Below are 101,717 nucleotides of genomic sequence, written 5' to 3'. Positions count from 1 at the left end.
ACCCCCCCCCCCCAGTTGGAACTAATTCATTCTTAATGTTCTCCTCTGTCGCAAGCCTACAGGAGATTTACATCTCAACGGGACAAATATAGGATAAATACACAGTATTATCACAAAAATGATGTAGCTGATTTCATGTGTACTCTCACAAGTCTATGGTATGCTAACTAAAGTCATACCCGCAACCAGCGTTGTGTAGGCTATGTGACTAGGTACTGTATGTTTAGCATGACTAACCAAACAGATCATTCGAACAGTGGTCATTAGTAGAGGAAATTGGGTTGTGGTGTTGGACCGACACCACCCACAACACAAGCCTCAGTCCCTACAGTATACTCTTTATACCAGGCAGCACCGAAACCCTCTCCACAGACACAGGAGTCCACTGCAATCATGCTCTTTAAAGGGAAAATGTGTTTGATTTTAATGAGCACATTTTCAGTGTTATTTGACCCGCATTGACACGCTGTAGATTTTATTTGTGGCAGCCTATTTTTAAACCCACACACGTCCTACTGTAGAACCAATTATGTTAGTAGTTTTATCATTAAAGGCACCATGGCAGTGGAAGTTCATCGCTATTACTGAAATATTTCCATGTTGTGTGGCGTGTTTGTGTCGAATGTAAAAACAAGGCAGAAACTGTTTTTCCAGGCTTGTGTTTATTATAATTTGTTCAGCTTGTAGATGGAGGAAAAAACTTCAGCTTTGCAGGTAGAGGTTCCTAAAAAAACTGAAAAGAACAACTGTCCCCCAAAATGCTTTCTTTTGAATCTCATGCTGGATATCATTGGGTGCACAATGCAACGGTCATTATCAAAGCTGGTTTTCTACCAATGAATGTGGCCTACTAAGTACATTTTCTGTTGGACCTTATAACAGTGGATCCATATATTTGGATGCTTCTTATATTATACTTTTTTTATGTCATTGAATATCGAAGTCTGTTTATCACTGATTTGATCATTTTTCTTATTATTTTAGAACTCTGTACATTGCTGGTAGTGAAATGTATTTCTTTGTTTCGAATTGGGAGAATCTTAATAATGCAGGTATTCTACCTCCATGAAATGTACAATTTAATAGTTGAATAATTCTTACTTGCATATATTTTTTCAAGCATTATGTAAAGATTATATAACTGTAGATCAGTATTTTTCATACAGTAAGCATACTAAAATGCAAATGTGTCTACTGTACGTACACGTAGCAAAAATATAAACGCAACAATTTTCTAAGATTTTACTGAGTTACAGTTAATTTAAGGAAATCAGTCAATTGAAATAAATGCATTAGGCACTAATCTATGGATTTCACATATGCATCTGTTGGTCACAGATACTGTACCTTTTAAAAAATAGGTAAGGCCGTGGACCAGAAAACCAGTCAGTATATGGTGTGACAATCATTTGCCTCATGCAGCGCGACACATCTACTTCGCATGGAGTTGATCAGGCGGTGGATTGTGGCCTGTGTCACTCCCCTTCAATGGCTGTTCGAAGTTGCTGTGTATTGGCGGGAACTGGAACACGCTGTCGTACATGTCGATGTAGAGCATCCCAAACAGGCTCAATGGGTGACATACAGTGGGGAGAACAAGTATTTGATGCACTGCCGATTTTGCAGGTTTTCCTACTTACAAAGCATGTAGAGGTCTGTAATTTTTATCATAGGTACACTTCAACTGTGAGAGACGGAATCTAAAAAAATCCAAAAAATCACTTTGTATGATTTTTAAGTAATTCATTTGCATTTTATTGCATGACATAAGTATTTGATACATCAGAAAAGCAAAACTTAATATTTGGTACAGAAACCTTTGTTTGCAATTACAGAGATCATATGTTTCCTGTAGGTCTTGACCAGGTTTGCACACACTGCAGCAGGGATTTTGGCCCACTCCCCCATACAGACCTTCTCCAGAACCTTCAGGTTTCGGGGCTGTCGCTGTGCAATACGGACTTTCAGCTCCCTCCAAAGATTTTCTATTGGGTTCAGGTCTGGAGACTGGCTAGGCCACTCCAGGACCTTGAGATGCTTCTTACGGAGCCACTCCTTAGTTGCCCTGGCTGTGTGTTTCGGGTCGTTGTCATGCTGGAAGACCCAGCCACGACCCATATTCAATGCTCTTATTGAGGGAAGGAGGTTGTTGGCCAAGATCTCGCGATACATGGCCCCATCCATCCTCCCCTCAATAAGGTGCAGTCCTCCTGTCCCCTTTGCAGAAAAGCATCCCTAAAGAATGATGTTTCCACCTCCATGCTTCACGGTTGGGATGGTGTTCTTGGGGTTGTACTCATCCTTCTTCTTCCTCCAAACACGGTGAGTGGAGTTTAGACCAAAAAGCTCTATTTTTGTCTCATCAGACCACATGACCTTCTCCCATTCCTCCTCTGGATCATCCAGATGGTCATTGGCAAACTTCAGACGGGCCTGGACATGCGCTGGCTTGAGCAGGGGGACCTTGCGTGCGCTGCAGGATTTTAATCCATGACGGCGTAGTGTGTTACTAATGGTTTTCTTTGAGACTGTGGTCCCAGCTCTCTTTAGGTCATTGACCAGGTTCTGCCGTGTAGTTATGGGCTGATCCCTCACCTTCCTCATGATCATTGATGCCCCACGAGGTGAGATCTTGCATGGAGCCCCAGACCGAGGGTGATTGACCGTCATCTTGAACTTCTTCCATTTTCTAATAATTGCGCCAACAGTTGTTGCCTTCTCACCAAGCTGCTTGCCTATTGTCCTGTAGCCCATCCCAGCCTTGTGCAGGTCTACAATTTTATCCCTGATGTCCTTACACAGCTCTCTGGTCTTGGCCATTGTGGAGAGGTTGGAGTCTGTTTGATTGAGTGTGTGGACAGGTGTCTTTTATACAGGTAACGAGTTCAAACAGGTGCAGTTAATACAGGTAATGAGTGGAGAACAGGAGGGCTTCTTAAAGAAAAACTAACATGTCTGTGAGAGCTGGAATTCTTACTGGTTGGTAGGTGATCAAATACTTATGTCATGCAATAAAATGCAAATTAATAACTTAAAAATCATACAATGTGATTTTCTGGATTTTTGTTTTAGATTCCATCTCTCTCACAGTTGAAGTGTACCTATGATAAAAATGACAGACCTCTACATGCTTTGTAAGTAGGAAAACCTGCAAAATTGGCAGTGTATCAAATACTTGTTCTCTCCACTGTATCTGGTGAGTATGCAGGCCATGGAAGAACTGGGATATTTTCAGCTTCCAGGAATTGTGTACAGATCCTTGCGACATGGGGCCGTGCATTATCATGCTGGGACATGAGGTGATGGCGGCGGATGAATGGTAAAACAATGGGCCTCAGGATCTCGTCACAGTATGTCTGTGCATTCAAATTGCCATTGATAAAATGCAATTGTGTTCATTGTCCGTAGCTTATGCCTGCCCATACCATAACCCCACCTCTACCATGGGGCTCTCTGTTCACAACGTTGACATCAGCAAACCGCTCGCCCACATGACGCCATACACACCGTCTGCCATCTGCCCGGTACAGTTGAAACCGGGATTCAGCCATGAAGAGCACACTTCTCCAGCGTGCCAGTGGCCATCGAAGGTGACCATTTTCCCACTGAAGTCGATTATGACGCTGAACTGCAGTTGGGTCAAGACCCTGGTGAGGACGACGAGCACGCAGATAAGCTTCACTGAGACGGTTTCTGACAGTTTGTGCCAAAATTATTCAGTTGTGCAAACCCACAGTTTCATCAGACGATCCCGCAGGTGAAGAAGCCGGATGTGGAGGTCCTGGGAAGGCGTGGTTACACGTGGTCTGCGGTTGTGAGGCCGGTTGGATGTACTGCCAAACTCTCTAAAATGAGGTTGGAGGCAGCTTATGGTAGAGAAAATGAATATTCAATTCGCTGTCAAACTCTGGTTGTGTAACACAACTGCACATTTTAGTGGCCTTTTATTGCCCCCAGCACAAGGTGCACCTGTGTAATGATCATGCTGTGTAATCAGCTTCTTGATATGCCCCACCTGTCAAGTGGATGGATTATCTTGGCAAAGGAGAAATTCTCACTAAGAGGGATGTAAACAAATGTGTGCGTAAAATTTTAGAGAAATAAGCTTTTTGTGCGTATAGCACATTTCTGGGATCTTTTATTTCAGCTCATGAAACATGGGACCAACACAACATATTGCGTTTATATTTTTGTTCAGTGTATATATTTTACATTTACAGTTAACGCAGGTTTCTAAAGGAAGTAACAAAATAAAATAAAACATTTTAAAGATTCTTGCCTCAGTAAATTATTTATTCTACTTGCTCTTCAGAACTTGCCATCTTCACAGATAAGAATACATTTTTATTTTAAGCAAAGGAAGGAACACTAGCTCCGTCTGATTCTGGTTGTATTGGTTTCACATCTGTATAGCCTTTCAGCTGTCAAAACTGTGAATAATTTGTTTGAAAACGCTAACTGAACACAGCATCTCTTTTAAAAATAGCACATTTATTTCCAATGACCACCACCTAGGCACATCAACTCAGAGCCTTCTATTGCAATAAAGGGTTCTGCATCATCTCTGCTTAGGCAGGGTAGTTCACCTGAATTTCTTATCTTGAGAGAGATTGGAAACAGCCACAGACAATTGTTATCGTCGATGACCAAATACAAATGTGTATAATATTGCACAAAGAAGAAACTATTTACTTTTGAAGCATTATTTCAAGTCTAACTATGTTTGCCATATGTGTACATGTGGTGATTTTAATTGGTTTAGTAAATAAATCAAGAGTCAATTAGTCTCTTCTGGTTCATTTAGACACATTTCAAGATAAGGAAGCATTTTTGTAGGTGAACGTTCCCTTTATACATCAGTGACAGTGAGTTTTTTTGTTTGTTTCTTGTTTCTGCCGGTCCTTTTACCAATTGGTACTCCACTGTGTGTTTGTGTGTGTCTGTGGGCACAGCCTATAAAGGGACAATTCAGTCTAATTAATTCTGCATGTGTTTTGAATTGCTAATGACATAGCTTCATAATTCGTTTTCCACAGCTTCATAGCTTGGCACCAAACAGCCCTGTTTTGATTAAATAGCTACAGTACCAGTCAAAAGTTTGTACACCTACTCATTCAAGGGTTTTTCTTTATTTTTACTATTTTCTACATTGTAGAATAATAGTGAAGACATCAAAACTATGAAATAACACATATGGAATCATGTAGTAACCAAAATAGTGTTAAACAAATGAAAATATATTTTATATTTGAGATTCTTCAAATAGCCACCTTTTGCCTTTATGACAGCTTTGCACACACTTGACATTCTCTCAACCAGCTTCACCTGGAATGCTTTTCCAACAATCTTGAAGGAGTTCCCATATATGCTGAGCACTTGTTGGCTGCTTTTCCGTCACTCTGCGGTCCGACTCATCCCAAACCATTTCAATTTCATTGAGGTCGGGGGATTGTGGAGGCCAGGTCATCTGATGCAGCACTCCATCACTTTCCTTCATGGCAAAATAGTCCTTACACCGCCTGGAGGTGTGTTGGGTCATTGTCCTGTTGAAAAACAAATGATAGTCCCACTAAGCCCAAACCAGATGGGATGGCGTATCGCTGCAGAGATGCTGTGGTAGCCATGCTGGTTAAGTCTGCCTTGAATTCTAAATAAATCACAGACAGTGTCACCAGCAAAGCACCCCTACACCATAACACCACCACCTCCATGCTTTACGGTGGGAACTACACATGCAGAGATCATCCGTTCACCCACACCGTGTCTCACAAAGACACGGCGGTTGGAACCAAAAATCTCCAATTTGGAGATTTGGAGACATTTCCACCGGTCTAATGTCCATTGCTCATGTTTCTTGGCCCAAGCAGGTCTCTTCTTCTTATTGGTGTCCTTTAGTAGTGGTTTCTTTGCAGCAATTCGATCATGAAGGCCTGATTCACACAGTCCCCTTTGAACAGTTGGTGTTGAGATATGTCTGTGACTTGAACTCTGTGAAGCATTTATTTGGGCTGCAATCTGAGGTGCAGTTAACTCTAATGAACTTATCCTCTGCAGCAGAGGTAATTCTGAGTCTTCCATTCCTGTGGCGGTCCTCATGAGAGCCAGTTTCGTCATAGCACTTGATGGTTTTTGCGACTGCACTTGAAGAAACGTTCAAAGTTCTTGAAATGTTCCGTATTGACTGACCTTCATGTCTTGAAGTAATGATGGACTGTCGTTTCTCTTTGCTTATTTGAGCTGTTCTTGCCATAATATGGACTTGGTCTTTTACCAAATAGGGCTATCTTCTGTATACCCCCCCCTACCTTGTCACAACACAACTGATTGGCTCAAACACATTAAGAAGGAAAGAAATTCCACACATTAACTTTTAAGAAGGCACACCTGTTAATTGAAATGCATTCCATGTGACTACCTCATGAAGCTGGTTGAGAGAATGCTAAGAGTGTGCAAAGCTGTCATCAAGGCAAAGGGTGGCTATTTGAAGAATCTCAAATAGAAAATATATTTTGATTTGTTTAACACTTTTTTGGTTACTACATGATTCCATATGTGTTATTTCATAGTTTTGATGTCTTCACTATTATTCTACAATGTAAAAAATAGTAAAAATAAAGAAAAACCCTTGAATGAGTAGGTGTGTGCAACTTTTGACTGGTAGTGTAGCTGTTGAAATTCCTTCTTTTTTTTGTGCTGGGGGAGAATGCCCCCGGATCCCCCTACTGGCTTTGGGCTAAGCCCCAAATGTCTTCAAATCCTAGGAACGCCCCTGAGTAAAACCTAATCTTGTTTTCCCTGTTAGTGGCTTATGCTATTCATGAACTGGTAACTACAAAATGTGGTGAACATTAAGATGTGTGTATAGCACTCTGAAAGTACCTTATAAGACCTCTGTTCATTCATGTTACCTTCATTACATTCATGGAAACGTATCACTTTTCCTAGTATTTTTGACTTTATGTTTTGTTTACCCCATATGTAACTCTGTGTTGTTGTTCCAATCCAGGCCATGTTGAGTATCTCTCATATACATGTCTTGTTGCTATTGAAATGCTGCCGTCATGTTTGATAATAAGAGGAATGCCATTGACTGGTGTGGGTTTTGTGCACTGGATGACTTCTCAGCCAGGTTTGTCATGAACTGAATAGGTTATGCCAATTTCTAAATCAAGTGTGAACTCCCCTCGGCCTGTCCAATCTGCAATTGATTGAATACCAGCCTTGGTGTTGGTGGAAAGACATTTACTGATACTGTAGGCCTATAATAAAGAGGGATTACAGAAAAGTGTCAATCTCCATCTTATTATATTTAAGAATATATTATATTTCAACAAACTGATGTTTTAGCTTGGCTGATACAATAGCTTTTCAAAAGGCTTCTCTGACTCATCTCATTAAATATTAATTGTCAGGCAGGCAGCCATTCTCTGCGGATGCATTGGTTTTGTGACTCTTACCTCCCAGATAATCACATATTGATTTTCCTTATTCTAGTTTATTAGCATAGCCTATGCTATATTCCTTTAGTGGATGATATTATAGGCCTATTTGTGTTTCCATCATAATTATTTTGTTAATTCAGCACCTGGAAATCATTGAATATTCATTAACACGCTACAGGCAGTAGGCTAGATGTTTAGGGTAGGTGTTATCATGAACCTGCGCTCTGCTCCAGTCTTCTTATACGTCTTTGTTGATCTAGTGTCTGCAGCATCACCACAGGTGCTCTGTTCGCATAGCCTATTTCCCCCCATGCAACAGACTGCCGCCTCAATATGGGAACTAATTTCCACTGAGGAAGAACAGACTAACATCAACAATATTGCAAAATGACTCCTTAACGTTTTTTCGTATGAAAAACATGTTTTATTCTTCAAACATGCAAAACGACTCGGCACAACTGACAGACTGCGATGTGGGACACAATGCCAAAATCAGTCTTGCGGCACTCTATTCTCTCATGTGCCTGTTTGGGACCATTTTAAACCTTTTGGTTGTCTACCTGGTCGTGACATTTAAGAAACTTCGGACGGCTAGCAATGCGTTTATTGTGAATGGCTGTATAGCCGACCTGTTGGTGTGCGCATTTTGGATGCCGCACGAGGCGGTGGGGATTTATTCTGGAAGTCCTTTCTCGGCTGGGTACCAAGCCATCAAAGATGCGCTCTTATTCCTCGGCATCACTGTCTCTCTTCTCTCCCATTCCCTGATCGCCATCAACCGATACGTGTTGATTACCAAATCACCAGTGACCTATCTGTCCATCTACCAAAAAATACGCATAGAATGGATGATAAGCGCGTCGTGGCTTTCAGCGCTGGGATTTATTTTACCCTGGATCACATCTTTGCGGTACCCACAGAAAGGATGCTCATATCTCCCGGCTTCCGCAGCATCACTGCTCAAAGGAGGGAAACCCATTTTCTCTGACCCATTCGCAGCTGGTACCCTGGCTTTGACTATTATTGGTCAGACAATGGTTGTTCTGTATTGCTATTTCAAAATATTTCGAAGGGTGCAGATCAGTGTGAAGAGGGTCAGCATATTACATTTCCCCATCGTAAATAACCTTCCATATTCGAACCCCAGAAAGGACAAACGTTTGGGGTTCTACGTGTTGGCAGTGTGTTTCATATTCATACTCACTACACAGCCTCTTTTCTGGGTGTTATCAATAGCACGTTTTACCACAGTGCCATTGGCACTAAGGACTTGTTCGTGGATGATTTTCTGCACTCTCTTTGTTACAAATCCATTTCTCTACACGTGGAAGAACGAGGAGTTTAGAAAATCTTTCAGATCTGTGCTCAAGGGAGAATTTTGGAGAGGGTCTACAGTTGGGGTTGAGCCCATCACAATTAATACAATATCTCACCTTCTGCCAAGACAAAACAGTAGAAGGGCATTTTTGGCTGAGATAAATTGAACTGCAATGACATTGGTCCCTGTAAGGATACATCCCTACGGTGTTTTAGAAAGCTTACCTGACAACTCAATTGAAAATGACACTATTGGATGCTCAGAATTGTAAAATGTTAGTGATGCTGTTACATTATTATTCTGTAGTTCCATTATGGAATAAAGTGTAGGTCAACCAGAAGAACACTCAGCAAATTAGTAAATTGTTTATAAAACATTTGTGTATCAAATTCGCTTTTGTCTATATTCATGTGTTTTTCAATATACATTTTTATGGACCATGGTTGTAATAAGCCTTTATGCAAATCGTAAATCTGCTTGTGTGTTCATTTTAATAAAGCTGATATTAAAGTGCAAAAACGTTTTGTCACGTCTGGCTATTACACTTGACTAGGTGCAGTGTCCTTGTGTGTCCAGATGCACCCGAGGTCACCATCAGTGCTTTCTCGTCTGGGATGGAAGAGGAGGAAGTGGTCATGAGCTGCAGAAGTGATGCCCCCCCCCCCCCCCCCCCCACACACACATACGTTACCATTGAGTGGTAAAGAAAAGGGGAGCTCTGGCCCCAGAATTTTCACCGACCAAAAATTAAACTGTCACAGGCTGGCTTCACCGCAGCAACCAAGAGTTTTACCAGTGTGTGGCCAAGAATGTGGTGTCCGAGTCAAGGAAGAGATGAAACTGGAGGTACAACTTAAGTGTACTCCTACTTACCACTTTAATCAGTGCAAACAACCAGGGGTGCGACATCGCTAAGCTTATGCATGCCTCATCTGATGATGTTATTGGAAATAATATCCCTAACGGTCATTGTTACGACAGTGCATCATCTTTTGATTCATCATTTTACAATTTGCATTTTAAAATGATAGAATTTTGACAGCTATATGCTTCCATATCAATTATGTATTTTTCACATCATGTTTGTGATCTTTGTAGACGGATCAGTGAACACGAGTATCCTTCAGTGCCTTGCAAAAGTATTCATCCCCCTTTGCGTTTTTCCTATTTTGTTGCATTACAACCTGTAATTTTAAATATATTTTTATTTGGATTTCATGTAATGGACATACAGAAAATAGTCAAAATTGGTGAAGTTAAAATAATTGTTTCAAAAAATTATAAAAAATAAATAACGGAAAAGTGGTGGGTGCATATGTATTCACCCCCTTTGCTATGAAGCCCCTAAATAAGATCTGGTGCAACCTTCAGAAGTAATATAATTAGGTAAATAAGTCCTCCTGTGTGCAATCTAAGTGTCACATGATCTCAGTGTATATATACACCTGTTCTGAAAGGCCCCAGAGTCTGCAACACCACTAAGCAAGGGGCACCACCAAGCAAGCAGCATCATGAAGACCAAGGAGCTCTCCAAACAGGTCAGCGACAAAGTTGTGGAGAAGTACAGATCAGGGTTTGGTTATAAAAAAATATCAAACTTTGAACATCCCACGGTGCACCATTAAATCCATTATTAAAAAATTGAAAGAATATGGCACCACAACAAACCTACCAAGAGAGGGCCACCCACCAAAACTCACGAACCAGGCAAGGAGGGCATTAATCAGAGGCAACAAAGAGACCAAAGATAGCCCTGAAGGAGCTGCAAAGCTCCACAGCGGAGATTGGAGTATCTGTCCATAGGACCACTTTAAGCCGTACACTCCACAGAGCTGGGCTTTATGGAAGAGTGGCCAGAAAAAAGCCTTTGCTTAAAGAAAAAAAGAAGCAAACAAGTTTGGTGTTCGCCAAAAGTAATGTGGGAGACTCCCCAAACATTTGGAAGAAGGTACTCTGGTCAGATGAGACTAAAATTGAGCTTTTTGCCCATCAAGGAAAACGCTATGTCTGGCACAAACCCAACACCTCTCATCACCCCGAGAACACCATCCCCAAACCATCACACCACCACCACCATGCTTGACCTTTGGTATGACGTTCTTACTGTGGAATGCAGTGTTTGGTTTTCGCCAGGCATAATGGGACCCATCTCGTCCAAAAAGTTGACTCAAGTTTGCCAAAAAGCATCTGGATGATAATCAAGACTCTTGGAAGAACGTTCTATGGACAGATGATTCAAAATTATGACTTTTTGGACAACATGGTTCCAGTAATGCCTGGTGAAAACCAAACTCTGCATTCCACAGTAAGAACATCATACCAAAGGTCAAGCATGGTGGTGGTGGTGTGATGGTTTGGGGATGCTTTGCTGCCTCAGGACCTGGACGACTTGCCTTAATAGAAGGAACCATGAATTCTGCTCTGTATCAGATAATTCTACAGGAGAATGTCAGACCATCTGTCTGTGAGCTGAAGCTAAAGTGCAGCTGGGTCATGCAGCAAGACAATGATCCAAAACACACAATCAAGTCTACATGAAAATGGCTAAAAAGCAACAAATTGGAAGTTTTGGAATGGCATAGTCAAAGTTCAGACCTAATCCCAATTGAGATGCTGTGGCAGGACTTGAAACGAGCAGTTCATGCTTGAAAACCCACACGTCACTGAGTTAAAGCAGTTCTGCATGGAAGAGTGGGCCAAAATTCCTCCACAGCGACGTGAGAGACTGATCAACAACTACAGGAAGCATTTGGTTGGAGTCATTGCAGCTAAAGGTGGCACAACAAGTTATTGAGTGTAAGGGGGCAATTACTTTTTCACACAGGGGAATTGGGTGTTGCATAACTTTGTTTATGAAATAAATATGTAATTGTTGTGTTATTTGTTCACTTATGTTCCCTTTATCTAATATTAGGTTTTGGTTGAAGATCTGATAACATTCAGTATCACAAATATGCAAAAGTAGAGAAAATTAGAAAGGGGGCAAATACTTTTTCATAGCACTGTATGTCAGGAACACCTGCCCTTTCTATAACGTTTTGTAAACTCAGTGTAAATTCTAGACTATGTTGTTGTCCACTATGTTGTTGTCCAAGATAATATTGGAGTAAAGAGCATTCATCCTTCCATCCCTCAGAAGAAAGCATCTCCCTTGGACTCTGCCTTAGCCCAACCAAGAGGGAAATCCTAACTTGTTTTTGTACACTCAGTGTATTTTCAAACAACTATCAGGCTCCTCAGAGGAGGAAGTGGAGGACCATCCTCCTCAGTGAATTTCATTTTTTTTTTTTTAAGTCATCCTTTTTAGATAAAACTATACTAAATATATTCACGTGACCAAATAATTGATTAAAACACAATGAAGGTCTATAGTAGCCTCAGCAGCACTCTGTAGGGTAGCATCATGGTGTAGCCGGAGGACACCTAGCTTCTGTCCTCCTCTGGGTACATTGACTTCAATACAAAACCTAGGAGGCTCATGGTTCACACCCCCTTCCATAGACTTACACAGTAATTATGACAACTTCCGGAGGACGTCCTCCAACCTATCATAGCTCTTGCAGCATGAACTGACATGTTGTCCACGCAATTAAAGGATCAGAGAATGAATCTAGTACTGAAAGCATAAGCTACAGCTAGCTAGCACTACAGTGTATCAAATGCGGTGAGTAGTTGACTCAAAGAGAGCGAAAGAAAATAGTTGAGAGGAAAGAGAGCGAGAGAGAGAGCTAGCTATAGTTGATTGTATTTATATAAAAAACGTTCACTTGGCTAGCAAATGCAGGTAGCTAGTTTAGCCTACTCAAACACCTGGCTCAAACAGAGAGGGATGCTATGTTAGCTAGCTGGCTATGGCTATCCAACACAAATCAAGGTAATCTTTTGGTTTTATTAATTTGTTGCCACCGGGGCCCACCAGTGTAACTGCTAAACTGCTTTCTGACTGTACACTGTACTGCATGATTGTAGCAGTTTTACTAACACCTTAGTTCTAGTTGTTGTATTTTTTTCGGCTGGTCACAGACAGTTGACGTATTGTGCATTGAAGTCCACAAGCAATGGGAAAAGGTGAGAGGAGGAGATCACGTAGATGGTTGCGAGAAGGAATTATATATACAACGAGCAAAGTGATCATGCTGTTTTTATGTGGCTGCTATGAAAGTGAACTGTTTGCGTGTGATCAGGTGTGTTTTCACTCCGCCGATTCTGTTGAAAAACGTTTCTTAAATGGAAGCAAACAGAATGAAACGGGGATAAACATATCTGAATTTGTCAAATATAAACTCTTGTTTGCAACTGTTGGATTAATGATTACACCCTAGATCAGCTAGATGCAGGCAAGAGTGTGCAAGGCGGTATTGAATGTAACACCGACTGTCACCTTGATTACTCAAAATTCTCTCAACCTGTGCACCTACGTTGTAAACTTTCATTCATTGTCTAGGTTATAGCAACATCATGATGGGTACAGGGAAAAATTGAGCATCATGTAGTAGCCTAAACCTATCGATGTTACGTTGAGCTGGGTGAATGGAATATGAATGACAGTCATCCAATATGCTGTAATAGAAATAAGGCCATGCTCATAAAAAATAATAATAATCCTCCCTCATTTTAAAAGGCACCGATCGCCACTGATCAGGAAATAACTCTGATCAAAGGTTGTCATACTTTTACAGTGTTCGATTCATCAGCTGTTGTACAATATGATATAAAAATCAGGAAAAATTTGAATTTTGACTGCAATGGGCCTTTAACAGCTATGCGTGTGTAATAGGCTAATACTGAAGGTACCTAAGTCTAATCCTAGTTATTGTACTACACACACATGGCCAAAGGTATGCGGACACCTGCTTGTGAAACATCTCATTCCAAAATCATGGGCATTAATATGGAGTTGGTCCCCCCTTTACTGCTAGAACAGCCTCCATTCCTCTGGGAAGGCTTTCCACTAAATGTTGGAACATTGCTGCGGGGACTTGCTTCCATTCAGCCACAAGCATTAGTGAGGTTGGGCGCTGATGTTGGGCGATTAGGCCTGGCTCGCAGTCAGCGTTCCAATTCATCCCAAAGGTGTTCGATGGGGTTGAGGTCAGGGCTCTGTGCAGACCAGTCAAGTTCTTCCACGCCGATCTCGACAAACCATTTCTGTATGGACCTCACTTTGTGCTGTGTGGGCCTTCCCCAAACTGTTGCCACAAAGTTGGAAGCACAGAATTGTCTAGATGGTCACTGTTTGCTGTAGCTTTAAGATTTCCCTTCACTGGAACTAAGGGGCCTAGCCTGAACCATGAAAAAGCCCCAGGCCATAATTCCTCCTCCACTAAACTTTACAGTTGGCACTATGCATTCGGGCAGCGTTCTCCTGGCATCTGCCAAACCCAGATTTGTCCGTTGGACTGCCAGATGGTGTGATTCATCACTCCAGAGAACGTGTTTCCACTGCTCCAGAGTCCAATGGCGGCGAGCTTTACACCACTCCAGCCGACGCTTGGCGTTGCGCATGGAGATTTTCGGCTGCTCGGCCATGGACGCCCATTTCATGAAGCTCCCCACAAATAGTTATTTTGCTGACGTTGCTTCCAGAGGCAGTTTGGAACTCGGTACTGAGTGTTGCAACCGAGGACAGAATATTTTTACGCGCTTCAGCACTCGGCGGTCCCGTTCTGTGAGCTTGTGTGGCCTACCACTTCGCGGCTGAGCCGTTGTTGCTCCTAGATGTTTCCACTTCACAATAACAGCACTTATAGTTGAACGGGGCAGCAGATATTTGACGAACTGACTTGTTGGAAAGGTGGCATCCTATGACGGTGCCACGTTGAAAGTCACTGAGCTCTTCAGTACGGGCCATTCTACTGCCAGTGTTTGTCTATGGAGAGTGCATGGCTGTGTGCTCGATTTTATACACCTGTCAGCAACGGATGTGGTTGAAATAGCCGAATCCACTAATTTGAAGGGGTTTCCACATACTCTTGGCCATGTAGTGTATATGGTTATCAATCACTGTGGGTGGAAGAGCGAGCCGGGAAGCAATGTGTTTGTTTAGTTGTTCTAAGAAACAATAGATATTGCAATGGTCTGCACAACTGAGGACTGAAGTCCTTTTCAGATGCCCTGCTTTATCAATTAAAGGAAATCTTTTTTTTGTCCTTATAGTATTGTCCATATTGGTATGTGTATATATTGTAAAGATAACAGGCTGTTATGAAATAAATGAAATATTTTTCATGAAATTAATGGACTGAATAAATGGAATGGATATTGCAGCTTGTTTTCAACAGAAGGAATTAAAATTCACTAGAAAGTCTACGACAAAGTGTGCATGAGGAATCCAGATACACAAACTCTGAAGGAAGAGAGACTTTCTCAGAAGCAGGACATTCAAGGGGTCCTTCCTTTTCCTTTCAGTTGTTTCATATCAAGTAGCGAGAGACGTTTGCCGGTGTCTTTTCTCCCAGATGAGCCACTGTATTTTTAGCTGCCAGTGTTTTGTTGTTTATACACTAAACAAACATATAAACAGATCATGCAACAATTTCAAAGATTTTACTGAGTTACAGTTCATATAAGGAAATCAGTCAATTTAAATAATACAGATATGCATCTGTTGGTCACAGACACCTTTTTTTTTTTTATGTAGGGGCGTGGATCAGAAAACCAGTTGTTATCTGGTGTGACCACCACTCTGTTCACAACGTTGACATCAGCAAACCACTCACCCACACGACACCATACACGCTGTCTGCCATCTGCCCAGAACAGTTGAAACTGGGATTCATCCATGAAGAGCGCACTTCTCCAGCGTGCCAGTGGCTATCGAAGGTGGGCATTTGCCCACATGTCGGTTACGAAGCCAAACTGCAGTCAGGTCAAGACCCTGGTGAGGATGACAAGAATGCAGATGAGCTTCCCTGTGACAGTTTGTGCAGAAATTCTTCAGTTGTGCAAACCCACAGTTTCATCAGCTGTCCGGGTGGCTGGTCCTAGACGATCCCGCAGGTGAAGATGCCGGATGTGGAGGTCCTGGGCTGGTGTGGTTAGACGTGGTCTGCAGTTGTGAAACCGGTTGGACGTACTGCCAAACTCTCTAAAACGATGTTGGAGGCGGCTTATGGTAGAGAAATGAACATTACATTATCTGGCAACAGCTCTGGTGGACATTCCTGCTGTCAGCATGCCAATTGCACGCTCCGTTAAAACTTCTGTGGCATTGTGTTGTGTGACAAAACTGCACATTTTAGAGTGGCCTTTTATTGTGCACCTGTGTAATGATCATGCTGTTTTAATTAGCTTATTGATATGCCACACCTGTCAGGTTGATGGATTCTCTTGGCAAAGGAGAAATGCTCACTAATAGGGATGTAAACAAATTTGAGATAAATAAGCTTTTTGTGCGTATGGCAAATTTCGAGGATCTTTTATTTCAGCTCATGAAACATGGGACCAACACTTTACATGTTGCGTTTAATATTTTTGTTCAGTATAGATTTATATAAACTACCCACTGGGCACAGACGTCAGTTCAACGTCTAGTTTTGATTTACATTTGGTTGAGTTGTCATGAAATCCATATCATTGGATTTAGGGTAAAAGTACGAAATGCCCTTACGTTGATGACTTTTTACGAATCCAATTAGTTTTCCACGTTGATTCAGTGTCATCACACAGATCTTTTCGCTTGAAATGACGTGGAAACAACATTGATTCAACCAGTTTTTGCCCAGTGGGATTGCTCTATGACAGCAAAAATCAAGTATTTGTTCAACTATTTTACCTAAGTCATTTAACAGCATTATTTTTTGTGAAACCCTTTCTTATTCATCAAAACAACCATTGGTGTGAAATGAGAGAGAATCTTGGCAGTATCAGACACCACTGTGAGGACAGCTATTTGTTGATAGAAGCACAGTGTTTATAGCAAATTCCATAGTCGCTTGACCCATGTAGCACTAATAGTTATTACTCTGATACAATATACTTGGACTTTCCCTCTGATGCTCCTCCGGTTACATAACTCTGTGCTTTCTAGCACATTTGAAAATCATTTGTCAAAATGAATGTGCACTGTAGCCTACATTTAGAAATAGGGGGGTTGAGATGAGGAAGTTTAATCTAGTTGGTGGATGGTTCTGTATTATACCACCTAGATTAACAGTATTTCCAGAACATTTAACTAAACTAGAATGGTCCTTATGTTAAGGAGAGTTCCCTCATGAATCCCCTCCACTGTTGAATAAGATCTGAAGAAAATGTTTCTTGCCTAAGCTCTTTTGAGGGTAGTTGTAGTTGACAAATAATGTTTATGCTACCTCAGACTATGCTCTTTGAAACAATGTACACTATACAGTATTCCTTGTTTTGGTGTGTGTGTGTGCGTGCGTGTGTGTTATTACTGTCGGTAACACGTCTGTACCATTTTGGCTGGTGTGGGTGAGGACAGAATTTCAATGATATACACATGATTGAAACTAAATCTTGTGGGAAAACCGATCCCTGGATTTTGAGACTGCATTACATTGAGATGGAATAAAGAATTTATACAAGATCACAGCTGTGCTTTAGGTTTGATCCCTTGCCAAGAGACAGTGATGGTCTTTGACCTTGAGCCGAGAGAAGATAACGTGTTGTGAGACTAAAGATGCACGTTTCCTAACCCTAAATTAGAATAAATTGTAGATCAAACGCTTGTATATCAGTAAAGCAAAAAAGTGTGATGGCTGCCGTTTGGCTGAAATATGAATTACAGATTGTGGCTTTAATCTATCCAAAATACAGGATGTAAGGCAAAAAACATTTGTACACTTTCTACAGGCACTGTAGTGGGGTATTGACTCCATAGTACCATCCTTTCTCTCCCTCACTGCCTGGTTTCATTATCTACTTTGTGCTATTTCTTCTCAGGGACGGTGCTCACCATTTCTGTGAATCTATGCAAGTCTGGATCTGTCTGGATCTGGAGGTCCACCACTGTTGTATTGAATTTGAAGGCCTGTAGGTGTCAAGTAATAAAATGTTAACCACTAATCTTCCCAATATGCCTTGTTTTATCTGAAACATACACATCTAGATTTCCAAGGTTGTCCTATTGATTGTTTATTTCACTGTGACCATATGAACAGCTTTCTTTCCAGGTCACAGTATTTCAGTGCAATGGAACCTGATACATGTTCACAATAGAGGCCATGCATATGTGGGAGAACACTACAGTCTGGAGAGCACACTGCTCTTATCACATGGATGTCTATGTCCTCAGATGCATTGGTGTGGTCATAGAAATACATTACATTTATATTACAATGGGTGTGGTATACAGTGGGGGAAAAAAGTATTTAGTCAGCCACCTATTGTGCAAGTTCTCCCACTTAAAAATATGAGAGAGGCCTGTAATTTTCATCATAGGTACACGTCAACTATGACAGACAACATGAGGAAAAACAATCCAGAAAATCACATTGTAGGATTTTTAATGAATTTATTTGAAAATTATGGTGGAAAATAAGTATTTGGTCAATAACAAAAGTTTCTCAATACTTTGTTATATGCCCTTTGATGGCAATGACACAGGTCAAACTTTTTCTGTAAGTCTTCACAAGGTTTTCACACACTGTTGCTGGTATTTTGGCCCATTCCTCCATGCAGATCTCCTCTAGAGCAGTGATGTTTTGGGGCTGTCGCTGGGCAACACAGACTTTCAACTCCCTCCAAAGATTTTCTATGGGGTTGAGATCTGGAGACTGGCTAGGCCACTCCAGGACCTTGAAATGCTTCTTACGAAGCCACTCCTTCGTTGCCCGGGCGGTGTGTTTGGGATCATTGTCATGCTGAAAGACCCAGCCACGTTTCATCTTCAATGCCCTTGCTGATGGAAGGAGGTTTTCACTCAAAATCTCACGATACATGGCCCCATTCATTCTTTCCTTTACACGGATCAGTCGTCCTGGTCCCTTTGCAGAAAAACAGCCCCAAAGCATGATGTTTCCACCCCCATGCTTCACAGTAGGTATGGTGTTCTTTGGATGCAACTCAGCATTCTTTGTCCTCCAAACACGACGAGTTTAGTTTTTACCAAAAAGTTATATTTTGGTTTCATCTGACCATATGACATTCTCCCAATCCTCTTCTGGATCATCCAAATGCACTCTAGCAAACTTCAGACGGGCCTGGACATGTACTGGCTTAAGCAGGGGGACACGTCTGGCACTGCAGGATTTGAGTCCCTGGCGGCGTAGTGTGTTACTGATGGTAGGCTTCGTTACTTTGGTCCCAGCTCTCTGCAGGTCAATCACTAGGTCCCCCCGTGTGGTTCTGGGATTTTTGCTCACCGTTCTTGTGATCATTTTGACCCCACGGGGTGAGATCTTGCATGGAGCCCCAGATCGAGGGAGATTATCAGTGGTCTTGTATGTCTTCCATTTCCTAATAATTGCTCCCACAGTTGATTTCTTCAAACCAAGCTGCTTACCTATTGCAGATTCAATCTTCCCAGCCTGGTGCAGGTCTACAATTTTGTTTCTGGTGTCCTTAGACAGCTTTTTGGTCTTGGCCATAGTGGAGTTTGGAGTGTGACTGTTTGAGGTTGTGGACAGGTGTCTTTTATACTGATAACAAGTTCAAACAGGTGCCATTAATACAGGTAACGAGTGGAGGACAGAGGAGCCTCTTAAAGAATAAGTTACAGGTCTGTGAGAGCCAGAAATCTTGCTTGTTTGTAGGTGACCAAATACTTATTTTCCACCATAATTGGCAAATAAATTCATTAAAAATCCTACAATGTGATTTTCTGGATTTGTTTTTCTCAATTTGTCTGTCATAGTTGACGTGTACCTATGATGTGGGAGAACTTGCACAATTGGTGGCTGACTAAATACTTTTTTCCCCCACTGTACTTTGATGCTAAATTTAGGTACATTGGTAGATCAGATAACATACACGTGTTTAGGCTAATGGAGATTGACTTTTGCAAAAGGCGTGTCTTGTACATGACAGACAGACAAGCAGGCAAAGAGACAGATCAAATAAATCCATATAGTTCATGTTTGGAACATCTATATTATTTTAATAAACATAGAATGTCTATGATTTTCAGGGATCTTAAATGTGATTCTCCTCAGCTAAAAGATCATTTAATCATGTTTTTTAAAGGCTCAGTTCAGTCAAAAGCTAGATTTTCCTGTGTTTTATATATATATTTCCACACTATGAGGTTGGAATAATACTCTGAAATTGTGAAAATGATGATAATGCCCCTTTTCGTGTAAGAGCTGTTTGAAAAGGCCGCCTGAAATTTCAGCCTGTTGTGGTGGGATAGAATGTTGGCCTTACACGGTGACATCACCATGCGGTAAATTAGTTAATAGACCAATAAAAAGGGGTTTCAAACCTCTCTACCAATAACAGCTACTTTTCAGTGTTCCCCTCCCCACTCAGACCACTCCCAGACAGTCCTAGAAAAATTGCTTGAGAAATTGCTCTTTCATAAGAAGCAATATTTGTTTCTATTTGACCATTTTAAATTGAAAACAATCACATTAAGGTACTTAATTGTTACCCAGAAATTATTTGATAGAGATAACTGCTGCATTGGACCTTTAAGGAAACCATCTTGAGTTATATTTAACCCAGCAGAGGGGGTTGTTATTCACAACCATGAGAGAGAGAGAGACACACACAATGAGAGGCCAGGAGTGGGAGAAATAATCCGTGACATACTTGGACTTGTAAGGGGGTGTGTTTTTATTTTTTTAATTTTTTTTTACCCTGTTGGTATCCCCCCCCCCCCTATTCCAAGTTATAAATCCACAGACTCTGGGCTGACCAGACCCATCATCCACAGCATAGCAAAGCAGGACTAAGGGAAGTTACAGTCTAGCTCAATCAGTTCCTTACAGTTTTTTTATTCAGCCTATCCAACGCAAAAATGTATCTCACTCTGGTATGGGTATTGATACTACCAGTAACAGGTAAGCAGTGATTCTATTTCTATCATTCATGCCAACAGATTAACACTTCACAATCAATGTGACATGTCTACTGTGTGGCAGTGTCATGCATTTTAATAGGATTGTGGGTAGCCTTGGGATGTAACTGTTCAAAAAATGTCAGTGTTGTATTTAACAGTATGTACATATTTAAATGCAGCCATAGTAGGCTAAATATTATAATTACCAATAGGCTTATAACCTAGAATTGAAACTGAATTTAAAAAACGATAATGACCTCAACTTTCTTTACCCTACTTTATAGTTTTTAAATATGTTATTAATTATGAATGTGAATTGTAATTCATTGTTATTTTGCATTTCAGCATTTGCATTTCATATGGAGCTAAACCCAAAGAGTGCACTTTTGAAAGTTGGTGATAAGCACAAACTGCGATGCTCGGTGAAGGATTGCAATGAAAAGGTTACTATCTCCTGGGCTTTGCTGGAGGATAAGCCAATGTTTGTTAAAATACGAAACTCAGGGTCGGAATCAGTGGCGATCTTTGACCCTGTGATGACAGTACATGATGACACACTTCTCTGCAAAGGCAGTTGCGGAGCATTGACCAAACAACACCGTGCGGTTGTCAAAGTATACTGTAAGTCCATTCAACTTAATTCAGAATAAGCCATCATCAGCCATTGTTATAAGCCAATATAAAATGCCTATAAATGCTTATAAGTTCTTTATTGATTACTATAAATATTCTGAATGCTTATGAATTGTAATACTTATCATGCTTATGAATGCTTATACAGTGGGGAGAACAAGTATTTGATACACTGCCGATTTTGCAGGTTTTCCTACTTACAAAGCATGTAGAGGTCTGTAATTTTTATCATAGGTACACATCAACTATGAGAGACGGAATCTAAAACAAAAATCCAGAAAATCACATTGTATGATTTTTAAGTAATTAATTTGCATTTTATTGCATGACATAAGTATTTGATCACCTACCAACCAGTAAGAATTCCGGCTCTCACAGACCTGTTAGTTTTTCTTTAAGAAGCCCTCCTGTTCTCCACTCATTACCTGTATTAACTGCACCTGTTTGAACTCGTTACCTGTATAAAAGACACCTGTCCACACACTCAATCAAACAGACTCCAACCTCTCCACAATGGCCAAGAACAGAGAGCTGTGTAAGGACATCAGGGATACAATTGTAGACCTGCACAAGGCTGGGATGGGCTACAGGACAATAGGCAAGCAGCTTGGTGAGAAGGCAACAACTGTTGGCACAATTATTAGAAAATGGAAGAAGTTCAAGATGACGGTCAATCACCCTCGGTCTGGGGCTCCATGCACGATCTCACCTCGTGGGGCATCAATGATCATGAGGAAGGTGAGGGATCAGCCCAGAACTACACGGCAGGACCTGGTCAATGACCTGAAGAGAGCTGGGACCACAGTCTCAAAGAAAACCATTAGTAACACACTACGCCGTCATGGATTAAAATCCTGCAGCGCACGCAAGGTCCCCCTGCTCAAGCCAGCGCATGTCCAGGCCCGTCTGAAGTTTGCCAATGACCATCTGGATGATCCAGAGGAGGAATTGGAGAAGGTCATGTGGGCTGATGAGACAAAAATATAGCTTTTTGGTCTAAACTCCACTCGCTGTGTTTGGAGGAAGAAGAAGGATGAGTACAACCCCAAGAACACCATCCCAACCATGAAGCATGGAGGTGGAAACATCATTCTTTGGGGATGCTTTTCTGCAAAGGGGACAGGACGACTGCACCGTATTGAGGGGAGGATGGATGGGGCCATGTATCGCGAGATCTTGGCCAACAACCTCCTTCCCTCAGTAAGAGCATTGAAGATGGGTCAATGCTGGGTCTTCCAGCATGACAACGACCCGAAACACACAGCCAGGGCAACTAAGGAGTGGCTCCATAAGAAGCATCTCAAGGTCCTGGAGTGGCCGAGCCAGTCTCCAGACCTAAACCCAATAGAAAATCTTTGGAGGGAGCTGAAAGTCCGTATTGCCCAGCGACAGCCCCGAAACCTGAAGGATCTGGAGAAGGTCTGTATGGAGGAGTGGGCCAAAATCCCTGCTGCAGTGTGTGCAAACCTGGTCAAGACCTACAGGAAACGTATGATCTCTGTAATTGCAAACAAAGGTTTCTGTACCAAATATTAAGTTCTGCTTTTCTGATGTATCAAATACTTATGTCCTGCAATAAAATGCAAATGAATTACTTAAAAATCATACAATGTGATTTTCTGGATTTTTATTTTAGATTCTGTCTCTCACAGTTGAAATGTACCTATGAAAAAATTACAGACCTCTACATGCTTTGTAAGTAGGAAAACCTGCAAAATCGGCAGTGTATCAAATACTTGTTCTCCCCACTGTACATGAAATACTAATTTATTAATACATTGTTTACTAATGCTTTAATAACCATGCAACATATTATCAAGTAATACCCTTAATTAAATCAGTCCAATTGAATCAGTTTTAAATATACATGTTTAAGGTAGGCCTTTGAATTTCAATTTCAATTTTTAGCTGCATTCCCTAACCATAGTAATTTGATATTCCAGCATTTCCACAGCACCCTGTCATATTAGGCATTGACCGACTTCTGTTGGGCCAGACCAACACTCTGACATGTAAGGTGATAGGCGCTTATCCTGTAGAGCAGCTGAGGCTTGAGTGGCTGCGAGGAGACAGCTTGCTCCAGACAGATGCAGAGTCTGTTGTGTCCACCTACACATTCACACCCACCCCCGAGGACAAAGAGGCAAGCATCACATGCAGAGCCACTCACGATCAGGCTGGTGTACCTGATGATGAGAAGACCAAGGAAACCTCTGTTTCCCTCACAGTGCTTTGTAAGTTACTACTGCAGCATAACTGTTAGGCAAATGGAAGTTGCTAGTGATAGATTGAAGGTTGACATTATATGATTAATATGAAATTGCCCATATAAGCACTGATCTTAGTCAGTGTGGTTTATGCAGTTATTCTGCAACGACTGAATTTCATCCATAGTTCACAATTGAGGCCTAAAACAACAACATAAAAACATATTTTTTTCTTCAGATGCGCCACAGATTACGTCAATATCTGAGCTGACTGTTGTGAGAGTTGGCTCCAGTCCCACATTGTTGTGCCATGCTGAAGGGAACCCCAGACCAGAGATACAGTGGAAGGCCATTGGTCCGCATGGACAGGCTGTCACAGTGGGGCAGAGCGAGGAGCTTGTCCTTACAGAGATGACACTGGTGGATTCTGGTCAATATGATTGTGTGGCAAGCAACACCATTGGAAACATCACAGCCAGCGTGAACGTCATTGTTCAAAGTAGGATAATAACTACCTGAATTTCTGAAAATGAAAATGAATTTCTGTTTGGTGTCACTCTATGATAGTGTAATAGTAAGGAGTAATCTTTATAGCTTTGTCTAAAAAGTCTCTTTGGGGGAGCAATCTCAATAAAAACAACCTCTTAAATAGCGAGCTAAACTTCTGTCTTATGTTATCTATCCTTGATGACGTTCCCCTCTGGCAGCTCCCCCAATGAACACCTCCATCAAAGTAAGCCCAGCCAGTAAGGTGAAGGAAGGGGAGAATGTGACGGTGTCCTGCCTGTCAGACGGAGCTCCGGTGGGATGGATGGTGCTGAGGAGACTGTCTGAGGACCAGGATGTAAAGCTCCAGTCCAGCAACGGCTCCTCCACCTCCTTCACCCTCTCCTCTGCCCTGCTAGCAGACTCTGCTCTCTACCAGTGTGAGGCCTTTAATGAGCACGGCAGCCAGAAAGTCAGCACCTTGCTCTCCGTTGAAGGTGAGATTTTTTTAAATGTACATTTGGGAACATAACGTTGTAAGTTGACCTTATGCTTTGTGCAGTAGTTACTATAACTACTTTGGGAACCAAATTAGAATTACAAAATTGCAGCATTCTACATAAAACAATGGCAGGATTCTAATAATGGAAACTGGAAAAATTATGTTTCAGAATAGTTGCCAGTATAGTTAAAGTTTATTACATGTAGGCCTAATTACACCCATGTAACGGCATAATATATTTAAATGTAAAGTATAACCTAAATCTGTACTGTTGTTCTGCAAATATACTCCTTCAGTTGAACTATAACAATGTACAAAAGCATGTAAGAGGCATGTCCTGATGAAAAGGGAAAATGTGTCTTAGTAAACGTATTGAAACGCAATTTCTCTGGGGAGCAAACTGAGTGTTGAGTCACTAAGCCATTAGGTTCTTCTCTGTGTACAAGAGCCCTAGAAAAGTGGCATAGCAGATAGCAGAAATAGTACATGTTCTGTTCACATGCATACAGACTTTTGAGAGACTCTCCAATGTGGATTGCTATTATTTTTACTCTGTGTGTGTTTCCCACCTCCAGGTAAGATGAGATGAGTGGGTTTAAATACAGGAGCTACTCAGAGTAATAATTAAAACCATTACTGTGAGTAGATGATGATGATGATCATGTGGAGTAGAGGGATCTGGCGAAATGTTCATTGTTTTACCGAACAGTTGATTTCTATAATGATACCTGCCTTTGTGATGTAGCTTTACTCTTTTTAATATACTCTTAACTTTGCTTCGTTTTTTCTGTTGTGGATTAAGTTGTGGCTAGATTTGATTTCACTAAGAGATTTTCTTGCGGAATAGTGGATTGATTTGAATTGAATTGAATTAACTGAACTGAATTTAACTGAAACGAAGCAGAATCCAATTGAACTTGATTTCTATTGAACTGAATAGAGCGTAGAAACAGAGACGTCATCTATCCTCTCTCCTGTGGTTCTTTTCTCTCAGCGTATCCCCTGGAGGTGGAGATGGAATCGGGGGTGACGGCTGAGATGGGATCAAACCTGGTGCTCTCCTGCCGGGCTTCGGGCTGTCCCCAGCCAGCCTTCTCCTGGAGGAGCATGCTGGACATGCCCGTCCACAGCCACGCACACAACCAGGACTCCCTCTCCCAGCTCCACCTGAACCCACTTGGGCTGGCCCACGAGCAAGCCTACACCTGTGAGGCCAAGTGTGGCTCTGTCATCAAGGCCAAGCAATCAGAGGTCAAGGTCTTCTGTGAGTAAAGATGGCTTGGCTTGGTTTAGTTCAATGCATTTACTTTGAGTTTGTATGTTATGAGAAGAAAGAAAGAAATGTGCTTAGAAATAAATAAAATAAAGGTGCTTGTCATTGGCCATCTTTTACAGAAGTCCAATGCCAGTTTGATATCATTTATTCAATTTTGTTTGGAAATGTCCAGATGAAAACAAAGTTAGTTGGGGTTGTCTGTAATTTGCCTTACACTTGTTCAGTGGTACAAAGGCGTGGCACATTACATTCTATAGGTTTATGTTGATATAGCAACTGTTTTGCTCAGTGTGGGGGAATGCTTAGGTTCACGTCACTGACTTGGAATGAGTACAGTGACACTTTGTAGGAGGTTAGAAGAATAATCCTTCTCTTATGAAAATAAACGTAAGACTTAAAGTATGAATGATCACCCTAAACCATGCTGCTTTTCCACACAACATGGGCAGAAGTCCAGTTTGCTTTTGCCGGAATGCACTGGTATAAATAGTCTGGTTCAATGTGGGAGAAAGATCAACATAAAGTGAAGAATTGTCATATTTCCCGTATGTGAAATGTAGAGTTTCGCAGAAGCATTGTCATTGTATTAAAGGGGGTTAAGTGTTAATGCATTCTAGTTCATTGACTCACATGATTCTATCGGAAGGGCTGTTTCACAAGTTGTGTTGATTAATGCCTCCCTTACTGGCAGTCTTTTTAAAAGTCTGCTATATTATGGAAATGTGTCAGGTCCCCATGTCGGCACGTCACGATCTGAAACACCGCATCTTTAAACCTCTGAAGTGAAGAGTCTACCCTTTAACATGACTGACTAACTCGCTCACAGCTCTATCTGGTCTCATGTTCTTTTAGTCAAATATTGATATTTTCATCTACCCATTTCTCTCTCCTCCCCCAGCTTTCCCCTCGGACCCTATCATCGAGAACCCTGGACCCTTTCTGGAAGACGGGAAGGCCACCTTGTATTGTTCTGTAGTCGATGTCTACCCAGCCAGTCACTTGCAGATCCAATGGCTCGATGGGGAAACTGAGCTACACTCCGAGGTGGGTCAGTACTCCAGTGAGCTCCAGAATGTGACATCAACGCTATCTTTTTCGGTGGAACCGGAGGATCAGGGGAGACGGATCACCTGCAGAGTCGGTCTTCAGATGGACGTAGTCCCTCAGAGTCGGAGAGAGAGGCAGGCGGTGACTGTACTGGAGCTCCACTGTGAGTGGTTTTACAGATTATTGAAGTCTAACTCAAATCATGAATTTTTTATGGCCTTGGCCAATGGAGTGGATAAGTATTGTGATGATCCTAGAGAGCCACAGGGTGGTGCAGGCCTTTGTTCGACCCCAGCATTATAACACACCTGATCCACTCATTGGGTTCTGAATGGAGGACCATGAACAGTTGATTGCTTGAATCACTTGCGTTTACCCTGGGCTGTCCACCCACTGCCCTTGGTGCTTTAAATTTAGGGAATCTGTCATGCCGAACTTCAGTCCTTGAGGTGTTAATGGCGGTTGTGTAGTGCGAGTTTATGACCTTATAACCTATATGTGTGTTTATAAACCTAAACTAAGTCTGATGTTTGCTGTGCAGATGCGCCCAGGGGAACCACCATCACAGTGAGCCCAGCCAGTGAGGTAAAGGAAGGGGAGAGCGTGACGGTGTCCTGCCTGTCAGACGGGGCTCCGGTGGGATGGATGGTGCTGAGGAGACTCTCTGAGGACCAGGATGTAAAGCTCCAGTCCAGCAACGGCTCCTCCACCTCCTTCACCCTCTCCTCTGCCCTGCTAGCAGACTCTGCTCTCTACCAGTGTGAGGCCTTTAATGAGCACGGCAGCCAGAGAGCTAGCACAAACATTACAGTCAGAGGTGGGTGCCAGGCTTCAAGCAACCACACACCACATTCTTCTTTTATTTCACTAAAACACATTCGTACTGACAACAACAGGAAACTTTGCCTAACCCCAGTTTGTTTTTTTGGTTCTTCAATTAAGTTACTGTTCTCTACACCGGTAATGTAATGTTGTATTTCGCACTATAACTGCACTGCACCATATTCATATTTGTTTTTCATTTGTTGTCTCAAGGCAGTGTCAAGTGTCTTCCCTCAGTATTCAAGTGTGTTCTATTTATCTTTTGTCCAGCACCTCCTAGGAATACAACAGTCCTGGTCTATCCATCCACTGAGGTTCAGGAGGGCCAAAATGTCACCGTATGCTGTCGCTCTGTTAGTTTCCCCCCACCTGTTGTGGTTTTGAGAAAACTGGACAATGGCACAAAGCTCTACTCCTCAGATGGGAACTTCCTGCTGGTGAACCTTACGCCCAACGATACAGGCCTATACCAGGTGAATGTCACCAATGACCTGGGTTACGAGACTGAGATCTTCAGCATCAACGTCATGGGTGAGTGAGACGGTTCAGTGTAGAGAGCTCTTTATTTCCCTTCACCGCAAATATAAAATATAATTCACAATAGAACCAATTACTTGAAAATACTTTGAACCCCATGTTTAACTGAGAAATTGGAAACAGAGAGAACGGAGATATCTCTATCTCCTCAAAACAAACAACAGTGGAATTTGAGAACAGTGAAGCTTTAAAAAGTCAAGAAAATTCCATCCACCCATAACAAACACCGGTGTCATTTGAGAGGACTCGAAAGCTGTAAAAACATAAAATTCAATTTTTGGCCAATCTGCCTCGTCCTCACTGTCTCCCTGTTCTTCCCCTCTTCCCTTCGCCTCCAGAGAAGCACTACAGTCCTTCAACCGACTGGAACCAGATACTCATTCCTGCTGTCTGCGTGGGTATCATGGTGACCACCACAGTCCTAGTCCTGGACTACCTGAGGAGAGCCAGGAGGAAGGGCTTCTATGAGCTGGCCAAGTGTAAGCCCGGCACTGCATAAACTAGAGGAGTCTAAAACCTGCGGCCCGGGAGCCCGATTGCGGTCCCCACTTGTGCTACCAACATGAACATGTACTGTCCAAAAATGGTTCCTCAGACTAAATTACTTTGACGCTCCTGGTGTAAAGACATACCAAGGGACAGACTCACCTGGAGTGGACTCCTTGCCTGAGAGGGTACAGACGAGAGGCTCGCTCCTTGTCCCGTGTCCAGGTCTTTGGCCGTGTCTAGACTTGACAGTTCATGCAGCTTTAGTATTCTGATCATAGAGTTCTGATCATGGAATTCCGAACGTGTCATGGGTCTACACCTACATTTTAAATGTGTCTACCGTGTCCACAGTGTGTCCGGATTCCCTTTTCCCGCGCTATATTCAAATGCCAGTATGCATTCTAAAAACGGTGGAATAGGCAAAATATGATAATAACACAACAACAACAAGTTTTTCTAAATATTAGCTAGCTAGCATTTATGAGGCCAGCAAACATGTTCCTCACACGCTAGGAATGTATTTCCTACAACGTTATAATGAAAAGGTGCCTCTAGATCTGAACACAATCAGACCACAAAGCAAATTTTGTGCGTCTAGACCCATCTTTTCAATGGGATTTTCGTATTCTGATAGCAGAAGTCGCATGTAAGTGTCAAGTGAAGACACGACCTCAGTCAAGGACAGAGGACTTATGACCTTCGGATGTTACTAGAATAGGGAAAGAAATAGAGAAGCACCTTTGTGGTTGGATGTGTGGATTTCTGGATATGTGTGTATGTGGGAACCATTGACTTGGTGTGTATGTTTGTTTTTTACGGTGTATATCCGTTGGACCTTAGGTTCCCATTTCTATAGAAACCTACTATAATTTTCTCCTTCATAATTTCTTGGCAGCTTTCATTAAACCCGTTGATGTCTAAGTGACATAACAGTAGGATGAATGCAATATGTTACATTTCTTCAAACTAAATCATACAATTTGAAATTAGCAGTGATATGAAGTTGAACTTAAACAAGTTAATACAATGTATTGACATTGTATATACAGTATGAACTTTGCTATATCAGTATGATATGTGTCAGAAACGACACAATGGTTTCCCAAGGAAAGGAAAATACAGTGTTGTGGTAATATGTAATACAATATGAAAGCAAGACATATTTGCCTCATTGTTTTGTCTTATAAGACTATTATATAGGTCTCTAATGTGGGCTAAACTTATTAGAAGTGTTTGGATGTGTGGAGAGGTTGCAATGTGTGTGCTGTATTTTTGTTCCCCACCATTTACTTAATGTTTGTGGGATATGAGAGCCGGTTTGGTACGTGTTTTAAAGGAGCTGTTGTTTTTTAATCAAAGCCTGTATATAACTTTATTTCTTATGTTTATGACTGTTCGTAGTCACTTTTGAAAGCGGTGAAAAGTTTTTCCCTATTTTATGTGAATTGTGTTTGAATTGTAAGTTTGTTTCATTATTAATAAATATTTATTTCCATAACTAAAAGCTGTTAATTGAAATAGGAGCTTTGTGTTTTGGGGTCTCCCGTTGCAGTGGGGAAAGCCAGGGAAAGTGAAGACAATTATCGGGGGCTTTTGTGTGAGTCAGCATGTTCAGCGTGACTCACAAGTCAAATTTCACTTTCAGTTCCTGGAAGTAGTGCTATGAGTGTTGGACATGTTAGAGCAAAACTCCCTTTCCTCAATTTTGTGATTGGCTCCACTCTTACAATCCAAGGGGAGGATGGAGAAGGGCAAATAGATAGGAAACATTGACATTCAAGTCAGTAACAGATTGATCAAGGTTATATACCTTGTGCATGCTGGTTGTGGAAAAAGCATGTTTGACTATGAACTCAAATCTGTCTTAACCAATGTACTGAATAGACCACAGCTTTCGGGAAAAACTCAACCTCGTTTAATTATAGTATCTATTCTTTACAGGGAACATTGAGCTTCTAAATTACATAGTGAAAAGCTAATGAAAAGAGCCCATTTGGCTTACGCAATCAGATTGCAAGTTCAGAGAGTCCTAGGTATGTGTTCAATTTCACGCCTTAAAGATGCACTCTCGAACGTTTGTATAATTTCAGCCAGTAGTTTTGAAAGTGGTGCTCACGTGCCAAAAGTGGTCCTCGTTTTTTGTGTACTATGTCATCAAATTGTGTACTACGTCATCCATTTCGTCTGATATGTTACGTCCTGCAAATTATTATTAATGTGGTTTTATTTGCAATTCGTATGGTATGTTATGAATCCAATTTGTACTATATGTTAAAATAAATGTTTGCTTAAGATCCTGGAGTGCATCTTTAAGTATTGAATTCAAAATAAAATAAATCGTAAAGATGAAAAATAAAGTTACAATTGTAAAAAATAATATTTTTGAGGAAAAGTGAAAATATTTATATAAAAAAAAGGAAAGCAAAATGTGTAGAATTGTAAACAAAAACAGTGATATCAAAAGCAAACAATTATTTTAAAGCGAGAGAGAAATTAATTTAAAAGCAAGAAGAAATTATTTGAAAACTAATGGAAAAATAGCTTTTAGTTAAACTTTTCCAACAACCAACCCTATTGAATCAATTTTGGCTACGCTCTTGCCTGCAGTTGCTACCTTTGGTTAGGTTACTCGTACAATATGTTAAGAATTTAAGTTAAGAAAAGTTACAAATATAATCCAGAGGACTCGCGCAAGAGTGTCGTCGTGTCATCATGGTAGATATACGAGTCCCTGGTCTAAATACAATGATGTAGCTAACTGGAGACATTCGTCATGGGACTAAAATCACAATGGCCTATTTGGGCGTGACAAGCAGTTGGTTTACTAAAAACATGCGGGCAAACCTTTCACTACGGCTGGCAGTGGCTAGCTACAGGCTTGCAGCCTTGTGATGCATTCCATTTGGCTAGCTAGTCAGACAACAAGATACAAATTGTCACAGGTCTATAATGAACGGATATTAGAAGTGTACAGTCTGAAATTATTGACACTCTTGATAAAGATGAGCATTAATTAAACTGTATAAAATAAATAATTAAAAACGTAGCTATATTGTATGTTCCAAACATTTTTGAAATTATATTACTTTATACTGATACAATTGCTCAGAGAAAGAGATTTAGTCAGGGGTCAAAATTATTGACACCCCTGTTTTCAATACCTTTTAATACCTCACCTTGCAAGGATAACAGCACTGAGACATTTATGAGTTGGTGGGATCTTAGACCATTCCTCCATACAGAATCCTTCCAGATCCTTGATATCCTTCATCTGTGCTTATGGACTGCCCTCTTCAATCCAATCCACAGGTTTTCAATGGGTTTCAAGTCCGGAGACTGAGATGACCATTGTAAAACCATTTATTTGTGGATTTTGATTTGTGCTTGGGGTTATTGTCTTGCTGGAAGATCCACTTGCAGCCAAGTTTCAACCTCCTGTCAGAGGCAACCAGGTTTTTGGCTAAAATGTTCTAGTACTTGGTCAAATTAATGATTCCGTTGACATTAACAAGGGCCCCAGGACTAGTGGAAGCAAAATAGCCCCATAACATCAAAGATCCACCACCATATTTTACAGTAGGCATGGGGTTGCTGTTTATGCATTCTCATTTAGACGCCAAACCCACCACTGGTGTGCGTGGCCAAAGAGCTCTATTTTCAGTCAATTTACCCCATACCTAGGGCTCTTTCAATCCGTATCACGGCAGTTCAGCTTTACAACAATTAAAGGCAATGTTCCCGCGTTAGCGCAGACTGCATTCAGGGTAAATGCTGCATATGTTGGCTCAATCGGAAATTACATTTACATTTCTATTACACAATCTGTAACACTTCAGCGATACAGATTGAATAGAGTGCCTAGTAGACTGGGGATGTGTCACACCAAACTAAACTGGTGAATCATTGTGTTTCAACATCATTATTGTCCATAAGCTTCCATGTTCTGTCTTTAAAGATGGCCATTGATGTCTTGAATCAAACGCATATTGAGCCCCCATAGACACTGATAGACGTTCTCAATGTGCTTAATAGGGCAAACAAACGAGGGCGGATAAATGAGGCCAAGCGTTACCGCTTTAACAAAACTGTATCATGTTCCCAGCTCCTTTCTTCAGCACATTGTCTATTGATTCTCTTTTCGCTTTCCTCCATAATGGCCGGTCACCATGGAAACAGTCCCGAAGCCTGGCTTCAGAAGGAAAGAGGGGTGTCAGGGTTGTTAATACCCAGAGGACAAAGATGTGTGAGAGAGTAGGGGAGGTGCAAATGGGACATTGTGGTCTGTCTTGGAGAGGTGGCAAAGTAGGAGACAAGGTTTCTCCAGGCCACTGCGGTCTTCCAAATGTAGAGAGACCCATTGGAGCGGAGCACCATTTAAGGTGTGAAGAGAAGCTCCTTGGCTGTAGGCCTATTTTGGGATCATATGGATCCAAAGAGTATGGGTTAGTAATGCAATGTTGTTGCTGAATGTGGAAATAACCAGCAAAGTCCTTCTGTAGAATGAGTTAGTGTTTGCAAGCAGTTCCATTGGAATACATTTACTGTTCACCTTCATGGGGTAGAAAATACTGATCTTGATTTATACTGAACAAAAATATACATGCAACATGTAAAGTGTTGGTCCCATGTTTCATGAGCTGAAATAAAAGATCCCAGAAATGTTCCAAACACACAAAAAGCTTATTTCTCTCATATGTTGTGCACAAATTTGTTTGCCTCCCTGTTTTTTTTGGGGGGTAAGAGCGACTTACAGGAGCAATTAGGGTTAAGTGCCTTGCTCAAGGGCACATCGACAGATTTTTCACCTAGTCGGCTCTGGGATTAGAACCAGTGACCTTTCGGTTACTGGCACAACGCTCTTAACCACTAAGCTACCTGCCTGTTAGTGAGCATTTCTCCTTTGCCAAGATAATCCATTCACCTGACAGGTGTGGCATATCAAGAAGCTGATTAAACAGCATGATCATTACACAGGTGCACCTTGTGCTGGGGACAATAAAAGGCCACTCTAAAATGTGCAGTTTTATCACACAACACAATGCCACGGAATTCTCAAGTTTTGACGTAGCGTGCAATTGGCATGCTGACAGCAGGAATGCCCACCAGAACTGTTGCCAGAGAACTGAATGTTCATTTCTTTACCATAAACCGCCTCCAACGTCGTTTTAGAGAATTTGTCAGTACATCCAACTGGCCTCACAACCGCAGACCACGTGTAAACACGCCAGCCCAGGACCTTCACATCCGGCATCTTCACCTGCGGCATCGTCTGAGACCAGCCACCTGGACAGCTGATGAAACTGAGGAGTATTTCTGTCTGGGGAAAAACTCATTCTGATTGGCTGGGCCTGGCTCCCAAGTGGGTGGGCCTATGCCCTCCCAGGCCCACCCATGGCTGCACCCCTGCCCAGTCATGTGAAATCCATAGATTAGGGCTTAATATATTTATTTTAATGAACTGATTTCCTTATATTAACTGTAACTCAGTAAAATCGATGAAATGGTTGCATGATGCGTTTATATTTTTGTTCCGTGCATTCGGAAAGTATTCAGACCCCTTGACTTTTTCCAAATTTTGTTACGTTACAGCCTTATTCAACAATTGATTTAAATACAAAACATCCTCATCAATCTACACACAATACACCATAAAGACAAAGTGAAAACACGTTTTTAGACATTTTTGCAAACGTATTAAAAATAAAAAACAAATACATTATTTACATAAGTATTCAGACCCTTTGCTATGAGACTCGAAATTGAGCTCAGGTGCATCCTGTTTCCATTGACCATCCTTGAGATGTTTCTACAACTTGATTGGAGTCCACCTGTGGTAAATTCAATTGATTGGACATGGTTTGGAAAGGCACACACCTGTCTATATAAGGTCCCACAGTTGGCAGTGCATGTCAGAGCAAAAACCAAGCAATGAGGTCAAAGGAATTGTCCGTAGAGCTCCGAGAGGGAAGGGTACCAAAAAATGTCTGCAGTGGCCTCCATCATTCTTAAATCGAAGAAGTTTGGAACTACCAAGACTCTTTCTAAGTAAAAGCCAAGTAAAAGCCAACACACGTGATTAAAAGGCACTCATAAATAGGCATGATATAAAATAATAAGACCTGCTGATAAGTAATATAAAAATAATGACATTCTAGTTTAGTAAGAGTCAGTGTCACTTGTGACACATTCAAAACCTTTATGGGAGTACATTACACTTCTGTACATGGTGAAGCACATGAGCTGCTCTCTTGCTTCACTGTCCTATGACATGGTGGATAGTGGTATTAAAGGGGAATAAACTGGACAATTTATGCTGCTTCAGACCATTCATCTACCAAGGCAATTAAAGGAGATAAATCTCTTGCGGCAAACACTTTAAATGCTTTTCCGTTTTAAAGAGCTTATCTGTCGGGGGCCTTGAGTTGTGTTGAAGTCTCACACTGGACCCCAATGACCGTTAACCTTGTCGTGAAGAAATGGTGTAAATTATGTAAGACTAAAGGAGGATTTTCTGCAGATGTTCGCCCATCTTTGACTTGGGGACAATGATTTGTGCTGGGGGTATTTCCTGGCCTCTGGAACGGGAGGCACAAGTTTTTGCTGTTTTGCTTAGACGGACTGAAGCTGCTGCCTAGAGTTGTTGTTTGTTTGATTACCACTTCAACAATTTTATGGGGGGGACCCCCGTGACTCAGCAGATGTTGGTTGACCCAGGGTCGTTTCATACAGCCTGATCCCAGATCTATTTTTGCTGTAGTGCCAATGACTATAGGAGTTGGCAAGAGAACACAAACAGATCTAGGACCAGGCTATGTTTCATGTGGAGGGCTAATTTAACTGTTGGGCTCCAACAGAATGAACAACATATCTGTGGTGCCAGCACATTTTCCCCCATATACAGTTGAAGTCGGAAGTTTACATACACTTAGGTTGGAGTTATTAAAACTCGTTTTTCAACTACTCCACACATTTCTTGTTAACAAACTATAGTTTTGGCATGACACAAGTAAGTTGTCCAACAATTGTTTACAGACAGATTATTTCACTTATAATTCACTGTATCATCAATCAACATCATTTGAGTCAATTGGAGGTGTACCTGTGGATGTATTTCAAGGCCTACCTTCAAACTCAGTGCCTCATTGCTTGACATCATGGGAAAATCAAAAGAAATCAGCCAAGACCTCAGACATTTTTTTTTTGACCTCCACAAGTCTGGTTCATCCTTGCGATCAATTTCCAAATGCCTGAAGGTATCACGTTCATCTGTACAAACAATAGTACGCAAGTATAAACACCATGGGACCACGCAGCCGTCATACCGCTCGGGAAGGAGACGCGTTCTGTCTCCTAGAGATGAATGTACTTTGGTGCGAAAAGTGCAAATCAATCCCAGAACAACAGCAAAGGACCTTGTGAAGTCCTATATCGACATAACCTGAAAGGCCGCTCGGCAAGGAAGAAGCCACTGCTCCAAAACCACCATAAAAAAGCCTGACTACAGTTTGCAACTGCACATGGGGACAAAGATCGAACTTTTTGGAGAAATGTCCTCTGGTCTGATGAAACCAAAATATAACTGTTTGGCCATAATGACCATTGTTATGTTTGGAGGAAAAAGGGGGTTGCTTGCAAGCCAAAGAACACCATCCCAACCGTGAAGCACGGGGGTGGCAGCATCATGCTGTGGGGGTGCTTTGCTGCAGGAGGGACTGGTGCACTTCACAAAATAGATGGCATCATACGGAAGGAAAAGTATGTGGATATATTGAAGCAACATCTCAAGACATCAGTCAGGAAGTTAAAGCTTGGTCGCAAATGGGTCTTCCAAATGGACAATGACCCCAAGCATACTTCCAAAGTTGGGGCAAAATGGCTTAAGGACAACAAAGTCAAGGTATTGGAGTGGCCATCACAAAGCCCTGACCTCAATCCTATAGAACATCTGTGGGCAGAACTGAAAAAGCGTGTGCGAGCAAGGAGGCCTACAAACCTGACTCAGTTACACCAGCTCTGTCAGGAGGAATGGGCCACAATTCACCCAACTTATTGTGGGAAGCTTGTGGAAGGCTACCCGAAACGTTTGACCCAAGTTAAACAATTTAAAGGCAATGCTACCAAATACTAATTGAGTGTATGTCAACTTCTGACCCACTGGGAATGTGATGAAAGAAATAAAAGCTTAAATAAATAATTCTCTCTACTATTATCCTGACATTTCACATTCTTAAAATAAAGTGGTGATCCTAACTGACCTAAGACAGGGAATTTCTACTAGGATTAAATGTCAGGAATTGTATTTGGCTAAGGTGTATGTAAACTTCCGACTTCAACTGTATTATGTTCTGTTGATTAAAACAAAACACCTGCTTTTGACTATCTTCTCTCCCCCCCCCCCCTCTTTGTAAAGGGGATCTGGTTTTCTGACCTCCTTTCATATTTTTATTACTTTTGTCAGACAGGACAATGGAAATGTAGAAAGGAGTGAATTGGGAAACAGGTAGAATGGCCGAGAGAGAGCATGAACCCCTGTTGCCAGGGGGGCATGTCGGCCGGGTTTGGGTTGCTGCTCTCCACTGCAGCACACCTGATTTTGATTCTTGTTTGTGTTTTTTGCACGACAAGACTGGATGAGAATTCGTCATAGTTTAAACTTACAGCATACATTACAAAAGAGCAGCCTTTTTGGGGCCCTAAGCGAGATTTGGTGGTAGAGAGAAAAATGTGTAGTTTGAAAGTTAATCAACTACAATTCTACTCATTTTGCCATGGGGCAAAGATAAGATACAATGTATTGCAGTTTTAAAGCTAATTTGCTGCAATTCTAAACATTTTGCCATGACTTATTCCATGTTCATATGATATGAGTGAGAGTGACTAACAAAATCACTGGTGGCCCTATGGAGGTCAGGGCCCCTGGGCAGGTGCCCTGCAAAGTTTGGCCGTGATTACTACAAAGTTGAAATAGCTGGCTAGACTGCTTTACCTAGCAATCTAAAAATGTTAGCTGACATGGGCTATTTGCGTGACTGTCAGTGACTGACACAACAAGAGGAAAACTACTGATGCACTACCAAATTTCAAAATTGCATCTTGTGGATTCTACTATTCTAATTCTCAACAGTAAGTTGAGACCCCGACTGAGTTCCCAAAAATAATAATAATATTATTGCCTGAGCCAGCGCTGTCTTACAATTGACTTTACATTTTAGTCATTTAGCAGACGCTCTTATCCAGAGCGACTTAAAGTTAGTGAGTGCATACATTTTTCATACTGCTCCCCCGTGGGAATCGAACCCACAACCCTGGCGTTGCAAACGCCATGCTCCACCAACTGAGCTACACGGGACTTGTAATATTTCATGACAATGCTTGCCAGTTTGGTCTTTGTGTGAGTGCACTTCTAGCAGAACCATTACTATTAGTCAGTAAATGTCTGAACATTTGTCTAGGGAGAAAAATGTAAGGGAGTAAAAAAGGGAGGTAGAGTGTTTATTTTTACCAATGACCTGTGTGGTCATGTTCCCTCTTGCATGTTCCCCCTGCCCTCCCCCAGATCTCGGAGGCCTTCACAAAGCTTGCTGACCCATGCAGGAACCTCATGTTTGAAGTGCCAAGTAAGTTCCCCATGAAAATCAATGAGGAAAGCAAGCACTTGTGTCTCTAAATAACAACATGGCCAGGATAGAGATCACATGAGTATTCAAAGTGACACCGAAGTTATGCTTGCTTTCCTGTTGCCTGCTGCAGATGGGTTGATTAAAGAGCTATCTCCGGTGGAACTGAGCCTTTAAGGCGGAAGTACCAGCTTGACCCATTGAGTGGAATCTTGGCCTTGCCTTGTGTCTGCCTTGGTTAAAGTAGTTGTAGCAATGATGATTAAAATGCTTGGCCAAGACTTGCATGCTTACTTAAGCAGAAATCTGTACCGTACTTTGTGTTCTCTGCTCTTGGAGAACAACAGGCTGCATCATTTGTGATGAACGCTTCTCCCTGTAAACAAGGGAACTAAACATGTGGTCAAATGGACATCAATGCAGGCCTTTTAATAGCACTATAGGACAGGCAACTAGATTTTATAAATTCACTAATAGAAATCTGACATGCATGTATTTGTATGCCACTTTATCATAAGCATAACAAACGATTTCAGCACAAAAGTGGTGGTTTATAACTGATTGTTTATATTGTGATTTTCCCCATCTTGTAAAGGAAGAGACTCACATTCTTCAGGACTTATTAGAAATGGATGTGTGCAAACTGAAACCAGGCTGACTTACACTCTGACCCAGTGTCTGGTTGCTGGAGAAGTGCCAAGATAAACACAGTTGTCTTAGTCCGACTTGCCTTTGGAAAGACGAACTGTGCGATGGTGGTCTGATAATGAAAACATCAGATCTGGGCCATTTCTCGACAGGAGGACACTCCAACTCTCCATCCAACTCTATACTGTGCTTTACACTAAATGTACTAAGTATTTTGCAATAATGCACAATGCAAGATGTTCAAAAACACATAGCTCGTACCATGGACACAAGGGCCGAAAGGAACCCTGGCAAGGTTTGGTAAGCCATGTGATGTTACATCCCACACACCGTAGTATGATACCAAACAGTCTTGTGTATGGTTGTTTTGACAAAGGCTAATTTATTTTCAGATTATAGAACTTGAGCAATACATAGGCAACACAGCGACAATAGTACTGGCTTATGCAGAAACAGGCTAGTACCTATAAGGCAACACAAGAGCCATGCTAGTCTCCCTTAGATAATATGCATACATGTTAGATGACATGCAGAATCAGGGGACGCGTGTGACAGGATCCTTTACAAAATAACCTCATGTTCATTTGTACATCTGTGGAGCATCTGTTATTCTATAGACATAAAACAGGAATTTGTTCCTGTTTTATGTGTTAAACAAGATCAAGTGGCTTGTTGTTTTGCAGACCACTTCATGTTAATGAGACCAGAAGAACATGGGTTAGCCATTCATTGCCAGTCACGATGTATGTGTTATTTTTCCAAACAAAGCACTTGTTATCATACTGTCGTAAAAAATATGAATGATGTTATTGAATGAAAGACCTAAGTATTTGAAGATATTGTCACTTATTTCACGCTCAGCCTTAAGTGTACCAACAGTTTAATAAGGATTACAATTTCAGAGGCTATGTACAAATCAGTGCTTGGATTTGATCAATGCTGACACTTATTGTGCCTGTCTGGTTCTTAGTAACTCAGGCAACAAGAGAAATGCCCCCATTTGGAGCAACAGACACAGTTACCATGGGAACATGTCCCCTCTGGAAGTACAGTTTTTATGTTCACAAACATCGCTTTTTTCAACTGTTTGATATTCAGTCCTTATGCCCAGTTTCTCATCATTAACTTTGCTTGTTGGTTCATTATCTCAGAATCCAACAGCTCTTATGTTTGTGAAGTGTCTCTGTCACCTATTCTTCCACTTTACCCCATTTCGTCTCTTTTATTTCAGCAGACAGACACAATTAATGCTTTGTCCAGCACACCTACATTGAATAACATATAACATATAACATATATAGCACAGACATAAACCATTCTTTTGACAAAGGAGGGAAATAGTGTTGGTGTGAAACATGGAGGAGAGGACCTTCATTCGATCTTTCTTTAAGCACAGGAAGTTGCCAAACTTGAGATGAAGGTTATTTGCCAGGACGCCCTTATTGCCATACTGTGGGATCCTCACTGGGATTCATACATTATTCTTTTGTAAGGAAATCCAGAAGAGCAGGAAATGGCTCAGAGTGCCTATGGTTCAGTTATAGACCCCCATATGCTCACCCCCACTCGGCACACACTGGTTGAATCAACGTTGTTTCCACATCATTTCAATGAAATTACGTTGAACCAACTTGTAATAAATGTCGAATTGACATCTGTGCCCAGTGGGCCAGCACTTGCAGCACTATTCTCACAGTGGAATAATTAATGTTTTGTAGTGTTTGCAGTCCAATTATGTATAGCCAATCTTAATTATGTTTTCTAAAACTATGTACTGGCTATTATTTATGTTATTCAACAGCCTACACAGAAATGTAGATTTCATACCTTCAGCATTGAGGTCCAGCTTGCTTATCCAGAGCTTGGGGGGTATCTAGTGGTAAAAAAGAGGAATACATTGGATGATTCTTCATATTGCCGGTTGTACCTTGCTTTTAACAAACTCAGTCTAAAGTTTAACAAAAGTGCATGACATTATTGAGGGGTTAATTTTAATAAATTTCTGATCATAACAAAAGTTGATAAAATTGTAATTTATTTCAGTTTTCTTCTAGAATATGAAAACAATGACATGGTGTAGCCTACATGTTTTTCCTATAAAGGCAAACTGAGAGCTAAGTTGCAATTTTGTCAACTTTTCTTACTAGATTTCTAAATGAGGAACCAAGAAAACTTTATTTAGAAGAATTTGCATTATGCCGATAAGATTCCATGAGCATGTTTTTGTGTTTCATTCATATTACAACAAATAAATCAGAAATGTGTGTGACAGGCTTTAAAAAAAATACTTTTTGTAATGACATTGCATTTGTAAGCACTATTGTGCAATCAGGGTAATGTAGCTAATTGGGGTAATGGACTGATGATGATCTGATGGGGAACAGTATCTGATGTGATGGTGGAACAATATCTATATGATGGGGAGCAAAGCCTTCTATTACAATGAAAAACTCTGTGGAACAGAATCTGAAAGGGGTCCCTGGGTTATTCTCTGTGTATGTATTGATATGTAGGCTATGTGTGCCGTTTTGGTATGTACAGTTGAAGTCAAACGTTTACATACACCTTAGCAAAATACATTTAAACTCAGTTTTTCACAATTCCTGACATTTAATCCTAGTAAGAATTCCCTGTCTTAGGTCAGTTAGGATCACCACTTTATTTTAAGAATGTGAAATGTCTGAATAATAGTAGAGAGAATTATTTATTTAAGCTTTTATTTCTTTCATCACATTCCCAGTGGGTCAGAAGTTGACATACACTCAATTAGTATTTGGTAGCATTGCCTTTAAATTGTTTAACTTGGGTCAAACGTTTCGGGTAGCCTTCCACAAGCTTCCCACAATAAGTTGGGTGAATTTTGGCCCATTCCTCCTGACAGAGCTGGTGTAACTGAGTCAGGTTTGTAGGCCTCCTTGCTCGCACACGCTTTTTCAGTTCTGCCCACAGATGTTTTTTATGGTGGTTTTGGAGCAGTGGCCTCTTCCTTGCTGAGCGGCCTTTCAGGTTATGTCGAAATAGGACTTGTTTTACTGTGGATATAGATACTTTTGTACCTGTTTCCTCCAGCATCTTCACAAGGACCTTTGCTGTTGTTCTGGGATTGATTTGCACTTTTCGCACCAAATTACGTTAATCTCTAGGAGACAGAACGCGTCTCCTTCCTGAGCGGTATGACGGCTGCGTGGTCCCATAGTGTTTATACTTACGTACTATTGTTTGTACAGATGAACGTGGTACTTTCAGGCATTTGGAAATTGCTCCTAAGGATGAACCAGACTTGTGGAGGTCTACAAATTTTTTTCTGAGGTCTTGGCTGATTTCTTTTGGTTTTACATTTTACATTTTAGTCATTTAGCAGACGCTCTTATCCAGAGCGACTTACAGGAGCAATTAGGGTTAAGTGCCTTGCTCAAGGGCACATTTACGTCATTTAGCAGACGCTCTTATCCAGAGCGACTCACAAATTGGTGCGTTCACCCTATAGGGGGGGGGGGGGGGGGGGGGGGGGGGGGGGGGGTAGAAGGATTGCTTTATCCTATCCCAGGTATTCCTTAAAGAGGTGGGGTTTCAAATGTCTCCGGAAGGTGGTGAGTGACTCCGCTGTCCTGGCGTCGTGAGGGAGCTTGTTCCACCATTGGGGTGCCAGAGCAGCGAACAGTTTTGACTGGGCTGAGCGGGAACTATGCTTCCGCAGAGGAAGGGGAGCCAGCAGGCCAGAGGTGGATGAACGCAATGCCCTCGTTTGGGTGTAGGGACTGATCAGAGCCCGAAGGTACAGAGGTGCCGTTCCCCTCACTGCTCCATAGGCAAGCACCATGGTCTTGTAGCGGATGCGAGCTTCAACTGGAAGCCAGTGGAGTGTGCGGAGGAGGGGGGTGACGTGAGAGAACTTGGGAAGGTTGAACACCAGACGGGCTGCGGCATTCTGGATGAGTTGTAGGGGTTTAATGGCACAGGCAGGGAGGCCAGCCAACAGCGAGTTGCAGTAGTCCAGACGGGAGATGACAAGTGAACTCCTGAGTGGCGCAGTGGTCTAAGGCAATGCATCGCAGTGCTAACTGTGTCACTAGAGATCCTGGTTCGAATCCAGGCTCTGTCGCAGCCGGCCGCGACCAGGAGACTCATGGGCGGCGCACAATTGGCCCAGCGTCGTCCAGGGTAGGGGAGGGAATGGCCGGCAGGGATGTAGCTCAGTTGATAGAGCATGGCGTTTGCAACGCCAGGGTTGCGGGTTCGATTCCCACGGGGGGCCAGTATAAAAAAAAATAAAAAAAATGTATTCACTAACTGTAAGTCGCTCTGGATAAGAGCGTCTGCTAAATGACTAAAATGTAAATGTAAAATGTAAGTGCCTGGATTAGGACCTGTGCCGCTTCCTGTGTAAGGCAGGGTCGTACTCTCCGGATGTTGTAGAGCATGAACCTGCAGGAGCGGGTCACCGCCTTGATGTTGGCGGAGAACGACAGGGTGTTGTCCAGGGTCACGCCTAGGCTCTTCGCACTCTGGGAGGAGGACACAGCGGAGTTGTCAACCGTGATGGCGAGATCATGGAACGGGCAGTCCTTCCCCGGGAGGAAGAGCAGCTCCGTCTTGCCAGGGTTCAGCTTGAGGTGGTGATCCGTCATCCATACTGATATGTCTGCCAGACATGCAGAGATGCGATTCGCCACCTGGTTATCAGAAGGGGGAAAGGAGAAGATTAGTTGTGTATCGTCAGCGTAGCAATGATAGGAGAGGCCATGTGAGGATATGACAGAGCCAAGTGACTTGGTGTATAGGGAGAAAAGGAGAGGGCCTAGAACTGAGCCCTGGGGGACACCAGTGGTGAGAGCACGTGGTGCGGAGACAGCTTCTCGCCACGCCACTTGGTAGGAGCGACCGGTCAGGTAGGACGCAATCCAGGAGTGAGCCGCGCCGGAGATGCCCAGCTCGGAGAGGGTGGAGAGGAGGATCTGATGGTTCACAGTATCAAAGGCAGCAGACAGGTCTAGAAGGACAAGAGCAGAGGAGAGAGAGTTAGCTTTAGCAGTGTGGAGAGCCTCCGTGACACAGAGAAGAGCAGTCTCAGTTGAATGACCAGTCCTGAAACCTGACTGGTTTGGATCAAGAAGGTCATTCTGAGAGAGATAGCAAGAGAGTTGGCTAAAGACGGCACGCTCAATAGTTTTGGAAAGAAAAGAAAGAAGGGATACTGGTCTGTAGTTGTTGACATCAGTGGGATCGAGTGTTGGTTTTTTGAGAAGGGGAGCAACTCTCGCTCTCTTGAAGACGGAAGGGACATGGCCAGCGGTCAAGGATGAGTTGATCAGCGAGGTGAGGTAGGGGAGAAGGTCACCGGAGATGGTCTGGAGAAGAGAGGAGGGGATGGGGTCAAGCGGGCAGGTTGTTGGGCGGCCTGCAGTCACAAGTCGCAGGATTTTATCTGGAGAGAGAGGGGAGAAAGAAGTCAAAGCATAGGGTAGGGCAGTGTGAGTAGGACCAGCAGTGTCATTAGACTTAACAAACGAGGATCGAATGTCGTCAACCTTCTTTTCAAAGTGGTTGACGAAGTCATCCACAGAGAGAGAGGGGGGGGGGGGGGGGGATTCAGCAGGGAGGAAAATGTGGCAAAGAGCTTCCTAGGGTTAGAGGCAGATGCTTGGAATTTAGAGTGGTAGAAAGTGGCCTTAGCAGCAGAAACAGATGAAGAAAATGTAGAGAGGAGGGAGTGAAAAGATGCCAGGTCGGCAGGGAGTTTAGTTTTCTTCCATTTCCGCTCCGCTGCCCGGAGCTCTGTTCTGTGAGCTCGCAATGAGTCATCAAGCCACGGAGCTGGAGGGGAGGACCGAGCCGGCCGGGAGGATAGGGGACACAGAGAGTCAAAGGATGCAGAAAGGGAGGAGAGGAGGGTTGAGGAGGCAGAATCAGGAGATTGGAGGGAGAAGGATTGAGCAGAGGGAAGAGATGATAGGATGGAAGAGGAGAGAGTAGTGGGAGAGAGAGAGCGAAGGTTGCGGCGGCGCATTACCATCTGTGTAGGGGCAGAGTGAGTAGTGTGGGAGGAGAGCGAGAGAGAAAAGGAAACAAAGTAGTGGTCGGAGACATGGAGGGGAGTTGCAGTGAGATTAGTATAAGAGCAGCATCTAGTAAAGATGAGGTCAAGCGTATTGCCTGCCTTGTGAGTAGGGGGGGACGGTGAGAGGGTGAGGTCAAAAGAGGAGAGGAGTGGAAAGAAGGAGGCAGAGAGAAATGAGTCAAATGTGGACATAGGGAGGTTGAAATCCCCCAAAACTGTGAGGGGTGAGCCATCCTCAGGAAAGGAACTTATCAAGGCGTCAAGCTCATTGATGAACTCTCCAAGGGAACCTGGAGGGCGATAGATGACAAGGATATTAAGCTTAAATGGGCTAGTGACTGTGACAGCATGGAATTCAAATGAGGAGATAGACAGATGGGTTAGGGGAAAAATTGAGAATGTCCACTTGGGAGAGATGAGGATTCCTGTGCCACCACCCCTCTGACCAGATGCTCTCGGGGTATGCGAGAACACATGGTCAGACGAGGAGAGAGCAGTAGGAGTAGCAGTGTTTTCAGTGGTAATCCATGTTTCCGTCAGCGCCAGGAAGTCGAGGGACTGGAGATTAGCATAGGCTGGGATGAAGTCAGCTTTGTTGGCAGCAGAACGGCAGTTCCAGAGGCTGCCTGAGACCTGGAACTCCAGGTGTGGGGTGCGTGCAGGGACCACCAGGTTAGAGAGGCAGCAGCCACGCGGTGTGGGGCGTTTGTGTAGCCTGTGCAGAGAGGAGAGAACAGGGATAGGCAGAGGCATAGTTGACAGGCTGTAGCAAATGGCTACAATAATGCAGAGGAGATCGGAATGAAATGAACTAAACATCTGGGAGAGTAGAGAGCAGGGCCTCCCTCACCAAAAACTTCTACCTCAGAAACTATAATTGTTTCACTGAACCACCCGAACAAAAACTCTACCAACTTCCACCTTTAGAAATCAGAATTGTTGTGAACCACAGCGGTTCAATGTTTAAAGGAATAGACTCAACCCACTTTATTCAGCTAGCTAACTATGACACCATAGCTAACTAGAATGCTAGCATCCAAAAACACACAGTTTAGCACCAACACTTGGTCACAACAAACCACCAATAGTGTGTTAACACACTAAGCAGATAATTTGTGTCCGTGTCTGTTGGCTAGCTAGCAATGGCCACTGTGTTGACCTTGTTTGAAGAACGGCTAGCTAGCTAGCTTCGTGCTACCCCCGGCACCGCCGAAAAACAATGCCAACCCACAGTAACTACCCACAACAGCCCACGATGCCTAGCTATGACGCCATAGCTAACTAGCATGCTAGCATCCAATAACACACAGTTTAGCACCAATACTTGGTTACAACAAACTACCAAGAGTGTGTTAACACACTAAACAGATAATTCATGTCCGTGTCTAGTTCCTTTCGTAACGCAGCAAAAATTAAACGTTGGCTAGCTTTTCCCATGATGTCAAGCAAAGAGGCACTGAGTTTGAAGGTAGGCCTTGAAATACATCCACAGGTACACCTCCAATTGACTCAAATGATGTCAATTAGCCTATCAGAAGCTTCTAAAGCCATGACATCATTTTCTGGAATTTTCCAAGCTGTTTAAAGGCACAGACAACTTAGTGTATGTAAACTTCTGACCCACTGGAATTGTGATACAGTGAATTATAAGTGAAATAATCTGTCTGTAAACAATTACTTGTGTCATGCATAAAGTAGATGTCCTAACCGACTTGCCAAAACTATAGTTTGTTAACAAGAAATGTGTGGAGTGGTTGAAAAACGAGTTTTAATGACTCCAACCTAAGTGTATGTAAACTTCAGACTTCAACTGTATGTAGCTTATCTAAGGTGTAATCATTTGTCCAACAGTTGCAAACGAGAGTTTCTATTGGACAAATTCAGGTATTTTTTAGCCCCGTTTCGTTTGCTTCCGTTTAAGAAACATTTTTCAACAGAATCGGCGGAATGAATACACCCCTGATCACGCATAAACAGAGTTCATGTTCATAGCAGCCACATTGTATTCATTGTAACCTCTATGCAATCTCCTCCTCTCACCTTTTCCCTTCTTTTGTGGACTTCAATGACCACGCGAAAAAACCTTTCCAAGCCAAACCATGACATAACCGCTACACACAGCCTACATCGTTGTCCCAATATTAGCTAAAGTAATGTCCTAGTCAACATAGCTAATAGAACTAATGCGTTAGTAAACCCGCTACAATCATGCAGTAACGTTACAGTGTATAGTCAGTAAGCAGTTAGACCAGCGGGCCCCGGTGGCAATAAATTAATAAAACCAAAACCTTACCTTGACTTGGAAGAGTTCCAGTGTTGTGTTGGATAGTCATAGCCAGCTAGCTAACATAGCATCCCTCTGTTTGAGTAACTAGACTAGCCAGCTGAATTTGCTAGCTAAGTAAGTGAAACTGAAAGTGAAATAAATGAGGAAATCTCTCTCTCTTGCTTCTCCTTCATTTTTGAAGAAAATAATTTGTTAAAAACTGTTAAACTATTATCTTTCTCTCTCTTTGAGTCAACTACTCACCACATTTGATGCATTGCAGTGCTAGCTAGCTGTAGCTTATGCTTTCAGTACTAGATTCATTCCCTGGTCCTTTGATTGGGTGGACAACATGTCAGTTCATGCTGCAAGAGCTCTGATAGGTTGGAGGATGTCCTCCGGAAGTTGTCATAATTACTGTGTAAGTCTACGGAAGGGGGTGAGAACCAAGAGCCTCCTAGGTTTTGTATTGAAAACAATGTACCAAGAGGAGGACGGAAGCTGGTTGTCCTTCGGCTACACAATGGTGCTACCCTACAGAGTAGTGTTGAGGCTACTGTAGACCTTCATTGCAAAACAGTCAGTTTTAATCAATTATTTGGTGACATGTGAATATATTTAGTATAGTTTTATCTAAAAAGGATAACTTTTTCAATGTTTTATCATTTTTATTTTAATGAAATTCACTGAGGAGGATGGTCCTCCCCTTCCTCCTCTGAGGAGCCTCCACTGGTTTAGACAGGGTCTCATCCACATCCATCATCTGTTTTCTTCCTTGCAGATAAGAGCTAACCCATTTTACGGCTAAATTGTTAAAGCCCATGGCTCTTAGTTTGATTAACAGAATCTCATGATCCACTGTATCAAACGCCTTTTGGAGATCTAACATAACCATACCACAACATTCCCTCCATCTACTTCCTTCCTGATGTGGTCAGTTAGATATAGTAGGCAAGTGTCGGTGGAATGGGATTTCCTAAAGCCAGATTGGAGTTCATATAGTAGGTTATGTAAGGAAATATAACTGTCAATCTGTTCGAACATAATATTTTCCATGACCTTCGATTAAATACACACGATTGAGACAGGCCGATGGGGATCCTAATGAAATACCAAATACAAATCTGATAGCGGGTTCTCAGCACATTGATGAGAACCCTGAGGGTCCTTAGGCCTCCGTTTGGGAACCCCAGAATATAGGATAGCCTACTGTATCCATACACCAACATATCTTCCATTGGCTTTATTTGAGAATCTGTCTGAAAACCACCTGTACCATAACTGTAGGCAGGCAGTACGGTCCCTATATGTATTTATTGTTTGGCAGCGCAAGCGCCCTCTATTGACCGGATGTATACCTAATCTCCTTGGCAGAGGGCTGAGTTGGTGGTTTCAGCACAAACCAGCAGTCTTTAGCTAGCTAGCTTGGCACAACCTGGGAGGGACTGCTAAAATGTTACCATTATCTATAAAAGACGATGAGTACAAGCCAGCCAAATTCAACCTCCTTGTCAAGATTTCAGGATGGTTCAGGTAAATAGTCTTTTTTAGGTCTTAATTAGCTTGTTAGCTATTTTGATTCTTTGCTCGCTGCTAGCTAGGTTAATTCAGATGTCTGAAAAATATGATGCCAACGATTATGCTGTAACTACCTAGCTAACGTTAGCTACCAAAAACAGCTTGCTAGGGGTAGTGGACCATCCACCTTGGTTGCTGACCAAATAGATACGTGTTAGTTAGTTACACATACAAACATATGGCTAGGTTAGATAGCCGGTTAGCTTCAGATGTAGGAATGTCTGGCCGGCAACACAGCTGGAAGTTTTACTTAGCTAGCCTAGGTAGGTTTGTATAGTATTCAATATTTGTTTGCGGTCAACATGCTTGTACAGGAAATTGATTGAATTTTGCACGTTTGACATAGGTAGCTAGCTACTTCTCATTCTTAAACTGGCAAACGAACACTACGCTCAACTGTTTTGATTAGCGTAAGCTAGCTAACGTTAGCTAGGTAACAGTTAGCTTGGTTGATAACTCGCACTAGCTTGCAGCCTTCATCAGCTGGGTTTCTAACTCCGTGACATTTCTTATTTTCCAGATCAATCCTATCTGATAAAACATCACGCAATTTGTTTTTCTTTCTCTGTCTGAATCTGTCCTTTGCTTTTGTGGAATTATCGTACGGCATATGGAATAACAGGTAACGTTAAGTTCCGTATCATTCGATGGGAAAAACCTAACACACGCAACTCTTATTTCAGGATGTGCCACGTATGTCTAAGCAGGCGTTGTACCAACAATGCCCGTTATTTGCACTGCCCCCATCTTTGGGAATGCACCACAAACTATATTATAACATTTAGTTAGACATGTTATTCCCTACTAGTTATGTGTATTGAAATGGATATCCAGCTTGATAGCGGTTTTTTATGCATGAATTTCTGCCAGGACTAACTATCTGCAACATGTGTTCAAATTGTTTCCTGGAACCAGCTGGTTATCTGTTTGGTCTCCCAGGCTAGGGTGAAGATGTCACTGTCATAAAACCCATGTGTTCCCATAGACGAGTAACTAGCTAGTTAGAACTAATATGTGCAATAATACATGTTTTATCAGCCATTACTTAGTCATTCATAAAAAAAGTATTTTTTTGTGTTTAGTCTAACTTTTTTGTGTGTGTGCTCCCAGTTTAGGTTTGATATCAGATTCCTTTCACATGTTCTTCGACTGTACTGCACTTTTAGCCGGACTTGCAGCCTCAGTGATCTCCAGGTGGAGGTCGAATGACTCATTCTCATATGGGTACGTATGCGATCAATGTAGACAGTAGCTTCACTTTTTGGGCCTTTGCTAGCAAAGTTCCGCTGTCTCCAAAACTGATAAGGTGTCTCTGCTAATGTTTACATTTGGAAGTTTGTGACCTCTTACCAAGCGTAAATGGTTACCTGTATTATTTTTGATCTTATGCCTTTATTGATATCCAGGGTTGCCAATTCTACTGGTGATCACTAAAGCTGCACCTTTAGTACACATTTGGATGTGTGTATTGCTACTAATGTAACAAAGGTGTTGCAGTTGTATGGAGCGAGTTCACTTCCAACAGCAATTGTATTTGAATTCTATAATTCTGAATTTGTATTAGGATATTTAATTTAATATTTTGGAATTTGTAATGCACAAATTGAGTCATTGAATACATAATTGAACTTGTATTTCATGATTTGATACTGAATTGAATGAATATTGCATTCAATTTAAATTGTATTGAATATTCAAATTCAATATTTATATATTCAGTATCAATATTGTAGATATTTAATTCATTGTCAGTGTATCAAGTTTACAAACTATAATTTAAAGTACAAAGTTTAATATATTAATTTGACCTCCATAAGAATATAGTTTAATAGCCCTGTCATAGCCTTTCCACTCCCTATTTAATTTAGCTGTTGTGACTGACTGGGTTTGAACCAGGTCTCCTGTATGTCACAAGACTGTGCCAATCCACTTAGCTAAAGCCCATGGGGAGGTGCTCAGGAAGCTAACACAAGTCTTCAAGTCTGCAGCAAGATTACTAAATAAAAAATAAAAAAAATTGGTCATTTAGCAGACGCTCTTATCCAGAGCGACTTACAGGAGCAATTAGGGTTAAGTGCCTTGCTCAAGGGCACATCGACAGATTTTTCACCTAGTCGGCTTGGGGATTAGAACCAGCGACCTTTCGGTTACTGGTACAACGCTCTTAACCACTAAGCTACCTGCCGACTAGGTGAAAAATCTGTCGATGTGGTTCATCGAGTGTGGTTCATCGAACCACCTTGGTCACATTTCACCCCCCTTTGACCTCCTACTCAGAGATCACTGCACCAAATAAAACTGACTGGGTTCGAAATCAGGCCTAAAATGTTCTGTGGCAAGAAGAAGGATCTGTGCACTCCATTTAATGAGTGCAACAGAGGTGGTTTGGTGATTCATGCATGTGATGAGCAACCTTGCCTGAGACCTGAAGGTTCTAACCCAGGTATCCTGTGTGCCAGGCAATGCAACTTTTCAGGTCTCAGACAAGTCACTCATCACGTGAGCGTTGTCACCGAACCACCTGCATTACACTTCACCCCCCTTTGACCTCCTTGAAGAGACCCATCCAAGTCACAGGACTAATGCCTAGGCTTTAGCTCAGCAGGCGAACAGTCTTAACAGTCACTCACATGTTACCCTTATAATGACAACCCTTGCTGGAGACTTAAAACTACACTATATATGCAAAAGTATGTGGACACCCCTTCATATTAGTGGATTCGGCTATTTCAGCCACACCCATTGATGACAGGTGTATAAAATCGAGCACACAGCCATGCAGTCTCCATAGACAAACATTGGCAGTAGAATGGCCTGACTGAAGAGCTCAGTGACTTTCAACGTGGCACCGTCATAGGATGCCACCTTTCCAACAAGTCAGTTTATAAAATTTCTGCCCTGCTAGAGCTGCCCCGGTCAACTATAAGTGCTGTTATTGTGAAGTGGAAACGTCTAGGAGCAACAACGGCTCAGCCGCGAAGTGGTAGGCGACATAAGCTCACACAATGGGACCGCTGGAGCGCGTAAAAATTGTCTGTCCTCTGTTGCAACACTCACTACTGAGTTCCAAACTGCCTCTGGAAGCAACGTCAGCACAATAACTGTTCGTCGGGAGCTTCATGAAATGGGTTTCCATGGCCGCACACAAGTCTACGATCACCATGTGCAATGCCAAGTGTCGGCTGGAGGGGTGTAAAGCTCGCCGCCATTGGACTCTGGAGCAGTGGAAACGCGTTCTCTGGAGTGATGAATCACGCTTTACCATCTAGCAGTCCAATTGAAAAATCTGGGTTTAATGGATGACAGGAGAATGTTACCTGCCCGAATGCATAGTGCCAACTATAACGTTTGGTGGAGGAGGAATAATGGTCTGGGGCTGTTTTTCATGGTTCGGGCTAGGCCCCTTAGTTCCAGTGAAGGGAAATCTTAAAGCTACAGCATACAATGACATTCTAGATGATTCTGTGCTGCCAACTTTATGGCAACAGTTTAGGGAAGGCCCTTTTCCTGTTTCAGCATGATAATGCCCCTGTGCACAAAGCGAGGTCCATACAGAAATGGTTTGTTGAGATCAGTGTGGAAGAACTTGACTGGCCTGCACAGAGCCCTGACCTCAACCCCATCGAAGACCTTTGGGATGAATTGGAACACCGACTGCGAGCCAGGCCTAATCCCCCAACATCAGTGCCCGTCCTCACTAATGCTCTTGTGGCTGAATGGAAGCAAGTCCCCGCACCAATGATCCAACATCTAGTGGAAAGCCTTCCCAGAAAAGGGTAGGCTGTTATAGCAGCAAATGGGGGGACCTGCTCCATATTAATGCCCATGATTTTGGAATTAGATGTTTGACGAGCAGGTGTCCACATGCTTTTGGTCATGTAGTGTATGTCTTCAGGTTGCTCATCACATAAGCATGTATAACCAAACCACACTCTTTTGATGAGTAACCTTGCTGGATCTTTAAGACTTGTATTAGTGTAGCAGATAGAGATCTGTGAAACTCACTCCTTAGACTGAAGTGTCTCCCCTTACGCAATTGAAAGCCTTTTTTCATAGCACAATGGGTTGGAATGCTTCAGGCGGGCGGTCACTTGTGTTTTTTTAGGCAGAAGTCCTGAGTTCGAGTCTCCGTATGAGCTGAATCAGGGAGGAACGGTACTCGCTAAGCAGGCAGCGTGACTTCCTTTACAATGGTTCTACTGGACTCTGATCTACAGTTGCGCTCAGGTCAACCACTGGAGTCGCTGTAGAGTGAGTTTGGGGGTGAATGTAGCAGATGGGGATCTGTGAAACTCACTCATCAGCCTGAAGTGTCGCCCCTTGTGCAATTTAAGGCCTTTTTCAGCAGTGCGGTGGGTTGGAACTCTTCAGGAGGGCAGTTACGTGTGTTTGTGAGGCAGAGGTCCTGAGTTCGAGTCTCTATGAGCTGAGTCAAGGGGGAGCGGTACTCGATAAGCAAGCAGCATATCGTCATTTACATGAACTTCCTGAACTTATCCCTATAGGCTTTAGCTAAGTGGGCAAACAGTCTTGTGACATGCAGGATACCTATTTTGAACCCAGTCAGTCACAATATTAAATAGGGAGCAGAAAGGCAACGTTTGTTTTATGACACAACGGTTATAACACTAGCGCCAAATTCGTAGGCAGAATATTAATTCAACATGCCACATTGGCTTCAGAATCCGCCAGAAGCTTCTGTTTACCATAGAGTTTAATTCTCTATGTTCTCATCCACCTTTCCTGGCTGGCAAAGTACCAGGATGTTGTCTCTGGTTTTGAATCTGAATTTAGAAATAAACTTTGATTAATTTGAAATGATAGTTTGTAAACTTGATAAACAATGAATGCAATATCTACCATATTGAAAGTGAATATATACATTTAGAATTTGAATATTCAATTACATTTAAATGACATTTTAAAACTCAATGCAATATTAATTAAATTCAGTTTCAAATCATGAAATACAAGTTCAATTTATGAATGAAATTACCGTATTTAATTTGTCCATTAGAAATTCAAAAATATTACATTCAAATTCAATATCCTAATACAAAATTATGGAATTCAAATACAATTTCTGTTGGCACTGAAATAGCTCCATACAGCTGTTTTTAAATCACATTGATTAGCCTCTATTGTTGACCTGTGTGTTCTGTACTTCCCTTTCTGTTTTCAGATACGTGAGGGCAGAGGTGTTGGCAGGGTTTGTGAATGGCCTGTTCCTCATCTTCACCGCCTTCTTCATTTTCTCAGAAGGCGTAGAGGTATGCCACAGAACACAATGGGTTTGATTAGGAGTATTTCACATAATAAAAACAACATTGATTTGAATGATTTTGAATTGATTTTGATAGGCCTAGTGCTTAGACAATATAAGACAATGTGATTCAACTGAAATCAACAATATTATCAACTTTTATTTAAGATGACCAATTCTGGGGCCTCCCGAGTGGCGCAGTGGTCTAAGGCACTAGAGATCCTGGTTCGAGTCCAGGCTCTGTCGCAGCCGGCCGCGACTGGGAGACCCATGGGGCGGCGCACAATTGGCCCGGCGTCGTCCAGGTTAGGGGAGGGTTTGGCCAGCAGGGATGTTCTTGTCCCATCGCGCACTAGCGACTCCTGTGGCGGCCCGGGCGCAGTGCACGCTGACACAGTTGCCAGGTGTACGGCGTTTCCTCCGACACATTGGTGCGGCTGGCTTCCGGGTTAAGCGGGCATTGTGTCAAGAAGCAGTGCGGTTCGGCTGGGTTGTGTTTCGTAGGACGCACGGCTCTCGAGTTGCAGCGATGGGACAAGACTGTAACTACCAATTGGATACCACGAAATTGGGGAGAAAAAGGGGTAAAAAATGTTTAATAAGATGACCAATTCTGAATAACGATGTTGATTTCACTGGGTTTGTCTCCTGCTGCATCTGACAGAGGGCTTTGGAGCCGCCACACGTGAATCACGATCGTCTGCTCCCCGTGTCCGTTGCTGGGCTGCTGGTCAACCTGGTGGGTATCTTTGTGTTCCAGCACGGGGGCCACGGCCACTCTCACGGAGGGGATGAAGGTAAGATCAGGCATCTCTCTCGCTCTCCCCGTAGTCACTTTACACATCTACCATATCACTCCATGTTTTCTTCAGTCTCTTGCAAGTGGTCACTCCACGCTTTCCTGATAAAGTCCCTGTACTTCTTCATTGAGCTTCTATGCTAATCTAAAAGCATATAGTATTGGGGTGGAGCCATGAGTTAACTCACCTCATCCACCCATCACTTGTGTCGCTTAAGGTTTATTTACTTGGTGGTCCCCCAAGTTGTTCTCTCAAATTCCCCCAGGCTCACTGCCTAACCCCTTTCCACTCTGAAGTCACTAGTCACTGTACCCTTTTCAAACACTCTAATATTAGCTTGCCTCATATATGGCGCGATACTAGCTTTGGCAGGAAATTTGAGTCGGACTACATGCACATGACTCAATGCTGCAGCACATGATATGCAGCTCAGTCAGCTGAGCTTCGCATCCAATCAGAGATGACAAACACTCCTCTGCAATGGCCGTTCATTTAGTTCACCATTCCGCAAACGTCATTGCTGCTGCTTGTGCTCACCTCCGCTCCACCGTCTGTGGTTCTGCTCATCTGTCTGTCAGGGGAGATTGACTCTACTCTACCTATAGTATGGCTTTGGTCAGGTTAATTAGCTATATATGCTCCCAACAACTGAATGGGTAAACCTAACCGTTAAGGTTTACCCATTAAATTGTTGGGAACATATAGTGTGCAACTTTCTTTCTTTTTAGAAAGTATACAGTACATTCGGAAAGTATTCAGACCCCTTCCCTTTTTCCACATTTTGTTACGTTACAGCCTTATTCTAAAATTGATTAAATAATAAAATGTTTCTCATAAATCTTCACACAATACCCAATAATGACAAAGCGAAAACAGGTTTTTAGGAATGTTTGCTAATTTATAAAAATAAATAAACATACCTTATTTACATATGTTTTCAGACCCTTTGCTATGAGACTTGAAATTGAGCTCAGGTGCATCCTGTTCCATTGATCATCCTTGATGTTTCTACAACTTGATTGGAGTCCACCTGTGGTAAATTCAATTGATTGGACATGATTTGGAAAGGCACACACCTGTCTATATAAGGTCCCACAGTTGACAGTGCACGTCAGCGCAAAAATCAAGCCATGAGGCTGAAGGAATTGTCCGTAGATTTCTGAGACAGGATTGTGTCGGGGCACAGATCTGGGGAAGGGTACCACAAAATGTCTGCAGCATTGAAGGTCCCCAAGAACATAGTGGCCTCCATCATTCTTAAATGGGAGAAGTTTGGAACCACCAAGACTCTTCCTAGAGCTGGCCGCCCGGCCAAACTGAGCAATCGGGGGAGAAGGGCCTTGGTCAGGTGACCAAGAACCCGATGGTAGAGTGGCCAGACGGAAGCCACTCCTCAGTAAAAGGCACATGACAGGCCGCTTTCAGTTTTCCAAAAGGCACCTAAAGACTCTCAGACCATGAGAAACAAGATTCTCTGGTCTGATGAAACCAAGATGGAACTCTTTGGCCTGAATGCCAAGCGTCACGTCTAGAGGAAACCTGGCACCATCCCTACGGTGAAGTATGGGGGTGGCAGCATCATGCTGTGGGGATGTTTTTCAGCGGCAGGGACTGGGAGACTAGTCAGGATTGAGGTAAAGATGGACGGAGCAAAGTACAGCGAGATCCTTGATGAAAACCTGCTCCAGATCACTCAGGACCTCAGACTGGGGCAAAGGTTCACCTTCCAACAGGACAACGACCCTAAGCACACAGCCAAGACAACGCAGGAGTGGCTTCGGAACATGTCTCTGAATGTCCTTGAGTGGCCCAGCCAGAGCCCAGACTTGAACCCGATCAAACATCTCTGGAGAGACCTGAAAATAGCTGTGCAACGGCGCTCCTCATCCAAGATGACAGTGCTTGAGAAGATCTGCAGAGAAGAATGGGAGAAACTCCCCAAATACAGGTGTGCCAAGCTTGTAGTGTCATACCCAAGAACACTCGAGGCTGTAATCGCTGCCAACGGTGCTTCAACAAAGTACTGAGTAAGGGACTGAATACTTACAGTGGGGGAAAAAAGTATTTAGTCAGCCATCAATTGTGCAAGTTCTCCCACTTAAAAAGATGAGAGAGGCCTGAAATTTTCATCATAGGTACACGTCAACTATGACAGACAAAATAAAAAATAAAAATCCAGTAAATCACATTGTAGGATTTTTAATGAATTTATTTGAAAATTATGGTGGAAAATAAGTATTTGGTCAATAACAAAAGTTTCTCAATACTTTGTTAAATACCCTTTGTTGGCAATGACACAGGTCAAACGTTTTCTGTAAGTCTTCACGAGGTTTTCACACACTGTTGCTGGAATTTTGGCCCATTCCTCCATGCAGATCTCCTCTAGAGCAGTGATGTTTTGGGGCTGTCGCTGGGCAACACGGACTTTCAACTCCCTCCAAAGATTTTCTATGGGGTTGAGATCTGGAGACTGGCTAAGCCACTCCAGGACCTTGAAATGCTTCTTACGAAGCCACTCCTAATAAATTTGCAAACAATTTTTGCTTTGTCATTATGGGGTATTGTGTGTAGATTTGATGAGGAAAAAAACAATTTAATCAATTTTAGAATAAGGCTGTAACGTAACAAAATGTGGGAAATGTCAAGGGGTCTTTCCGAATGCACTGTGCTTTCCCTTAGTCGGCACCTCTACAAACATTGTTGGGTGTGCGTCAGCTCATGCTTTTCACAGAACACATTCCTCAAGTAGGGAGCACCCCTAATAGAAGAGCCTAAACACCAAGACCAAATTATTTGTCATTCGCCTTTATGTTCAATAGAATGTCAACTAATAACATGAGTTCTCCTGACACATTCTTTTGTAGGTGTTGTTTCAGTAATCTGTGTTTACTGTCTTTGCAGGTCACGGCCACAGCCACTCTCTGTTCAATGGCAATACAGGTCATGGACACAGCCATGGGGGGCATGGGCACGAGTCCAAACATGGAGATGGGCACGAGCACAGCCATGGAGACGGGCATGGGCACAGCCACGGAGGGCACGGCCACTCCCACGAGGGCCCCCACTGCCATGGTGAGGCAACAACACTTTCTGAAAACAAAATGCCTGTAATGCAGTGTGTGAATTCTCTTGTTCCAGTTCTAGAATTGGTAGTTATTTCAGTGGGATCCAATGTTTTAAATCTTCATTTAGGTAAATACACAAAACAATTGAGGAGAGTGAATATGCAGTCTATATGATTTGCGGCAACCGACAACAATTTCCTAAAATTGTGTTTTTGCCACAATTGTTGGGGATTATTGAAGCCCATTTAAATTAGTTTTCTGCTTCTTAGTGTGTTGGCTTTATTTAGAGGTCCAATCCCAAATTAATTCCTACCTGGGTCTTTGTTGATGCCTCCTTTTTAAAGCTCTGCACACACTGAATTAGTCGGGCAAAAGTGCAAAATTCCACCTGGCCTACAACACTAGGTGGCGCTATTGCCACATTGCTGATGCCTACAAAATCTTGTCAACTCAACAAGTGGGACTCAACGATGTAGCAGCAAGGGATTTGTTTATTAGGCCTGAATGTTCACTGTATGCAATTCTTGACTGTTCACTCACTGTCTATCGCTATACACACAATTTAGTCTTTGCTAGAACTTAATGTGTGAGCTGGAACTTTAAGCATATGTGGCAGCACTTCACTCACCTTTCATTGTGTCCCAGCAGAAGTCTCGCTGAACCGATGCAGGCAGTTGAAATGCTGTTGTAAATCTAATTTGTGGTTTGCCCTGTTTTCTATAGTCAATACTAATTGTCTGCTGTATTTAATTAATGCTTGTATTTATTTATTCCAGATGAACTGCACATGCCAGGGAAGGGCTCCAGCAAACAGATTTTGCAAGGTACTGAACATTGAAATGACTTGGCTAATTTGATGCAGCTTTTTTACTTTGTTCACCTGTTGTATGTGCACAGAAACTGTTTTGATCTTCTTAAAAATACCTAAAATATTTGCTCAAGTCAGACCTGGTACACAGCCACCTCCGTAATGGCCGATTTAATGTTGTATGTGAGATTGTAGTTATACATTTTCATCCAGTTCAAGGGAAGAATACTGTATGTATTTTAACTCTGCTTTTTATGCATAGATGTTAGGGTAAGGTTGCCTTGACATAGTATACATCATGTAGGCCTATCTGTTTTGATTGTATTTCTAACATCTCAGCCAGAACATTTGAAATGGTGTGAGATTTTAAGGTTCTGGTCACTTGGTGGGGAAAAGTCAAGGCACTATTACATCTGAGAAAAAGTCCAGGAGCACTGTCACTTTAAACTGCTTTGTCCAGGCTTCTGTGGGACTGGGCTGAAAGAAAGGAGAAAGTAGTTTGTCCCTTTCACACTGCACAATGAAGAGTGCGAGGGAGAGAATGGGCCCTTTGGGAGGCCTACTCAGGGGAAACACTGGGCCCACACAGAAGTTGGGTTGGCGTAGGGGGCTCTGGAGAACAGAGGGGAAGGGGGAGGTGACAGTGCAAAAGGTGACTTAACCCCTGTCCCTGTTTGGCCGTTGGTTGAGGACCTTTCCTCTGCTTTGGGTTGAATTGTTATGAAGCTAGAACCCAAGAGGTTGGTTGATATCTCGTTCTCAAGCTTAGTGTTTTCCATTCACAAAGTGCAGGGTAATTTTTGGCATGGAACGACGTCTTCGTCTACATTCCTTTTCAAATCCACAGTTTTCCACCTAAAACCCTGCCACATCCAAGGTCATATGTCACTGTATTATTATGCATCCTGCACAATCGCAGTGCTAGATTGGATTTAAGAGAATGCCCCAAATCAAAATTATAGGTTATAGGCACAGTAGCAAATTATAATTTTTCATTGATGTGCCCCTTTAAATACCTGGTAAATGCTTTTTTTGTGCAGCAATGAATGTGTTAGCCTATATCTCAACTTCCGAAGGCTAACCTCCGCCAAACTCCAAAAAGGAATTCCATTCATGTCGCCTTTCAATTGAACTGAATATCAAGACTGTCGAGTAGGGAAAATGGAGTTGTAAAAAATGGTCATTGACTACTTTCATTAAATGTTCTGATACTGTATCTAGCTTGGCCTTGAAGTCATGGCCTTGAACATTAAATAATAATATATTTATTTACTTTATTTAACTAGGCAAGTCAGTTAAGAACAAATTCTTATTTACAATGACAGCCTACACCGGCCAAACCCGGACGACGCTGGGCCAATTGTGCGCCGCCCTATGGGACTCCCAATCACGGCCGGTTGTGATACAGCCTGGAAACGAACCAGGGGGTCTGTAGTGACGCCTCAAGCACTGAGATGCAGTGCCTTAGACCACTGCACCTCTCGGGATATATATTGAATGGATGACTTTTAAAAACTTCTGCCCTGTATTGGCTGGGGATGAATTATTTGTAGAGAAGGATGATATTAAATACTTAAGACAACCCATGTTGTTTTACAGGGGTGTTTTTACATATCGTAGCTGACACTCTGGGCAGTGTAGGAGTGATCATCTCAGCCATCCTGATGCAGAAGTATGACCTGATGATCGCTGACCCCATCTGCTCCATGTGCATCTCCATTCTCATCGGAGTAAGGTGAGTTGACCTTACACAGTAGTCCAATTCCAAACAGGTCACACACTCATTTTACAAATATTCCCATAAGAGAGAAACTTGAAGGCCATCGTCACACTGCTGCAGGAATGTACCACACACACTCAGGGCTAGATTTACTGTCGTTTTCACCTGTACAGTTTGGAACCGTTATGGAATAAAATCCCTTAAGTAAACATTTTAGGCAATATTACCTTTCTTTGTTTGATTTTTGCACTGGTGCAAACACTTCCTTAAAACACACCCCAATAGTTGTGATTTTGACCTCATAAGTGTAGTTCACTTTGATTTCGCCTTGCCATCGTAACCACAGAGAACTCCAGAGCAATTTCACAAGAATCCCCATCCATTGAATGCTCCACATGTAGGGCTGAACCCAGGGAATATTGCACACTGGCTTCTCCCATGATGTTGAATATTGGTATTCTGCTATTCAGCTAAATGTCTTTAGTGGTGGGTCAGTCTCCACCGTAGACTCACTTCTCCTGGTGCTGCAGAACCAGATGAAACGACAGAGAAGGCAAGCATCCATTCGGGCATGTTGTCTCACCACTTCAAACTGGCCACTGTTCATCTTTCTCAAACGCTACCACCACCACTGTAAAGTGCAGAATTACAGGACTCATACAGTGGGGTGGAGTCTTTGTGGCTCCCAGAACATATGGTATCCCAGAAATCATGCTCTGTCCTGCTTTGTAGCATTCTTCAAACATTTACTGCCAAGTAGACTTTTTTTATGCAGTGTAAGATTCATGCTCTCCCTCTGTACACTAAATAATGTCCAGCATTGATTGGGATGTTCCGTGTAGCATATATCAGACTTAGGGTGCTGAAGTCAATATGACTCGCGATTTACATCAGGCTTCAGGAAGTTTTAGCAACCAGTCAATTAAACTGGTTTCTTCATTAGGGATGAAGACCAACCGAGCCAACTTCAGCAGACAGAACTAGTCACACTTGCAATAGAGAGCCAGTCAGCCCAACAGACAGAATGGGAGGGCCCAGAATTGTTCCTTGACCACTTGGCCATTCCCAGTAGATAGGTGCTGTAGCCCAACTTTTACACAGCGTGTGACCCTACGAGAAGCGAGAGGTGACATTTTGGCATCTAAATAATAGATTTTGCTTTTCAGATTTTGTGATAGATGGACCTGCAAAACTGCTGAAATCCAGAGGGTCTTGAATGAGTCTTGAGACCCAGAAAAGAGGCATTACTTCTTAGTGGCTCTCCTGCTCATGTTTTTCTCAATTCTTCACTTCTGTCCTTGGTGTGCCACTGTCCTCTGTTAAAATGGTACAGTAGGGACAAAGCGGTTGGGGAGAGGGCCCCATTATGCAAATGAAAACTCAGTGAGTAAAGCCTCTCTGGTAGACTTGTTCTCAATCTCTGTGTTTCAGCCTTTTCTTTCTTCCTCTGGAATGTGGTCGTGATCTGTGACTGTTCCGTTAAATATGTGTGAACAAAGCCATCCTTTAGTGTGGATTTCTCCCCCTTTTCTTGAGCTGCCTGAGTGGGGTTTTGTGTCATTGAGACTTAAGCCGGAGCATTTTCCCTCTCGTTTTTCTTGATAGCCATCTGTGAAAGGCAAAGAAATGAACAAACACATCCACCTAGGCTTATTCTACAGCATGTTGCATTCCTTCTTGGAACAGGCCGAGGCTCGTAAAGGACCCATCTCAATACAGGTGCGATATGGAACAAGTGAGGGAAGAATGAAGAGGGGGAGGAGCAATTAAATAGCACATCAAATAATGAGAAGCAGATGTAAGCCCCAAAATAAGAAGAGAAAAACATACAATTAACCTCCAACGTTGTAAAAGCACCTAATCTGCAGCTGGTATTTGGCTTATTTTCAGAATGTTTGAACTTGTTTTTGTTAAACGGCTGGTTGGGAAGAAATGGAGAGCGAGAGAGTAGTCAAACAGGGATTTGAAAACATTTCCCCTATGTGGTCATTTTGTTGGAGCCCCACCCAGATGGTTGTGCGGGTTCGGAGATTAATTTCCACGGGCCTTGATGCGTGTTGTGTTTTGGCGTGAATATTTGTTTTTGTTTTGAGTGTAATCACCTTCCTGTTAGTTTAAGTTCCGTGTGGAGTTATTTTGGGGCCTCGTATTGTGATATCTTGATCAAACTTTTAGCACTGGAAAGAGTGCCGGATTAATTCCAGAAGAACTCAAAATGAAAGATTTGTGTAATTACTTGAAGTATGTTCCCCACCGTTCTTTACGCCAAGGAATGGAATGGCCATCATACATTGTGGGATTCAAGATTCATACAATATTGGCCTACAGATATCATTTACTATTTGGTTACCCAGTGAAATGGACTGTAGTTCTCTCTCTGTTATTGGACCGGCAGAAGGACAGTGGGTTGTTTGGAGAAATGGAAGTCAGTGTGTGCTCCCTTCCCTGAACCTCAGCTGGTTGATGACCATGTTTTATTTTATTTAGCTGACATTGACCACATTTGGAGGCTGGAGGACTGTTAAGGGGAGGGGGGCAGCTTTCCCATCCTCCCTGAACAGCCATACTTGGAAGAACCCTTTGCAGCTTGCAAAAACAGTACAGGACCAAGCACAGACCCCTTGCTGCATCCACACACACGTGTGTGTTTGCTTTGTGCCGTCCCAGTGTGTTTCTTTGTGTGCCTCGGTCAAGGCCTGGTGGCTGCTGGCCTCGCACCAAAGGGGGAATATCTGGGCTGGCTGAAGACAGATGGAATTGTCTGCGCAGCCTGTGATTAGTGAGTGGAGAGTGGTGGTTAGAGGCCCCTCCGGGCCCCTTGGCTCTCTCTGTGGGGCTGTGGGTTAGCTGGGGCATCATGTGGGACCCTGCTGCTGGGTTCAAGAGCCAGGCTGAGGCTCCTTTCTTCCTGCTGGAGGAAAAGGAGCCAAATGCTGGGTAATGACTCCCAGGTGAAAGCCTGGAAACCAGATAAGGTAGGCGTGAATAAATTAGGACACGCTATGTAAATACGAGCACTAATCAAGGCCTTTGGGGACGGTGATTTGTCTCACTGAAATTAGGATAACTATTGGAATGATATTAAAGAGACGACAGTGCTAAGAAGAATTGGCTTTAGTGTGACAACTCATTGTCACAGATGTTTGAACAGTACATACCCAGGTGCCATACAAAAGTAAATTGATTACATAGAACGGGTGAGTGCTATACGTTAACTTGAATGGGGTTTATTTTGACCCAATTATTGAAGGCTTGAAGTTAAACAATTTTTTAAATAATTTATCACTTCCGTCCCCCTTCCAACCTCATACATAATTAGTCAAACAAAGGGTGCTCTTACCTTTGACCTCTTACATCATTCCCTTGAGGTTTTCCCTTTCATGAACTGGACTTGGCATAAGAGCCATTGTTTTGGCTGGTAGTGAATGTGACGTTTCAGGCCGGGGCACGAGGTCAGGTAATGGCCAAGGGTGATGTGGAACCCTTCCTCCACATAACCACTGTGAAAGCCCTCCCCTTTCTGACGGTCGCATAGGGCCTTGTGTTTTCATTGTTCCTTCTCTTTAATGCTGTCACGTTTTCTTGAGTTGAGGAGACAGAAAGAGTTGAAAGACAGAAAAAGGCAGAAAGAGTTGAGGGGAGACACTACTTTTGTCAATCCTTGACAATAACCAGGTTTCCATCCAACTATTTCATGCGGATGAATTACCTGACGCATAAAAAAATGTCACGACAGGGCTGATGGAAACGGGACATATCGGTACCATTTCATAAATGTCGACACACCATTTGTTCGTTCGACATGGTGGGATCTTCGTGTCGGTAAAATAAATTATGCAAGAAATGGTGGTGGAAACACATTTTATGAGCAAATGTTGATCTAATAACCATCATATCGAAGTAAACTTGGAGTCACGCAATATGTCACATTGTGGTTAAGTGCATGGTGATCATGCAAATTTCCAATAGGTTAAATATCGAGGGTAGGCTATTATTTGATTGCTAGTGACATGATGATCGGTGCTTGGCTGCCAATTATAAAATAAAATAATCTTTCTCTTATCCATATCTCATCATATAACCTGTCCACTTGATCAGCAAACTTGTCGAGAGAGCATGCGTCAAAACCAGATTGGGAAAATGTGCTATTATCGCAACAGTTTGATAAAACCATTGGTAGAGTTGAAAATGCGATGGAAACCCATTTAACGCAGATTGTTTTTATTCGGTACATGGGAAAGTATTTTATTTTTATGTGCACTATGTCATCACGCACAGCCTTTTATCCACAACAAGTTGGATAGAAACACCCCTCTGGTGGGAAATGCTCCATGTTTTTATGCAGATTTTTTGAATATTCGCATGTAAATCGCCAATTGGATGGAAACCTAGCTAATGATCAGTTTCATTCATTTTATTACATAATTGTCATTTTAAAAATGTAGAGTAGTTTCTGCCTCCCCTTTCTACTAAAACCACACCGTTTGTTTAATGTAACCATCCTAGTGTAGCTGACAGTAATAATAGGTTTTTCATGCTCCTTTCAATCAGAGGGACTTCTGAGGGTCTTAGTTGTGGGGAGGAGATTTCACCAGCATGTCATGCTTAACCCACATGTCCTACATTTGCCATCGGCTCTCCATTTAATAACAGCTTTACATGTTCTTTTGAATTGTTATCTCACCTCTTTTCAGTGGCTTGGGTCAGTATCATGTTCAAGGCCATGCGTCTGAGATCATTTATGTATCCATCTTGCCTTTAAAGAAAAACGTTTTTCTAACTTCTCAGCCCACGTTATCCATGGCAGGTCTGTGTCACTTTTTTAGATGTTCTCAAGATGAACATATGATTCCATTCAGAATGCATGGATGTAGGCTTAATTTTCTTCTGGTGGAGCTTCCCTAGTTTTGCTTCATTGTTCAACTCCAAGACGGTTTGCTCCAAGGCTGTGAAGAATGTGGTTCTGACTCACTCTCTTTACGACTCGGGGAATTCCAGAACAATGTAGACACTTTGGCAGCCCCTCATTGGAAGAGCTTTTTGTGGTGGTGCTTTTTTTCCCCGTTGGGAAGAAACAGGATTTGCTTCAATCTCATCATGCATTGTCAGTATGAGTCAAATGTAGCCTACTGTTAGTGTATTGTCTGCATGGTGAGTGAGATGTTCTGACTTTTTTGGGAGTAAAACTCCCTTGTGACTGTTCTTGCTACTGTTATTGAATGACCGCTTATGTCGGTAATACTTAGTGGTTGATTATTATTGTGTGGCTTGCTAAAGATCCTGTGCTTGTTAGACGTCCGCTAATTGGTGAAAAAACTTTTTTGTGAATTGGTTTCCAAAACGCCAATCCCAGGGATGTTACACATTGGAGCTTTGAGTCTTGGTTAAAAGCTCAAATCAGGGGTGTCGAACTCATTCCATGGAGGGCCTAGTGTCTGCTGGGTTTTGGTTTTTCCCTTTCAATTAAGACCTAGACAACCAGGTGAGGGGGGAGTTCCTTACCAATTAGTGACCTTAATTCATCAATCAAGTACAAGGGAGGAGAGAAAGCCCGCAGACACTCGGCCCTCCGTGGAATGATTTTGACACGTGCTCTATATTCATTATTAATATGTTATGAATTTATTGCTATTATGATTAAGTTTATATATGTGGCCCACTGTGGTGACTGAGTCAGTGAGATTGCCTCTAGTCAGCTACACAGGAAGGCTGGGAACAATAGCATGATGTCAGAGTAGGGCAATCCCCTGATGCTGGGAAATTTCCTGTTTTCAGACTATTGTCCAGAGCACTGGCAAACATGGAGGTCGCTGAGTAGGTCATAAATAATGTAACTTCACATTAACATTTTAGCAGAAGCTTAAAGCTAGAATCATTAATTGAAACGATAACAAAACGCTCACCCCGCCTCTGTTTTGGTAAAAAGCTGAGGGATGGTCCTGGAGAAATGCAACCACTCTCAAATGTATAGACAGCTATGGATGCAAGGACTGACCATCCAAATTATAGTTTTAACCATGTTTTGAGGGTATAGAGTGTTTTGTTTACTTTTACATTGTTTACAAACATTGGAGTAAAACAAACTTATATTTTGGGTTCTGAAGGTTACACCAGTTGAACTAAGCTGGCTTCCATCAGTGTCATTGTCTGCATCATTTCCAATTCCCCATATATTTATGGGGGGTGTATATATACAGTACCAGTCAAAAGTTTGGACATACCTACTCATTCCAGGGTTTTTCTTTATTTTTACTATTGTAGAATAATAGTGAAGACAACAAAACTATGAAATAACACATATGGAATGATGTAGTAACCAAAAGAGATTCTTTAAATAGCCACCCTTTTGCCTTGAGGACAGCTTTGTACACTCTTGGCATTCTCTCAACCAGCTTCATGAGGTGGTCACCTGGAATGCATTTCAATTAACAGGTATGCCTTGTTAAAAGTTCATTTGTGGAAGTTCTTTCCTTCTTAATGCGTTTGAGCCAATCAGGTGTGTTGTGACAAGGTGGGGGGGGGTTTACAGAAAATAGCCCTATTTGGTAAAAGACCAAGTCCATATTATGGCAAGAACAGCTCAAATAAGCAAAGACAAATTACAGTCCATCATTACTTTAAGACATGAAGGTCAGTCAATACGGAACATTTCAAGAACTTTGAGTGCAGTCGCAAAAACCATCAAGCGCTTTGATTAAACTGGCTCTCATGAGAACCGCGACAGGAATGGAAGACCCAGAGTTAACTCTGCTGCAGAGGATAAGTTCATTAGAGTTACCAGCCTCGGAAATTGCAGCCAAAATAAATGCTTCAGAGTTCAAGTAACACAGACATCTCAAAATCAACTGTTCAGAGGGGACTGTGTGAATCAGGCCTTCATGGTTGAATTTTTTATTTTATTTTTTGTCATTTAGCAGACACTCTTATCCAGAGCGACTTACGGGAGCAATTAGGGTTAAGTGCCTTGCTCAAGGGCACATCGACAGATTTTTCACCTAGTCGGCTCGGGGATTAGAACCAGCGACCTTTCGGTTACTGGCACTACGCTCTTAACCACTAAGCTACCTGCCGCCCTGCAAAGAAACCATTACTAAAGGACACCAATAAGAAGAAGAGACCTGCTTGGACCAAGAAACATGAGCAATGGACATTAGACCAGTGGAAATGTGTCCTTTGGTCTGGATTCCAAATTGAAAATTTTTGTTTCCAACCGCCGTGTCTTTGTGAGACGCAGTGTGGGTGAACGGATGATCTCTGCATGTGTATTTCCCACCGTAAAGCATGGAGGAGGAGGTGTTATGGTGTGGGGATGCTTTGCTGGTGACACTGTCAGTGATTTTATTTAGAATTCAAGGCACACTTAACCAGCATGGCTACCACAGCATTCTACAGCGATACGCCATCCCATCTGGTTTGGGCTTAGTGGGACTATCATTTGTTTTTCAACAGGACAATGACCCAACACACCTCCAGGCTGTGTAAGGGCTATTTTACCAAGAAGGAGAGTGATGGAGTGCTGCATCAGATGACCCGCATCCAAAATCCTCCGACCTCAACCAAATTTGAGATGGTTTGGGATGAGTCGGACCGCAGAGTGAAGGAAAAGCAGCCAACAAGTGCTCAGCATATGTGGGAACAATTTCAAGACTGTTGGAAAAGCATTCCAGGTGAAGCTGGTTGAGAGAATGCAGAGTGTGCAAAGCTGTCATCAAGGCAAAGGGTGGCTATTTGAAGAAACTCAAATATAAAATATATATATTTGTTTAACACTTTTTTGGTTACTACATCATTCCATATGTGTTATTTCATAGTTTTGATGTCTTCACTATTCTACAATGTAGAAAATGGTAAGAATAAAGAAAAACCCTTGAATGAGTAGGTGTGTCCAAACCCTTGACTGGTAGTGTATGTATATATATATATATTTATTAGGGGTGTAACGATCCATCTACTACATCGATGTATTGATTTATATTCCTATGATCCAACTACATCGATCTGTGCTCGGCGAGTTGGCCTTTTGGACAACATATATCGATCTAACATCGTTTTAAAATGTAATAAATCGATTGTATCGATACTAGGAAATAACCCATTGGATTTAAGCACGTCAGACTTTATATGGATGTTTTTTCTTAGCACTTTTAATGATAAAGGCTTTAAACATTACTCGATTCAGTCTGCCTATCCGTGACGTCATCGCGCCAGCAGCAGCGCAAAGGCGCCAAGACAACAAAGCATAGCATGGCGGATGACAGAGGAGAAGCCGACGAGCGAGAAATTATCAAGCCACCATTGCGGTCCTTACAAGAAACAGGAATCTAGGAAACTTCACCTGCACTGTCCAGTATCCAGGTATTTATTTCAGTCACACTGGTTGAATTTTTGGCTAAAAGGTTACTGAATCGATTTCAAGTCACTGAATCGTTTCGGATCGTATCGTTCTAAATGAACCAATATCGTCCTTGAATCGTATCGACAACCACGAATCGTGATACAAATCGAATCGTTGTTAAAACGAATCGTTACACCCCTAATATATATATATATATATATATGTGTATGTATATATATATGTGTATGTATGTGTGTGTGTGTGTGTGTGTGTGTGTGTGTGTGTACATATATATATATATATATATATATATATATATATATATATATATATATATATATATATATATATATATATATATATATATGTGTATATGTATATATATGTATATATATATATATATGTATATGTGTGTTTGTTTGTTCGTTCTAACCCTACCACCCCTCCCCTAATTGGAGTAAACTAATGGACAACAACACTTAGGCTTATACGTGCTATATAAATGTTACGGGCACAGTATATTTTACAATAGTTATCTTTTGTTTGTTTTTAGTTCCATCCTTCAGCTACCAGTTGGTTTTTGATTCAATGCAACTTGTGTTACAACAGAGTTTACTGGCCAGAAGTGCTGAGCAGTCAGGTAATGGATGTATCACTAAAAGGCTCCTCATTCGGCTACTGTTAATGTCTGGTTGGAACAAATAAAAGGTTCTCTAATTGCTGCCCATACCTTCGTAATCGTAACTAGTCAACTGGGGAAGAGGAAGTCACTTGCATTTCACAAGATGCCTTTCTTCTTTATAACCAAATATTTTTAACCCTTGGCCTACAATTTCAGCGGCCCACTGAAATCTAATTAACATAATAAAAGAATCCCCATCAAAATCTGTCCTATATCTGAGAAATAGAAGAAAAATCAGTAAACTATTTTTTATTTTACATGAATTTATCCCCTTTTTAGTTTAGTGCCTAAAATATCTCCATATACAGTCGTGGTCAAAAGTTTGAGAATGACAAGTATTGGTCTTCAAAGTTTGCTGCGTCAGTGTTTTTAGATATTTTTGTCAGATGTTACTATGGTATACTGAAGTATAATTACAAGCATTCCATAAGTGTCAAAGGCTTTTATTGACAATTACATGAAGTATATGCAAAGAGTCAATATTTGCAGTGTTGACCCTTCTTTTTCAAGACCTCTGCAATCCACCCTGGCATGCTGTCAATTAACTTCTGGGCCACATCCTGACTGATGGCAGCCCATTCTTGCATAATCAATGCTTTGAGTTTGTCAGAATTTGTGGGTTTTTGTTTGTCCACCCGCCTCTTGAGGATCGACCACAAGTTCTCAATGGGATTAAGGTCTGGGGAGTTTCCTGGCCATGGACCCAAAATATCGATGTTTTGTTCGCCGAGCCACTTAGTTATCACTTTTGCCTTAAGGCAAGGTGCTCCATCATGCTGGAAAAGGCAAGAACAAACTGTTCTTGGATGGTTGGGAGAAGTTGCTCTCGGAGGATGTGTTGGTACCATTCTTTATTCATGGCTGTGTTCTTAGGCAAAATTGTGAGTGAGCCCACTCCCTTGGCTAAGAAGCAACCCCACACATGAATGGTCTCAGGATGCTCTACTGTTGGCATGACACAGGACTGATGGTAGTGCTCACCTTGTCTTCTCCGGACAAGCTTTTTTCCGGATGCCCCAAACAATCGGAAAGGGGATTCATCAGAGAAAATGACTTTACCCCAGTCCTCAGCAGTCCAATCCCTGTACCTTTTGCAGAATATCAGTCTGTCCCTGATGTTTTTCCTGGAGAGAAGTGGCTTCCTCGCTGCCCTTCTTGACACCAGGCCATCCTCCAAAAGTATTCGCCTCACTGTGCGTGCAGATGCACTCACACCTGCCTGCTGCCATTCCTGAGCAAGCTCTGCACTGGTGGTGCCCATGGTAACCATGCTTAACAGAGGAAGAACAATGATTTCAAGCACCACCCTACTTTTAAAGCTTCCAGTCTGTTATTCTAACTCAATCAGCATGACAGAGTGATCTCCAGCCTTGTCCTCGTCAACACTCTCGCCTGTGTTAACGAGAGAATCACTGACATGATGTCAGCTGGTCCGTTTGTGGCAGGGCTGAAATGCAGTGGAAATGTTTTTTGGGGGGTTAAGTTCATTTTCATGGCAAAGAGGGACTTTGCAATTAATTGCAATTCATCTGATCACTCTTCATAACATTCTGGAGTATATGCAAATTGCCATCATAAAAACTGAGGCAGCAGACATTGTGAAAATTAATATTTGTGTCGTTCTCAACTTTTGACCACGACTGTATACTTCCATAAAAAAAATTTAAACGGGTACCAGGGACTTTCAGACTAGTTTTGTGAGGCTTGTGGGCGTCCTAGGACGCTACAGACGTTTTCTTGAGAAGACCGATTTTTGGGATGTCTCATGGTCTGACAAACACCGCTCTAGCTCTGCCACCTTTTACTGCAGATGCAGAAGGGCGATATCAGTGGATTGAGAAGCAGCCCATGCAAAAAATCATATTTCTTATCTTAAAGAACAGACCGATGTAAACAAATAACGCTTCCCCATTTGATATGTTTATTTAGCTTCAATTCAAAGACTGTTTTGAGAAAATTGTTGTAATTTACCAAGTTATTACAAAATGACAGTCAAAACAAAAAGGTCATGGCTGTTATGATGACATGAATTACACAATTATTGTTCTACATCAGTTTGGCTGCTGACTAGTGCAGTAGAAGTAAATAAGGAGTTGGTGTGTGACTTTACATTTCCTCAAAGGTTCTCTTTTCCGGTCAGCCATAATCAAATGTTTGATTTCATAATAACATGTTGGGTAGGGGGACGTTAGCTACATTTCGACCGGACCCATAAGACTAAAAGGCAAAGCTGAAGAATGTACAGTAGCCTATATGCTGATAAGCTAGTTAGTGTAGTGTACTGCTAGTGTGTGGTGTGTAGTACAAGGAAGACTGTAGACGTGGAGGAAGAGCAAAGGGAAAGTTTTGCCCTCGTTGACATTGACCGAGTGGAGCTTCTGGTGGGGTGTAGGGGATTCAGGGATAATGACGGGGAGAAGAGGGAGGGGTGAGTGGGGTTTTGGGGACAGGGAAAGCCGCCAAAACCTCTAATGGCTCACATATGCTGTGGTGGTCGGCCTTGTGGCTTTGGTATACGGGTCTGGCGGAACATGCCATGACATTTTTTAAACTGTGGCCGTGAGATGGTTGCCAGGAGACAAAAGGAAGGAGCAAGAGTGGCTGGCGTGGCACTGTCCAGCCTCATGAAGTCATTGTTCAGCCTCATGAAGTCATTGTTCAACTATGCTAGTAGTTTCGGCTGCAGTGCAGTTCTCCTGCTCTCTGAAAGCAGCTTCTGTGACTTCCAACTCTGCAGGGTATGGTTAGGTGATTTGAATTGATGGCAAAACCTACCTCTTTGACCTAGGGCTGACATTTTGAGGAATTCCAGACAATCCTCATTGACAAAGAGACTGGCCTTTCTGCAATCTCAACGTTAAATATGCCTAGGATTTTGTTGGAAATAACATGTGGAGCCTCAAATAGAATTCGAATTTATAACAAAGTCAAAAACAAACATTTAGCAGTTAGCTATGCAAGTTGTTGTATTTTGAGTCTTAAAATCTAAAGTAATTAGTTTTGTGTTTGGATTTGCAGTAGCTATGTATTTACTTTGAGAATTTAGACCAAGCTAGCAACTTTTGACAGACTGGTCTGGGCAAACAAAAAACAGTTGCTTAGCAACCGGATACATTTACATTTTAGTTATTTAGCAGAAGCTCTTATCCAGAGCGACTTACAGTTAAGTGCATACATAATTATTATTTTTTTCTTCATACTGCCCCCCCGTGGGAATCGAACCCACAACCCTGGCGTTGCAAACGCCATGCTCTACCAACTGAGCTACATCCCTGCCGGCCATTCCCTCCCCTACCCTGGACAACGCTGGGCCAATTGTGCGCCGCCCCATTGGTCTCCCGGTCGCGGCCGGCTACGACAGAGCCTGGATTCGAACCAGGATCTCTAATGTCACAGCTAGCACTGCAGTGCCTTAGACCACTGCGCCACTCCGGATACCAACGCGTGCTGTGGAGACCGGGTTGCCATGGCTAGCTAAAATTTCTAGCACAATGGCCACACAATCTGCCCACAAGGCCTGAAAAACTAGCCCCAAAAAATGGATGCGCAGCGTGAGGAGTTGACATATGAACCAATAAACCCTTTTTCCATAACGTAAACGAGCGAATTAAGAAGGAATATCGACATAAGAAACAAATCGGTTTTCATCAATATAATAATTATTGTGAGCTAACGTCACGTAATAAAGGAATTTGAATATGTCGCAAGAGAAGATAATTTATCCTTATTAAACTCGGCAGATCATTTTCCATCAGTGGATGTCGTTTTAACTCGTTGTAATTGTAAATAATGCTTTTTGCATAACTATATATAAATCCGACAGCATAGTTTGAGTCATGAAAGTTGGACAGAGGATCTCAATATCTGTGCAAGAAACACTTGACGAACTTCAAAAAACAAACTATGCTATTTTCTGCCATTATCATGAGCCAGATGTTAAGACTACAACCCGTTATAAATAGCCTATTTGCGAGATTGACTTGTCATTTCAATAGGCATAGGTTACTGACTAAAATCTGGGTTTATGATTGTAATTAAACTTTCCCATGGTTTACTTTGCTTAGCTAGATGCAGGTAGCCTATAGCCCCTGATAGGCCAACATCATCATAATAATAATAATATGGCCTACATCAGCCTAGGCAAGATGTAAATTGAACAATTTAGCAGCTTGCTTAGTTCAAATTGACAATATTAATTTATTCAACATGAATAGCGAGGCGATTTCGAGGTAAGTGTTTGTGTTGCCCAATAACCTGCTGGAATAGGCTACTGAGGATGGTGTCGTAATTTCGATCACTGAATCAAATATTAATAATATGGATATGAATTGAATAGGCCTATGCTTGTCAACCTAATCTGACTGTTACGTCAATCTAATGCATTCTAACAGCTGATCGGCGGTTGCGATAGAGCTTTGACCATGATCACAATTGATAATTTGCAATTTAATTAACTAAACATGGCCATTAATAATTACATAATAACACAAGGCTACAACAATTAACTGAGGTTATAGGCTACTTACAAAATATGTTTGCTAGCTCCAGGTAGGTTACACAAGTGGCACAAATTGATTTGCAAATTGATGACTCCAAAGATTTCGTAATTTCAACATATTTAGTGTATCAAATGTTAGGCTACAGTAGCCTACAATGACATATAAATCAGTAGGACACTTGATGGCCAAGATATGCAAATGTTTCATTCTCCACATTTAATGTACGTTTCATTGTGGACTTTTCCCCATAACCATTTCAAATGTCCACTCGCGCAGCGCTCGACACCCAAGTACTGAGCATGGCTAAAACCCTTCGCTTGATAACGAAGTCGACATTAGAATGCAGTTTAAACAATCTCCGAGCGAAGTTAACTAGTGCACCTAAAGTCATTTTCCAGTGCTTTGTCGCCGTTATTTCTTGACCCGCATCAGTTCCAGCGCGTTAATGTTATATGGACAAAGGGTTGGAAACAGGTGTCTCCATAATGAAAATCTAAATAGCCTACATACAACCAAATATTTATATATATATACATCGTTGCATACAACTGGTAAAAAGTTGTCACGAAGTGCGCGCGTGCTGCTGTCTCCTCTCACTCACATGTCTCAACTGCCTGCTGCAGCACTCTCTCAACACACACACCCCTCCGGCCCTCCCGGCCACTCACTAACAGCCTTCCTCACTGCCTGATAGTCCGCAGCAGCAGGTCACAGTGAAAATATATTTTTAAGATAAATGCATTGGCGGCCGCAGTGCAATTTAGAAGTAGCCCAAAAACCCGCGACCAATCGATTTTCACCCGCGACATCGTTTTCAAAGTAGCCCAATTTACGGGAAAATCACAGACATGTCAACCCTGTGTGGGGGAAAAAAGTGATGGTTCCAATATTTGCATAATCGTTGTGATTGAAGAATAGCTGTGAGGTTGATCGAATCAGGATCAAATCCTTTGTTTTCCTCGAGCTCATTAATGATCATGTTAATATTTGAAGATCGCAGAAAGGCCCGTTTCTTTGGCACATGACATGGAGTACAGGGAGTGGATTAGCTAAAGAGACTGGGACCCAGGCTACTACCTGCATGCCTTGCCAAGCAAGCTCTGTCATTGTCCATGGTTCATATTGTTCAGCTTGACTCCTGCCCCAATGGCACAATATCACTTTGGCCAGACTTGGCATGCCCTGGGCCTGCCAGTGTTGACAGGAAGGCATTGGGTTGGGGGAAGTAAGTCACGCTGACCTGTTATTTTTCTCCCTTACCCTCTGTGCCACAGTGTAGTGCCTTTGCTGAGGGAGTCCATCGGGATTCTGATGCAGCGGACTCCGCCCTCTCTGGACAATGCCCTGCCAGAATGCTACCAGAGGGTAAGTGCTGCCCAACCAAGCCCAACCATACCCTCACGTCAAAGCTGAAAATATGTTCAATGTTTAACAAGGGGAAATGGTCATATAAATCTAGGTGTGAACTGTGTGTGTTTGCAGGTGCAGCAGTTGCAGGGTGTGTACAATCTGCAGGAGCCTCACTTCTGGACCCTATGCACAGATGTCTACATCGGCACACTCAAGCTGCTAATTGCACCCGATGCTGACTGCAAATGGATTCTAAGCCAAACGCACAACATTTTCACACAGGTAGGAGAGGAACCCATCCTTTTGTAACGTCACACACGGCCATTCTCCTACAAATACACACACTGATTAGCCAGCAGCCGATAGGAAACCACAAAATCACCTGTAACATTGGAAAATAACCGCCAACTGGTCAGCAGACTAAATGAAGTCGCTCCTTGGTTTATGGACAGACAATCGGTCTATTCAAGTCCAGGTGGAAGGTTTGAGAAACAAAGATGTAGCATCTGAGTAGACAAGCTGGGTATTACGAGCTCTGCCATGACCACAAAACCATCTTAACATTATCATTAGAATGACATTACACCTGTACTAGGTAATGACAGGCATTAATGTCAGACATTAAAGGAAAACATCTTCACTGTTGTGACAGGTGTTAATGCAAAGCGTGACTGTTTTTCTCCATTGAACTTGTCCACAGGCTGGAGTACGGCAACTGTATGTCCAGATAGAAGTGGCAACGATGTAGAAGGACTCGTTCCTCGTATCTCCCTGGGAGTCCTGGGACCAAAGCCCTCTGTGTGCTGCTGTGGGGTTTCCTCCCCACCCTATTCCCCCCTAAACCCGCATCTCTCTGGGTTTCAAAGTCCACATCACAAACCAAGGACTAAGACGGAAGCAGCTACAGGACAAGTACACTTTGACTCTTGAGAGGACACAAAAAAACAGGGGAAACCAAAAACTTGCCAATTATGATGTGATGTCTGCGGGGAAAATGAGAACTTTGCTTCAGACACTGCACATACCCCCTTTCACCCATTCTACTGTTTCTGAAGTTTTTGTCTTCATATCAGAGACCTCAGTCATACTGTAAGTCTTTTGGTTTTATCATTTTCTCCCCATTAAGATGGGGTTTTAATTAATTTGTAACTATTGTCTGAGTTCAAGTACACTTCAATGGACATTTGTGTTAAGCCCTGCAACCATGTAAGATCCATTGATAATCTATTTTTATACGTCTGTATCATATCAGTCGCACGCAATTAACAAGGGGCATGTTCCATTTGGCCATTTAGTTGCACATTGCACACTTGAGCCATTCAAATGTCATTCTGGGTTTCTTAAGTGCCTTTTTCACCAAATCATGGACAATCGGCGTCGTATCCACGTGTGGGAAGTCATTCGTTCACCTATGAGACTGGAATCATGTCCCTCAAGACCCGAAGGGAATCAGACGACCAACATGGGTCTTGTTATTCCAACCCTTTGGTTCCATCCTTGATCCAGCATCTCTTTGAGGGTTGTCATGGTATTTTTCCTAAGGGAATATTGTCAGAATTCCTCTTGACCACTCTTGTCATAATTCCCTGGACGGCACACAGTGGCTTTATTTGAACCTTGAACAGCTACGTACGACCTTGTCAAAGGGGATGGTTAAAACAGATGTAAACATGAAGTAAGCCTAAAACCCATGATTTCATTGCCCTCATTGGTCTTAAGTTTTATTTAATGGGCCAAGTGTGCAGTTGGCCAGTCCATTCTTCTTTTGAAATGTAATAAATGATTTTACTGCATATAATTTTTTTTTCTCATTACTGGTAGAGGAATGGAGGTTGAAATGGGATACTAGTTTAACTTCACCTTGAGGAAAAGGTTTTGCACAATGTTTATTCTTAATTTCCACTTTTAATTGTTACATGGATATTTGAGCGAAGAGGTGGTGCACGTCTTTAAACGTCTTTTGCTTAGTTTGAGCTGTCTTCCATGATTTCTTATCTGTACATTTATTTTTGACCAAATGTCATTACTGTTGCATATCAAGTAGAGATGCTTAGGGCTCGATTCTATCCGTAGCGCTGAAGAGCTGCGCTACAGCTATTCAGTGTTAGCAGAGACTGCATTCACAGTAAACGCTGCATATTTCGGCTCAATTGGAAAATACCTTTACATTTCAATCGCACTATAGCGCTGAGCTTCAGCGATACGGATGAATCGAAACCTTACTTTTTAAGCAGCTTACTTTATCTGGAGGAGGAAATGGAGTTTCCTTATTCTTTAAAAATCTATCCAACTCAGGAGAACAACATGGGAAATAGATTCTGAATTCAAAGTGTCATTAAGCACATCAGTATTCAATAAACTTCATCAGTGAAATATGCTTTGGTCTATGTAAGAAATATATATGAAACTCTTAATGCTGGTTTCACAGACCCAGATAAAGGTAGTGTTCCAGGTAAACTTTTTTGCAGTAGTGCTGTGCATATCAGAAGATTGCTACATCTTAATGTTATTTTCTAAAACATGAAACACTTGTCTGGACATCATGAAATCTGATCACCTAAAAGCATCCTCTTTGGTGAATTTCCTTTAAAAGGGCTAAGTGCTTTAAAGTCTAGGAATTGGCTTAATCTGGGTCTGGGTAACCGGCCCTAAGATAATTGATTTTGTATTTGCCTTGGTCTGCCTCTCAATTTTCAATTGTCCAAGAATACAGAACATCAAATTACAGGAAAGCTTAATTTTACCAAGACTCTAATCTGATTCAGCTGTTGTGTTCCTCCATGACCTTTTTTTAAATTTCCTCTTCAATCATGGTAATTACATTTTATGATACACACCACGCCATAGCCAGTGAGCGTTAAGGTAATTTGGCAAACCCTGGTTGCAAGGCAATGGTGTACTTTAGCTAGAGCACGGCCGATGAGGGATTCTTGGGTCCGATACTGATTTTAGGGAAGCAAAAGTCACCGATTACCCATAAAATGCATTCGGAAAGTATGAAGACCCCTTGCCTTTTTCCACATTACAGCCTTATTCTAAAATAGATTAAATACATTTTTGTTCCTCATCAACCTATACCCCATAATGACAAAGCAAAAACAGTTTTTTTTTAAATAAGAAAACAAACAAAGACCTTGTGTTCAGACCCTTTGCTATTTACATTTTAGTCATTTAGCAGACGCTCTTATCCAGAGCGACTTACAGTTAGTGAGTGCATACATTTTTTCTTCTTCATACTGGCCCCTAGTGGGAATCGAACCCACAACCCTGGCGCTGCAAATGCCATGCTCTACCAACTGAGCTACATGGGACTATGCTATGAGACTCAATTGAGCTCAGGTGCATTCTGTTTCCATAGATCATCCTTGAGATGTTTCTACAACTTGATTGGAGTCCACTTGTGGTCAATTCAATTGATTGGACATGATTTGGAAAGGCACACACCTGTCTATATAAGATCCCACAGTTGCCAGTGCATGTCAGAGCAAAAACCAAGCGATTAGGTTGAAGGAATTGTCCGTAGAGCGCCGAGACAGGATTGTGTCGAGGCACAGCTCTGGGGAAGGGTACCAAAAGCATTGAAGGTCCCCAAGAACACAGTGGCCTCCATTCTTTTAAATGGAAGAAGTTTGGAACCACCAAGACTCTTCCTGGAACTGGCCGCCCAGCCAAACTGAGAAATTGGGGGAGAAGGGCATTGGTCAGGGAGATGACCAAGAACCCGATGGTCCCTCTGACAGAGCTCCAGAGTTCCTCTGTGGAGATGGGAGAACCTTCCAGAAGGACAACCATCTCTGCAGCACTCCACCAATCAGACATTTTATGGTAGTGGCCAGACGGAAGCCACTCTTCAGTAAAAGGCACATGACAGCCTGCTTGGAGGTTGCCTAAAGACTCTCAGACCATGAGAAACAAGATTGAACTCTTTGGCCTGAATGCCAAGCATCACATCTGGAGGAAACCTGGCATCATCCCTACGGTGAAGCATGGTGGTGGCAGGTTCTGTATGCACCACACAGAATGCCCTGCAACTCAATGCTGCAAGGCAAACGCAGCGTTCCATTGGAAATGAATGTACTTCTGGTGTACCAAAATTCAATGACGCTGTCAGTGTGACCGCGGCATTATGCATAAGCTTCTAACTTATAGCCTCTGTCTCTTGTGCAATACGTACAGTTGAAGTCGGAAGTTTGCATTCACCTTAGCCAAATACATTTAAACTCAGTTTTTCACAATTCCTGACATTTACACCTAGTAGCATTTCCCTGTCCTAGGTCAGTTAGGATCACCACTTTATTTTAAGAATGTGAAATGTCAGAATAATAGTAGAACTAATTATTTGTTTCAGCTTTTATTTATTTCATCACATTCCCAGTGGGTCAGAAGTTTACATACACTCAATTAGTATTTGGTAGCATTGCCTTTAAATTGTTTAACTTGGGTCAAACGTTTCAGGTAGCCTTCCACAAGCTTCCCACAATAAGTTGGGTGAATTTTGGCCCATTCCTCCTGACAGAGCTGGTGTAACTGAGTCAGGTTTGTAGGCCTCCATGCTCGCACACGCTTTTTCAGTTCTGCCCACAAATGTTCTATAGGATTGAGGTCAGGGCTTTGTGATGGCCACTCCAATACTTTGTTGTCCTTAAGCCATTTGCCACAACTTTGGAAGTATGCTTGGGGTCATTGTCCATTTGGAAGACCTATTTGCGACCAAGCTTTAACTTCCTGACTGATGTCTTGAGATGTTGCTTCAATATATTCACATATTTTTCCTTCCTCATGATGCCATCTATTTTGTGAAGTGCACCATCCCTGCTGTAGCAAAGCACCCCCGCAGCATGATGCTGCCACCCCCGTGCTTCACGGTTGGGATGGTGTTCTTCGGCTTGCAAGCAACCCCCTTTTTCCTCCAAACATAACAATGGTCATTATGGCCAAACAGTTCTATTTTTGTTTCATCAGACCAGAGGACATTTCTCCAAAAAGTACGGTCTTTGTCCCCATGTATACTTGCGTACTATTGTTTGTACAGATGAACGTGGTACCTTCAGGCGTTTGGAAATTGCTCCCAAGGATGAACCAGGCTTATTTTTCTGAGGTCTTGGCTGATTTCTTTTGATTTTCCCATGATGTCAAGCAAAGAGGCACTGAGTTTGAAGGTAGGCCTTGAAATACATCCACAGGTACACCTCCAATTGACTGAAATGATGTCAATTAGCCTATCAGAAGCTTCGACAGCCATGACATCATTTTCTGGAATTTTCCAAGCTGTTTAAAGGCACAGTCAATTTAGTGTATGTAAACTTCTGACCCACTGGAAATGTGATAGTGAATTATACAGTGAGGGGGAAAAAAGTATTTTATCCCCTGCTGATTTTGTACGTTTGCCCACTGACAAAGACATGATCAGTCTATAATTTTAATGATAGGTTTATTTGAACAGTGAGACACAGAATAACAACAAAAAAATCCAGAAAAACGCATGTCAGAAATTTTATAAATTGATTTGCATTTTAATGAGGGAAATAAGTATTTGACCCCTCTGCAAAACATGACTTAGTACTTGGTGGCAAAACCCTTGTTGGCAATCACAGAGGTCAGACGTTTCTTGTAGTTGGCCACCAGGTTTGCACACATCTCAGGAGGGATTTTGTCCCACTCCTCTTTGCAGATCTTCTCCAAGTCTTTAAGGTTTCGAGGCTGACGTTTGGCAACTTGAACCTTCAGCTCCCTCCACAGATTTTCTATGGGATTAAGGTCTGGAGACTGGCTAGGCCACTCCAGGACCTTAATGTGCTTCTTCTTGAGCCTCTCCTTTGTTGCCTTGGCCGTGTGTTTTGGGTCATTGTCATGCTGGAATACCCATCCACAACCCATTTTCAATGCCCTGGCTGTGGGAAGGAGGTTCTCACCCAAGATTTGACGGTACATGGCCCCGTCCATCATCCCTTTGCGGTGAAGTTGTCCTGTCCCCTTAGCAGAAAAACACCCCTAAAACAATGTTTCCACCTCCATGTTTGACAATGGGGATGGTGTTCTTGGGGTCATAGGCAGCATTCCTCCTCCAAACACGGCGAGTTGAGTTGATGCCAAAGAGCTCGATTTTGGTCTCATCTGACCACAACACTTTCACCCAGTTCTCCTCTGAATCATTCAGATGTTCATTGGCAAACTTCAGACGGGCCTGTATATGTGCTTTCTTGAGCAGGGGGACCTTGCGGGTGCTGCAGGATTTCAGTCCTTCACGGCGTAGTGTGTTACCATTTGTTTTCTTGGTGACTATGGTCCAAGCTGCCTTGAGATCATTGACAAGATCCTCCCGTGTAGTTCTGGGCTGATTCCTCACCGTTCTCATGATCATTGCAACTCCACGAGGTGAGATCTTGCATGGAGCCCCAGGTTGAGGGAGATTGACAGTTCTTTTGAGTTTCTGCGAATAATCACACCAACTGTTGTCACCTTCTCACCAAGCTGCTTGGCGATGGTCTTGTAGCCCATACCAGCCTTGTGTAGGTCTACAATCTTGTCCCTTGGAGAGCTCTTTGGTCTTGGCCATGGTGGAGAGTTTGGAATCTGATTGATTGCTTCTGTGGACAGGTGTCTTTTATACAGGTAACAAACTGAGATTAGGAGCACTCCCTTTAAGAGTGTGCTCCTAATCTCAGCTCGTTACCTGTATAAAAGACACCTGGGAGCCAGAAATCTTTCTGATTGAGAGGGGGTCAAATACTTATTTCCCTCATTAAAATGCAGATCAATTTATAACATTTTTGACTTCCTTTTTTATGGATTTTTTGTTGTTATTCTGTCTCTCACTGTTCAAATAAACCTACCATTAAAATTATAGACTGATCATTTCTTTGTCAGTGGGCAAACATACAAATCAGCAGGGGATCAAATACTTTTTTCCCTCACTGTAAGTGTTAATAATCTGTCTGTAAACAATTGTTGGAAAAAGTACTTGTGTCATGCACAAAGTAGATGTCCTAACCGACTTGCTAAAACTATAGTTTGTTAACAAGGCATTTGTGGAGTGGTTGAAAAAGTTTTAATGACTCCAATCTAAGTGTATGTAAACTTCCGACTTCAACTGTACCTGCGCTCAGCTGGACTCTCTCCTTAAACGCTCCTTAGCTCTTGGAGTCCCACGAAAAGCTAAACTAGAATAGCTTGCTGGATTTTTTTATTTCTTTACTATAATAGACTTTTCGAAGAGGGATGCTAGCTCATTTGCTGAATGTTAAATACAGCAGCCAATTGAACTCACAGCGTTTGAATAAAAAGAGAATGCGCGATGACGGTAGGCTATAGCAGTTTTTTATTCAGACCCATCACCCATAACCATCCGATCTTCGTGAAGAGAAGTGAAAGCAGTCTACATCTTATTGTAGTCCTATATTATTCAAGCATGTCATTACAATGATGATAAGGACAACGAAACTTATTTCATTTAACTGTTGAACGTAAGGAAGAAATTAAGCAACAATAGAGAAAGAGGTAGGCTAATACGCATGTCGCACAACGGGAAATATTATGAAAGGTAGCCTACAGTGGGGAAAAAAAGTATTTAGTCAGCCACAATTGTGCAAGTTCTCCCACTTAAAACGATGCGAGAGGCCTGTAATTTTCATCATAGGTACACGTCAACTATGACAGACAAAATGAGGAAAAAAATTCCAGAAAATCACATTGTAGGATTTTTAATGAATTTATTTGCAAATTATGGTGGAAAATATGTGTCGACCCATCACCCAGATCTACTAGTGTGTTAGTGTCGGTCATCTGCGAGGCGTGTCAAGTCAACAAAGGTATAGATAAAAGAGCATGTTAGCAGGCCTACATGACACATGGTCCTGTGTTAATGTCTCAGAGACATTTGTGTGAAACTTTTTGTGTGTTTGTGTGTACTAGGTCTTTCGGAGATCCTAAGAGTCTTTCTTGAGGCGGTATGCGTGCATTAGGAGGTGTACGTTGAGCTGTCAGTCATTCGGAGGTCCTGCAGTGCGTCGGGGGTGGCGGCTGACAAACGCAGCATGTCTACCTCCAGCGGGTGCAGATGACCCGTCACGATCATGGAATGCAGCGGGCCGCCCAGGTCACATGACGCCAGTTGGCGGAGTGTCCCCGCGCGGATGGCCTGGTCCTCTGCTCCCACCCTGGCCAGACCCACACATATCGTCTCCTCACTGATGGCTAGATGGAGAGTGAGAGGCAATTGGTGTTTTTTCTTCCACATTGTCACATGAAACTGTATTGTTTAATCAATCATTCAAATCTACATCATGATAGCAACTCACCTAGGTCATCTCCCCGCTCCCTCCTGTTTTGTACTATCTCCAGGAGCTGCTCAGCCGCCTGGCTTACGGTCATATACCTGGGCGGTTCATAAATCTTACGGCCCCTTTATAAGAAAAAGGCAAAGAGGACGTTACTTATGTAGTAATGCAAGGCCAATGGGTTCATACTGACCAGACCTATAAGTGCTGTGGAGGAGACATCTTCTTCAGAATATAAAAGCTGAATCTAATAACCAGGTGTAGACAAGGCAAGCCCCTTTGTTACCAGTAGAGCCGTTCACAAGGAAGGAGAAAAGGAGGACATGCCATTATGCCAAGCCTTCAGTCCTGTGCTGTGTAGCTCAGATGGGGCGCTATTCTCAGCTCTTTCAGCACTTTGAAATCTAGAAGTTTTTTTTGGCACTGTTTCACTGTGGCTGTTCTGGTGCTAGATCAGAACATAAAATAACAGTGGAGTCTCATGTAATTTCCTACAGTCATAAACTGCTTACAAAGCAAGCCAGAGATCTATTTGATAACTATGTTACTGGAAAGAAAACCATCACAAATGTGTCTAAATTCCTTGGCCAGGGGGAAAAAGATGGGGTATTTTTTCCTTCGGCTAATACTGTATGACATGAATCTCTCACTGCGCAAACATTTAATTTTGACCAAAATCATAGGGCATGTGTTTATTCCATTCCTAGTAATAATATATTTGCACCAGTAAATCTGGGAGAAATTAGGAGTCTTTTTGGGTTTAAATGAAAACCATACTTTCCCCCATACATAACCCTTACATGGCAGATTACTGAAGTCCATGTCAGCTTTTCTAGATTCACATATAAAACAACTTGAGCGCAGGGCAGGCTCCTGTTGGGAAAATAATTGCATGACACTGCAAAGTGAACAAGGAGTTTACAACCTTCCTGCAAACCGATACATGATACAGTAACGCATTAGTGTGGCATAAGATGAACTGTCATCCAAAACAGACGTGTCTGTTGATTCCCAAGTGTGAGACAAAGACGACGTGTTTGGGACCGGTCGTATGTAATCTTTTTTGAAAACACATGCAGGAGATTAAAAATACAAAATGTATTTCATGAATCTGGCCCAATGAGACGACACAGATAACAGATTGTGAGTCCAAACAAAACACTGTGCTTTTTTAACTCACTGGCCTGGCCCGTCTCCAGCTGCCAGTATAAATGTATGTTAAGTGAACGTCTGCAATAAACCTCAACTCTGCTCCGTTCCAGAGCCCTGCTGGATAGAAACTCCACTGACCAGATATAAATGAGAGAACCTACTCCCATACAGTCCAGCACAGGAGGGGGAAAGGAGAGACTTACCTCATCAGGTTCTCCATGGACTGCTCTTTGACTTTGATATCTGGGGAGAAAAAATAAGGGCTGTAGAGGTAATGAACCATTTCACAGATGTGGACAATTCTTTTCCCCCTCAAACTGGCCATGAACAACACATCTTGACAAATTACTCAAGGCCGGCTTGAGGAACTAACTATCCCTTTAGGCCTTCGCTGGTCACCTTAAAGCCATTAGATTTTCAGGAAAATTCATTTTGTTGAATAATATGAATGGTCAATAATCCTTACACAAACATTTTCTTATTTTTTTATTATGGATCAGTATCAATCAAACAGTAACAATGGTTCTGCTAGTTCCATTACAGTGATAGGGTTTTCCTCTTTGTCATGTAGATGTATGGAGTGCATGTTGTCCGAGGAAGTCATGATAGATGACCCAATCAGAGTTGTGCGTGCATCTGCTTTTGTTGTCTGTGCTCATTCATCCTTTTAGAATCGTGTCCTTTGCTTCACAGGGGGTGGGGAGGTGACTTGGCTAATGCCAGGCTTTCCGTTACACTATTGAATAATGGGGTTCATATCGGTGGGGTTAATATCGGTGAGCTCACGCAAGTGCGCACACAAACCACCCCCCATACAAACTTACACACACACCCTTCTGCAGCTGGGGTCGCACCTGGGGACACATAGGGAACGTAGCCCACAGAGACAATAAGGGTGTGACCCAAAACCGTCTCCGCTTCAACCAGCATCCATTACCTCGAATTATAGGGCTCAACCCATGTGTGGTTCATTGGGGGAGGGGGGGAAGAAGGCAACCCTCTGCGTCCAAACCAAAATCTCTTGCTCAAATAAACATAAATTATGAGCGTTCGGGCCATCTGCCTCTGCAGTCACAGCCGCCTTCCCATTACAGAAACAAACTCCCCAGTCTACTATTGTGACTGTGATTGAGGACTGTTTAATATGCACCCAGGGGATGACACACACAGGAGGGAAAAGGTCTTGTAGTTGGAGTAGAAACAGTCATAATGAGGGCTTTGTTCAGTCCCAGCCTCCCAGGGATGAAAGTGTGTAGAACTGACTGGCTGGCACGCAAGCACACACTATATCCCCCCTCCTTTCCTCCACCTGGAAGGCCGACCCAGCGCCATGACTGGAAGTAAGGATGGAAGAATATGAGCTCTGAGGGACTGCCTGGAGAATCACTCAGACATGTGATCTCCCATGTTTCCTTACTATGTGCTCAGGTATGACCAGACCCCCAATGTTACCGTAGTGTGAGCGGTCCATATAATGTTTACAATGTGTTACGATTACGAACATACTGTATGTATATTATTCTGTAGGGCCGGGACGATACCAGTATCTCGATACTCGTTAGTATTGTGGCAAAGATTTAACTTCTTTATGAAAACAGCCCTAATGTTAGAAACAAACATCATTATGTTGTCATCCAGTCACATTTATTTATTTTCCAATCTATAGCACACAATATTTTACATACAGCAGGTTTTTAAAGGACCAAATAGTTTTTACTGCTTTGTGTTTTAATTATTGCTATGGAAAAAATATTGCGATACTGGTATCGTCTCAGCCCTACTATTCTGTACAGATTTTCCACTTTGTATTTTTCACGGTCCATATTAGGACAGTGACTTGACTCCTAATATGAACACTGCATCACTGGATGTTTGTACTGATTTGGTTGATAACTAACTTCAAAGAGATAACCTGTAGGACTTACCAAGCAGGCATAGTGTGTGCATCCCCAGTTCCCTGTTCTTCTTGATTTTATCATAGAAGCTTTCCGGTCTCCAGGTGTCTGTCCAGAACACAACGGACACAGTCTCTCCAAAGTTGTACAGCTGTCCAAAAGAAATGTACACAACATGATTTAAGACTTTTCTTCTTTCTCAGGGTTTATTAAAAGTATCTTAGGACAGCAGCATTGGGTGTAAATGGTCAGTTTCTCAAATAAAGAGTTTGTGATTCTGGTTCACTTGTCTGACAATGTGTGGGTGTCTGAGTGCTCCTGTGAGCTTATCGATTGATTTGTGTGTGTGTGTGTGTGTGTGTGTAGCAAAATGATGTCTCGTGAGCAGGCCGTGATTGCTGCAGCAGACTGGATTGCACTAAGTGTCCCAAGGTGCTTCCTGTTATTCAGTGTGTGGAAAAATCACATGGCACTCTGAGCCGCGGCATTCTTGATACAGCACAGCGACCCAAAACATGCACTGGGACCCTACCTAACCCACCCCTTTCCCCAATAAGCTAACAAGAGCACTGCAGTGCAAGACCAATACACAGTTGACTTGATCTAGACAAAACACTTCATATGGCTGGTCTGAATGTATTTTCTAGACAGCGATTGTAATAGCTAATTTTAGCCATCTATTTACATCTCATTTGAAACCAATGTCAAATTGATATGCTGATGTTTGGCAAAAAATGCTAATTCTCCACCCACATATTCCCAGTCATCTGAGCTCAAGTTGGTCACTTTCTTACATTTTCTTTGGTAGTATAACAGAGAAGACAAATAAAATGCACAACCAATTGAAAGGTAAATTATACAGGCACATACAGTATAGAACAGAACACCCCTCCCCTGAGGGATATGGTGAAACACACTAGGTTGACAGGCAGGGAACACACACAAAACCTTGACCCCTGCGATGGGCATGTCCTTCATTAGAATAGCAAAGCCTCCTTCTCTCCTGTCATTGCTCACTGGCAGTGGCTTTGAGTTGCCAGATCGCTTGCAATTAGTGCGTCTGACGCACGCCCAAGGAGCGTCACCACCCACTAATGACAACCCTGGTGCGCTAACACTAACGTTAGCAACACTAATCCGTGAGGTACTGGAAAGAGACTACGCTAGCAGCACCCCACATCAGAGGCAGGGTGGGTCAGCTGGGGGCCCCCACGCTCACAATGCTCCCCCTGACAGGTCAATGCAGGGCCACATTATGGATGTCCTGGGCTGAGCTGTGTATTAAAAGGGATTGGTGCTGCTCTGCCGTCTGTCTATAAACTCTGCAAGGATATTCTTTCCCAATGGCAATTATGCTCTTTGATTGCCTTCATGGGACGTTGCTACAGAATGGTTAAGATGATGGGGCATATGCTCTTTTTGGCAAAGTAGACAATGTTTGTGCTAATGTATGTGTTTTAGTTTTCAATGTCTTTGAGTGGACGTACCTGGAGGCCGCAGCATCCAACTGCGTTCATGATAGAGGCGTTATGGATGACCCTGTATTGTATCCCAGCATTCACTGCTCTCAGGACCAAGTCACTGTGGGTGGTGGCGCTAGAAGAAAAGTGTTATTAAGAACATGGCATGATGCTGCCTTAGAAACCTGACAAAGGAACAAAGTCCAAGCTTTGACAAAAAATGCTGCTCCATTTCCATTCCAAACCAACTGGCAATTTGCTACAGTAACGATGGCTAGGTACAGTGAGACTCATTATTGGACTGCGTTTTTTTCCAAAGGCCACACTTGGCCCAAACAGAATCCTTGGTTTTAGATACGTCATTAACTTGGATTAAAATCCAACATTTCTTGGAGCAAATCATGACCATGATGGAGAGTGGAGAATTTGAATGACCCTCCCCTCCTCCTGGTCAGTGGTTTTGGAAGAAAAAGAGCAGAGCCAAACATTCTGCTGATCTTCACCATGACTTTGAGTACCATTTCAAGTGGCTCTAGCAAATGGGAGTGCGGTACAATGAATCAGTGGCTCTTTCCAGAGACGTTGCAGTGTTTACACAGCAGTTAGGCCCAGTTTGGTCCTACTACATCCTCCCCAGAACATTTCCCCACTGGCTCAGAGAGCAAATAGCTGCAAAAACACTTTTCTTCATTGTGTGGTGCTCCGTTGAGCATCGATGTTATACCAAACGATTTTGTGAGATAGTGTTTTTGTAGCAATTTCAATTAGTTCCGTTTCCATTTGTATAGAAAGCAAATGGAAACTGCAGATAGTCATTGCGGACTGAAGCATACCAAGGTCATGAGATTGTAAATATTTGAGGCAAGGGATGTTGTTCAAATGATTGCAAGCATCAACTTCCAGCAGGTTTTGAAATGGCAAAGAAGAAAAACAGTTTGATTACCAAAGCAACATTCTCCACTGAAGGTTCTGGGTTCTCTTTTAGTTATTGATTTATTAAAACCATGTTTTGTAAATGTCCAAAAAAATTACCCTATCCTTTTGTTTACAACTCAAGTAGTGAAAGGAAGGAGTGAGTGAGTGGTGTTGATGAGTGTTTTTCTTTTTTACAATGGTACTCCCTTATCAGATAGGGCTATTTCTTACTGATTTACTCATTCCTACTTGATGTGTGACTCCCTCACTCGAGAAAAACTGAATGGAACGCTGTCATTTCAACCAGATACAGTGGGGAAAAAAAGTATTTAGTCAGCCACCAATTGTGCAAGTTCTCCCACTTAAAAAGATGAGAGCCCTGTAATTTTCATCATAGGTACATGTCAACTATGACAGACAAAATGAGAAAAAAAATCCAGAAAATCACATTGTAGGATTTTTAATACATTTATTTGCAAATTATGGTGGAAAATAAGTATTTGGTCAATAACAAAAGTTACTCAATACTTTGTTATATACCCTTTGTTGGCAATGACACAGGTCAAACGTTTTCTGTAAGTCTTCACAAGGTTTTCACACACTGTTGCTGGTATTTTGGCCCATTCCTCCATGCAGATCTCCTCTAGAGCAGTGATGTTTTGGAGCTGTCGCTGGGCAACACAGACTTTCAACTCCCTCCAAAGATTTTCTATGGGGTTGAGATCTGGAGACTGGCTAGGCCACTCCAGGACCTTGAAATGCTTCTTACGAAGCCACTCCTTCGTTGCCCGGGCGGTGTGTTTGGGATCATTGTCATGCTGAAAGACCCAGCCACGTTTCATCTTCAATGCCCTTGCTGATGGAAGGAGGTTTTCACTCAAAATCTCACGATACATGGCCCATTCATTCTTTCCTTTACACGGATCAGTCGTCCTGGTCCCTTTGCAGAAAAACAGCCCCAAAGCATGATGTTTCCACCCCCATGCTTCACAGTAGGTATGGTGTTCTTTGGATAAAACTCAGCATTCTTTGTCCTCCAAACACGACGAGTTGAGTTTTTACCAAAAAGTTATATTTTGGTTTCATCTGACATTCTCCCAATCCTCTTCTGGATCATCCAAATGCACTCTAGCAATCTTCAGATGGGCCTGGACATGTACTGGCTTAAGCAGGGGGACACGTCTGGCACTGCAGGATTTGAGTCCCTGGCGGCGTAGTGTGTTACTGATGGTAGGCTTGTTACTTTGGTCCCAGCTCTCTGCAGGTCATTCACTAGGTCCCCCCGTGTGGTTCTGGGATTTTTGCTCACCGTTCTTGTGATCATTTTGACCCCACGGGGTGAGGTCTTGCGTGGAGCCCCAGATCGAGGGAGATTATCAGTGGTCTTGTATGTCTTCCATTTCCTAATAATTGCTCCCACAGTTGATTTCTTCAAACCAAGCTGCTTACCTATTGCAGATTCAGTCTTCCCAGCCTGGTGCAGGTCTACAATTTTGTTTCTGGTGTCCTTTGACAGCTCTTTGGTCTTGGCCATAGTGGAGTTTGGAGTGTGACTGTTTGAGGTTGTGGACAGGTGTCTTTTATACTGATAACAAGTTCAAACAGGTGCCATTAATACAGGTAACGAGTGGAGGACAGAGGAGCCTCTTAAAGAAGAAGTTACAGGTCTGTGAGAGCCAGAAATCTTGCTTGTTTGTAGATGACCAAATACTTATTTTCCACCATTATTTGCAAATAAATTCATTAAAAATCCTACAATGTGATTTTCTGGATATTTTTTTCTCAATTTGTCTGTCATAGTTGACGTGTACCTATGATGAAAATTACAGGCCTCTCTCATCTTTTTAAGTGGGAGAACTTGCACAATTGGTGGCTGACTAAATACTTTTTGTCCCCACTGTATCAACCTGTCTGTATTGATGTTATTTTCAACCTGTTTGTAATGAAGTTTTATCAACCAGATCTCAACCTGTTTGTAATTGTTATTGTATACACTCCTTCAAAATGTGTTGGTACTTTCATTTCATTACATACATACTAAGGTGTGTGATGCGTGTACAGTATATGTGATATAACATCTCACTTGTTATATCACATATGTACATACATTTAATCAACTTCATTAGAGCAGTGTAAACGGGGGAAGTGATGAGGTGTGTGAGTGTTTGTCCCTGTCAGTCGAGGTAATCATGAACTTAACAGATGGAGATCTCTCCTTAGCATCTGATTTATCACACACGCCTGTCATAGTGCAAATAAATATATAGCTAATTCTAGTTGACATAAGCATTTATAAAATAAAGGTCAAGTTTTGTCATGTGTTGACATTTTACGATGCGCTTATGACATTGTTATGATGCGTCATGAACAACACTTCATGTAAAGTGTTACCGATTTGTTCTGCCTACTGCCTGGGAGACATGGTTTCAAGAACTGCTCTCCTGCAACGGAGGGGCTAGTGTAACAATCCTAGGCGCTTTATGATCTCCCAGAAGTCGTTTAATCCTATTGGTGCAGTGGTTAGCAAGTTTGCCTATGGCCAGGGACTGCACTTATATTGTTCACTGCAACATCTTTTGAAACTAGCCTACCAGTAATAGTCATAACATAATGAACTACTTCTCAAGCATGAAAAACAAGTACAGTAATCAATTACCCAAATGGATCTCCCACCACAAGAAATGCAACATCACTGACATCAGCCCCTTTCAGGATCTCATCAGCCTCCTGTTCCACCATGTCTCTGTCGGCCAGTATCAGCTCCCGTCCATAGTACTCCTCCTAAGGTCAAAGATCACACTTATTCACGACACACACTGCCTTTAAATTTGCTTTAAAACGGTGGATGGACTTTATCTGATGGCAATGATAAAACCTTGATCTCCATCCTGCCAGCTTGAGCTCTGTTATTTAATGAACGTGCAATGTCTATAAACTTGAGACCTTTACTCCATTTTAAGAAAACACTAGGGGTAGGAAGTGTCATTAACGCCACACAGTCTATAAGATTTCCAGCCACTCATTGGTCATTTCAACTAATGCAACTTTAATGTCATGGAATACTCTGTATAATATCTTAAACTAGAAGCAAAGACAACATGCACTTCAAGAGGTATTGTATCCTGATGCAGTTTTATCACATGCTCTGGACTGCATCAGTGCCCACTTCGAAATGGGAGGGATTGTTGTAGCACAGACATGCACAGAATATCACCACATACATACCATAGTACTACATAATATTCAACCTACCAATGCATCTTTCCCAACTGTCAACATGGACGTGTAGGCTTCCAAGTAGACACGACTACATTGCTTTACAATTTCGAGCCCCTTTACGGTGATGTCCTTTGCATCTCCCAACCCAAGGCCAATAAAGTACAGCATCGCAACGTAGAAATATCACACTTTTTAGGAGCTAGCTATATTGGTGGTTAACACCACACGTCATCACAACTGTCTTGATTGCAGATTAAGGCTAGCTACTTGCTAAACCTAGCAGAAAACAGACCGCTGCCGTTTTAAAATGTTCCGTTAGTTATGACAGAAAATATCCAAACTGGTACTTAGAATACGCTTGCATTTATTATCAAATTCCCTCGTGAATACAAGGCGCTACTACAGTATGAAATTTGAATCCACTTGTCACTAAAAGCACGTGTAGCAACTAAACGTTTTCACATACGTCTTGACGCAAAATACTCTTGATTTTACGACAGAGTTGCACGTCTTCCTGCAATGTGGGTGCGTTCCAGCCCGTCTTTAGAACAGTGGGAGAGCAGTCGTCGGTGGAGCATCGAGTAGGCTACAATCGGATTACTTAATATAAAGTTGGACTTTTTTCAATTTCCTTGTGACTTTAAGGTCTTTACAAAGTAAAAGTGAAAAATGTATAAAATCATAAAGTGATGGCATAGTTAAGTGCATGTAAGCATGAAGTTAATACTCACAATGCAGAGGGAATTCCCACGGGGAGCCAGTATGAAAAATGTATGCACTCACTAACTCTGGGTAAGAGCGTCTGCTAAATGACTAAAATGTAAATGGCATGCCATTACAGTTCACCAATACAAGTTTTCACTTTCTAATGTCACTCTTTCTAAGCATTTACTAGACTCCCTATCAGCATTTCTTTAGCCATAGGAGATCATGGGGTTGTGTTTTGCGCTGATTGTCCTGCTTAGTGAATGGATACTGTTGTCAAGGTTCCAGCTGTCCAGCCATTGCTCCAGAACTCAACCCCACAGTGTTTCTCTAATCTGACTGGAGTGTGTTTGGAGTTTTGATTCTAGCTGATTCATTACATGTATTGTAAAACAATGCATAGGGAGCAGCACTTTTTATGGAGCTGGTTTGGGCAATTCCCAAGCACTTGCATGTTAATGGGAAGGAATGTGGGTGTTTTAGCACCAAAACCTATTAATGTGGAGGCCTGGTTTTGAGTCCAGTTTATTACCTCAACAGTGTACAGTGTTCACAAAGTCACCCAGAGAATGTGGAGAAGACCTGTAAAGCATCTGTTATGCAACTTCCTTCCCTTCAATAATGTATTTGACATTATCTGACCATGTTTCATTATATCAATATAATGTTCAGAAATATACAGCATTTTGTCATCAAATGGAGAACTTTGGCAATGGGAACCTAGATTTATAGTTAGGGTTTGAGGGTAGAGGCCAACAGTGAGGGGCTTTGTGGGCCTCTGCTTGTCTCTACAGCTCTTTCAAAGAACTTCTTCGAATGGACAGAGTGAGGGAGGAACTGCCATTGTGCTGAGATGGGCAAGCAGTGTGTGTGTGTTTGTGTGTGTTTCCTCCTCTTCCCTCCCATCACCTCTTAAACCTCCAGTCTTGTACTCATTTGTCAGAGTTTCAGCTAACACATAATCCATGAACGTGATGAAAATTCCAATAAACAGAAGTTATCTCTCACAAGATCAGAGTGTGATATCACCGATACCAAGAGGAGCCAGAGGAAATGTAGGCTACTTTATAATCATTTCAAGACAGATATGAAATCTGTTGAGATTGCTAATGGCTTTCTACCTGTCGAGGGAGCTGTGGGTAGAAGGGGAAGTGTGACAGAGGGCAGACATACAACGGACTGTAAAGATTGTCTAGAGCCGATAGCCTGCTATGGTGTGCAAAAACAAATAGAAGGTATTAGCAGAACTGTCTGGGGAAGAGTTTTGTGGTGGAAATTAAATGAACACCCACGTAAAGGAAATTATCATCAGGCATTGTTTTGCTGAGGACACATAACACCATGCACCAAACATTTGACAAAAACACATTTCCTGGAAGAACTGTGCAGATGCAAAGTTTGCAATTTCAGTAAAATCTCCCTCAGTTTTCTGTGACCAAATTTTCCAACAACTTTGTTAAATATCTGCTCCTAATTAAGAGATTAAGATTCAAAGATGTCTGCAGAACAATTGTGGGTGTCAGCTATGACATGACACCTTGAGTTAGACAAAAATATATTATGGTTATTGAACTACAGTAAGTAAAGAGGATTTACACCGGTATCAGAATTGCGGTAACGGAATTTCATCATGGGTCCCCGATCTGTACTATACAGAAATGCATAATTATGGATATGAATGCCATTCTCTTTATGGTGATGTATCCTAAATAGGTACACAAAGGTATTATTCTACACACCGGCTATTATTTTAATAAGCTCCGCCAAACATGACCACATTTTGATAAGACTGGACCAACTCTGAACCAATCATAGACGTTTATGTTTCACTGGTTTTCACATCAAAGTCCAGCACAGTAGAGCTCAGAAGAGTACAGTACAGCACAGAAGTAGTCACTTTAATAATGTTTACATATCTTGCACTACTCATCTCATATGTATATACTGTATTCTATTCTATAATACTCTACTGTATCTTAGTCCATGCCGCTCTGTCATTGCTTGTCCATATATGTACAGTGAGGGAAAAAAGTATTTGATCCCCTGCTGATTTTGTACGTTTGCCCACAGACAAAGAAATTATCAGTCTATAATTTTAATGGTAGGTTTATTTGAACAGTGAGAGACAGAATAAAAACAAAAAAATCCAGAAAAACGCATGTCAAAAATATTATAAATTGATTTGCATTTTAATGAGGGAAATAAGTATTTGATCCCCTCTCAATCAGAAAGATTTCTGGCTCCCAGGTGTCTTTTATACAGGTAACGAGCTGAGATTAGGAGCACACTATTAAAGGGAGTGCTCCTAATCTCAGTTTGTTACCTGTATAAAAGACACCTGTCCACAGAAGCAATCAATCAATCAGATTCCAAACTCTCCACCATGGCCAAGACCAAAGAGCTCTCCAAGGATGTCAGGGACAAGATTGTAGACCTACACAAGGCTGGAATGGGCTACAAGACCATCGCCAAGCAGCTTGGTGAGAAGGTGACAACAGCTGGTGCGATTATTCGTAAATGGAAGAAACACAAAATAACTGTCAATCTCCCTCGGCCTGGGGCTCCATGCAAGATCACACCTCGTGGAGTTGCAATGATCATGAGAACGGTGAGGAATCAGCCCAGAACTACATGGGAGGATCTTGTCAATGATCTCAATGCAGCTGGGACCATAGTCACCAAGAAAACAATTGGTAAAACACTACGCCGTGAAGGACTGAAATCCTGCAGCGCCCGCAAGGTCCCCCTGCTCAAGAAAGCACATATACAGGGCCGTATGAAGTTTGCCAATGAACATCTGAATGATTCAGAGGAGAACTGGGTGAAAGTGTTGTGGTCAGATGAGACCAAAATCGAGCTCTTTGGCATCAACTCAACTCGCCGTGTTTGGAGGAGGAGGAATGCTGCCTATGACCCCAAGAACGCCATCCCCACCGTCAAACATGGAGGTGGAAACATTATGCTTTGGGGGTGTTTTTCTGCTAAGGGGACAGGACAACTTCACCGCATCAAAGGGACGATGGACGGGGCCATGTACCATCAAATCTTGGGTGATTTCCCTCAGCCAGGGCATTGAAAATGGGTCGTGGATGGGTATTCCAGCATGACAATGACCCAAAACACACGGCCAAGGCAACAAAGGAGTGGCTCAAGAAGAAGCACATTAAGGTCCTGGAGTGGCCTAGCCAGTCTCCAGACCTTAATCCCATAGAAAATCTGTGGAGGGAGCTGAAGGTTCGAGTTGCCAAACGTCAGGCTCGAAACCTTAATGACTTGGAGAAGATCTGCAAAGAGGAGTGGGACAAAATCCCTCCTGAGATGTGTGCAAACCTGGTGGCCAACTACAAGAAACGTCTGTCCTCTGTGATTGCCAACAAGGGTTTTGCCACCAAGTACTAAGTCATGTTTTGCAGAGGGGTCAAATACTTATTTCCCTCATTAAAATGCAAATCAATTTATAACATTTTTGACATGCGTTTTTCTGGATTTTTTTGTTGTTATTCTGTCTCTCACTGTTCAAATAAACCTACCATTAAAATTATAGACTGATAATGTCTTTGTCAGTGGGCAAACGAACAAAATCAGCAGGGGATCAAATACTTTTTTTCCCTCACTGTATATGTTCTTAAATTCCATTCCTTACTAGATTTGTGTGTATTGGGTACATGTTGTGAAATTGTTAGATATTACTTGTTAGATATTACTGCACTGTCGGAGCTAGAAGCATAAGCATTTCGCTACACCCGCAATAACATCTGCTAAACACGTGTATGTGACAAATAACATTTGATTTGATTTTGATTTGATTTGATTTGAACAGTACAATACAATACAGTAGAGTTCACTACAGTACATTAGGGTACTCAAGTCTAGTGTGCTCTGCTGTGTACTGTACTGTACTGAACCATACTCTACTTCTCTTTACTGTACTGTACTGAACTGAACTTCGGTCCGGACCGGACCAAATCTGAAACAATCATGGACGTCTATGTTTGGGCCAAATGAATGCTGGTCCAGATGTATGTGGACAATGAAACAAGGCTGGTCCGGACTGGACTAAAAAACAATGTCTGTGGGAGTTCAATTCAAGGCCAGGGCGGACTGACCAAATGTCAACTTCTTTTCAAAGTCCATGGACTTCCGGTGTCAGTCAGTGCTCAGTGGGTGAGGATGCTGGTTACAGTAAATTTAAAGAGCCGGAAGAGGTGACATTAATTGGAGAGAGAGAGAAATGAGAGAGCGAGAGAGAGAGGGAGGGGTTGTCCAGACTTTTCACACTCTTGCTTTGACCACCAGACGACAGAAAGAGAAAGAAAACAGTTATCAGCTGAACATAACAGTATGCCAGTGGAAGGGAGGACAGTAGCAGGTGACCCAACTGTGGTTGTGACTACTGTGAATTCCCATTGTAGCCAATTTAATTTCAGAAATTCTGTTACTGTTTTTTTGGAAAATCTGTTACTGATTTGGTAACATGTTTTTGAGTTTTGATCAGTTAATAACTCAATTTTTTTTTAGTTTGATCAGTAAAAACACTACCTAATTGATAGGTCTACCTTTACTTGTTACGTCTGTGAACTCATGAGGGAGAGAAAGTAGAAAATATCTTAAAGATATGTGGGTTTTTGGTAACAGAAATGTTTCTTAAACTTACAGAAGGCAGAACTTTTTTTCTTAAACTAAATATAAGTGTTGATATTAGTTGGCAGGGGTCTTTGCTTCAACATTAATGTGTTTGATGTATTTCTAATACCGTTTAAGACTTTTTCTGGTAGATGTTTTCTAAGATCCATTTTCCATCTGTTTGACAAGAAATCAAAGCCTTGCTTATTCAACATTTTTAAGATGGGAAATGGTACAATTTAGTTTTTTACGTGCCTTAAAAAAAAAAAAGCTTTCATTTGACACCCAATTTGACATGCTCCTATGAACTTCACATGTTGGTGCTCATGGGTCCTTTTACAAACATTTCGCTACACCCGCAATAACATCTGGTAAACACGTGTATGTGACCAATACAATTTGATTTGATTTGGAAATTACCTAAAGTTCATTCAAACATGTTTTATTTGATTAAATTTTTTTGTTACTTTGTTTCCAATATGGCAGCAGAATAATTGGTTTTATAACAAAGAGTATAACCCTAACCCTAAAGTTGATTAATTAAATATATTTCAGAATGTAAATGAAAGAAAATGACTTATCCAAGGGCTTGCCAATGGTTCTTCCTTGCCATTTGTAAAGGGCCAAAAAGAGCCCGTCGGCAGACATTGTGCATGGCAAAATGGGCTCACTGAACCCTGGAAATGGGATTTGCAGCATGCCCGGATCTCTCTCTTTCTCCTTCTGCCCATTCCAACACTGCCTGCCACGCCAGCCTACTCCCAGCCGTTTCCAGGGAAACTCCGCCAGGCCAGCATCTGAAAACAATTTGGTTCTTAATGAGAATTTACTTCACACAAGCGGTGTGGGAAAATGGGGAGGGGGGGGGGGGGGGAGACGACGACGACGGAAGGAGGAATGGAGTTCTGCTCCTTGGACACTCAACATTGACTGCCATGTTTATGTACAGTACTTGAAGGAATGAAACTGAGGCTTTAATCGAAACTGAAGTTTATGCCCCAAATGTCTGGGTCAAGGTTTTATTTTTCTATTAAGAGTAGGTATTTTGATGCTTCTCGGCTCACGTCCTCTGAAATTCCTCTGATCTTTTCCTTATGAAGTATTTGAGATGTATTGCTTTGTCTCTCCATATACTTGTACTTTTTGATTGCAAAATGGGTAGATGATATGATAAACTTTTGAAGTGTGACACTTCTCCCTTTCTCTATAATATTGGGTATCTAGGCTTATCAAACTATCAGCTCTCTCTTACTCACCTAATATTGCAAATGTATGTCTTACCGATTAACCCTTTAAGTGGAAAACAGCCAGGCTTAATCTCTGGGACATTCCTCCCCAGACTTTAAATCGCAGCCCAATTAATGGCTGTGGTTGTTGTTTTAGTGGCTGATTATGTAATGACATTCTGTGCTCCTCTGTGAGGTGATTAAGTTTGCCATGGGGAGTAGTGCCAGCTTCAACTGGCGACTCTCTTTGTCCCTTGGTCCCTTTTCTCTCCCATTTTGTTTGAGGCCAGTCAGCCAGAGGCAAATTGTCCCTGCAGCGAGGGGCAAAACGGTTGGACGGTGCTGTGGTGAGTGTCCTCCTCCCACACACAAACTATGTCCCAGTCCTCAGCCCCTTGGTTAAATGTACTATAACCGAGCATAGAGGGGGGCTTTCAGAGTAAAGAAGCAACTTGTATTGTATACCAAAAAGAATGGTAGGCAGAGGGGGGTGGGGAGAGATGTATAGAGAAAGTAAGATAGTGTGGACTAAAAGAGAGTGGGGGAAAGGTAGGTGTTTGAATGTAGCTATTTGGAGACATTTCATTAAAATAAGTTCCCTATCTTACTGTATTTTACCATGTTAATATAATGTATGCCACTTGGTAGATGCTTTTATCCAAAGCCACTTACAATTAAATGATTGCATACATTTCTATGTGATCCCTCTGTTGTGCAGAAACTCACTGCCTTCCTGAAGACAAATAATGTATACGAAACGCTCCCGTCTGGTTTTAGACCCAATCATAGTACTGAGACTGCACTCGTGAAGGTGGTAAATTACCTTTTAATGGCATCAGACCAAGGATATGCATCTGTCCTCGTGCTTCTAGACGCCTTTGACACCATCGATCACCACATTCTTTTGGAGAGATTGGAAACCCTAATTGGTCTACACGGACAAGTTCTTTATTTTTTATTAAATATTTTTTAAATTTTAGATTTTTTGGTTTGTTTTTATTTTCGCTTTTTTTGGGGGGGGGGGGGGGTGGTGGATCAGCTTAATATTGCAGATAGATTGTATCTTCTATCAATGTAATTGTCTGCATCACTTCCAATCCCCCATTTTTTTTATATATATATACAGTGGGGGAAAAAAGTATTTAGTCAGCCACCAATTGTGCAAGTTCTCCCACTTAAAAAGATGAGAGAGGCCTGTAATTTTCATCATAGGTACACGTCAACTATGACAGACAAAATGAGAAAAAACTTTCCAGAAAATCACATTGTAGGATTTTTTATGAATTTATTTGCAAATTATGGTGGAAAATAAGTATTTGGTCAATAACACAAGTTTCTCAATACTTTGTTATATACCCTTTGTTGGCAATGACATGTTTACATTTACATTTTAGTCATTTAGCAGACACTCTTATCCAGAGCAACTTACAGTTGGTGATTCCTTTTTTTTATTTTTATACTGGCCCCCCGTGGGAATCGAACCCACAACCCTGGCGTTGCAAACGCCATGCTCTATCAACTGAGCTACATCCCTGCCGGCCATTCCCTCCCCTACCCTGGACGAATTGTGCACCACCCATGAGTCTCCCGGTCGCGGCCGGCTGCGACAGAGCCTGGATTCGAACCAGGATCTAGTGGCACAGTTAGCACTGCAATGCAGTGCCTTAGACCACTGCGCCACTCAGGAGAATACAGGTCAAATGTTTTCTGTAAGTCTTCACAAGGTTTTCACACACTGTTGCTGGTATTTTGGCCCATTCCTCCATGCAGATCTCCTCTAGAGCAGTGATGTTTTGGGGCTGTCGCTGGGCAACACAGACTTTCAACTCCCTCCAAAGATTTTCTATGGGGTTGAGATCTGGAGACTGGCTAGGCCACTCCAGGACCTTGAAATGCTTCTTACGAAGCCACTCCTTCGTTGCCCGGGTGGTGTGTTTGGGATCATTGTCATGCTGAAAGACCAAGCCACGTTTCATCTTCAATGCCCTTGCTGATGGAAGGAGGTTTTCACTCAAATGGCCCCATTCATTCTTTCCTTTACACGGATCAGTCGTCCTGGTCCCTTTGCAGAAAAACAGCCCCAAAGCATGATGTTTCCACCCCCATGCTTCACAGTAGGTATGGTGTTCTTTGGATGCAACTCAGCATTCTTTGTCCTCCAAACACGACGAGTTGAGTTTTTACCAAAAATTTCTATTTTGGTTTCATCTGACCATATGACATTCTCCCAATCCTCTTCTGGATCATCTAAATGCACTCTAGCAAACTTCAGATGGGCCTGGACATGTACTGGCTTAAGCAGGGGGACACGACTGGCACTGCAGGATTTGAGTCCCTGGCGGCGTAGTGTGTTACTGATGGTAGGCTTTGTTACTTTGGTCCCAGCTCTCTGCAGGTCATTCACTAGGTCCCCCCGTGTGGTTCTGGGATTTTTGCTCACCGTTCTTGTGATCATTTTGACCCCACGGGGTGAGATCTTGCGTGGAGCCCCAGATCGAGGGAGATTATCAGTGGTCTTGTATGTCTTCCATTTCCTAATAATTGCTCCCACAGTTGATTTCTTCAAACCAAGCTGCTTACCTATTGCAGATTTAGTCTTCCCAGCCTGGTGCAGGTCTACAATTTTGTTTCTGGTGTCCTTTGACAGCTCTTTGGTCTTGGCCATAGTGGAGTTTGGAGTGTGACTGTTTGAGGTTGTGGACAGGTGTATTTTATACTGATAACAAGTTCAAACAGGTGCCATTAATACAGGTAACGAGTGGAGGACAGAGGAGCCTCTTAAAGAAGAAGTTACAGGTCTGTGAGAGCCAGAAATCTTGCTTGTTTGTAGGTGACCAAA

General features: G+C 42.3%; 4 protein-coding genes across 4 annotated transcripts; 3 read left to right on the top strand and 1 right to left on the bottom strand.

Annotated features, from left to right (window-relative positions):
- Positions 1 to 7,879: 7,879 nt before the first annotated feature.
- On the top strand, positions 7,880 to 8,926 carry LOC311130764 (G protein-coupled receptor 88-like; the record flags this gene model as incomplete). Its single annotated transcript, XM_084163557.1, has 1 exon — positions 7,880 to 8,926. One exon carries the CDS (start codon positions 7,880 to 7,882, stop codon positions 8,924 to 8,926), a length of 1,047 nt encoding a protein of 348 aa, XP_084019683.1.
- An 11,650-nt stretch (positions 8,927 to 20,576) lies between these two features.
- On the top strand, positions 20,577 to 31,012 carry LOC311131172 (vascular cell adhesion protein 1-like). The gene is made up of 10 exons (XM_084164017.1): positions 20,577 to 20,720; positions 21,065 to 21,340; positions 23,296 to 23,586; positions 23,798 to 24,058; positions 24,267 to 24,542; positions 25,542 to 25,811; positions 26,722 to 27,033; positions 27,412 to 27,687; positions 27,963 to 28,223; positions 28,568 to 31,012. The coding sequence occupies exons 1-10, from the start codon at positions 20,678 to 20,680 to the stop codon at positions 28,726 to 28,728; spliced, it is 2,427 nt and encodes an 808-aa protein (XP_084020143.1). The 5' UTR covers positions 20,577 to 20,677; the 3' UTR covers positions 28,729 to 31,012.
- Positions 31,013 to 48,676: 17,664 nt separating this feature from the next.
- LOC311131283 (zinc transporter 7-like) lies at positions 48,677 to 77,784 on the top strand. The gene is made up of 11 exons (XM_084164174.1): positions 48,677 to 48,840; positions 49,406 to 49,507; positions 49,996 to 50,109; positions 54,068 to 54,155; positions 54,813 to 54,945; positions 57,850 to 58,020; positions 58,790 to 58,837; positions 60,421 to 60,556; positions 75,332 to 75,422; positions 75,540 to 75,689; positions 76,108 to 77,784. Exons 1-11 carry the CDS (start codon positions 48,761 to 48,763, stop codon positions 76,153 to 76,155), a joined length of 1,161 nt encoding a protein of 386 aa, XP_084020300.1. The 5' UTR covers positions 48,677 to 48,760; the 3' UTR covers positions 76,156 to 77,784.
- A 4,924-nt stretch (positions 77,785 to 82,708) lies between these two features.
- On the bottom strand, positions 82,709 to 92,800 carry dph5 (diphthamide biosynthesis 5). The gene is made up of 7 exons (XM_084164081.1): positions 92,358 to 92,800; positions 91,762 to 91,886; positions 88,218 to 88,326; positions 86,761 to 86,881; positions 85,039 to 85,078; positions 83,705 to 83,808; positions 82,709 to 83,600 (listed from the first exon to the last, which is right to left on the bottom strand). The coding sequence occupies exons 1-7, from the start codon at positions 92,490 to 92,492 to the stop codon at positions 83,365 to 83,367; spliced, it is 870 nt and encodes a 289-aa protein (XP_084020207.1). The 5' UTR covers positions 92,493 to 92,800; the 3' UTR covers positions 82,709 to 83,364.
- Between the last annotated feature and the right edge of the window lie 8,917 nt (positions 92,801 to 101,717).

This window comes from Coregonus lavaretus, assembly GCF_964263955.1.
Source record: "Coregonus lavaretus genome assembly, chromosome: 6".
NCBI lineage: Eukaryota > Metazoa > Chordata > Actinopteri > Salmoniformes > Salmonidae > Coregonus > Coregonus lavaretus.
This window is presented reverse-complemented; position numbering and strand designations above follow the sequence as displayed.

Coding starts and splice junctions, on each gene's coding strand:
- LOC311131172 (XM_084164017.1), top strand. CDS start 20,678: ATGTATCTCACTCTGGTATGGGTATTGATACTACCAGTAACAG. Junction 21,341..23,295: donor TGCGGTTGTCAAAGTATACT/GTAAGTCCATTC, acceptor TTGATATTCCAG/CATTTCCACAGCACCCTGTC. Junction 28,224..28,567: donor CTTCAGCATCAACGTCATGG/GTGAGTGAGACG, acceptor CTTCGCCTCCAG/AGAAGCACTACAGTCCTTCA.
- LOC311131283 (XM_084164174.1), top strand. CDS start 48,761: ATGTTACCATTATCTATAAAAGACGATGAGTACAAGCCAGCCAAATTC. Junction 48,841..49,405: donor AAGATTTCAGGATGGTTCAG/GTAAATAGTCTT, acceptor CTTATTTTCCAG/ATCAATCCTATCTGATAAAA. Junction 50,110..54,067: donor AATGACTCATTCTCATATGG/GTACGTATGCGA, acceptor TTCTGTTTTCAG/ATACGTGAGGGCAGAGGTGT.
- dph5 (XM_084164081.1), bottom strand. CDS start 92,492: ATGCTGTACTTTATTGGCCTTGGGTTGGGAGATGCAAAGGACATCACC. Junction 91,887..92,357: donor CAGTTGGGAAAGATGCATTG/GTAGGTTGAATA, acceptor CTTTGACCTTAG/GAGGAGTACTATGGACGGGA. Junction 88,327..91,761: donor GTGGTGGGAGATCCATTTGG/GTAATTGATTAC, acceptor CTTTTCTTCTAG/CGCCACCACCCACAGTGACT.